The sequence below is a fragment of the Chlorocebus sabaeus genome, chromosome 26 (genome assembly GCF_047675955.1).
Source record: "Chlorocebus sabaeus isolate Y175 chromosome 26, mChlSab1.0.hap1, whole genome shotgun sequence".
NCBI classification, from domain to species: Eukaryota; Metazoa; Chordata; class Mammalia; order Primates; family Cercopithecidae; genus Chlorocebus; species Chlorocebus sabaeus.
Window position 1 is genome coordinate 6944028 of NC_132929.1, and position 144179 is coordinate 7088206.

General features: G+C 43.7%; 1 protein-coding gene across 1 annotated transcript; it reads right to left on the reverse strand.

Moving 5' to 3' along the window:
* Positions 1-1723: 1723 nt before the first annotated feature.
* On the reverse strand, positions 1724-76134 carry TRPM1 (transient receptor potential cation channel subfamily M member 1; the record flags this gene model as incomplete). The annotated part of the gene is made up of 26 exons (XM_073011945.1): positions 1724-3218; positions 26831-26963; positions 27623-27825; positions 29052-29196; positions 29935-29955; positions 31543-31717; positions 33226-33477; positions 36080-36208; positions 38253-38384; positions 38584-38706; positions 41656-41884; positions 44079-44371; positions 47984-48013; positions 48873-49013; positions 49649-49699; positions 51127-51261; positions 52157-52330; positions 59561-59661; positions 60459-60531; positions 61636-61759; positions 62175-62349; positions 65143-65404; positions 66052-66257; positions 66955-67168; positions 69106-69301; positions 76031-76134. Coding segments are annotated over 26 exons (5070 nt in total), but the record flags the coding sequence as incomplete, so codon positions are not given.
* Between the last annotated feature and the right edge of the window lie 68045 nt (positions 76135-144179).

Sequence of the window (144179 nt, forward strand, 5' to 3'; positions counted from 1 at the left end):
GATATGGCAAAAGGCTGAAAGTTTTTTTGACACCCAAAAGAAAGACTTAGGAGTGAGATAAAATGTAATGGGTTAAGTATTGAGTTGAATAAACACATATGGCAGGATAGATTAAATAGTCTCAATGTAGCAATATGCAAATAAGTAATAGTTTATGTTAAATAAATGTCACTTTTCAAATATTAAAGCTGTCCCCCACAACCCAGGCAATGGTATATCAGTCGTTTTTGATAAATCAGCCCAGTTCAAGAGTTCTAATCTGACTATTACAATCTCAGTTGTATTTTGAGGAAAAAGATGCAAAATCACATTTTGGTATTGTCATCTCTGATCACTACCTTTGGCAAAACTGCAGTGAGCCTCTGTTGTTTCTGGGTCTCTGTGTGTTTCTGTCTCTCTGTCTCTTTCTCTCCTCCTTTACCAGTTTCTGGCAGTGCTACAGTCTACACCTCAGATGAGAATGGGGATGGCGGTCTCATTTTTTTGTGATCATCACCTATTTCTGTCTGACACGTCTCCCAACCCTACCACCACCAATTCCTGGTTACTCTACCCAGTGGTCCTTTCTGGGTATGAGGCACTTTGCTTCATGAAGTATCAGCTGCCAGTAACTCCAGGCAGGAGGCTGGTCCTCTCTTTCTGTACCAGAGATCTCCTGAGATCTGAGTACCCTGAGGTGGTTTTGGGGGATGGTGAGGGGCTACGGTCTAACTCCAGCCTCTGCTCTAGCCAGAGAAGACCCCTTTCTGCCACCTGTGCATCTTTTTGTATAGTTAAGAGTGGTGATGGTGGGGTGGCTTTCAGGCTTCCTAGACAGTGGCCCCTCTTGGAACCCTCGCATGGGGGTCCTATTACTCTTGTGGGTATTTGTTTGAACTTTGAGGGAAAACACAACACCTGGTATTCTCAGCTATGGGCAGTCTCTGTGGCTTGTGAACATATATCCTTTAGGTTTTAGCTACAGCTTTGTAGAAAGCATTGCATAGACAGGTACAACTAATTTGTATTTGCTATTAGGGACTCTATGACAACAAGAAAATGCATATTGGATATTTTATTTTTACACATTAACAAAACTCTAAGTCACCCTAAATTATTACAGTATGATGTTTGATATAATTGTGTACTTTTTTTTTTCCTATTGTGTAGTTTAAAATAAAACATTAAAACAGAAAACAAAGACCCCATAAAAACATTTTTTTTTTTTTTTTTTTAGATGGAGTCTCACTCTGTCACCCAGGCTGGAGTGCACGGGTTTCACCATGTTAGCCAGGATGGTCTCGATCTCCTGCCCTCATGATCCGCCTGCCTCGGCCTCCCAAAGTGCTGGGATTGCAGGTATAAGCCACCGCGCCCGGCCCATAAAAACATATTTATGGCTCCTTTCCACTTCTTGTGCCTCATAATTTTATTTTTCTTCTTTCCACCCCTCCCTTTTTTCATGTTTGCTTTCTCTTTAGTTTCTCTTTCTTACGTAGTTGCTTACTTTTTTTCTTTTTTTAAGAGATTGGGTATTGCTATGTTGCCCAGGCTGGTTTCAAACTCCTGGACTCAAGCAATCTTTCTGCTTTGGCCTCCCAAAATGCTAGGATTACAGGCATGAGCCACTGTGCCCAGCTAGTTGCTTACTTCTTAAGTGACCTAATGGTGACTTCAATGCTCAAGGGCACTTCCTAGGCTATTTGGTGGTCCTCAGTAATAAAGCGATTGTATAATCTTGTATGTGGATTAGCCAGTTTATCTTCATTATAGTATTGTCACTTCATTTGATACTACTCCAACTGAAAAAACTAAGCCTACTAACATATGCTAACAAAATACTACTTTTAGTGCATTACATTGTAAGTCAAGTCTGAATTTCCAAAATTTTTTAAGGAAAATGTTTTTAGAAATTGATGATGTTTAAATGGCCAAGATGACACCCATTAGTGGCTCTGACTGTTGAAAAAAATCAGAGAAACAAAACAGACTAGCATTCAGTTTCTGCAGAAGCTTTCTCTTTCTTAACCTTTTTTTCTTCTGTTGTCATTCCAGACACAATTACTAAGCTGCTTACACTACTGGCATGTCCAGATCTGTCTAACTTTCCCTGAACGGATTTCACATTCCTAGGATGTCCATGTAAACTTTTTGACCTGAGAGATGGGAATCCCAAAGTTTGATCTGGTTTCACAGACAGTAAGTTTTCCATTCCATTTCTGTCAGTAATGGTTAGGGACAAGCGAGGGATTCGAGGAATTGCTTCAGCGACATGGTGTTCATCTTCCATATCTGTAAACTGCTCTTTATGCTTGGCTTGCACTGCAGCTTCTGACACAATGTAAGGAATATCTGTGCTATGAGAGCGCGTGATCTTTTGAACTTGGCATTGCCATTCTGTCGTCCATTGCTGGTCCATGATTGAACTGTACTCTACATCCTGGTTAACCCCACTGACCAGCTTTCTTCCCCGGGAGTATACGAAGCTTCTGGACTTCATTGTTTTACAAGCATTGAACGTTTCTTCGGGGTAATAACGTGTAATTTTGGTTTCTTCCAGGGGATAGGAAATAGTGCCTTCTGTATTTGTCGTTTCCACTGTTAGCTGAGTGTTTTGAACGTCTGATTTGTCCTGTCCATGTATCACATCTGTTTTACTTAAACTTGGGGAAATAGTTTCTTCTTTTTTAGAGTCTGTCTGTCTTTCATCGTCTTCCTTTGAAATCCCAATATCTGGACCTAACTTTGACTCTTCAGCATTCTTTAAGTCATCTGCTGCAAGGTGACTGCCATCTGGGGTAGCTGATGTGCTTGTGCCCAGTGAAAGGTGAAGGCTGTTCTGACATTCTGGGACTAGATGCGTTTTCCCATCCTTCTCTTCCTTTATACGGAAGGAACAAGTTTTTTTCCTGACTCCTGTCCCTGGTGACATGGACAGAGATGTATCCTCAAACAATAACTCTTCTCCATTAAAATGATATCGATACAAGCTGTAGCCATCAGCGCTATTGATGCTGCTTTGCCGGAGAAGATACGTTGCCTCACATTCAGAAGAAGCTCGCGACCGTGCCTGGATCAGGTCAGACCTGTCGATTCCCACAAGATTTTCAAGAGCGTTCACCATTCTGTTAGATAATTCTTCTAGCTGAGCAAGTCGAAGGTCAACAGTCTGCAGGGAAGTTTTCATAAAAGTTTCTCTTTCATTGATTTCTTCCAACCTCATTGACATATTTTCAACTCTAGTGAATATAAAAGGATAGATTTATTAAACTGAGATTAAGTGGATATTAAAAAATCAAAAGATAATGTCATTGCTATGTGATTTTTTCCGAATTTTAATAATTATGGAACTGTTTGAGCATATTTACAAGCTTCACAATCCTCTAACATGACTACTCAAATTACCATGAGGAGCCACCAGAAAATGATGGAAATAATAGTTAATGCATATAGTACTTACTGCTCACCAGTCATTGTTCTAAGAGCATAATGTAGTCACTAACAAGTACTAACTAAGGTTCAATCCTAGGCTTATTTAATCTTCAGAGCAGTCCTTGGAAGTAGGTCTTTTATTATCATCTCCATTTTACAGGTGAGGAAATTAAGTCATGGAGCGTATAAGTAATTCCCCCAAAGGTAGGAAGCAGTGGAGTAGGAATTTGAGCACACACAGCCTAGCTCCAGCACTCACTCCAGTCCTTGTCTCTTAGCTGGTACATCATGCTGCTTCTAGTAATAACGGAAGGTACTAGTGCTTAGTTTTTAGAGCTTTGACTGTGGCTGTCAGCAGTGAATGGTTATAACAAAATAAATAAAATTAAAATCCTTATTTGAGGTTCAAGGGATTCAGAAAATAAACCATTAATAATTAAGTTCAGATGATCAGATAGTTTGCTTAAAGTACAGTAGGTGACTTAATTGTCTGAAAAATACCAGTAACTTTAAATTATTCTTTATATTTAAGAAGTAGTATTTCCTTAACAAGGTTACACACAGAAAAGAGCATGGGAGATTATATATGTCTGCTGTTAAGTTTTTTTTTTTTAATTCTTAGAAGATCAGGCAACAGCCTATAAAACCACAATGTTGCCTGGCCTAAAATCCACTGGTACAGACTTTGTTTTATATTTTACTACATACTGTATGAATTATTTCAATAGGAATTTAACTCTAAGAGGCGAGGTATGCCCAGGATTGAGGATCACTTTCTAAAAGTTGAATTTGTCCCCAGGATGGAGCTGGGAGTCCTGGCTACTCTTCTGGCTGGTTCATCCCTGTGTGATGGCAAACACTTAGGTCTAATTCCTTTATGCTTTTATTTTCTCCCAGCTTTCTTAAAAACATAGGGAGACTTGGCTTATGTTGCAATCTGTATGACCTACGAAGGTCTTTACTACCTTCTCTGCACAGCCTTATACATGTCCTCACTCGTTCTGCTGGCTCTGCTCTTATCCATCCATTTCATTTTGGTCAGCCACCCCACTCTTTTGTTTTCTGGGCAGATTGCCTGCTGCTCTTTGCACTGCTAAGTCTGCTCTGTGCTTGACTGCATCTCCCGAACTCCAGCCCCACCCTGCAGCTTCTGTGGCTACCTTGCCCCACCTTCTCCCAGAGTTTCTTTTGCTAATGCCACTCTTCTGTTGGCCACATTGACAGCTGTGCTCTGATGTGTCTGTGTTTGTATGTGTGGTTCCTTGGCTTCTATTCTTAACTCTTTTCTTGGGGTGAGAACTATTTATATGTACTATAGGAAACCACATCATTTGAGCAGGAAGGGTCTGGCTTCCTGGAAGTTTGCCACCAGGGAGGACCAACTTCACCATGTATGAGAAGTCCTGGCTTCCTTTTTTTAAAGCCTCTGTATCACAGGCACTGTAGGCTCTAAGGGTTCTCTCTCCTCTTGCATTTCAGAGACCAACAGAAGAATTTTTCACTATGAACTTTCCATTACTTCTAAGACTTGGTGTTCTTCGTTAAAAATAATGGCTCCTGGCCAGGTGCAGTGGCTCACACCTGTAATCCCAGCACTTTGGGAGGTCAAGGCGGGTGGATCACCTGAGGCCAGGAGTTCGAGACCAGCCTGGCCAATATGGTGAAACCCCGTCTCTACTAAAAACACAAAAATTAGCTGGACGCGGTGGCACATGCCTGTAATCCCAGCTACTTGGGAGGCTGAGGCACGAGAATTGCTTGCCCCCAGGAGGCAGAGGTTGCAGTGAGCCAAGATCGCACCACTGCACTCCAGCCTGGATGACAGAGCGAGACTCCATCTCAATCAATCAATCAATCAATCAATCAAGATTCCCTACTCCCTTCAGATCTATTACCTGATGATTCTTTTTGTATCAAAAAACCCACATTGTCCCAGTCAAACCTGAGTTCCTTTACAAACATACAGTAAGAGATACTGCAGCTCTGCCAACTTTTCTAAATAAATACACTGGTGAAATGAAGATAAATATTTTTCCTTTCAAATCTTTTATAGTTTTGCCTATTTTCCCCTTTATTACCTAATTCAGATAACAGCACTCTCAGCCACTCATATATGAAAAAGAAACCTCAAAGTCATTGCATTCTTTGATCTCCCTTATACTAACTCTCTCCCCTCACTTCTCTCCTCTCCTCTCCCCTCTGCATTGAATCAGTTACCAAGCTCCTTTTTTGGTGTTTCAAATCTCCCATCCCTACTGTTGCTCCCTTCGTTGAAGCTGTGGAAGAAACAATGCGTAATAATGTGCCTTGGGTTCAGAGAAATTGTCAGTTGCTTGTTTGGAGCTTGTGAACAGCTACAACATGGATACAGCAAATTTTAAACAGCTATGCCAAATGAAGGGAAGTTGCATTGAGTTTTATAGTATGTAGGAAAGAAGAAAGATAAAAATGAGTTTAAGTTCACTTACATCTGAAATGATTAACATAAAGGACAAATGAGGATCTATCTCCTTTGTTAACCATGGTTAGTAACTTCCCATAATTATTTAAAACATGTTTTACAAACCTTGACACCCACACAAAGAGTGGTTTCCATTTCAGATAGAGAAATGGCTATCTAGGAATCAGTTTGACAAGGGCCTTACATCTGTTTACACATCAAATGGCAGAAGAACACAAGAGAATCCATCATTCATGATAAAGCTCATAGTGAGATATGACTAATCAGCAAAGAAGTTATTTGTGTCGCTTTCTGAGTCTTAATCCAGTTTTCCTTTCAGCACTGAGTAAAAAATATTTTTCAGCACATCATAGAATATAAAGCATTCCAGATTCAAGTAATTCACTTGGCTTTCCCTTTAATTAAAGTTAATGCTCTCTTAAAGATTTATTTCTTTATTTCCATTCTTTTTTTTTTTTTTTTTTTTTTTTTTGAGACGGAGTCTCACTCTGTTGCCCAGACTACGGTACAGTGGCGCAATTTCCACTCACTGCAACGTCTGTATCCTGGGTTCAAGCGATTTTCCTGCCTCAGCCTCCCAAGTAGCTGAGACTACAGGCGCCTACCACCATGTCTGGATAATTTTTGTATTTTTAGTAGAGAGGGGGTTTCACCATGTTGGCCAGACTGGCCTTGAACTCCTGACCTCAGGTGATCCACCTGCCTCAGCCTCCCAAAGTGCTAGGATTACAGGCATGAGCCACCATACCTGGCAAAGATATATTTCTAAAAGGGATGTGCCACAGTACCTGTTGAAGGACATTTGGGTTGTTTCCATTATTTGGCAAAAGAGCTGCTATAAACATTCATGTACAGGTTTTGTGTGAACATGTTTTCATTTCTCTAGGATAAATACCTAGGAGTTAAATACCTGGGATTGCTGATTCATAGGGTAAATGTATGTTTAACTTTATAAGCAACTGCCCAACCATTTTTCACAGTGGCTGTACCATTTTTTATTCCTACCAGCAGTGTATGCAAATTCCAGTTGCTCAGCATCCTTCTTGGCTGTTGTTATTTTTAGTTTTTTTTATTTTTAGCTCTTGTATTTGGTGTATAGCTGTGTCTCATTCTGGTTTTAATTTTCATTTCACTGATAGCTGATGATGTTGAGCAACTTTTTAGGTACATATTTAACAACCTTATGTCCTCTCTGGTATGTCTAGTCTAATCTTTAGCTCATTTTTTTATTGGGCCATTTTTTCCTTCCTATGGGTTATTATGGGTTTTAGAGTTCTTTAGATATTTTGTTTAAAAGTCTGTTGTCAGATACATGAGTAACATGATTATGCTTTTGGTGTTGCATTGAAGAATCCTTTGTCTATTCCCAAGATGTGAAGATTTTCTCTTATGTTTTCTTCCAAACATTTTATAGTTTTGTGTTTTATATTTAGATCTATGCTCCATTTAAAATTTTTGTATGTGTTGATATCATTTTTTGCATAACAATGTCCAACTGTCCTAATACCATTAGTTGAAAAGATGATTCATTCCTCGTTGAATTAGTTTTGCACCTTTGAGGAAAGAAATCAATTGTCTCTATTTGGGTAAATCTACTCCTGGGCTCTTTATTTATTTATTTATTTTTTTGAGACAGAGTCTCGCTCTGTCACCCAGGTTGGAGTGCAGTGGCCAGATCTCAGCTCACTGCAAGCTCCGCCTCCCGGGTTTATGCCATTCTCCTGCCTCAGCCTCCCGAGTAGCTGGGACTACAGGTGCCCGCCACCTCACCTGGCTAGTTTTTTGTATTTTTTAGTAGAGATGGGGTTTCCGGATGGTCTCAATCTCCTGACCTCGTGATCCGCCCGTCTCGGTCTCCCAAAGTGCTGGGATTACAGGCTTGAGCCACCGTGCCCGGCCTACTCCTGGACTCTTTATTCTGTTTCGTTTATGTATGTGTTGGACCCTTCACCAATACCACACTGTCTTCACTACTACAGCTTCAGAGTAAGCCTTAAAACTGGGTAGTGTGATTCCTCTAATGTTATTCTTCTTTTCAAAATTGTTTTACATAGCCTAGTTCCTTGACCTTTCCATTTAATTTTCAAAATAAGTTGACATAGCTGGGCACAGTGGCTCATGCCTGTAATCCCAGTGCTTTAGGAGACTGAGGTAGGAGGATTGCTTGAGCTCAGGAGTTTGAGACCAGCCCAGAAAACATAGGGAGATCTCATCTATAACAACAGCAACAACAACAACAGCAACAACAAAACCAGTTGACATATCTACAAAATATCCTGCTGGGATTTTGACTGGTATTGTGTTAAATCTATAGATAAATTTGGGGAGAATTGACATCTGTGCCACATTGAGTCTTCCAATACATGAATATGGTTTATCTTCCCATTTATTTAAGTGATCTTTGATTTCTTTCATCAGCACTTTGTAGTTTTCTGCATATAGATCCCATACATATTTTACGAGATTTATACCTAAGTATTTCAGTTTTGTTAGAGCTCTGTGAGAATGGTATTATTTTAAAAATTCCAATGTTCAGTTACACACTGATGGTATACAGAAATAAGATTAATTTTTGTTTGTTGACTTTGTACTCTGTAGCCTTGTTAAATTCACATATTACTTCTGGGACATTTTCATTTGTTTCATTTCATTTTTTAAAGATTTTATGTGATTTTCTACATAGATAATCATGTCATCTATAAATAGAAATGGTTTTATGTATTTATGTATTTCTCTCCAAGACATAAGACTTTTTTTTCCTTGCCTTATTGCATTGCCTAAGACTTCCAGTACATTGTTGGAGTCGTGAGAGTGGCCGCCCTTCCTTGTTCCCAGTTTCAGGAGAAAGCATTCTGTCTTTCACGATGTTAGCTATAGATTTTATGTAAATGCCATTTTTCAGATTAAGGAGGTTCTCTTCTGTTCCTAGTTTGCTGAGAGGCTTTTAGAAAATGTATTTTTTATCATCATGAATGTTGAATTTCATCAAATGGTTTTTCTGCACCAATTGCTAGAAACATATAGGGTTCTTTCCTTTAAATCATTAATATGGTGGATTACACTGATTGTTTTCAAATACTGACCTAGCCTTTTATCCCTGGGATAAACTACCTGATCATAGGTAGACTCAATTTGCTAGTATTTTGTTGTGAATTTTTGTGTCTATGTTCAAGAGGAATATTGGTCTGTAGTTTTCTTTTTTCAATTGTCTTTGTCTGGTTTTGGTATCATGGTGATGATGGCCTCAGGAAATGAGATGGGAAGTGACTAGAGCATTTACTATAGATTTTACAGTGGTGGTTTTAGGGATTACAAATAGATAGTAACATTTCACAGTGTACTTAGCATCAGTATTTCACCACTTCAATTTGAATGTAGGAACATTACTACCATACAGATCCCTTTCCCATAGCCCTTTGTGCTGCAGTTGTCATTCATTGCATCCACATATATTGAAAACGCCATCAGACAATATGGCAATTTTTGCTTTTGACTGTCAAATATACTTTAAAGAACTCAGAAAGAGAAGATTCATCTTTACATTTATCAACATATTTATTATTTCTGATGCTCTTGATGTTCCAAGTTCAATTCTGGTATCATTTCCTTCTGTCTGAAGAATTTCCTATAGTTATTCTTTTAGAATTGGTCTGCTAGCAGTGAATTCTTTGTCTGATTTTTTTTCACTTTCATTTTTGAAGAATATTTTTGTTGAGTATGTAATTCTGGGTTGGTTTTTCTTTTCTTTCAGCACTTTAAAAACATAATGCAGGGCATAGTGACCTGTGCCTGTAATCCCAGCTACTCGGGAGGCTGTGGTGGGAGGGTCGCTTGAGCCCAGGTGTGTGAGTTCAGCCCAGGCAACACAGGAGACCTCATCTCAAAAAATAAATAAAATTTAAAATTAAAAACATAGTGCTACTTCCTTCTGACCTCCAAGGTTTCTGATGAGAAATCTGCCGTCATTTAAATCACTGTTCTCCAGTAAGTAATGTGTCTTTTTCTCTGGTCAATTTTTTTCTTTGCTGTCAATTTTTTTCCCTCTGTCTTTAGTTTGTGGCCCTCCATTTGATATGGATTCATTTGAGTTAGTCCTGTTTAGCATTCTCTACATTTAATTTGTGGTCTTATGTCTTTCATCAAACTTGGGAAGTTTTCAGTGATTTCTTCAAGTAGTTTTTCTGCATCATACTCTTTCTCTTCTTCTGGGACTTTTATAATACAAATGTTATACTTTTTGTTATTGCCCCACACTTCTCTGAGGCTTTGGGCTTTTTTTTCCAGCCCATTTACTCTCTTGTTCAAATTGAGTAATTTTCTATTGAAATATCTTCAAGTTTACTCTCTCCTCTGTAATCCCTGTTTTGCTATTGAGCCTATCCAATGAAGTTTTCATTTCACTTACTGTATTTTTTGGTAAAATTTTCTTTGGATTTTCTTAATATCTTCTGTTCTTTTTCCTAGACTTTCTAGTTTTCTATTAGTTTCCAGAGCCTTTGCAATTTTGTTAAAGCATTTTCATAATAGCTGCTTTAAACTCTTTGTCAGATAATTTCAACATCTGTGTTATCTTGACATTGACATTTACTGATTGTCTTTTTTTCCCAGATGAGTTGAGAGCTTCCAGATTCTTCATACTCCAAATGATTTTGAATTGTAGCCTGACATTTTGAATATTATACCACATGACTCTGAATCTTGTTTAATTTTCATGGAGAATGTTGATTTATTTTGTTTTGGCAGGCGATGAACCTGGTTAGTTTCAGACTGCAAGTTCTGACATGCTTTCTGTGGAGTGTGATTCCAATGCCAGTTCAGTTTTCAAAGTCTTTGCACTGCTATTGAGAGCTGACCTATGTGTGTGCAGCCCAGTAGTCAGTCTGGGACCTTGGTAGCAGTCTGTTCATTACTTCAGTTCTTATTGTCTTTGAGATATTTCTTCTTTTTACATGTGGGCCTTTATAGTTGTAAATATCCTTCTAAATACTGCTTTTACTGTATCCCATAAATTTTGGTATGTTGTGTTTTCATTTTGTTCACCTTGAAGTATTTTCTAATTTCTCTTGTGATTTCTTCTTTGATCTATTGATTATTTAAGAGTGTGTTAATTGTCACAGATTTGTAAATTTTCCAAATTTTCATTTGTTATTAATTTATCATTTTATTTTGTTGTGGCCTGAGAATACACTTTGTTTAATCTTAATCTTTTTAAAATTTATTGAGACTTGTTTTATGGCCTAAAAGATGATGTATCTTGGAAAATGTTCCATATGCTTATAAAATGAATATATATTTTGCTGTTGTTGAGTGTTCTGTTGATGTCTGTTACCTTGAGTTGGCATATAGTTGGCATATAGTATTGGCCAAGGCGTCTATTTTCTTAATGAACTTCTGTCTAGTTCTATTATTAATGGAAGTGGAATACTAGAGCCTAAAACTATTATTTGAGAACTATCTGCTTCTCCCTTCAATTCTGTCAGTTTTTGCTTCATATCTTATGAGGCTCTGCTGTTGGGTGCATATATGTTTATAATTGTTATTTCTTTTGGATATAGTTACTTTTTAATCAGGTAACTGATTTGTCTCTGGTAACAATATTTGTCTTAGAGTCTATTTTTTACCTGATAGGTGTAGCCTCTCCAACTATTTTTTGATTACTGTTTGCATGAAATATCTTTTTCCATCCTTTTACTTTAAAACTTTAAAAATCTTTGAATCTGAAGTGAGCCTTGTAGACAGCATGTAATTACATCATATTTTAAACATTCATGTGCTAGTCTCTGTCTTAGAGAGCTTTATCTATTTACATTTAATATAATTACTGGTAACGAAGAACTTACCTCTGCCATACTGCTATTTATTTTCTATATGTTATGTCTTTTTTTGTCCCTCAACTCCATCATTACTGGTTTCTTCTGTGTTAAATAAGTATTTTCTAGTGTATCATTTTAATTCACTTAATATTTCTTTTCTTTTTTAAGATATGGGGCCCTGCTATGTTTCCTAGGCTGGCCTTGAACTCCTGGGAAGATGATCTTCCTGCCTTAACCCCTTGAGTGGCTGGGAATACAGGCATGCACTACCATACCTGGCTCTTGTTCTTTCTTTTATCATATGTTTTTGAGTTATTTTCTTAGTGCTTGCCCTGGGGATTATCACTAACATCTTAATTTATAACAGTCTACTTTAATGCCAATTACTTTTTTTTTTTTTTGAGATGGAGCATCACTGTGTTGCCCAGGCTGAAGAGCAGTGGCAAGATCTTAGCTCGCTGCAACCTCTGCCTCCTAGGTTCAAGTGATTATTGTGCCTCAGCCTCCTGAGTAGCTGGGATTATAGGCATGTGCCACCACACAGGCTAATTTTTATATTTTCAGTAGAGATGGGGTTTCACCTTGTTGGCCAGGCTGGTCTCAAACTCTCGACCTCAGGCGATCCACCTGCCTTCGCCTCCCAAAGTGCTGGGATTAGATGTGTGAGCCCTTGCATCTGGCGTAACACCAATTACTTTCAATAATATACACAAACTTTACTCTTATAAAGCTCCATGCTCCCCCCATGTTATTCTGTTATTATCACAAATGACAACTTTGTTCATTGTGTACCCATCAACATAGATTTGTAATGACTGCTTTATGTGGTTGTCTTGTAAATCATGTAGAAAATAAAAAGTAGTTACAAACAAAAAATAAATATATAATGCCTTTTATATTTACCTATGTAGTTACATTTACTGGTCCTCTTTATTTCATGTGGATTTTAGGTTATTGTCTTATGTCTTTTCATTTCTGCCTGAAAAACTATCTTTAGTATCCCTTGTAGTAGGTTTGCTAGTAATGAATTCTCTTGGTTCTTGGTTATCTGGGAATATCTTAATCTGTCCTTCATTTTTAAAGGGTAGTTTTGCTGCATATACAATTTTTAGTGGACAGTTTTTCTTTCAGCACATTGACTATGTCTTCCCAAGGTCTTCTGGTCTTTCTGGCTTATGATGAGAGGTCAGCCTTTTTATCGAATTGAGCATCCTTTGCATGTGATGAGTTGCTTCTCTCTTGCTGCTTTCAAGATTCTTTTCCTTTGGCTTTTAACAGTTTGACTATAATGTTAATTAGTATAGATCTCCTTGAGTTTATCCTACTTGGAGTTCATTGAGCTTCTGGGATATGTAGATTCATGTCTTTCATTAAATTTGTAAAATGTTGGTCATTATTTCTTTAAATATTGTTTCTGCCACTTTTGCTTCTCTCCTTCTATAACTCTCATAATGCCTATGTTGTTCTGCTGGATGGTGTTCCACAGGTCTCTGAGACTGTTCAATTTCTTTTCATTTCTTCCCCCTGTTCCTTAGACTGGGTAATTTTAACTGATTTATCTTCCAGTTTGCTGATTCTTTAATCTGCCTGCTCAAATGTGCTATTGGGCCTCTAGAGTGAACTTTTCATTTCAGTTATTGTACTTTACAATGTCAGAATTTCCTTTCCTTCCTCCTTCCTTCCTTTCTTTTCTTTTTTTTGACAGTGTCTGGCTCTATTGTCCAGGCTGGAATGCAGTGACAAGATCATAGCTCACTGTAGCCTTGAATTCCTGGGCTCAAGCAATCCTCCCACCTCACCCTCCCAAGTAACTAAAACTACTGGCACCACCAAGCTTGGCCAGTTGCCATGATATGCACTACCATGCCTGTCAAGTTTTAAAAACAATTTTATGTAGATGGTGTCTTGCTATGTTGCCAAGGCTGGTCTTGAACTCCTGGCTTCAAGCAATCCTCCTGCCTTGGCCTCCCAAAGCCTTGGGATTACAGGCATGAGTCACTGTGCCTGACCTATTTAAAAATATATATATATATATGTATATATATGTATACATATATATAATTTCTACCTCTTTTATTTTGAGACATCATCTACTACTTGATATAATTTCTACCTCTTTATTGATAGTCTCTTATTTGGTGAAACATCCTTCTCATACTTTCCTTTACTTGTTTAGAGATGATTTCCTTTAGGTCTTTAAATCTACTTAAAATAGCTAAAATAGTTGAGTTAAACTCTTTGTTAAAACGTCTAATATCCAGGATTCCTAAGGGATGGTTTTTAAGATTGTCCTTTTTCCTATGTGTGGACCATAGTTTCTTATTTCTTTGCATGTTTTGTCATTTTTATTTAAAAGTGGACATGTTGAGTATTATAATGTGGCAATTCTAGAAATCAGATTCTCTCCCCTCTCAGGCTTGTTGTTATTGCTTCTTAATGTAGTTGTTGTTTGTTTAGTGATTTTTCTGAAATAATTTTGTAAAGTCTATATTCTTTATGTTGTTTGGCCACTAAAGTTTGTATTTTATTAGCTTAGTGGTCAGTTAATACTTAGAGATTTCCTTAAATGTGTGGAACAAAAACAACAAAATCTTCTAGTCTTTTCTGAGAAGAAGTATGTGTATATAGAGGCACGTCTTCAACATTCAGGCAGTTTACATCTTTGCCTTAGCCTTCACTTCCTGCTTGCACAGAGTCTCAAGGTCAGGTCAGCCAGAAATGAGCTTACAGCCTTCTCAGGTCTTTGCGGAGTATACACACAGCCCTGTGCATGCACATAGCTTTCTAGATTCCCAGGAATGTGTCAGAGCTTTTCAAAGCTGTTATGGACATCAGTTTTTCTCCCTAGTTTTTTGGTTAGTCTGTTGTTGGCCCTAGCTGTCATCTGTCACCTCAGGGAGCAAGCACTAAACCCTTTGCCTATAAATGTTTTTGACAACCCTTCCTCCACCCCTTCTAACTGGAAGCTTTAGTACTGGGCCTGTTCCAACTCAGGTGAAATAAAGACGAACCTTTCAGCCAGACTTTCAAGGAGCTGCCCTGTAATTTCAAAACAAGTAATTATAATTCTTTGCATATGAGATTCTTTCTGCTCCTGCTGGTACTAGGAATGCAGGTTGTTGTTTTCAAGGCGACCACTAAACTAGAGAGCAGAGGATAGGACAGGGCTAAGTTAAAATGTCACAATAAGCTCACTTTTCTGATCAAAATCCAGCCATTTTGTTTAAATAAGAATGCCCTAGGTTGCTTAATAAGCCATTGCTTAATTTCCAGAGTTCCACAGAATATAGATTCTGACAGTTTTTGCCAACTTTGATGTTGCTTTTATGGTGGGGCAGAATTCCAGAGTTCCTTACTCTACCTGCTTTTGTTCATGTCACCCCATTCAATACCTTTGGTATGTAAATAAGGAGCAGACTCCCCCACCCCTGACAGACACAGTCTGCAGGTGAGCTCTGGAGTTCATAACTTTATGGCATTACTTTTCCAAGTTTCCCTCTCTTACTGTCTCCCTGATATCTCCAGTTCCTCAGAGCTCCCATTTGCTATCCTCCAGCCAGAAAGCTGGGGCTCAAATCAATCCTCTGTGCCCTGCACTTCCATGATTGCACTTACTGCCAGAGCCAAGTGACAGGAGGACAAAGAGAGCAAAGAGCAAAGATTGACTTCACCCTCTTGAATTTTGATGCAATGGGTGGGGACTTCACCAGACCTCTAGATTTCCTGCACCTGACTCCAGGCAGGGGGTGGGGGTGGGGCTATGGGACAATTGAAAGAGGAAAAAGGTACTCTTGGAATAAACAGATGAGATTATAAGCAGATGAGATGAGGTAAAAGAATAATTTCATTTAATATTAAAAGATATATGACCTTGGCTGGGCACCGTGGCTCACGCCTGTGATTCCAGCACTTTGAGAGGCAGAGGCAGATGGATCACCTGAGGTCAGGAGTTCGAGACCAGTCTGAACAGCATGGCAAAACACCATCTGTACTAAAAAATAAAAATAAAAAATTAGCTGGGCATGGTGGCATGTGCCTGTAATCCCAGCTATTTGGGAGGCTGAGGCAGGAGAATTGCTTGAACCCAGGAGGCGGAGGTTGCAGTGAGCCGAGATCGTGCCATTGCACTCCAGCCTGGGTGACAGAGCAAGACTCCGTCTAACGAAAAAAAAAGAAAAAGAAAAAAGATATATGACCTCACTTTGTACCCCAAGCTGATAAAGCAAAAAAATGTTAGTTATCAGGAACAGCCTCTTTGCCTCCAATGTCTTCTCACTCCAATCCAAAAAGATAACACAGAAACAGAACCACGTCAATCTTTGCTTTAAAATAATAGCAGCTTCCCATCACACTTAAGATAAAAACACAATTTCATTACAGTGTTGAATGCAATGAACACACCAAAGAGTGTGTTAAAGGAAAACCTTATAGTCTCCATTGGCAACCCTATTCTATGATATGGACATTGACACTTTCTCATACTATGTAAAGTGCTATGAAAATGTGGCTTTAATTCTTCCCTTCCATCCATGGCAGCCCTTAATCTTAACATCCCATAGAGATTTCTGTTCCTCATATGCATTCAAAGCTCTTGAGAATCTGCCCTCATCTTCCCATCCTGTCTCATCTTGTTCTTCATCCCCACATTTCCTCAAGGACCCTTTGCAAACATGCCATCATTATCAAAATTTAAAAATAAAATAATCTTAGAACTTGAGAACCCCAAATGCCAAGGCATTTGATGACTCCAGCTGTTAGAAAACCTGTCCTAGAGCTTTCAGCTAACCTCTGATGTTCGTGGAAGGACTAGATGAATGAAAGCTGTCTTGGTGATGTCAGGGACCTCAGCCATTGCATGTAAACGTATGTTATCATCCTGGCTTTAGGCATGATTTCATTAGATTATCATGGCTATGTTATTTATTTTAGGATTTGCAAAATTTTTCAAAATAATATTCACTTTACAAAATATGCCAATACTCTCAAATATTTCAAATCACATAGTGAAATAACTTATAACTATGTTTTTAGTATAACAAGTATTCAGCGCTAATAAATGATTTCTTTGAATAGTGGTACTGTGTGGTGCAAAGTGTGCTTTCTTACACACGGTGACACTGATTTCTGATCAGGTTCATTATCTTCCTTTCCCTCCAATTGAAGTTGGTGGCTTCTGTAACTATTTCTGGGTTTGGATTTACTTGTAGATGCTCTAAGTAGATCCACTAGGTTTTTATTTTTCACATTACGGTAGCATTGACTTTACAGAAAAAAATTCCACTTATGAATACTTTTAAAAAGGGCATTAATGAGGCCATTTTTCTAACCACCAAATACATGATTTCTTAACTGGCAGGCCTAAAAGCAATTCCTGAGGGCCACCCTCCATCCTTTTGTATCAAAGGAATCTATAAACAAATGAAATCTATAAACTGTCTGGGTTCCAATTAATCATTCTCCTGACTTTGAATAGAAATTTAAGCTGCACTTGATTTATTACAATATTTGCTCTGTCCTTAACTGCATCATGTGTACTGCTACTAAAGTCACGAGGAGCCCAGAACTGCATGTGCTTAATCAGTCTTGATTAATAATAGCTGTGTCCCTCCACGCCCATATTTCTCTTTTGACTCACAGATTAAATATTTAGGTTTTTCTGTTAAAAGGATACACCTGAATGCCCTAATCAGTCTCAAAACCTGGTGTACACACACACACACACACACACACACACACACACAACCTTGTTTTTTAAATTAAGAAAGTCGGCCGGTCGCGGTGGTTCACACCTGTAATCCTAGTACTTTGGGAGGCCAAGGCAGGCAGATCACCTGAGGTCAGGAGTTCAAGACCAGCCTGACCAACATGGTGAAACCCCCGTCTCTACTAAAAATACAAAAATTAGCCGGATATGGTGGCGTGCGCCTATAGTCCCAGCTACTTGGGAGGCTGAGGCAGGAGAATTGCTTGAACCTGGGAGGTGGAGGTTGCAGTGAGTCGAGATCATGCCACTGCACTCCAGCCTGGGCAACAGAGCAAGACTCTGTCTCAAAAAAATAAAATAAAATAAAATAAAATAAAATAAAGTAAAATATTGTACCAGATTAACAATTGACATTACATATCATGACTCTTTTTGTTTAATTTGGTTTTGAGAAAAAACAAAAGCTGTTTCTGATTAACGTGTGGCCAGTGTCAGCACTCCCTCTGAGATGTGCCCATCCACATTTGCATCTGGGATGAAGATACTCCACCAGCCCCTCTTTATTGTGCTTCTGTCCCTGGGGAGTGATTTATCAAACAACAGTTGCAGCATGATAGCAACTAAATTAAATGAATTAAATGGAACTGTGTGCTCTGTGAACTGTAAATGCTACACAAGTGTCAAAGGACATGGCTGTGTGAATATCATTGCAAATCTTCTCTATATCAGGGTATATCTATTATTAAGAATATTTGATTTTGGGCCGGGCGCGGTGGCTCAAGCCTGTAATCCCAGCACTTTGGGAGGCCGAGGCGGGTGGATCACGAGGTCAGGAGATCGAGACCATCCTGGCTAACATGGTGAAACCCCGTCTCTACTAAAAATACAAAAAAAAAAAAACTAGCCGGGCGTGGTGGCGGGCGCCTATAGTCCCAGCTACTTGGAGGCTGAGGCAGGAGAATGGCGTGAACCCGGGAGGCGGAGCTTGCAGTGAGCCGAGATCGCGCCACTGCACTCCAGCCTGGGTGACACAGCGAGACTCCGTCTCAAAAAAAAAAAAAAAAAAAAAAAAAAGAATATTTGATTTTGAACATGATGCCACTAAGCCTGAAGGTGGTTAAATAAAAACATACTTTTTGTTAAGGGGTTGTACATAATGTGTTCTGTTTCATTCAAATAATAGGCACGACAATATATGAATTTGTGGAACTTTTGTATTAACTTCCAAGAGAATACCTATGTATGGCATAACTTTACTGCACTTTGCATAGACTCTTGTCTATTAAACATAAGGTCCAAACTCATCTCCTTGTGGTAAGAGTCCCTCTGTGTCTTTCCTAGGAAGGACTGAAACATTTGGAGTTCCGTAGTAAGACAGTTGGTAAAACCTGTTTTATTTTATTTATTTATTATTTTATTTTATTTTTGAGATGGAGTTTCGCTCTATCACCCAGGCTGGAGTGCAGTGGCGTGATCTCGGGTCACTGCAACCTCTGCCTCCTGGGTTCAAGCAACTCTCCTGCCTCAGCCTCCCAAATAGCTGGGATTACAGGCATGTGCCACCACGTCCGGCTAATTTTTGTATTTTTAGTAGAGATGGGGTTTCACCATGTTGGTCAGGCTGGTCTCGAACTCCTGACCTCAGGTGATCTTCCCACCTTGGCCTCCCAAAGTGCTGGGATTACAGGTGTGAGTCACCGCCCTTGGCCTTTTAAATTTTAAATTTATTTTATTTTTCATTTTATTTTTGAGACAGACTTTCACTTCTGTTACCCAGGCTACAGTGCAATGGTGCAATCTCAGCTCACTGCAACCTATGCCTCCTGGGTTCAAGCAGTTCTCCTGCCTTAGCCTCCCTAGTAGCTGGGATTACAGGCCTGCACCACCACGCCCAGCTAATTTTTTGTATTTAGTAGAGACGGGGTTTCACCATGTTGGTCAGGCTGCTCTCTAACTCCTGACCTCAGGTGATCCACCTGCCTCAGCCTCCCAAAGTGCTGGATTACACGGATGAGCCACTGCACCTGGCCTTTTTAAATTTTTGTGACAGAGTCTCACTCTGTTGCCTAGGCTGGAGTGCAGGGGTGCAATCTTGGCTCACTGCAACCTCCGCCTCCCAGGTTCAAGTGATTCTCGTGCCTCAGTAGCTGGGATTACTGGCATGTGCCACTACACCCAGCTAATTTTTGTAATTTTAGTAGAGATGGAGTTTTGCCATGTTGGCCAAGCTGGTCTCGAACTCCTGGCCCCAAGTGATCAACCCACCTCGGCCTCCCAAAGTGCTGAGATTACAGGCGTGAGCCACTGTGCCCGGCCTAAAACTTGTTTTATACACAGTTATCTTTTCGTGGGAAACAATCGCCCTTCACCTGCAAGGAATCTCATAAATTATATGGGAACATTTCCTTAATGATAGAGTTAAATGTTAACATAAAGACATGATGTTAGTGGAGCTGGGTCCAGTTCATACTTGAAGAAACCCCTGTTTCAAGATCCCATGGTATTCTATACTTGAGTTCTAAAACTATAAACTATTCCTACCCTATAATTTAATTCCAGGACTACTGATCATAAAGTTGTCTTATCCACTCTAAATTTTACATCCAGCTATTTTAATTTCCATCCACTTCTTAATACAAGGCTGCCTTTTACATTTAGTAGTTATAGGAAGAACACCAGGATAAAATCTTGTTGTGCTTGCTTACAGAGTTTTTATGTGCGAAAGACTAAATGAAGACTACTCATAAAAGAACAAGACTCACGTCTTTTTGTTGTTGTTGTTGTTGTTGTTGTTGTTGAGACGGAGTCTCACTCTGTCACCCAGGCTGGAGTGCAGCGGCGCTATCTTGGCTCACTGCAACCTTCACCTCTCAGGTTCAAGTGATTCTCCTGCCTCAGCCTCCCGAGTGGCTGGGATTACAGATGCCCATCACCACTCCTGGCTAATTTTTGTATTTTTAATAGAGACAGGGTTTCACCATGTTGGTCAGGTTGGTCTTGAACTCCTGACCTCAAGTGATCCGCCCACATCGGCCTCCCAAAGTGCTGGGATTACAGGCTTGCGCCACCACGCCTGGCTAATTTTTTTTTATTTTTAGTAGAAATGGGGTTTCACCATGTTGACCAGGTTAGTCTTGAACTCCTGAACTCAAGTGATCCACCCCCATTGGCCTCCCAAAGTGCTGGGATTACAGACGTGAGCCACCGCACCTGGCCAAGACTCATGTCTTTCTTCTGGCTTTTTCATTCTTTCTAATAAACAGTATACTGAATAGTTACTAAAATAATATTAAGCTTTCTGGGATTCTAGCTCTATGCTGCCTCATTTAAATATGCCCCAGACTTCCTAGGTTTCTAGAATTCAGGTCATCTAATCATTAGCCTTTTCTGGTTATGTTCTGTTTTCTATTCAGGCCAGATTCTGTGGTTGGCCTTGAAGTGAAGCCCTCATTAATAACCTACGTTCTTTCTCCCTTACTTGCAACACATTAGTGCCAATCCCTAATCTCCCACCTATTGCTACCAGGACTCCAGGGCTAAGCAAGGATATTTGGTGCCTGGAGGCAATGTCGTATGTTTATGCTGCCATTTGCAAACACTGGCATCTTTGAGGTCTCTCCACAGACTGGTTCTTGGGCACACGGCCTCCTTCAGCATCCATGCCCTATGTACGGTTGTCTTTCTGTATCCTTGCCTTTCAGCTGTATGGTGTCACCGATGAAGGTCATGAGAACCTCAATGACCTGGCCCAGTACCAAGTCATGTTATCTAATTTAACTTGCATCTTAATTATTCCTGCCAAGTAATCCTGGTTATCTCCTTCCTGCCATATTTCCCCTAAAAGTGAACTTACTTGACTTGAATCCTTCCTACTGGCTTTAAGTCAATGGTGTTGATTGCTGGGGAGGTACACTTTGCCCATGCCCAGTTTTTCTTTCTCTGTGTGTGGACTTTTCATTAGTAATGCTCTGACCTCATTCCAGGCCTTTATTTATTTTGGAGGAGGACTGCTCATTTGGTTGGAGATTGGGGACCAGGACACCACATGCTTGTCTGTCTCTTTATCTTGGTCATCTGGTAGGCTTAGCGTGCAGGCTAACTCTGCCTGTGGGAAGGGAGGCCTGCGGTGGCTGGTGCTGCCTGTGGCTAAGTGGGTATCCCTAATTCTGGGTGAGTAGTAGGCAAGAAGAAAGCCACACCCTCCAGTACAACTTTTATTACTAATAAAGCTGGTATTTTTATCTCTATCCTCCTGAAGTCTGCATCTGTCTCTGAATTGGCTTTCAAAGTCAGATCAGGAACAAGGGTGTCATCCACTGGCACATGAAAACTCCAACATTTAATGCCATCCCCTTCCTATTATCCAAGCAACCTTGAACCCTATGAATTTAGAAGATTAAGGTATTCAGACAGGATCATCCCCAAACGTCTTCCCCATCACTGTACATTTGCCATTCTACAACCTTCTCTACACTCAAGGAATCCTCCACTTCCTTCCTAAGACTGATCTCTCTTTCAATTCCTCTAGTTACTATCTTGTCTTCTTCTAGGTAGGTCTCCATTACCAGTCACTTCTCTTTCTGGTCACATGGGAAAAGGATGCCAAAAAAAAGATTTCAAAGCCACAAATTGCTGATTTCCCATCAAGCCTACAGGCAATCCAGGATGGAGCGTGATGTCTCATGCCTGTAATCCCAGCACTCTGGGAGGCTAAGGCAGGAGGACTGCTTGAGGCCAGGAGTTCCAGACCAGCCTGGGCAACACAGTGAGATCCTGTATCTACAAAATATACAAAAATTAGCTGGGTGTGGTGATGCACCCCTGTAGCCTCAGCCGCTCAGGAGGCTGAGACAGGAGACTCACTTGAGCCCAGGAATTTGAGGCTGTAGTGAGCTATGATCATCTCACTGTACTCCAGCCTGGGCAACAAAGCAGTACCCAGTCTCTAGAATTGGAAAAAAAAAAAAAAAAAAAAGACAAAACACTTTAATCCATATCCTCAAATCTGACAAGAAACCACTTAACCCAGAAAGTTTTGGGGTAATCAGAAAATGCTATTATAGGTTTTGCTCATCTGAGACCCATAGCTTCTTAAGTACAAGGCCAACTACATTTAAAATGTATAATTTATGAGTTGTATCCTGCATATTGTGAAATGTCAGACATTAATAAAATGTATGTAAATTGATGTAGACGATATAAAAAAAGCAAAGAAGAGGCAACATACCCCACATATTTCAAAATCCTATAGTAATATATTTTATAATTTAATATTAAGTTTGGCGTTAAGCTTCCTTGAAGACATGGAAAAAAGGGAAACACACTGGATAACATCGTTCTCGTTGTTTGAGAAAGGAAGTTGGGTCTCAGACAAAATTTTGCCAGGAAAGATTCTTTCTAGCCCAGCTGCTCTTGAACCTGTGCACCTGTGATAAGGGATGCCGAACCACAAAGAGAACAGCGTGCTCCATAGTGGATCTGCAGAAGACACCGATAGCCTCAAAGCTCCCAATGATAAGGACTCATGTTGCCAAATATTCTCCTGGAGCAATGAGGACAGAACACATGGGTTGACGAGGTCTACTTTGGCCATGCTGCCAGAAGTTGACCAGACATGGTGGCCCATGCCCATAATCCCAGCACTTTGGAAGGCTGAGGCAGGAGGATAGCTTGAGCCCAGGAGTTTGAGACCAGCCTGGGCAACAGAGTGAGACCCTATCTCTACAAATAATAATAAAAAAGGAGTTGTCTATAAAATGTTGTTACCCCACCAGCCCTCATGGCTCTTTGATGTTATCCCTTTGAGCAAAAAGATGGTCCCAACATCAACACTTGTTATCCTTCCTGTGGCACAATCCTTTGGCTCTTGAGTCTGTTCCTACTTCCTTGTAGTAAAACCAGTGTCTTGAACCTGGAGGGAGCATAGTTAGTTTCCTTTTTGATATTCCAGGAGGGAACTCATTGAGGATGGGATAGAAATTTATATTCGAATCAGGAGAAAAGCTTTTAAGTCATTCATTCATTCAAAAAAATCTCGAGGCTGAGGCAGGATTGCTGAGGCCAGGAGTTTGAGACCAGCCTGGGCAACACAGTGAGACTTCCTCTCTACTAAAATTTAAAAAAAAAAAGAAAAAGAAAAATTAGCTGGGCGTAGTGACACATACATGTATTCCCAGCTACTTCGGAGGCTGATACGGAAGGCTTGCTTGAGCCCAGGAGGTTGGGGCTGTGGTGAGACCTGATTGTGCCACTGCACTGGGCACAGAGTGAGACCCTGTCGGAAAAAAAAAAAAAAGGCTTGCTCCTACTATGTGGAGATATGCAGGCTCTAGGTATATCATGGTGGACAGAAACCAGACATGGCCCTGCCTTCAGGAAGCTTAAGGCCCAAGGGTCCTGACCTAGTCTAAGGTGTGAGGTGGTGAAATCTCCCATAAGGAATTGGCATTTGGGCAGAGATCCAAGGAAGAAGAGCAGGGAACGAGGGTGAGGTGCGTCAGACAGAGGGCACAGCCCATGCAGAGCCCCTGTGGCAGGAAGGAAGCAGTGCTTTGAGGAAATGAAAGAAGGCCGAGAAATGGAATACAGAGCATGAAGGAGAAGACAGTCCAGGGCAAAGCCGGAGAGAGGGCAGGGCCTTGCAGGCCTAAGGACAGTGGGGGCCACAGAGGGCTTTTCAGAAGAGCCAGTGCAGGAGGGAACAGGATCCCTTGAGAGCTGACAGTGTAACATGGATTGAAAGACCAGAAATAAATATGGAGAGCTCAGGTAGGGGCAGCTACAGGAATGGAAGTGGAAAATGATGGAAGCCTGTACTAGGTGCGTTGGGGTAGGGATGGAAAAAATAAGTGAACCAGGATGTATTCATGAGGGAAAGTAAACAGAACTTGATGATTGTTAGTGAAGAAGAGGGAGGTGCCACAATGATTTGCCAGTTTGCTAACTGAGCTTAATGGCGATGCCATTCACAGACACTAGAGTCCAAGTTTGGGAGGAGAACCCTGACAGCAGGGCCCCTAAGACATCTAAGTGGGCATGCTTGGTAGGACTTGGGGTTAAATATCCTCCTGCAACCCAGTGTTGTGTCAATCAATGCTGAATCGTATTGCAAATCTCATTGCAGGACTGAATGTTGGATCTTACAAACTGTTGAAACTTTATGATAAAAAAAAAAAATGGTTAAATTGTTAGCATTTTATAGGTAAATTTCAAAGCTTTAAGAAAGAACCTTGAATTTGGTTTCTGCAAAGAAGCACTAAAAGCACCCTGTGTGGAGGAGAATGATTAATGGGTACCCATCCTGTGTGAACACGTTTATAAAATTGAGTCACGAGAATCAGTAGCTCAGCTCTGAAAGCTACCAAGACAACAGGGAGACAGGCATGGGCTGACATGCTCCTAACCAGACCCTACACACTGAATGGTGGTGGTGAAGACACCACCGAGAGAAGAGCAGGAAAATCATCAAATGGGAAATGGTGATGCAGAAAATAAAACTAATTTTATATAGAACGAATATTAAAGAAATGGCAGAAATGCCTGAGTACTTCAAGTTTGATTTTTTAAAGTAGTCACAGGTGCCCAAAATTAGGTACAAATAACTACTTTTTATTTCCATCCTCCCACCTTATCCCTTGGTTCTCAGCTGGCCTGGCTAAGAGGGAAGGAAAACTCCCTTCTCCTCAAGCCTCCTCCTCTTTCTGTCTTGGGCATTCACCTGTGAGTCAGCCTAGACAAGGCCAAGGGAAACGGAGGGGCAAGAATGTGCTCCCATCACTCCTGGGATCTCAGCCGAGGGAAACAGGAAGCAGCATGTTTTCTCTGCCCTACACACTTTCATCCCTATTACGTGTGCATAGAGCCCCCAGAGAAAAATGCAATTTGGTAGTGACCTGATAACCACATTCTTGGCGCTTTGGTCCAAGAATGGTAAAAATCCAAGGAATGCCGGAGAGGGAGAGGGGGAGGCAGAGCAAAACAAAACACAATCTCCACTGTAAATGACTGGTTAAAATTACATTCAAGTTAATGTCTAACTAAAAAGTGGAAATTTGACTATCTACATGGGGTGCCTTATCTTTCTCATGAAGAAATAATTTTTATACCTTGAAAGTTTAGCAATTACTGTTAAAATATCAGAGAAACATTTCAAAATTTTATTAAAAATTTACCTTGGTAAGGAAGAAAGGTGGTGCAGGTAACCCTAGAGTTTAGCTGGTTGGACTTGGTTGGGTCACGAGGTGACTGGGTCTAGGAGGGAACCAGGGCCAGGGACCCACAGTTGCCATCTCCCCTCCTGTGGGCTGGGGCAGAGTTCACTGGCCTGAACATGCACCAGGGAGACCTACGGTGCATCTATGAATTCTGTTGTAATTGTTTGGGAACTGTCAGCTGCAATATCTTTTTGAAGTCCCACCCTGTTTTTATGGCTCTCAATGTGTCTATTAGGAAACTTTAATTCTGTGTACTCAAGGATAGAAAGCAGAGCTAGGCATGGCTCCTCTGAGCTCATCCTTCTGGCCACCTTGGCATTGAAACCCTTTCGAACAGTGTGTTATCAGTCACCAAGATCTTTAGCAAGCTGAAAATGCTTTTAGGACATGATAAAGGCTCTCAAAACTTACATGATAAAAAGTGCAGACAGTGAAGGTCAATTGCTCCTGTCTACCCTTTGCCAGTTGCTCTTTCCCAGCTTAGGGTAGAGCAATACTACGAAGTTTGGAAAATGTCACCATTTCTGTCCCTCCCGACCTGACTTCATTTACTCATTCATTGATTCACACATCCTGCATTCATTCACTTTGCATTTATTAAGCATTACCGCCGAGATTAGGCTGACCTTGCTGGGTACTGAGGATGTCAAGGTGTCTGAATGACAGACCTTGCCCTAGTTTGGCGGCTCCCACCCTCATGGGGGCAGACACCTCACCCGCAACCCTGCACCCCACCCCTCCCAGTTCCCACTCTCAGGGGAGCCCCAGGAGGGAGCCTTTTCCTCTGCCCTGTGAGGCTGGGAAAGGTGTTGACAAGGTGCAGCAAGCAGTTAGGCAGGATGAGGAAGGCAGTCCCCTAGGGAGGACCACGCTTGCAAAGGGAAGTTAGGAGCAACAGCTGGGAGAAAGATGGCTTTCTGTAGCTTCCATTAACCTTGCGGAAACCCCCCCACTTTGGGGTAGGGGGTGAAGGTAGTCAAGAACTGTTAGGTTTTCTTTTGGCCAGGGATATTTGCAATAAATGTCATTCCCTTCTATATCCAACGCACAGTCATTACCTAGGAACTTCCTCACTATTTTGTGGGAACCCCGTTAAAACTTAAAGTTTAAATAAAACATGAGAACTCGGAGTGCATGTTTAAATGAACTCTGGCATCCCTCATAGAGTGGGGCGCCCGAGTCGGCAAACCCTTGGCCCGCGGGCCGGCTGTGGGGACGCCACACGTACCTCTCAGAAGTGACCCGGATGCGCTCGTCGCTGGACGACTGCTGCTCGTCCTCCTTCTCCCGGAAGTGCTCCTGCACACACTGCTCCTCGAACTCGTGCAGCCTCTTCAGCTCCTCGTCGCTAAGGAAGAGCTCTGTGTGAAGGGAGAAGTGTCGGCCACGTGAAAAACAAGAAGAATCCGTTTCATGGCGTCAATGTGAATTTCACAGCCCCACTTTAATTAAACTCTCTTCTCTGCCGTTCCTAAGGCAGTTCGCCACTACTCCAATTGGTTTTTATCCACAAAGGAGTTGTCATACGCCCCAACCCTCTATCAGTTGGAGCCAAACGGCCCGCTTTTAAACATAAAATAAATAAATAAATAAATAAAAATTACATTTACTGGGAAAGTAAAGCCAAGTAGTATTTCCTGGAAAACTTTTTGCACTTATTTTTATGAATAGAGTCAAACGTGTAGCATTATTTTCTCATTTTCTTTAGATGCAACAAATTAAGACGTTTTGAAAGGAGCATTCAATTTATATAGAAATTTATAGAGTAGAGTTATTTTAGAGAATTAGCTCAACTTCTAATCTCCATGAGCTGGCTTTCCTAATATCAATTACTAACAAATTAACAAAACTAGAATAACATGGATACAGAATGAGAAGCCTTTTGAAAAGAACAGCAGTTGGAACTGAGTGTGGTGCTTTTCACACGAGCAAGTAGTTGAGTGAGATTTCTGTGAGGATGTCCAATTAGAACACTATTTTGAAATCAGTCCAACTTAGAAATGAAGAGCCCTGCACATACTCAATCCACGATCCCGTTCCTCTTGGTCCCCTTCTCTCTTTTTCCTGCAGCGGCCGCTGAGACGCATAATGATGATATAGATGTGGCTTAAAATGATCATCGGTGGGGGCAGGACTGGCCTGTCATGAAATGTCATAATCAGCTGATATCGCTGGAACTTCCACACCTGATTGGATATTGATTTTACTTCAAAGAAGGTATTGCTTTAAAAAAAAGACATTTTTACAGTTAGTTATATTACTTTTTATAGTGATTTCCCAGAGCAGTCAGAGTTACTCACATTTAAATGAAAATACTCAATGAGATGGCCTTCTAGTGCTCTTTAGCACTGATTCCTTGATTATTCAATCTTTTGGTTTATCCATCAATGTGGATTATCTATGCTTAAGGACATTGTAGTCATAAATAGCTAAGTTTAATAAATTGCTATGTACTGCTTTCTTGAAAAACCACACCACAATCTACTTGTATACTCAGGAAATTTAATTTCCTACATGTAGAGGTATAAGCCATTTAACTAAACGTTTTCACATGTTTAAACTTTCAATTCAGTCTAACAAGTAGATGACTACTTTTTTTTTTTCAACTGAATTAATTAGTTAATGTACTTAATTGATTGAAGGTTCGTTATTTTGGACATGGGGTAGGTACAATCTTTGTCTTATTTTAGCTTCCAACAGGAAGCAGTAAGTGCATGATTTCATTGTCTACCAATACTGGGACCTTAGGAAAGCCAGTTACCTTCCCTGACCTTAGTTTTCTCATCTCTCAAGCCGGAAGTTTGGACCAGGTTTTCTCCAATGCCCTGTTCAATTCTAAGATTGCATATTTCTGTGAAGGATTTTTCCCTCTATATTTTTCATCTTAGAAGCTAAAATTTTTTTCAATATTTATTGAGCATGGTCAACATACTCAACACAACATGCCAAACAGGCAGGTTTTATAAGAAACTTGATTTAATCCTTTAAGCCATTTTTTTTTTTCCCTTAGGCCATTTTATCTTCTATTCTATAAATGATCAGAAAAAAAAATGCTTTACCTAGTATTACAGTAATTGTAACAGCTTATGAAACTAATATTGCCTTTTGCACCTCTACTGATGAATGAAAAGCATGACTTGATCAAATCTTCTGTACCCCAGGAGACTTTCATCTAAGAAAATATTTTCATTAGATTAAAATATACACTAAAGTGTTAAAATACTAACCAAGATTAAATTTAAACGTATTTAAGTGTCAACTCTTGATTTTTGAATACATTAAGACTGATTAAGTTTGAACAAAGAGACTGCAAAAATTGGATCTACTTAAAAACCCTAAAGAAATTATCTGCAAATATATTAGTATCTTGGGAGAGTTCTGAGATTAGTATCTTGGGAGAGTTCTGAGTAATAAATAATAAGCGTGTGCTCATCGGCTGTGACACGTACTTGAACACAGCAATCAGCAGGTTCACCAGCAGGATGTTGGCGACCAGTAGGTAGCATGCCATGAGTGCTGGCGTGAGCCAGGCACCGGGGATACAGGGAGGAAGCCGCTTGCCCTCCTCATCATATAGGTTCTCACCACAAGGAGCTGAAAGAAAAAAATTGTTTTGTGCTTGCTTTTTACATATAATGAAAAGGATAAATATCTCTTACATATGTTTTTCAATACCTATTTCTTTTTTAATATGATTTTTTCTTATTTCATAAGCAATATTTTTCCATGGGAAAAAATAAACTCATACAAAGAAAAAGGTCAGAAACTCATATCTGCACTCAGAGATAGTCATTCTTTGTTATATTTCTAAACATTTTCCCATTTCTTTATTGTGGCTTTCAAATACAAAAGTCTTCATTTTTAAGCAGACAAATGTATCTTTATGTTTTTTCCCTTTATTGTTATCCATTTGAAAGTCATTGTGGCTTCTAATTATTTATGTTGTCTTCTGGTTGTTTTCTTGGTTTCATTGATACATTAAATTTGAAAATATTTTTGTTATGTCGTATGGGTTAGGGATTCCCTCTACTTCCCAAATTGTTTAATCAACTGTTTTGGTGCTGTGTTTGAAAAATAATCTTTTCCCCCTCTGCTCATTTGAAATGCAACTTTTTATCACAGGGGGTCTATTTCTCCTCTAAAAAAATTAGGGTGATCCCAACAGTGAATATATGGTTCTCTTTACTTTTTACTGGCAGTTTAAAAAGTACTAGCACCAAAAAACAAGAGAAGTATTTGAAAACAGTTTAAGACTACTAGTAATCAGCTAAGGAAAAGGTAATTAAGAAACACATTCCATAGACTAGAATAATCAATTCCATGTAAACTTACGATTAATTTCCATGGCGTAGACTACATAACAATTGGAAAGCAGGATTTTTGTTTTGTTTTGTTTTGACAGGAGGGGAGGAAAGAAAATAATATGATGGTTGAGAGAAAAGTAAAACAAGTGACTTAACAACATAATTGTTTTGCTGTGAAGAAATACAAATATTTTAAGCTTGGGAATTATTGATTCACACTTAGAAACAGTGATCTATTTAGAAGAATTACATACATTAATAAGTCTAGAAAATATATATCATGGATATTTATTTTACCATATGTCATAAGCAAGAGCAAAAGCTCACTAGTTAAAAATACTGTGAAAAAGACATGTTACTGGCAGATGATCAGGTTAACCAATCACACATTCCCTATATTCCAACACAAACACCTCATAAGCACAAATAACTACAAAATTATTAGTTAAAAGATCAAGAATCAAAAACCTACATTTAATTATGTTACTGAGAATAGCACAGCCTAAAGTTTACCTGTTTATCTTCTCTCAAAACCAATTTAATGAAAAAAAAAAAAAGTCCAACAATAAAAATACTACAGTTTATGCCTGGAATCCAGGGACTTTTAACATGTATGTATGTCTACCAAAACTAATATTCTTTTGAAACCAAATTAGATTTTTATGTTCTGGCTTACCAAGCTACTAACACACTTCAATAGTTGACTTTGCAATACTTGCAATAATGATATGGTCAGAATGACATTATAAAAGTTAGAAGCTACTGCATGAGCTGGTTATTGTCTAAACTAGAGGCAGTAGATATACACTGATAGCCCTACATTCTATATGAGAGGAAGATGATAGAAACTTTCTACTCCCAAATAGCAGAGCTCTGGAAGCAGCAACATGCTATTATAGCTGATGCTTTATGATAAATTACAACATGCAAATGAAAATGTTGGTCCTGAAATGGAAATGGGACTAAAAGTGCCTCCTTCACTGGCAGAACATTTATTCAACTGTCCTGGTGAAATAGGTACGAGAACATTTGAGCTTTACATTCCTTCAATCCAGAAGGCACCAGCGCAGCCTGCAGAGGAGCTGGAGCTACATTCCCCAGAAATCTGTGCAGGATCATAACCCATTTCCTCTACTAACATCCAGATTATTTTTGATAATACAAAATAGCACTCTAGTAGTGAAGATGAAATGGGTAGCTATGTGGAAAATGGGCTCTGATGACTTGAAGAAGAGGATGGTGGGACGTACCAGTTACTCTGCCCTGTTCACTAGTTCATTCTACTGGAAAACACTACTAGCCTTATCCTGGGGTGGGGAGATACTGGGTTGAAGAAAACTAAGCTATTGGCATTAGAACTGCATTCATGTGACAGGATGTCCATCAGGTCCAGCTCAAGGGAAGTGAGACTCTTTTGGAATTCTAGTGAATTATTTTTAGAATAAAAGAAATGACTGATGTCTGAAAATCCATGTTCCATAATTTGTTCTTATTTCTTTGTAAAATAATTTGATGCCTATGGTGGAGTGACAAATATTTTTTATTTCCAAATTAATACATGCTCTTCCATTAATTTGGAACTGATCATCTGCCTCAGAAGCAGGGAAGAGAATCTTACTATGAATTCTACTCTTACGGTCTATCTGGTCTGCAAACACCTCTCCATAGATCATCCAGTAGGGCATGTAGAAGATGTTTCGGGCCAGTTTCCAAGAAGGCTTCTCCTCTGGATGCAGAATGGCTTGACGGGCTACTCCAAAACTCATGAGCACGACCAGCATGATGACCACAAAGTACAGCATGTCGATCATCTGAGTAAGGAGAACATTTGTCTCTCACTGTCTTGGCTCATGGGCCAAGTTCACCCTGGCTCATTATATTGCTCTCTCCAATTACACACTTCACAAATTCTTAATTAGGATGAAGAAAGCCTCTTTCCCTTCCTTCCTTCCCATCCCTGGGAAGGCTTTTTCCTACTCCGTGCAATGCTTTATGCCTAGAATGTCTTCTAGAACATTGCTAGCCTCATCGGCTCTTCATCCTTCTTGCTTCTCCTCTGTTATTGCCCATAAACACATGTACCTTAGTAACTAAAACTGCAAATGGAGAAAGGGAAGAATTATGAGAAAAGATGGGAGTTTGTAAGGGATACTAAGGAGTAAGAGGAGGAGATACCTAAGGAAATAAAACAATAATGAATTGAGAGTGTAGACCAACATTTATTCATTCACTACATAAGTGCTGAGTGGTTACAGTGAGCAATGCCCTGGTTACTGTGGATACTAAACTGGTATAATTCCTAATTTTGAACATCCCTTGTTCAAGATGGAGGACCTTGCTGGAATTTACTAAAGCATACATCCCTTAGCTCAAAACCACTTGCCCTTAAAGAATCCTTCCTAAATGTAGGAGGCTTGCTTTCTTCTTGCACCAGTCCTAACACTGAGGCTCTTTTAGGTAATGTAAGGATGACCTGCTGGTTCATTTTCAGTTTCATATTCTCTGGCCTGTTCTGGAGTATAAGTCATCATGGTCTAATCACATGAACTTCCTGTATTCACTCCAGGCCAGAGGGAATGAGCTGAAGATCATCTGGAGTACAGGTTGGGAATTGGCCTTGGGCTCCCTTTGTCTCTGGCTTCTACCACATGTTAGGAGGTTATAAATCAGGCAGGTTTTTTTTTTTTTTTTTTTTTTTTTTGGCCATATGTGCATTCTGAAGGGGATGTAGTCTCATAGAACATCAAATCCATGTCCCTGAAAATATGTTTCCAGCCATCAACAAGTAAATATTTTGAGACATCTATTTTGCTACTGAATTCCTATTGCATCAAAAATTGATGCTCTCTTATGTCCTAGGAAAGTGAAGTAAGCTCTTACAAAAAAAGGAGGCTATTTTCTTTAATGTTGCTGTCAAAATAGGCTCATTAATAATAAATCAGAAGGAATAAAAAGCAAAAGTAATTAGTCATCCTACAGTTGAAATATGGTATGGAAGAAGGAAGACAGTATATATTGAGTACCTGATATATATTGAGAGATATATGCATGCATATGTGTGTGTGTATACACACTATATATGTATATATGTTATTTATATATACACAGTAGGCCCTCAACTCATGTTTTTCTATCGGATTTTATTAAGTTATCAACATGTAGGAGAACTGTGTATCTTAAAGCAAAGAATATTTCCTTTAAAAGGCCAACTGCAAAAGAAAAACCAAATGAAATTGAAGGAAGCCATGCCCAAGGCCTGTTCTTATGCCCTAACCACAGCCAAAGTCTCTCTGGATACCCACAGGATGCCATTACTAACCATCTTTCCAATCATCATCACGTATGGCCCCAGATACTTGTTGACACCAAAGATATCCAGGACACGGATGTACCAGAAGATGATATCCACACAGTAGATCACCCGGCCATAGCCCATGTAGGGCTGGTTCTGTAGGCGAAGAATTGCTCCAATCATGAATGTGGAAATGGCCACGAGATCTGTGATGTTCCAGTACTCCTGAAGCCAAACTTTGATTTTCTGGCTGAGTTTGCCTGGTTCTGACATGAGGATCTGAAAACAAACCCCAGAGAACAATAAACTGAGATGCCGTATTAGAAGTCTTGTCTTAGAATATTGGAATGATAAGACTCGTGGAACATTCCAGGGCATGTTCTGGCCCCTTTCCTACTCAAAACCTCTAAACACTCTTCTTCTCAGGGAGAGAGAGATATCTAGAAAGGGAAATTCCATGGGATCCTCCCTATTCTTAGATTCAGGGTTTTACAAACTCAGGAAATGCCTTCTAAATTATGTCCTTCTGGCTGTAATTAAAGCAGCTGCATTTTGATTTCTTTTTTAATTATCTGGACACGTGCCCGTTACTCCACATTCCAGAGTCACACAGGACGAAAACTCTAGAGCACAGATGAGCCCCACGTGGCCCCACAGAGGGGCAGTCCACCCAGTGGAAATGGCAGAACGGGGCTAGGACATGTTTTGATTTGGCAAAATTCCTTTGCAACTTAGACATGAGAAATTAGGGGAAAGTTAGACCAGGTTTTCCCCTACTTGAGATATTATCCTTTCAAAATCACTGCTGCTTAAGGGGAGACTTCCACAGAGTAAAATGGAAGATATTTAGCAAGCAGCACGCACAGGCATGCGCAGAGCCTTCCCAATGGCACAGCTGTCTGTGGTGCCGCACTGGGGTGGAGGGTTGCCGTGCCAGGTGGTACCCCTTCAGTTGCAGAGGTCTTGGGGATCTCTGTGGTTGGGGCAGGATAGGGCAGTGGTTATCTATCAGCCCACACAGAAGGGATTCACTAGTTTAACAACCCGCGTACACCAGCTGATGGCCGCCCTCTCTCTCCTTTAACTGGGGGCAGGTTCCTGGAATAAAGAACAGTGTCTTGGTGTACGGTGGATCCTCAGCAAGGTCATGACAGCACAGTGATGGGAAAGCAGGCTGCTCAGGAAATCCCAGTTGCAGTACCTGCAGAATTTGAAGGAAGCCCCGCTAGAAAAGGAACAGTAGTAGAAGGTGGCATGTGTAATTTTGGATTCAGTGCTCTTTTGGTTTTTCAGGCTCTAGTCCGATGCCATCAGATTCCCTCTACCTGGACTAGGTTAATAATGTTTTTCAGTTCAGTGAAAGGGTCAACAGTTATTGCAAAATAATAGTATTGATTGTATATCAGTTGCAGAAAGGATATGAAATGGTGCTGTGGGCGATTTCAGTTCAAGTTGCTTTTTTGCTTGGGTACATGCTTTCTCTTTATAAGCATATTTAGTGAATTAAAACTTCTGAATGATACTGGAAAGGAAAGTACCCGGCCCGTCTTTCCTCTGCTGTCTGCAGAGATTGCCTACTGGGAGTTACATTTTCACTGGAGCCCTCTGGGATAACAAGAGTCGTTTGTGAGATGGTATCTGTTCTTTTTCAACACTGAGTTGAAAATCCTGTTCCCTCTGTTTGCAGCAAATGCTCTAGGCCCCTCCCATATCCTCTGGAGTTTTCCCCAGGAGGGCTTGTCCACCCCACTTGCCGCAGGTGCTGCTGTTAGGCCCACACCTGCACCCTTCTGGGAGGCTTGCTCTTGGACACTTGGAGCCATGTCTCTGGTGGGTACCAATGACTAATTGAGGTGGGGCCCAAAGGTAAGACAGACTCCACAGCGTCCAGTTCACTCAGAGCCCCCTACAGGATTAGGCCAAGGACAGGGTCCACCCGAAGCCACACCTCACTTAGCTCCTTTTCCTCCTCACTGGGAGCCCTCCCTTTATAAATCTCTTACACAAGAGTCCAGAGATAAAAGAGATGATATTTTTCCTGCAACTTTGGGCTTTGGACCACACTGTGCAAGTGTCCCTTGTATCTCTCTTTCTCGCTTCTGGTCCCAAAAAACTAAGCCAAAATTTGTACTCAGTTGTGGTAATTTGGTTTATCTCAAGTCGCCGGCAGCATTTGCTGATGCTTTCCTATGCATTCAAACCTGTTTTCATTGTTAAATATCTATATTTTGCCTCGTGTTTGGATTTCCAAGTTCAAGTTCATTCAAGATGTATACATCTTAAATACATGAATGGAATAAACTTGGAATTGTGAGTACAAAAAGTCCCACAGCATGTCTAGTTTGTTTTTCTGTGTTTGTTTTCGAGATGGACTCTCACTCTGTCTCTCAGGCTGGAGTGCAGTGGTGCCATCTCAGCTCATCGCAAGCTCTGCCTCTCGGGTTCAAGTGATCATCCCACCTCAGCCTCCTGAGTAGCCGAGGTTACAGGTACCTGCCACACAACCGGCTAATTTTTGTATTTTTAGTTGAGATGGGGTTTCATCATGTTGGCCAGGCTGGTTTCGAATTACTGATCTCCAGTGATCCTCCCACCTCAGCCTCCCTAGCAGCTGGGATTGTAGGCGTGCACCACCACACCTGGCTAATTTTTTTTATTTTTAGTGGAGGTAGTGTTTCACCATGTTGGACAGGCTGGTTTAGAATTCCTGACCTCAAGTGATCCACCTGCCTCGGCCTCCCAGAGTGCTGGGATTACAGGCATGAGCCACAGTGCCTGGCCCAACCTGCATAATTTGCATGAAATGTTTTTTCAGTAAGGAGCCATATTTGCATTTGCAGTCAGCGGTTAGTGGGCTGGGGCAGGCCTTTGGAGTAGCCACCTCTCGTATCTTCTCTAACGCCAGGCTCACGATGTAGGAGATCACGATCCACTCCTGGAGGGAAGGCCAGCCGTCCATCCGCACCAGGATGACATAGTTAAACAGCAGCAGGTAGCCCAAGTATGATATCTGAAAGAAAGACAAGCTGTTAGCCGTGTTTGGGGGAATAACATTGCAATCAAATTTTGAAACCCATTTTCTTTCAGGTTGACACATCTAAAAGAATCTTTGTTTCCAACTGGACTGACTCATTGAGAGGAAACCTTCCCTGCGCCTCACCAGTGAAGACAGAAGACCTGGCAGGACGGGAGGCAGGACGGGAGGCGTTTTATACTTCAGCATGATATGGGTCCTGACTTCTCATTTTCTACGTGGAGACGTATTTGTTGATGCTGTCATCCTCACGGGGAAACTATGAAGTTGCAAACATTATGATAACGGGAAACTTTTAATAGTTTGCTGGAGTGTCTTCTACATTCCTGGAAATTGGAAAATGTTACTTACTCCTCCCTGCCTCACAGATTTCCTTCCTGATTCTTTCCACAACTGGGAAGTCAGATGAGAGGACATGCAGATGAGTTGCCCACCCAGACACACGAGCTGACCCTAGGGTCCCCTCAGTTAGTGGTGGCATGTCCAGGATTTGCTGTGACCGCAGCAGGGCCCCTATCTCTGTGGCAGGGAAAGAGGCAGAGCTGGAGGTGGGGGTGGGTGAGGCAAAAGCGGGGAGTTAAGGGGTTGGGGGAGGACGTCTGAAGTGGATCACCTGTCCCCGGTGGTTCACCATGACGCCAAGAAAACGTCAGCTTCTGGGTCCCTCACTGGCACAGGCCCCTTTGGAAGGCTTGGGGGAGGGGTGCTAGAAGTTGAGTATTTGTAACTGGGCAGTTTTTTTTTTTTCCAAGATCCCACCTCCCAATCCTATAAATTTTACCAGGAGACAGGCAGGCCCCCCCAGATCCACTATCCACTTCTCTAAGAAAGATTAGAGCCAGGTTCTCAGACTTTGGGCTGCATCCTAATCCCTGGGAAGCTGTACAATGTGTGATGACTGATGACTCTACCCGATCCAGAGGGTCTGGGGCGAGGCCCAAGGCTGAGAGGCTTCGATGGCTTCCTGGCCCCATCCCTGGCAGCAGCCTCTATGCCTGGGCTCTCCTGTAGGCTGGGTGAACCTCAGGCCCTCAGATGGTTCTGACCAGAATTGATGGGCAGCAGTGACTTCGACTGTATCATCAATCATGGCTGCCACAAGGTTGGGTGTCCAGGCCCACAGCTGACCCTTGAGGTGGGCCCCTACACAGAGCTTTGCTCTGCCCCCAGTCCACCCTCATTCATCGCCCAGACCATGGCCAGGGACCCAGCTCATGTCCCATGCCCTTTTCCTACCTCATCACCAATGCAACCACAGCCCTGAGACCTGCCTGGCATGGGCTGCGGCTTGATGCTTGGGGTTTCATGAGAAGTCTCTTTCCTCCCGACTGACATGGTTGCACAAGCCACAGCATGCCTGGCCACCCCTGCTGGTACTTCCTGCAGCTCGGCCATTTCCCCCAGAGGCAATCTGATCTGCCCTCCTGCCTCCTCTCCTCCTCTTGTTAGCAGAGAGCCACACTCTGGGAGCTGTGTAGACCCGGGCCTCAGAGGGGGATGGAGGATGGCTTGCCGGCCAAGCTGGTCAGTTTGGTGAGCACTTCAGAACCAGAGGCCTGGATTTGTTTCCCTATTCCAAGAGTTTACCATCTGGATTTAGCCATGCCCTTGTAATGACCCCACCAATTTCATGAAAAATGCCATCTGTGAATTTGCTCTTTAACTCACTAGTCATCTCTGTTCATTTAAAAATAAAATTATAGTTCCCTAAGTTTGTATTGCTAAAAGCATCAAAAGAGTTCATCGTAAGCAAACAGCATGTGACTATTTTGCCTTATGAGATGGTGTATTTGGGACTAGGATGGCCATATATCAATATATCACATATATCAATATATGACAGGATATCAAGATCCAGTGTTAGCCAGAGATCTCAATTAGTCCCAGTTTTGTTTTCATAATTCATTTTAATTCAGTGAATTTTTAGATACTTTTTTAAGCCCTTGAGATTTTTCTTGATTCCAACATATCAAAGCATTCAAAACGTGCCGAATGTCAAATGTTTAGAAGGAGGCCTTACTGTGTAAAACCAGAACTTGACAATGGGTGCGTTATAAAATTCACAGATCTTTGTTCCAATGGGAATACTTCTCTGTTTTTTGTGCTCATTCTCCTCGTCCCCCTTTCTTGAGCCAGCATCTGCATTTGCGTCCTGGAAAACAGAGCACAGCACATGACAGGCAGGTGGTTAAATGGGAAATGCAAGGCACTCCAGCACACAGGCACCATTAAAAAAACAATTCCAAAAATGCTCTTAACCAGTGAGATTTCTCAATCCATAGTACAAGAAATCTCAACAATTTTTAAAACGAGATCACACTGATACTCTTAGGGTCAAGTGTGTCACTGACCGTATTCTCCTCTTCTTTTTCTTTGCCATCCTCGTTTTCCTTGGATGTTTGATACGAGAAATCATCATATGTGCGAAATTCCAAAAACAAGATGGTGGGAGGAAGAAGAATCCCCATGATAACCTAGGGGACATAAATCGATTTTTTAAGCTGTGGCAATTCTAGAAAAATTTCCCAGCATAGTTAAAATTTTTTAATTATGACCTTCAACATTATTCAATAACCTAGGAGCCCTGGAATGTTTATCCCTGGTCTGATGTTCTGTGACATGTGCTTGGTACGTTGGTAGAATTGCAGGCAGTAAAAAATTTAAGAACATACACTAAATTTTTTAAATGAATGGCAAGCAGCACTATTGGTGATCCTAACTTTAAAAAGAAAAGTCCTGGCTAGCATAGTGGCTCACACCTGTAATCCCAGTACTTTGGGAGGCCAAGGTTGGTGGCTCATATGAGGCCAGGAGTTTGAGACCAGCCTGGCCAACATGATGAAACCCCATCTCTACTAAAATACAAAAATTAACTGGGCATGGTGGTGCACGTCTGTAATACCAGCTACTTGGGAGGCTGAGGCACAAGAATCACTTGAACCCAGGAGGCAGAACTTGCAATGAGCTGAGATTGTGCCATTGCACTCCAGCCTGGATGACAGAGCAAGACCCTGTCTCAAAAACAAAACAAAACAAAACAAAGTCCTTACATGAAAGTTCAAGGAAGGCAAATCTTTACATTAAAATATAATAATATAAATAAAATATAATACCTCTAGTGAAGTTGGCCAAAAGTATTTTATATAGAACTACCTTTGATATAAATGAGATTATGTGAACTAAGAGTTGCAAGGCTAATGTGACTCACAAAAGAAGGACTAACATGGGCTCAGCCTAGACGACAAAAGGATGCCCGAATGCCCAGGCTCATAGACAGAAAACATGCTTCCATTTATTTATTTATTTATTTAGAGACAAGGTCTTGCTTGGTTGCCTGGGTTGGAGTGCAGTGGCACAATCATGGCTAGCTGCATTCTTGATCTTCTGGGCTCAAGTGATTTTCCCATCTCAGTCTCCTGAGTAGCTGGGACTACAGGTGTGCACCACCATACCTGGCTAATTTTTTTTTTTTTTTTTTTTTTTTTTTGAGACAGAATCTCACTCTGTCGCCCAGACTGGAGTGTAGTGGCATGATCTCGGCTCACTGCAAGCTCCGCCTCCCGGGTTCACACCATTCTCCTGTCTAAGCCTCCCGAGTAGCTGGGACTACAGGCATCTGCCACCACACCCGGCTAATTTTTTGTATTTTTAGTAGAGATGGGGTTTCACCGTGTTAGCCAGGATGGTCTCGATCTCCCGACCTCGTGATCCGCCCACCTCTGCCTCAGAAAATGCTGGGATTACAGGCCTGAGCCACCACGACCGGCCTACCTGGCTAATTAAAAAAAAATTTTTTTTTTATAGAGATGGGGTTTCACTATGTTGCCCAGGCTAGCCCTGTACTCCTGGGCTCCAGTGATCCTCCTGCCTTGGCCTCCCAAAGTGTTTGGATTGCAGGCGTGAGCCCCCATGCCCGGCTGCGCTTCCCTTTTTGTCAGCGCTTTTCCACATTCTACCAATGGTTCAAGATCGTTTTAAACTTTAGTTTGAATCATAACTGAACTTTAACTTTCGTGTGCACTTCATTGTTTTTCCTGAAATGTATGGATTCGCCTTCTATTTTCTTGTTTAAACTGTTTTGCTTCCTTAACCTCTATTCCTGACATTTGGGGGCTTCTTAGTCATTCTGTCTATTTATCGGAGTTATTTCTATTCTCCTTGAGTACTTCCTTTTTGGATCCCACGACTCCTTGGCCTCATTTAATCTGACCACCTTTCTCTCAGCTGCACAGCTTTCGAATGGCAATTTATAAAACTAGGGGCATGTTTCTTACACTCCACACCACGTTTTTTCATTGTAATTTTTACCTTTTTGTTTTTGTTTTTGCTTGGACTACCTGCTAAACTAATTCTTCTGAATGGGAGGTTGAATGTGTATTGAGTCTTTGCCTGTCTTAAACAGATATTCTTTTCTCATGCTTTTGAATAGTTGACCTGGGTAGAAAACATTCCAGGCTCCAAATGCTTTCCCCTCAGAACTGTGAGGCCTTCCTCCACTGCTGCCTTCTGGTTTTCAGTGTTATTGATGAAAAGTCTGATGCCAATTCGATGTTCATCCCCATGTAGGTGATCCACCTTAGTTTCCTCAAAACCTTGAAGAGCTCTTTATTCTTGGAATTCTGAAAACTGTTTATTAATATCCTAAGTTACGTATAACATCAGCTTAGCATATGATATAGAATTAGACAGACATAACGTTCATATTTCTAAGAAACAAAGTGCCCTCTATTTGTCAGAACCACATTACACAGTATAACTTGTACAGCCTTTTCTTTGTCCTCATGGAGATCTCTAAAATAGATATAATACTGCCATTAGATCACCAGGTTATCTGCAGATTAGAATCTCTTCTCAAGATAAGCTAGTAGTTAACAGCAGCAAACCCCAGAGCTAGGGTTTGATTGCAATATAATTTTTCCCCCACTATGTCTTTTTCAAACCCTTTCGTGGCTTCATATTTTCTCGTAATTTTCTCCCATGTCATGAAAACATAGCTAGTAAAATAATATACAATTTCAGAGTTATAAGGGAATCTAGAAATAGAGTTCCAGTCCCTGCTTTAATGGTGGGTAGATGACCCAACCCGGGTGCGTGTGCATGCTGAGTTTGGGGGGTGCTCCATTAGGAGACTCTGACTGTGGTGGGGGTTTGTGTAGCCTGGTGGGCTGGTCAGGCAGGGCTGTGGAGTTAGACCACCTAGGTGTGGGTCCAGATCCCGTGCTGACCAGCTAAGATCCCAGGCATGTCATTTCCTCTTAAAGCTTCAGGTTCCTCATCTATCAGACAATGATTGTCATGACGTCTCCCTCAGGGGGTTGCTCGAAGGAATAAATGAAATAAGCCACAGAAAATGCTCAGCTCAGCCTGGCAGAGAGTCGCTTGTCACTGTCGCCCCGGCCCGCCTCTCAATGCGTTGCACGCACCTTCAGGCCAGGGTTCTTCCGCATCCGCAGCCTTCCCATCCACATGTCGGTCAGCAGCATCTGGCTGCAAGTGTGAGCGATGAAGTCCCGGTGTTTGGCTGCCACGGCCAGTTTGAGGCAGGTCGAGTTGCTCCAGTTTTTCAGCTCGTAGGTCAGGAGTTTCATGGCGATCTGCTCGTCGTGCTTATAGGACTGATCTAATAACTCCAAAGCAAGCTGGCCGAAGTCTCTGCGGGAAAAAAGAAGGGACCAGGGTGAAGCCACAGTGGCCGCAAGCTCTTTCTTAGGCATATCCACAAGAACTTATGGAGCCAAGGGACACAGAATCCTTCACTGGAGGAGCTTTGAGGTTCTCTGCAAGCAAGAAGCTCCAGGGATGTGTCCCCAAAGGGGGATGGTCAGGGACAGTGGCTGGGAGCTCAGTCAGGAGGGGGGCTGACTGCTTCTGCTGCAAGTGGAGATGTAGGTTGAGACCACATCTGTCCCTCAGGCCCCTGGGACATAGAGATGAGAAGACAAAGTCCCTTCCCTCAAGTTGTGCACAGATCAGAGAGGCAGACAGAAAAGACAGGAAAGGTGACTTCAAATGCAGCACCTGTGGAGTTGGAGGCCACAGTAGTGGGGCTGCTGGTGGTGGTAGTGGGAGGAGGAGGACACTGGAAGGGGTCACAGGAGGGCTAGTGGGTGCCGGCTAGGTTCTTAGTTAATCTGGGTGCTGGTGGTGCTGGCATGTCCCACCTGTGGACTGTCACAAGCTGGACATTTCAGATGCATGCCTTTCTCTGCACGTGTAACACTTCACCATCACAGTGATTACAGAGAAGTCAACATTCTCAGTGCTATGGCAGAGATAAGGCATAGTTGTTATAGGGCCCAGGCCAGAGGGCACCTAATGACTGATGGGGGCAGTGATAGAAGTTGGGGGTCATGGAGAAGGTGGCATAAGCTGAATTTTGAGCATAAAGTTTACTGCCTTACCCACATGACCCAGATTCAAATATTTGGCAATAACCATACATGTTCCGAGTTCCTTCAATATTTTATAATGGAATGTGGTTAAGACACAGTCCCGAAGTGATCGCCCTCCTCTGCTTTTGTTTCTCCATTGTATAGAAGATTTTATTCCAGTAACGAGAAGGATGAGGAAGGCAGAATCACGTGTGGGAGAATGGCCTCCTCTGTCCCTGAAGAGGAATGCTATCAGCAGCACCTCTCAGCCCTCCTGCAGGCTGCAGAGTGACCATGTGTCACCATGTGGGGACTCTAGGAAGCAAAGGTTGGCATCAAAAAACCCATGGGGTAGGTGGACACGGCCCCATTATTAGGGAGTCTTGAATTTCTGACGTTTAGAAATCAGTAATTTTAGAAATCATCGAGTCCAAAATAAAAGCGGTGAACTTCAGAAAACAAAGGTATTAGATGTTGGCCACGCTGCCTGTGCTCTCCTCAAGTTTAGGTCCCTATAAAGTTCTGCTGGGACCTCTGGTTTCCAGTGTGGCATGGAAGAAACTTGGAAGTCGCCAGTCCATCCTAACAAGTAACAAACTAAACAAGCCGAACATTGAATCTTTTCAGCTCCATCAGAGAAGGGAGGACATAGGACAAACTGCTGTCCCCCAAATTGGAGAGACAGGCGGATACCAAAAACCACAACTTACTGGAGTAGAAACCTCTGCAGGAACCAGTGCAGAGTTAGGAAAATGTGAACTGTGATTGAGGAATTGCTGGAGGCTCAGTGAGGAAAGTCTGTGAGTAAAAAATTCCAGGGGGACCCAGTCATGCGGGGGACGCCCATGCTTTTGTGATCTCTATCTCAGGAGCTTAACCAGGTTCTCACAGTGAATATAGGAGAAAAATCCCTTTCTCTTTCCAGCAGGGGAAAAGAAATCATTTTGAAATTACCAAAACATTCTCTTAATAGTCTGCCATCAGGAGAACTGATTTTGCCAGAGCCTCACCTGCTGGTTTGATCAGAGCCTGACTGACCCAGGGGAAGCACGCCCAACTCCAGCCCCCTCTAGCCATCCTGTCCCACCTAAGCACCTAAGCACAGAGGAAAATCAGAACCACCTGTGAAGGTCACAGTCCAGGGCACAGGCTCATTAATGTTGTATTCCTTGTTAGTGTGTGTTTCCTTATGGAAATTAATTTCGTCGTCTTTGCATTAAAATTGTGTTTCAAGGAAAGGAAGAAAATTGTGTTTCAATTTTGATGCAAAGAGAAGGCAATACACGAAAACAATGACAGTCCAAAAACACCTCCGAGAGACAGAAAGAAAAATGCCGACATGACAAAGTGATTTGTGAACAACCTTTAACCACCATTGTCCTTAAGTGAGAAGTACATTGGCCACCCCTCCCTGCAGAGACAAGTACTCAGGATGGTCATCTCTCCTGGCCTTTAAATCCCCACTAGACACTAACTTGGAATTGTTATCCAAGTCCTGGGAGATGTCATCCACCAGATCACTCTCGGAGGACTCGTGGGCCATGGCCTTGTAGAGCTTGCAGGCCACCAGGGCCTTGGCCATGCTCTCCTCCCCTCGCTGCCAGAGGAACACCGCCATTTTCTGGCGTTTCATCAGCACAGCCCACACCATCAGCTCGTGGAAGGGGTACTGGAACCGACTCACGGCAGGGTCATCCACATCGATGTCGATCTCTTCCTCCTTTTTCTTCTTTTTCTTTTTCTTCCCTTTAGCTGGAGGCTCATCATCCTGAGGGGAGAAACATGGATTTCATGGTTTTGCCAGAAAAGTATGCAACAAAGAGTTCCAGAACTCCTGGCAAAAGGGAAACCTTTCTGTCAGATTAATAAAGAGACTTCTGAAGTACATCTTACATTTCCACTCCGCATATGAATTCTTTTGAAAAGATGCACAAGTTTTTTATGATAAGTAAACTGTCTAAAACCAAATGAACTGAGAAGGCATACTACTGGCACCCCTGGGTCAGCAGTTTTACTTAGAAGCCTTTAACTGAGGAGATCCTGCAAAACTAAAACAAACAAGCACAACCTCCCCCCAAAACTAAACACAAATAACATCATGGAAGAGGGAAGGTCCACAGTTTGTTTCCTCAGGGAAGTCTTCCAATGTAGCAAAAATAACACTTGTTTGCCAGACGTAGCTGAACCAGAAATTAATAGGAAACATGCAAAAGGGGCTAGAGAAAAAAAATGTTTTAGGTTTCCCTCCAGTGTTTTAAGAAAGCAAATACTCCACTTTGAATGAGCACTGTCCTTTTCCCCTTATGGTGCAAAAGGGAAGGCCAACACTTCCCATTTCCTAAAGGGGTTATGATAACTGTTCTGCAAATGGATCAGGATTCATGAGAAAGGCAGATCGTGGTTGGGAAAACTGGCATGAAATATGTGGGGCTCAGACTATTCCAGGCTAATACTTTAGTATTCAATGGAATCACAGAAACAGATGTTTGTTCTTTTGCAAACAGCATTCCCATCAATTATCTTCTTTTATTCTTACAAGGACTGAGAGGTTGTGAATTCCTTCCATTCCCTCAAATTAGGAAGTTGTGGCTCCGTCTGAATAACTCAGCCACATTCACACAGTTGGAGTGGTCTGGAGCATGGGGGGTTACGGGGGCCACCTGACTCTCCAATTCCTATCTCAAGTTGTTCACGACTGACCCAGTTTTTATAATATCATAACGAGCTGTGATAACATTTTCATGGAAACTATAGTTTCTTGACTCAAATTTAAATATCTTTATTCTAATTTTCTAATTTTGTCACAGCAAAGCTACAGTCACCGTGATATAGGAAAGGTTGGCCTACACAGGTTAAAAATGAACAGTGTGGAATTGTTAGGATAAACATAGATTTATTTTCAAGAATATATAAGATAAAGTAGAAATTAACTAATGACTAATGAAATGTTATAAAACAGAAGTCCTTTTAAGCCTACCTTTCAATAACATATAATATTATTAAAATATTAATTGCACGTAAATTCTCTTTAAAAACTGCCAGAGACAGAATATGAGAAACAAAGAGTTAATTTTCCTAAAATGCAAAGGCCTTCCACAAATCAATGAGGAAAAGGGAAAGAAATCAATAAAATAACAAAGGATCTGAACTGGCAGTATAAGGAGAAATTGACATATTACAATCATAGTAAATAAGTAAGTAACACACCTTATTTAGCAATGAATTTGAAAAAAAAATTATAGGGAATTTCTATACAAGGAATAAAATTTGAAATTAATTATAGTAGTATAACAACAATAAAAGTCTGTATCTGGGAAATTTGAAATATACTTCTAAATAACTCTTGGATTGAAAAGGAAATAATAAATGCCTTAGAAAAAATGACAATGAAAGTTCTGCTTATCCAAACCTGTAGAATATCATGAAACAATGCTCAGAACAATTTATACCTTTAATGCATTTATAGGAATACAGATGGAAAATGAGTGAATTTTCCTTTCAAACTGAGTTAGCACAAACAAACAATAACAGTAGGGGAAGTATATGGAAGAAACGAATACAAATAAAAGCAGACATTAATAAAATAGAAACAAAAAAAGAAAGTTGCTTGATAAAGCAAAAATACCAATAAAATAAGTAGGAAATAAAGCTTAAGAAAAAAAGAGAGGAGATATAAATTTTGTTAAAAAATGGCACAAGAGGCTGGGCGAGTGGCTGTTGCCTGTAATCCCAGTACTTTGGGAGGCCAAGATGGGTGGATCACCTGAGATCAGGAGTTTGAGACCAGCCTGACCAATATGATGAAGCCCCATCTCTACTAAAAATACAAAAATTATCCTGGTGTGGTGGCATGCACCTGCAGTCCCAGCTACTCAGGAGGCTGAGACAGGAGAAGTGCTTGAACCCAGGAGGCTAAGGTTGCAGTGAGCCAAGATTGTGCCATTCCACTCCAGCCTGGGTAACAGAGTGAGACCCCCTACTCAAAAAAAAAAAAAAAAAAAAATTGGCACAAGAAATGACACATAACTGAAGATACTGAGGAGACTGAAAAAAACTAGAATACTATGTAAAAGTTTATTCCAGGGAACTTGAAAGTCTAGATGAAATAAATCATTTTAGGAAACTATAAATAACCAAAGTTGACTCTAGAAAATAAAAAGTCTGAATGCATTTATATGTATAATAGCTATTATGAAGTAGTGAAAGACACACTTCTAAGAAATAGGGCTGGACCCGGAAATTTTACAGATGAGTCCACCAAGCCTTCATGGAACAAATAAACCCTGACATGGAAAGTCTGAGAGAACAGAAGACCACAGAAAGCTCATAACCCTTCCAGGAGTACCGTGTTAAAGCTCAGTCTTACCTGTCAACACAGAATGAAAACCGTCTACACTGAATCCATGAAGAATCGGGATGCTATTTAGCTCATAAATTTATTTGAAAAGAATGTTTCCAAGAGTCAATCCTAATATTCCACAATATGGCATTTCTTCCATTCATTTAAATATTTTTAGGTCTGGGACATTGTTCTTAAGGTTGCTAGTAAAGGTAATTTCTGGTACTTTTGTCCTATTGTGAGGGAACGTTAGTTGATTTTCCTGGATTTTCTAACTCCCCCCAAATGTTTTTGCTGATAATAATTTCTCCCTTTCTTGGGTATTCTTTTTTTTAGCATTTATTTTTCCTTGTTCAATTTCCATAACACTTTTGGAGACCAGTGGGGATAATGATGCTGACAATATTGGGCATGCTTGTCTTGTTCTTGATTTTCATGGACATGACTTCAGGGCTGCACTGCTCATCATACGTTTCCCTTGCTCTAAGATATACATGTATTTTAATCATTCCAAGAAACTATTTTATCATTCTATTGTGAGAAAACTATATATTTTTTAACTAAGTAAGGAGTATGTTTTACATGTGTTTCAAATTCATTAGCACCTACTGAGAAATGGTCATGTCATACTTTTCTTCTTTGACTTATCGATATGATGCAATATATTAAAGACTAGCATTGCATTATATTTGCATTCTTGGAGGACTCTAATTGCTTGTTTAGGACTTTGAAAATAGTGTATTGAATTCTTTTTGGTGTTATTTACGGTTTTTTACATATATACGTGGTGTTATTCTCTAGTTATTTTTTTGTTTGCTTAATCTTTGCTTTTGAAACTATGGGTTTGTTAGTTCTAGAAATGAATTGTGCAGCTTTTACCCCCATTAAAGAAAAAATATATATGGTCCTTTTATATAATTTGACTAAGACGTCTAGGTAAATTTTGGTGAGTAGTATCGTATATTCGCAAATACAGAACTTAAAGGGCTATGTCTATTTGACCAAGATATCGTAAAACTTTTGAAAACAAATTCTACTTACTTCCATTCCCAGAAGTTTAAGAGCTTTAGGCTGCATGGTGAAAGAGGAAGAAAAAAGTCAATTTACTCAGATAACTATTGTTAGTAGTACATTAGCAGTATTGTTGCTAGTGGACATAGGAATTGATTAAAAAGCACTTTGTATCATTAACAATTAATGATAATGTCCAAGGAAAAGAAGTGCTTTAATATGGAAACTCTTCTTCTGTCAGCAGAAGTTAATTGAGAAGAAAGCTCAGCAGACACACGGCCCTTATTCCAGGTAGAAGCAGAGAAGTTCCCTAACAGACATCAAAGAGCTGTGGGGCTGTAAGGGGGGTGTGAAGGGAGGGCATCATGAAAGATCGGACATTTGAGTTGAACTTTTGATAAGGGTGGGAAAGGCACTGATCATGGGAAAAGATGTAGCAGGCACACATCTTTGATTTGATCACAGGATTGGATTTTGGTGCAGGTACATGGTCTCCCATGTGGGTGAGGGCCAGCTGGCGGAGGGCCTTGGCTACTGTGATAATGAGTTTGGCTACAATTCTCCAGGCAGTGAGGAGCTCTGGGAGGTTTGAAGCAGGGAATGTAGGCATGTCCCTTCCTTTGGAAGGTTATGGCAGGTACAGTGGTGGGATGGTAGAATAGGCTGGAATGGGCAGACAGGAGGAAGTCCGCTGTGGACAGAGAAGGAGGGCAGATGCACTGGGTGGGCAGGGCGGCCCGTGCTCAGGGTAGCTGGGGAATGCTGTGACTCGGGCCTGAGAGCCCTGTAGGAGGCAGGACCGCTGTGCCGGGGACAGGGTGAACGGCTTGGCTCTGCACTGGCCAAGTTGCTGAAAAGCAAGTGAGGAATCACATTGCACTCGCAAACCACAGAACACTACACAAGCACTGAGTTCTACCCTCTTTGGTCCAAACAAGTTGTTGTAAAGAGTCCGAAAGTTTTTCCGGGTGTAGTTGCAGCGGTAGGCTCCTCCCATGAGGTACTCCAGCACGAGCCCGATGTCTATGAGGCTGATGTGGTAATCCGGTGGAAGGTTGCTCTGTAAGAGAAGTCTGGTCTCAGGCCCTGTGAGGATGCGTTCACAGTGTGGACTTCATCACACGTCTCGGGGGTAAGTGGCCGTCCTGGCCCCCACTTGGGAGTTCATGTAATAGGTGGGTGGGTGGGGGATTAAATAATATTCAGACTGGGAAAAGCCTCTATCCTTTGATAACAAGGTGGCAGAAAGGGCCAAGAACAGCAGCTGCAATCAACAGGACACAGAATGACTTGAGGAACCTCCTGCTGGTGCTTCTGGAAAGAACCACAGGCAGTGGGTGAGAGATCTCAAAAGAGGGACAGAACGAAAGGCTGCATGGACAGTCAGTGGTGCTCAGGTCAGCGGCCAGCCACCCCCTTCCCCACCCCACCCAGTGGCTGCCCTGGCCTTGCGCTGGTGTCAACTTGTAATCCAGCTGTCACTGAGAGTGTCCCTACCATGGATTCGGATGAACATGCAACTTAAAAAAGATTATCCTTTGCTTCCTTAGTTTTAAATAGACTCTTTATGAAAGAAGGAATTCAATATCTCCTGTGCCTGAAATAATAATACATTTTGAAAATTTAAAACTTGCTCTTAAGAAATCTTTTTGTGAAAGACGCCAATAGGTAAGAATTATGAAACAGTAGACTGACCTTTTTCACATCCCTCACCAGCAGATGAAGCGTATTTGGTGGACCCAGTCTCTGAAAGAGAAGCATTCATGTGTGTGAAATATTTTTCTTGACCAGGTGCAGTGGCTCACGCCTGTAGTCCCAGCACTTTGGGAGGCCAAGGCGGGCAGATCACTTGAGGTCACGAGTTTGAGACCAGCCTGGCCAACATGGTGAAACCCCATCTCCACTAAAAATACAAAAATTAGCTGGCCGTGGTGGCGGGCACCTGTAATCCCAGCTACTAAGGAGGCTGAGGTGGGAGGATCACTTGAACCCAGGAGGCAGAGGTTGCAGTGAACTAAGATTGCACCACTATACTCCAGCCTAGGTGATAGAGTGAGACCTCGTCTAAGAATAAATAAATAAATAAATAAATAAATAAATATCTTTTTTCTTGAACTCTTCGAGTAAAATCCTGCCCTACTCTATATAATTAATGAAGTATGAGAGCTGGAGTGTAACCCACACCAGCCTTTTTCTTTTACAAAACAGAACTGGTCATGGTTAAAAAGTATCCAACACATTTCAAAAGTTGTGAAATATTTTCCGTTTCATTTTTTTAAAGAGTATCTTAAGGTACACAACATAGTGTTAATAATTCACCAAGTTGGCCAGGATCAGTGACTCACACCTATTATCCCAGCACTTTGGGAGGCTGAGGGAGGTGGATCACTCGAGGCTGGGAGTTTGAGACCAACCTGGGCAACATGTCAAAACCCTGTCTCTACAAAAATTACAAAAATTAGCTGGGTGTGGTAGTGTGCACCTGTAGTCTCAGATACTCAGGAGGCTGGGGTGGGAGGATGGCTTGAGCCTAGGAGGTTGAGGCTGCAGTGAGCTGAGATCATGTCACTGCACCCCAGCCTGGGCAACAAGAGAGACCCTGTCTCAGAACAAAAAAAAAAAGAAAATTGCCAAGGTTTAGCAAGCAGCTGCTGAGGACCATTTCTGCCACTTAAAATCTTACAATAGGGAAGCAAATATAAATTCTCAAAACTGATATTGTAATAATATAAGCCAAGGGAATTTCATTCAAACCCTTCCAGCAGAGCTCCTGGGTGTGAAACTTAGCTCTATGTTTTGCCCCCAAAACCTCATCAAATGCGAGGGTCCCAAGGAACAATTGACTTCGCACCCTTGGTGACATTTCACTCTGCTAATGGCTTGGGGAGCTAGATTCCCTCTTTGTAGCCACAAGTACTCAGACACCAGCCTCAAATGCGGGACAAGAGTTAATACTGCCCGAGAAAGGAGTGACTGTCGAGGCATGGCAGGAGGTGGTGAGAATGTGAACACAGGCTGTGGCCAGCAGCAGGTGAGAAGTAGCCGCCTGGCATTAAATATGGACCTCCCAGATGAAGGAGGTCAGATGAGCACATTTATGCACAACATGCACCAGTGACAAACACATTCGGGTGACTGCCTCCTCCTTCCCTCCCTTTTTCTAGAGCACTCACTGTGTTATACAGCTCCTCCAGCCTCGGAATGGTCAGAAAGTGTTGCATGTTCACTCCGTTTTCAATCAGGAGCTTCACAAAGTCGACACGATCTAAGACTAAAGCATCCAGCATTGCTTGCTCCAAAGCATTCACCTGCAGGGACCAAGGGCCGGGAGCCCGTGAGTGGCCTCTCAGAGACACTGGGGAGAGGGGCGACTGGAAGCACAAAGGAAGGGGTATTCTGAACCCCAGATCCCAGAGCACTCCAACATGGTATTCTTTGCTCTTTATCTTGGGTAAATGCTCCCCATCTCCCCTCTCCTTTCTTCTCAGTTTGGCCTCTACATGTTCCATCCATGTTTGTAAATTATTTTTTCCTTCTAAAAATAAATTGAAGAGGATTCAAAATCTCAGCCCTCCCGGCATCGGCCTGCCCAGTCTCCACCATTTGTTTCCTTAACTGAGAAGTTCTGCCAGGGGGAGCTACGTGGGCAGGCAGCATGACCAGGGTGCCATGCGGGTGAGTGGCTGTGACGAGGGCAGGCACACGTCACCACAGAGGTCTGGTCCCCTGTCTCGCCTGTGTCCTGGTGGCAGCAAGACAAAGAACTGCGGTGCAATGTGTGACTCCAGCCTCCCCACCCAAACTGCTGTTACCCCACACACTCAATCATGGTCTCTGTCAAAAAAGGGCTTTTTGCATGAATTGCATTTATTTGATGATAACTGATTTGTTTGCTGTATATTATGCATCAAGCATTGACATGTCTGCCAGGCAGAGAACCACTGGTGAGCAGGGTGACTCAGGGCCCCTCTCTGGGTGGCATCATTCTCCCCAAAGCAGGAACGTTTGGTGTTTTGGACAATTGACAGGATCATCTCAGTGAATGTGCTGTTGTAGTTTGAAATGCTGACACTACCCAGTCAAGCTTTTACCCATCCCTCCCGTGATCAGGGCCTTGGGTGGGGCTGAAGCAAGGGCAAGAACCATCGCTTCCCCTGGGGAAGTGTGAGGCCAAGCTCGTGATCTCTGTGACCTTCCACATACCCAGTTCAGCAGCTCTATCTTCCGGGGATCAGTTTCTTCCTCCGCTTCCTCTTTCACTTTCCCTTTCTTCTTGCCTTTCCCTTTTCCTCTTCCTCCCTTGGTGGTGGCCGTGGCTGGCTTCTTCTCCTTCTCTGTGGCTTTGCTGTCCGTCGGGGGTGCCAGGCTTCCCAGGGGCTGCAGTCCACAGCAATCAGAGTTGGGAAAAGGTATTAAGGCTCTCTCTTGTCCCCAGACCAGCTCATTGACCCTCCCACCTCTGTATGTGTACAAATACACACATATGCTCATATGCATACAATACTCATATGTACACCACACATGCTCATATGCATACAATGTACATGTACACACCCACACAGGGCACACATACGCCCACACATATGTACACGTGCACACGGACTCCATCCCACACACCTACATACTCAGTCGTCACAGGCCTGGCTGTCTGAAGAAGGCTCTGATATTGTGAACCACTGTTACTCATGTGCACAAACACACACCTGACTTGATGCAGCAGCTTTGCATACTTAAAGCGGCTGACATTTTGATCGACGTGTGCTTCTGCATGAAGGAAAGGGTGCTGAGAGTTCAAAGGCACCAAAGAGATGTGTTCACAGTCATTTAATGATGTGAAAAAGTGATTGTGAAGGGGGTATGAGACCATGGACAGAACTGAGGATGCCTGCCTGGATATAAACATTAACTGGAGCTTATCGGTGGGTACAGCAGCTCTCCGCATGTCACTGAAATGCATGCAATGTGGTGACAGACTCATTCATCAAGGGGAGTGTGTGCTCTACTCCAGAGAACAGGAGGGAGGGCAGAAGTAGGCCTGGCCCTGTGGCCTTATCTCCTGGTAGGGTGGAGAACGTGGGAGTGTGTCCTGGTGCAGACACGGAGCCAGCACCTAAACAACCGGACCCTCCAGCTGGCGTCCTCTCTTGCCAGAACTACCCGCTCCTCCCACCAAATGCTCCTGGTGGGTTGCCTACCTGAGGAGCCTCCATTTCCTCTCTTCCCATCTCTCGTGCACATACCCTGCTGCTTCTTCCCTGTCTGTCCTGGGCTCTGGGTTTGGTTGCTGAGAACTGTGCTGGTACCTGCCTCATGGGCATTTCATGCTGGGTTCTCAGCACATCTGACTCCACTGCCTGCTTCCTCCTAGAGTCTCTTCCCTTGGCTTCTTGGGCATCACAAGCTCCCAGTTTTCCTCTTCTCTGTCTGGCCACTGCTTCTCAGTGCAGCTTTAAATGTCAAGGTTCCTTTGGGCTCTGTCCTCAGCCTCCTTCCTTTCCACTCTGCTCTCTTCCTTGATGATCTCATTGATGCACACACCACCAGTCACCGCTGATTGGTACACAACTTCTCCTTTCTGGCTGCGGTCCACCTCTCTCCCCAGAGCTCCTGTTGCCTGCTCAGCGTCCTGCTTGCATGTCTCAAAGACATCCAACTCCTTATGTCCCAAACCACACTCAGGACCTCCCCTACAACTCGCTCCTCTTCTAGGGTCCCTTATCTCAGGGAAATGGCACCACAGCGTGCCAGTTGTGCAAACCAGACAACAGGGGAGCATTGTGACATCTCAGTCCCTCCAGTGCCCTCAATGATTCATCCACCCCTGTGTGCAGCCATGTTTAATGCTAAATTTTGCTTAATTCTATCTGATTCTTGCCTTCTTCTCTGCCTCTGCTCTAGTCCAAGGCACCCTCTTTCGCCTGAATTATTTCAAAGGCCTATTAACAGGACTCTGCACACTTGCCATGGCACCCACCCAATGCATTTTCCACAGTAAGTCCACAGTGACCTTTAAATGTAAAAATGGAACCAAGTAACTCTCCTGCTTAAAACCCTTAAGTAGGGCTGAGGCAGAGGTTATGTCGGGGGAGGTGTGCGTTTATATAGTTCCTGGTCAACATACAAATACGGATGAAAAAGTGTCTGGGCTGACTCCTCACGCCGATAAAACCATTATGGCCCTGAGTGACAGAGTGACACCACATCCAACAAATGGTGCTGGGAAAACTGGATATCCACATGCGAAAGACTGGAGCTGGACCCTTACCTTACACCATATACAAATATTAACTCAAAATGGATGAAAGACCTGAACCTAAAATCGAAAACTACTAATATAAAATGTGGCTGGACATGGTAGTTCATGTCTGTAATCCCAGCGCTTTGGCAGGCTGAGGGGGATAGATCACCTGAGGCCAGAAATTTGAGACCAGCCTGGCCAACATGGCGAAACCCTGTCTACCAAAAATCGAACAATTAGCTGGATGTGGTGGCGGGTGCCTGTAATCCCAGCTACTTGGGAGGCTGAGACAGGAGAATTGTTTGAACCTGGGAGGCAGAGGTTGCAGTGGGTGAGATTGTGCCATTGCACTCCAGCCTGAGTGACAAGAGTGAAACTCAGTTTCAAAAAATAATTAATTAAATTAAAATGCTTAGAAGAAAACATAGGGCAAAAGTATCACTATATTGGATTTGGGCATTCAGTTCTTGAATATGACACCAAAGGTACAGGCACAAATGGAAAAATTATTAATAACAAATCTGATAGACTTCATGAACATTTAAAAGTTTTATGCAGCAGAAGATACCATTAAAAGAGGAAAGGCAGCCACAGAATAGGACAATATATTTGCACATCATATATATGATAAGGGGTTCATATCCAGAAAATATACAGAACTCCTAAAATTCAACAACAAGAAAACTCACCCTGATTCAAAAATAGGCAAGAGACTTGAATAGACATTTCTGCAAAGAAGATGCACAAATGGGCAATAAACACACAAAAGTGCCCAATATCACTAACCATTAGGGAAATACAAATCAAAACCATCTGAGATACTACCTCCCACCCATTAAGATGGCTATTATATTTTTCTTTTTTTTTTTTTGAGACAGAGTCTGTCTCTTGTTGCCCAGGCTGGAGTGCAGTGGCGCAATCTTGGCTCACTGCAACGTCTGCCTTCTGGGTTCAAGTGATTCTCCTGCCTCAGCCTCCTGAGTAGCTGGGACTACAGGTGTGCACCACCACTCCTGGCTAATTTTTCTTTTTTTGTATTTTTAGTAGAGAAGGGGTTTCGCCGTGTTGGCCAGGCTGGTCTCCAACTCCTGACCTCAGGTGATCCACCTGCCTCAGCCTCCCAAAGTACTGGGATTACAGGTATGAGCCACCGTGCCCAGCCAAGATGGCTATTATCTAGACAACAGAAAATGACAAACGTTTGTGAAAATGTGGACCAAGTAGAACCCTGTGCACCGTGGGTAGAAATGTAAAATAGTGCAGCTGCTACGGGAGGAGTTCGGTGATTCCTCAAAAAATTAAAAATAGAATTACTGGGTGACCCAATGATTTCACTTCTTGACATATACCCGAAAGAACTGAAAGCAAGTCTCGAAGAAGAATTTGTACACCTACATACACAGCAGCATTATTCTAAAACATGGGAGCAACCCAAGTGTCCACTGATGGATGCTTGGATAAGCAAAATGTGGTCTATCCATACAATGGAATATTATTCAGCCTTAAAAGGAGGGAAATTCGGACACATGCCACGACACAGATGAACTTTGAGACATTGTTCTGAGTGAACCAAGCCAGTCACAAAAGGACAAATACTATATGATTCCACTTATAGGAGGTACTGACAGTAGTCATATTCATGACAACAGAAAGCAGAATGGTGGCTGCCAGTAGTCATAGGGGAGGGCAAGATGGGGAATTATTGTTTGACGGGCATAGAGTATCAATTTTGCAAGATAAAAAAGCTCTTGAGATGAATGTTGCTAAGGATTTTCCTTCAAAAATTGTTAGTCCAAAGTTTTTATGATTCAATGTAAATAAATAAAGTGCCTTTTGTTCCTTGTATATATCAAACATCTCTCCTTTTCTCTCTCTTCATTATGTTTTTTGTTTGTTTATTTATTTGTTTGTTTTTTGAGATGGAGTTTTGCTTTGTCACCCAGGCTGAGGGCAGAGGCACGATCTCAGCTCACTGCAACCTCCGGCTCCCAGGTTCAAGCAATTCTCCTGCCTCAGCCTCCCGAGTAGCTGGGATTACAGGCCTGCAGCATCACATCCTTTTTTGTATTTTTAGTAGAGATGGGGTTTCACCATGTTGGCCAGGCTTGTCTCGAACTCCTGACCTCAGGTAATCCACCCACCTCAGTCTTCCAAAGTGCTGGGATTACTGGAGTGAGCCACCACGCCTGGCCTCTTTGTTATGTTTAAAAGTATGTTTTAAGAATAAATTTTTTTTGGCAAAGCTTTTATTTTAATTAATTGTTTTAATTAACAAATGACAAATTGTATCTATGGTATACATGATGCTTAAATATATGTATACATTGTGGAACGATGAAATCAAGCTAATTAACATATCCATCACCTCACATACTTATCATTTTTGTTATGAGAACATTTAAAATCTACTCTTTTAGCAATTTTCAAGTGCACTGTACGTTATCATTAATTATAGTCACTATGTTGTAGAATAGGTCTCCAGAATTTATTCTTCTTAACTGAAACTTTGTACTTTTTAACCAAAATCTCCCAATCCCTCACATCTTCGCTTCTGATAACCACCATTATATTCTCACATGGCTTTTATTTTTTACATGCAATAATAGAAAATATAGATAGAAGAATTTTGACTAGTAATATATAGCAAATCAGACCTAAGATTGATTTACTGTGTTGGAATTTGAGATGGAGTCTCACTCTGTCCCCCAGGCTAGAGTGCAGTGGTGCGATCTTGGCTCACTGCAAGCTCCGCCTCCTGGGTTCACGCCATTCTCCTGCCTCAGCCTCCCAAGTAGCTGGGACTACAGGTGCCCGCCACCACGCCCGGCTAATTTTTTGTATTTTTAGTAGAGATGGGGTTTCACTGTGTTAGCCAGGATGGTCTTGATCTGACCTCATGATCCGCTGGCCTCGGCCTCCCAAAGTGCTAGGATTACAGGCATGAGCCACCACACCTGGCCACTGTGTTGGAATTCTCATGTCCTCCCAACACAAGTTTTCTACTATATGAAGAATTTTAGATAGACTATAGATTCACAGGCACATAGTTTCTTGAGTGCTTCAACTATTAAAAGAAGACTTCAGAGACCTTATATCCCACTGTAGGGAGACAGAGAAGGACTTTTGGCTCCAGGTTGCAGCCTGAGCCCGTGTTTCTGTCTTCCCTCCCTCCCCAAAAACTATTTAAATGACAGCAGAGGGCTATAAAAAAGAAAAATCTATTTCAGGGAGAAGAGGCGGGCCAGAGAGCTTTTAACAAATTTCTGGAAGCGTTGAAGGACCAGTTAAAAGTATGAAGAGGAAGCCAAAGCCCAAAATGTGCAATGTGGAGGTTGCCATTGAGGTGAAACCAGATTTTCCAAGATACAAAGAAGAAGGCAGGTGGTGGGCAGAAGGCATGGTGACTGGAAGATGGCCTACAGAGCAGGAGGCCACTCATCCCCTCCTAGACTCCAGGCTGCCACTGTGGTGGGTACAGAGCAAGCAACTGCATTCCTGGGCTTCACTCCTAGGAAACACTGGGAGGATGTCTGCTAAAGAACAGGGAGGCCCAGAGCCCATCGGCCCTCTCCAGTCTGCACTCAGCAAAGCAGGGAGGTTCAGGTGATACTCCCCTTCCTAAGCAGGGAATTCCTGGGCAGTCCTCCCAGGGAGGAGAAAAACCTCTTGGCAAAATGGGTTTCCATACTAATTAAGCAGTTCTATCCCTCATTCTGTAGAGTGATGAACAGCCAAGGATCTAGAGCATTTGAGAAAATCAACAGCATAACAGAAAAACCCAAAATGAACAAAAAGAACAGCTGACCAGGGAGAAAATAGAGATAATCTAGGGAACAGAAGAGAACTTCAAAAAATCTAATTCATATCCTTACATACTGCATCCGTGAGATGAAAATAGGCTAATAAGAAAATAAAATTGTTAAGGAACAAAAACACTCTAGCCTGGGCAACAGAGTAAGACTCCATTTCAAAAAAAAGTAGAATTAAACAGGCAACTATCAAATCCAGGAGGAACAGGGGCAGTGGAAGCGGAATGAGCAATCCACTTCCTTCTATTACCAAGTGGAGAACTGATGGATCCATCTACATGTGATCAATCAATAAAGAGTGGTAAAATATGTTATGGCAATGTGTGGAGGCAAATTTCAGGAGACCTAAACACAGAGGCAGTTAAATAAAATGCATTTATGCAGCAATATGCCAGGGATGTTTTGAGAAGTGGTTTTGCATTTTTTTTTTATGTTTTCGAGATGGGATCTTACTCTCTCACCCAGGCTGCAGTGCAGTTGTGCAGTTACAGCTCACTGTAACCTCAAATTCCTAGGCTCAAGCAATCCTCCTGCCTCAGCCTCCAAAGTAGCTGGGAGTATAGGCATGAACTCCCATGCCTGTCTATTTTTTTTATTTTTTGTAGAGATGGGGTCTCACTATGTTGACCAGGTTGGACTTGAACTCTTGGCCTCAAGCAATCCTCCTGAATTGGCCTCCCAAAGTGCTGGAATTACAGGTGTGAGCCACCGTGCCTGGCCAAGAAATGTGATTTTTAAAAACAACATAAATCCTCTAGATATTCCTACTACCTTTCATAAGCAGCAGAGCCCTTTTTGCAAACACAAATTTATCCTGACTCCTAACTTATAAAATGGATCAAAGAAGCTGCTTTGACTGAAGGAGGAGTAGGCCTGGAGTCCTTTATCATGCAGACTTACGTGTGTTCACACACACATGCTCATCCCTATGTCACGCACACACATTAGTACTCCTCAACACCTCACACATACTGCTCATCCCATATCACACACACACAAAACCTCCCAATGACACCCACATGCACACATACACACTATACCACGCATGCCCACACACATTACTCACCTACACATAATCATACCACATACAGGCACACCACATATCACATGCACACAGACACCCTATACACATGCACACATACACACGCACACATACACCCACACACAGAGTTCTAGGCCTCCAGGGTTTCATGGAACATAGTTTGAAAAATCATTGCCCTGGATGGAAGCATCGCGTTTAATTTTAATAAGCTATTTTATTTCTTCTTCTTTTTCTTTAAGAAGGTAAAACCCCACTTTCACCAGCAACGATAAAATATTTGGTGATTAATTTCTTCAAGAGTACTGGTTTGAATGTGGAATTGGTGCCAGTAGCTCTTACTTCTTGTTGGTTCTTTAAAGTTAAACAGTAACATCTTCTAATGATCCTAATAGATTACATATCCTATCATCAGAAACCCCACATCATTTCCTGAGTTCCATGTCACAAGGGAAAACATACTCATGTGTCACTTGTACAAAGTCATGATCAATGATATGAATGGAAAAAAACAGTTTCACCGGCCAGTGGGGCCCGAAGACAAAGATCTGGCTTCGTGCTATGTCCACGCGATTCCAAGCTAGTGCCAAGCTCAGCTGATCTGGAGCAGATGCATTTGTTCCTGGAAAGGCAAGAAACCGGAATGATTTTTCACTCCTCGCCTGGACTGCCAGGGTTTGGCAGGTGCTGGGTGGTGAGCACAGGCTTCCCCTGGGCTGCTGGCCTAGAACTAAGCATTGCTGTCTTTGCTCTCGCCCTGAATAGACCACAAAGGCACCAAGCTGAAAGAGCTTCCCGGGAGGAAGGTGGAGGCAGCCTCTTCCCATGCCAGCTGTGCATGGTCTCCTTGGGAGGGACAGAAGAGGAACCTAGTGACTCCAGGCCCCTGGAGATGATCTCCAGGAAGGCTGGAACCCTGGGACTGCCAGGCAGCCAGCCTGATAGTGACCCCTTCTCTCTCTCTGTCCTCCCTGCCCCCTCATGGCACCGGGATAACCGAGAGGCAGGGAGGAAGTGTGCATTGCAGAGCAGACCCCCCGGCCATGAATGCCGGCCTGAAGCCTGTCATTAGAGCCGAGACGGGGAAATTGGACAGAACACTGTGGAATGCAGTGATTGCAAAGGAATCCATCTCATGTTTACACTCTAGGAGCTGAAGCCCTCAGTGAACCAGTTACAAATAGAAACAGTTCTGACCTCGGCCCATGATGGGTCCAGGAGCACCCACAGACCTCCGCCCCACAGAAACCTGTAGCCAGCCTCGTCATTCTGCCGTGGCTTCACGCTGAGACCGCTCAAGCGGCCTGGCTGGCTCAGGGTCTAGCACCAGCAGACATAATCCACGGGAGGCCGGAAGGGAAGGATTGCCAGCCAGGCCAACATCAAAGGGACAGGAGTCACCATTTCCCGAGAGCTCACCTTTCAGCAGGGCAGTTAAAATTGCCATCTCGATGTCCTGCTGGCCCTCAGAACCCATTCTGAACACAGTGACCTGAAAATGTGAAATGACCGAGTTAAAGCCAAGTTGAAAACAAGAGGGAGACATGGGGTGTTGTTACAAAATGACCACAGAGACTGACGCATAATAAAATGATCCTGACACTAAACAGTTTCAAAGCAAGTGCTGTTGATTTCTTTTCTTTTCTCCTCCCCTCCCCTCCCCTCCCCTCCCCTCCCCTCCCCTCCCCTCCCCTCTCCTCTCTTTTCCTTTCCTTTCTTTAGATGGAGTTTCGCTCTTGTTGCCCAGGCTGGAGTGCAATGGCGCAATCTTGGGTCACTGCAAACTCCACCTCCCGGGTTCAAGCGATTCTCCTACCTCAGCCTCCCAAGTAGCTGGGATTACAGGTGCACGCCACCATGCCTGGCTAATTTTCTTGGTATTTTTAGTAGAGATGGGGTTTCGCCATGTTGGCCAGGCTGATCTCAAACTCCTGACCTCAGGAGATCTGCCTGCCTCAGCCTCCCAAAGTGCTGGGATTACAGGTGTGAGCCACCATGCCCGGCTGACTTCCGGAAGTTGCAGCATTGCTCTAGGGTGCCTGCCTGCATACTGATTTTATTATTTTCCCCATCCGTTCTGGCACCCTTGAGAGGAGGGAGCTACGCTCCAAACTCTCAGTCGCCATCGGAGATGCACTATTCAGACAGGAGATATTTGTAGGAAATGTGTGGCTTAGAATTTTGAAGAGTCCCTCTTATGTGCACGACAAGAGGGCCTATTCTTTGTAAATGCAACGGAAGAGGGAAGGAATGGGAAATAAAATAACACAACTTTGCAAACATGCCTGACAGGGTGGTATGTGGCCCTTTTCCTAAAGACTATGAATCTGAGTAATCTTATGAGCCTCGAAGGATGTTGTGTGATGTCACGCCCCACTTGCTAAGGTTCGAAAGCACCAGGGGCCCTCCCCCGTATGGGCTTGTTTAGCTTCTGTCATGTGGACACAGCCGCCAATTTGGTATGCATTTGTACTGTCCCTCGGAAAAGGCCGGACTAAAATATGAATAAGCCTGTCATGCACACAAGGGCAGAATTAGAAAAGGAAACATAATTCTCTCCACGGAGCTTGTTTGGAAATAAATTCAAGACACTTACGAGTTCTTTCTTCTTCATGCACTCCATTATAATTGCCAACAGCTGATGTGATTGTGCCTTATTGTAATTAAATGTTTTCTGAATGGTAACTAGAAGTTGCTCCCTGAGGGACTCATTTATTATTCTGTTCAAAGAAAATGCAAGAGAACAAAACAAGGCAAGTTACATCTCTATATGAATGAGTCAGACATCTCTCTGTCTTTGATTTGAGACTTTGCTGTGGGAGGATATCCTGACACAGGAGACAAAAAGGGACCATAGTGAAACACCGTATTCTCACTTGTCTTAAATTCCAGCTTTGTTGCAAACTTTCTAAGGGAAAATGAAGTTGGAAATGAGGGAGACAGAATTCCATCAGGAACACCCTGCCTCTGACGGTTCCCCTGGAAGCTGACCTCAGGAAATGGGAGAGGAGATCTAGCAAATCTTCCTGATTTAAACACGTTTGGAATGTCTACGCAGACCACTTTAGATTCGCTCCTTGGCCCAACAAAGAGGCAGTTACGAACCCGCCCTTCCTCGCGCGTCAGAAATCCTACCCGCCTTCTTCACAGTACTTGTGCGCAAAGGACAGGATGTCCGAGGCGCGTCCGCTGCCGTCACAGATCACCACGGGGACAGGAGGCTCTTCTCGCAGGTATTCCAAGACGATGGACACCACGTTAGGGCCCCCCTCCACCACGAGGCCCACGAGGGGCACGCCCTGCCCCAGTCCTGTAACACAAACCACATTCGCTGGCACCACCTGTGCCCTGCGTTGTCTGCACGGTCGTTTTAACTCCTGAAGTATAGGGAAGAGTAAAAACATTACGACTCGGGGGATGCTCCGTCTGGCCGGAAGGAACTGAGGGACATGACAGCAATTTTCTTTTTCTTTTCTTTGTTCTTTGTTCTTTTTCTGTTTTTGTTTGTTTGTTTTGAGACAGAATCTCATGCTGTCCTCCAAGCTGGAGCGCAGTGGCATGATCATGGCTCTCTGCAGCCTCAACCTCTCCCAGCTCAGTCAATCCTCCCACCTCAGCCTCCTGAGTAGCTGGGACTACAGGCACGCGCCACCACACCCGGCTAATTTTTGTATTTTTGGTAGAGATGAAGTCTCACCATGTTGCCCAGGCTGGTCTCAAACACCTGAGCTCAAGTGATCCACCTGCCTCAGCCTCCCAAATTGCTAGGATTACAGGTGTGAGCCACTGCGTCCAGCCCGATTTTCATTCTTGCATTCTGGCACATATGATGGCCTCACTGGGAAAACCAGGACCTCAAAATCTGAAACTTTCTGACTCACATATGGCTAAACTCCTGAATAACCCACTTACCCGATGTTTGGGCTACCTCAAGGTGACCACTGAGAAATATTGGAAGATATTCTTTGCTGGAAAAATACCTCCCTGGCTGTCCTAGCCCATGGTCTGAAATTTCCACCCTGATGACTGTCCGTGAAGAATGAAATGATGAAAGGCGATCTGGACCAGCCAGGGAAATTGCAGTTCAATTCCTGGCCCCTCCTTTATGACATCTCACCAAATCACCAAGAGCCTTAGACAGCCATTTGTAAAAGGTGAATAATCACAGTGCCTCCTTTACCTACTGCAGGTGTAAAAATATCAGTACATGTGTTTGGCTATCAAATAATTTTGTAAATGTTATAGCATACGAATGCGGTACACTATTCTTGTTGACGTTTCCATCTTCAGTGGCTGGAATAAAGTGCTGATCTTGGATGCAGCCACATGGACCACTAGTAGCCCATCAGTTAATGATCTATTCCCAGAGTCCTCCCTCTGTCTCTATCAGTTAACAGGACTCTTCAAGAACACAGTGGGCACCGACTAACTTTTGGTGGCAGAATCTGCAGGGATGGCTCTAGGAAGCAGGAGGTGGCAGGAAGATTCCAGGAAGCTGGGATTCTGGAATGAGAAGGAAATGGGAGTGGAGGCACATTTGCCTACTTCCCAATTTTATGCCACACTGGCCATGACAGATCACACTCTGAGCCTGTTTCACCAGCTGTCCATTAGTTGTGGTGGGAATTCGTTGATCAACATTAACTAAAGGCAAGTGGAAGTGTCGTTGGTCTCAGCTCTGAAGGGCTTCAGATAAAATCTGCCAGCGTTTGTTATGAGAAGATTGGGGAATTTCAAATGAGTCATTTCAGAGTTTCTAATTTGCTTCCATGAGGCGTTTCTACAGTCAGGGACTCTTACATATGTTGAATGGCTCTGCTGTGTCCACCAGAGTAATTACAGTTAAGTTCATTTCAGCAGACATGCATTGAGGGTCTGCTTTGTGCCAAGCCCTGACCAGGAGATATTTGGAAAAATGAACTAAGATATCCTGGACTCTGCCTTTGAGATTTCCAACCCAAGCAAGGCTCAGTATTCTCAATCTTTAGGAATATGGTGGCCAAATCACCTTCTTTTCGAGCAACAGAGTAGAACAGGTTCTTCTTGGCTTAGGCTGGAGTCCTCGAAGCTCCGTGCTGTGGGAAGTGACAACTGAGCACCCCTTTGCTGTCCCTGCCCTGCTCAGAGCCCTAGGCGAAGGATGACAAAGGGAAGCCCACAAGTCACACGACCAGTGAAGTGGGGTGTTGTAAAAACTTACAAGTCCAGAAAAATTAGAGATGTGAGAACAAAAAAAATTTAGTCATCAACCAATGTATTCATCAAGATCTGACTCTTGGAAATCTACAGCTTTTCCTAGTAGGCCATCCCCGTTCTACCCACTCTGCAGTATCACAGTCCCATACATGATGCTTCCCAATGACCATTCGCCAGGACTACATGGTCTCCCACAAAAATCTTGCCAGTAATGGGAAAAACAAACTACTCTTTCAGATCGTTTAACAATTGACGTTAAGAATTACCAGAGTATAAACATGCTCCAAGAGAGTATACCAGTTATTGTAATTCTAACCAGTTGTTATCATTGTTTCATCTGGTTGAGGTTTGTGTCTTTCTCTCTAGTTCGACCTCAGCTTTCGTCTGACAGTGACAGCTCCCCCTCAGGACCAGCAAGGATGATGCCCCTTCAGGAGCAGATGGCTCCTGCAGCCCTCTCCAGATATGTCCCCACCTAGCCATCTTAATCTACATGAGAGGCCCAGAGTTACAGAGATATTTAATGATCACATAATACTTATCAGCAAATAGAAGGAATCATACTAAATCTTTGAGAAATTGTTTTCCTGTTAAAACATTTAAAAAACAACAACTAATTACAGGGAACAAGAACCACTGGGCAACAGGGTGGGCAAGGCCATCACCATGGCAAGCACTGAGGGTTGTTTCGTGCTAACTCATGAACCTGGGGCAAAGCATCCCGACGTAGCCCAGTGGATGTGATTTGGTAGGTGGCTAAGGTAAGGCATCTAGGTGAGTCATTTTCTGTTGACCTAACAAGAAGCAAGGTTAATCTTCTAATACCCTTGGGCAATCTCCTTCTCAGCCTTGTTTCCTCTGTGATGGCATCAGCCCAGGAGGAGTGCATGCGTTTGCCAGCACTTACTTGTGTTGATCTTCTGCAGGGAGATGTGCTTTTCCAGTAGCCTTCGCAGCTTCACCTCAGCGCCATACTTGCCCAGGGTGCCATTGTCAGCCAGGATGAAGTGGGTGTGGGAGTTGTTGAGCACAGAGAGCTTACTTAGAGGGTTGGACATGGTCTGGTACACTCTTGTTACCTGACAAAGTGCACAGCGCAAATCAGACCTGCAGGACTTGGATGTTAAGACCAACAAGGGAAGCAAGCACAATACATACGTGTGGAGTGACTGCACCGAAACCTGTTCTTACCTCTCTACCCTGCCTGTTGAAGGTTTTACTTTTGCCAATTGTTACATTAAAATAGAAAGAAAGTTAATTGTTTTAGATAATGACAACCTAGCAATTGCACTCCTGGCATTTATCATAGAGAAATAAAACCTATGTTAACCTCAAATCCTGCACAGAAATGTTTATGGCTATTTCACTTGTAACAGCCAAACTGTTCCCCAACAGACAAATGGTTAAAGAAACTGGTGCATCCATACCATGGGGTGCCATCCAGCAGCAAAAAGGAATGAAGACCGATACATATGGCAACCTGGACGCATGTTCAGAGAACTGTGTGGAGTGAAAAAAAGCCAGTCCCCAAAGGTTACATTACTATATAATCCCATTTACTGAACCTTCTTGAAATGGGTGGGGGGGGGGGGCAGATTAGTGGTTTCCAGGGGTTAAAGAGGAGGTGGGGGTAGGAAGAAATGAGGTATATACATATGAAAGGGCAACAGGAGGGATCCTCGTGTTGATGGAAACATTCTGCACCTTGACTGTATCAATGACAGTATCCGGGTTGTGATCTTGCATTATGGTTTTGCAAGATGTTACCACTGGAAAAACGGGAAAGGCCGCAAGGGAGCTCTCTTGTTATTCTTACAACTGCAGCTGAATCTACAGTTACCTCAAAATCAATCATTAATTTTAAACAATTGCCAACATTTGCAGAGAAAACACTTACATCCTTTCCAACCAGGTCTTCCTTATTCTCCACGATGCCCCATGGAGCAATTCCTATAGCACAAACCCGGCCTCTGGACTTGGAGGAGTGGTCTTTCAAGGCATCCCCTACGTGGCTGATGACACCTGTGAGCAGCCATCAGTCATATTTTAGGCTCTTCAACTTCCCAGCATACTATCATTCATGAAATTTAGGGACACTTGCCCTGAGTCCCTACATTCCCTAGAGATCAGGGGTGAGACACACTCATCTTTATCATTAAAACAAAGTACACTGAAAGTCTGAGCTCATGATAACTAGCAGTCTTGCATTAGCTCTAGAAATGGGAAAACAAAAACAGAAACCAAAGCAACTGTGCAGGGATTTCCTTTACAGATGTCTAAGGCCTAAAGTCGGAAATAACTGGAGTCTTTTTGGCATTCCTTGGCTGCCTTCCGTGAAAATTGAGAGCCAGACTCCCTGGTATATTCCTTAATGTCTTTGTGCCTCAGTTTCCTTTCCTATAACAGGAAACGGATTGTCAAAAGGTCTAATGAAGATGATGCTTGTATAGGACTCAGTTCAAGGAACATTGCATGTCATGGGCGACCCAGAGATGTTCACCATTATGACAATCATTACTGTACTTGCTGTTTTTTTTTGTTTTAAAGAGCCATACCAAAGTAAAAACCACAAGCTATGGAATAAAGACTTCACTTTTCTCATAAATATGATCAGGATGCAATATGTTTTGTTGTCCTTAGTTATTAAGAAGCTCTTTGGGGACCACAATGAGTTCTGGGTGGTACATTGACTATCGGGAGGGAAAGGGCCTGCTCTTACCTGTGCTGACTCCCCCAGTGAAGATCCAGGCCCCGGTGGTCATGGCAGCCTTGATCAGGCCTTTCCCAAAGACTTGTTTCAGCTTGGGCTGCATCTCGAAGTTCTGGAGGCCTCCATGCACAGATATTAAGAGCTTGGGGAGTTCCAGCTGCCAATCTTTCACCATGAGGTGGAGTAGTGAGTCTGGCTTGGTGTCATAGGATACACGGATATACTGTGAAAGAGTGTGTGGCACTCAGCCTCTGTTCTTGGTTTTGCTTCTCGTGTCAAAGGGGAGTGAGGCTATTGCTCATGTCCAAGCAAGAACCGCCTGGCTTGTCTCTCCCTCAGGGCCCTGGAGCCCTCTGTGTGAGTCTGTGGCCAAGTGACTGAAGGGAACTTTGGAGAGGATTGTCAGGTTTAGCAAATGCAAATAAAAGATACCTGGTGCTATGGTCTGAATGTTTGTATTCCCCTAAAATTCACGTGGAAACCTAATTTCCAATGCAATAGTGTTAAGAGGTGGAATGTTAGAAGGTGATTAGGTCATGAGCAAGGATCCCTCATGAGTGGGACCAGTGTCCTTATAAAAGAGGACTCAGGGCCGGGCATGGTGGCTCACGCCTGTAATCCCAGCACTCTGGGAAGCCGAGGCAGGTGGATCACTTGAGGTCAGGGGTTCAAGACCAGCCTGACCAACATGTTGAAACCCCATCTTTACTAAAAAAAATACAAAATTAGCCAGGTGTGGTGGTGCACACCTGTAATCCTAGCTACTTCGGAAGGTGAGGCAGGAGAATCACTTGAACCCAGGAGGCAGAGGTTGCGGTGAGCCAAGATTGCACATTGCACTCCAGCCTGGGCAACAAGATTGAAACTCCATCTCAAAAAAAAAAAAAAAAAAAAAGGAGGACTCAGAGAACTTGTTCTCTGCTTCTGCCATGTGAGGACACAGCAAGAAGGTGCCAGCTATGAAGCAGAGGATGGACCCTCACCAGACACCAAATCTGCTGGCACCTTGTTCTTGGGCCTCCCAGACTCTAGAAATGAGAGCAATAAATTTCTGCTGTTTATAAATTACCCAGCCTAAGGCAATTTGTTATAGCAGCCAAACAGACCCAGACACCCAGTTAAATTTGAATTTTAGAAGAACAATGAAAAATGTTTCAGTACAACATTTTTATTAAATGCAATAAATCATGCAATATTTGGGACATACTTGTACTGAAAATTTATCCATGATATGTCTGAAATCCAAATATAGCTGGGTGTCCCATATTTTATCTGGCAATCCTAACCTTGGAGGAATAGGTTCCAAAGCTGGCTTAGCTGGAACAGTGGCCCAAGAAGTTGGATGAGGATGTTGTTGAGTAAATGGGACAGGGGATCATGGGCCCACATGTGAACCTGACCTTCTCTTCAAAGTGAGGAGGAGGTTAATAATGCTCAGATGCCTTGTCTTCTATGAACTGCTTCTTTGTGTCTGGGCTAATATGTAGGGAGCCAGTTCAGAAGACTGTATATTGCAGCATTTGGAACACAACTAAATTTTATTTTAACGATGATGTTGGGCCAGTGAAATACAATGAAATTGCAAAAAGGTTGTGACTGGGCATGTAGGAGTGTAATTCAGAGTGAGCTGGAATGGATCACAGAGCTGAAGACTCCCCCACTCTGGCAGGGCTCGTTGGAAAGGCAGAGGGCACTCTCTGTTTACATGCAAATGTGAGGGACCTTGGTCCTTCTCAGGCCAGCTGAGTGCAGGCCCAGGGAAGCTGTGGACAGACCTCAGAGGAAAATATTTCCGAAGACTCTCAACATATCTAAGGGGGCTGCAGGTCCACAGTTATTAGAAAAAGGAATTTGTCTTTCATTACTGAAGATGGAGCAATGGAGTGTGTTTGCAGGGTTGGGCCAGAGCCTGGTTTGTGGATTCAGAGGTTCGGTATGGATTTACGGGACACTAGATGTTCTTTACAATGGTGTCCAGTTTCCAAGCCTCATGGCTAAAAGCCATGTGCACAGATAAATCTCTTGGTTTTTCAGTGAAATATCTAGGAAGATTGAGCCATAGCCATGAAGGAGACCAGGTGTCTGCAGTCTGGGACTGGGAGACTGGCCGCCAATGAAAGCTGTGATCCTAGGGGCACCATGTCTGAATGCCTTTCTCACCATGGCTTTATTGGAGTATCCGCCACCCTGGAATTCAAGAACTCCATAGGAATCTGTTGGGTAGCTCTGGGTGTGCTTGGCAACAGACCATTTCTCAGGCTGAGTCTCCACCTGTTTATTTTCCTCTTCATTTTTGCTGGGCGTTGCACTTGGCAGAGGGGGGATATGCTGGTTGGTGAACTGGCCACAGCAACACCTGAAAACAAAGGCAAAGCAGGGTCTTTCTACAACAATCTCCCCCTTTCCCCTTTATTAGCAAAGATGAATTAACCTCAACAGGTGAGTTGGGTCCAAACAGGAGCCTACTAACACTTTAGAAAGCCAGCTTTATTAGGGACAGAAATGCCCCATCTGACAGCCTTTTCCAGACAATCAGTGCACATCTCTTTATATGCCAGTTGATTTTAGACACATTGGATGGTTGCTCTTTCTTTCTGAAAATATTTTAACTTTTTGATGTCTTGATAACATCAGTATAAACGTCAAGTACTGAACATTCTGTGACAAAGTATAGACATGCCCTCTGAACACAGAGTTGACCTTCCAGATTTTTCTTTCTCTTGTTGTTCAGGTTGGAGTGTAGTGGCGCTATCATAGCACACTGCAGCCTGGACCTCCCCAAGCTCGGGTGATCCTCTCACCTCAGCCTCCCAAGTAGCTGGGACCACAGGCATGCACCACCATGCTCAGCTGGTTTTTTATTTTTAGTAGAGACAGATTTTGCCATGTTGCCCAGGCTGGTCTCAAACTGAAGCAGGCGGATCCCTGCTTTGGCCTCCCAAAGTTCTAAAATTACTTACTTAGGTGTCAGACAAATTTTTCCATATTGTTGAATTGTTCCGTACCTTAGTAAAACATTTCTCCACCCAAGTAATGCTAAAAGGCTATTTCAAAAAGTGACCAATATGTCTTTTTCTGCCTTGGACAGATGGCCCATTGGGCCATAACCTGCCCCAACATCAGGGATCTTCTAGTTCTACAGCATCTCTCCCAAAACCCAGCCAACCTCTCATGGCCTCCCTGGACTCTGGCTTTCTAGTCTTCTCTGAACATGTTCCCTGGCTTTGTGCCAGCTTCTTTTCCTAGTGTGCCTAGGATTTCATCTGTTACGCTATCATTTTTGGCTGCCACTGTTTTGAGTGGACTGGGCCCACCAAAAACTTGAAAACATTAGGAAGAACTGCAGTAGCCTGGAGTGATGTCTTCAGGGAGATGGAATCCAGGAAAGGCATGGAGGACAGGTCTGTTCCTGGACCCACCAGGAGCCTGTGTGGGCAGCTGTGCACCCTAGCAAATGGGGTGGGAGAGCTGGGGGTGGAAGAACTGAGAATGGAGTCGGCTTGGGGACTAGAGAGGATATCTTTACTAAGCTAGATGTGTGAGTGTGTGCACGTGTGTAACACACATGTGCAGGGCCCTTGCCAGGAGGCCTTCTGTGCTCCCATGGGGCCAGCCTTGGGGCTTCCTCCCTGCCTTGTCTTTCCTTTTTGTTTTCCTTTTTCTTTTCCCTCACCATTTCCCTCATTCTCTCCCTCTCACCCTCCTTCTGATGGCCTTCCATCTTCCCTCCCTCCCTCCCTCTTTTTCTTTCTCTTTCTCTCTCTTTTTTCTTTTATTGAGATATAATTCATGTAATCCATAATCAACACATTTCAAGTATATGATTCAGGACGGGCGTAGTGGCTCACACCTGTAATCCCAACACTTTCAGAGGCCGTGGCACATGGATCACTTGAGATCAGGAGTTCGAGACTAGCCTGGTCAACATTGTGAAACCCTGTCTCAACCATAAACACAAAAATTAGCTGGGTGTGGTGGTGCACGTCTGTAATCCCAGCTACTTGGGAGGCTGAGGCAGAAGAATTGTTTGAATCCCGGAGGCGGAGCTTGCAATGAGCTGGCATTGTGGCACTGCACTCCAGCCTGGGTGACAGAGTGAGACTCCATCTCAAAAAAAAAAAAAAAAGAAAAAAGAAAAAAAAAGCATATATATATATATGTGTGTGTGTGTGTGTGTGTGTGTGTGTGTATGTGTGTGTGTATATATATATAGAGAGAGAGATTAAATGGTTTTTAGTATTGACAGATATGTGCAATCATCATCACAGTTAATTTTCGAACATTTTCATCACCTCAAAAAGAAACTTGGCATGGCATACTTTAAGTTATCTTCCTTTTCACCACCATCTATCTACCTGTGCACCCCTCCCCAAGCCATAAGCAACCACAAGTCTACTTTTTATCTCTGTGGATTTCCATGTTCTAGACACTTCATATGAAGGCAGTCCTCTAATATGTGGTCTTTGGAGACCAGCTTCTTAGCATGTTTTCAAGGTTCATCCATATTGTATCATGTGTTGGTACTTCACTCCCTTTTATGGCTGAATAATATTCTCATGTATAAACAGATGAACATTTTGTTCATCTATTTATCATTTAATGGACATTTCGGCTATTTGCACTCTTCAGCTGTTATGAATAATGCTGCTATGAATATTTACGTTAACAAGTTTTTGAGTGGATAAATGTTTTCATTTTTCTTGGGTATACACTAGGAATGGGATTGCTGGGTCATATGGTTACTCTATGTTTAGTCTTCTGAAGAACCACCAAACTATTCTCCAAGGTGGCCGTATCATTGTACATTTCCACCAGCAGTGTCTGAGGGTTCTGATTTCTCCATATCCTCTCCCACACACTTTCTTACCTTTTCATCCTAGTCTTCTGACTGATTGTGAAGCAGTATATCATCGTGGTTTTGATTTGCATTTCCCTGAAGAATAAGGACATCGAGTATCTTTTCATTTGCTTGTTGACTATTTGTATATCTTCTTTGGAGAGATGTCTATCCATTTCCTTTGCCCATTTAAAAAACTTGGGTTATTTATCTTTTTTTAATTATTGAATTGTAGGATCTCTTTCTGTATTCTGGATACAAGTCGCTTATCAGATACATAATTTGCAAATATTTTCTCCCATTCTGTGGGTTGTCTTTCCACTTTCTTGATAGCATCCCTTGAAGCACAAAGTGTTGAATTTTGGTAAAGCCAATTTTTTGTTTTTGTTTTTGTTGTCCATGTTTTTGGTGTCATACCTCAGAATCATTTGCCAAATCCCAGGTCATGATTTACCCTTACATTTTCTTCTAAGAGTTTTATAGTTTTAGCTCTGACATTTAGGTGTTTGGTCCATTTTGAGTTAACTTTTATAGATAGCATGAGGTAAGGGTCCAAGTCTATTCTTTTGCATGTGGCTGTCCAGTTATTCCAGCACCATTTGCTGAAGAGACGACTACTACTCCCCCTTTGAAAGTACTTTTCACCCTTGCCAAAAATCAATTTGCCATAGGTGTGTGGGTTTATTTCTGGACTGTCAATTCTGTTCCATTTGTCTATCTGTCTGTCCTATGCCAGTATTATTGTCCTTTTATTACTGTAGCTTTGTACTAAGTTTTGAAATCAGAAAATGTGAATCCTCCTATTATTCTTTTTGATGCAGTTATATATAAATTATGTTGTCAGTTTCATTTCCATACAGTTCATTGCAAGTGTATAGAAATACACTTGATTTTTGTGTATTGATCTTATATGCCACAACCTTGCTGAATTCATTTATTAGTTCTAATATTTTTTGGTGGATTCCTTAGGATTTTTCTATGTGTAAGATTATGTCATCTGCAAACAGAGAGTTTTACTTCTCTCTTTCCAATCTCGATACTTTTTCTTTCTTTCTTTATCTTACTTAATTGCTTTGGCTTGTACTTCCATTAAAATGTTGAATAGAAGTAGTGAGAGAGGACATCCTTATCTTGTTCCTAATCTTAGGAGGAAAGCATTCAATCTTTCACCATTAAGTCTGATGTTAACTGTGGATTCTTCATAGCTGTTCTTTACCAGGTTGAGGAAGTTCCCTTCTATTCCTGGTTTTCTGAGTGATTTTTTATAAAGAGTGTTGAGTTTTATCCAAGTCTTTTCCTGTGCTTATTGAGAAGATCGTGTGATTTTTGTTTCTACCATATTGATATGCTATATTACATTAATTATTTTTCTAATGCAAACCAACTTTACATTCCTGGGATAAATCCTGCTTGGTCGTGGTGTATCATTATTTTTATATGTTGCTGGATTTGGTTTGATAGTATTTTGTTCAGAATTTCTGCATCTATATTCATAAGAGATATTGATCTATAGTTTTCTATCTTGTAATGTCTATGTCTAGTTTGGTTTCTGGGTAGTACTGGCCTCATTAAATGAGTTGGGGAATGTTGCCTTCTCCACTATTTTCTTGAAGAGTTTGGGAAGAACTGGTGTTAACTCTTCCTTAAATGTTTTTTAGAATTTACCAAAGAAGCCATGTGGGCCTGGGCTTTTCTTTGGGCAGTTTTTTAAATTACTAATCCTATCTCTTTACTCCTTATAGACCTGTTCAGATTGTACACTTTTCCTTGAGTCAGTTTTGGCAGTTTGTATATTTCTCGGAATTTTCCCATTTCATCTAAGTTATCTAATTTGTTTGCATATAAGTCATAGTATTCTTTTATACTCATTTCTATAAGGTTGGTGGTAATGTTCCCTCTTTCATTTCTGATTCTAGTCATTTGAGTCTTATCTTTCTCTTCTTTTATGACTCTAGCTAAAGATATGTTAGTTTTGTTGAGCTTTTTAAAGAAGAGCTTTTAATTTCATTGAACTGCTCTACTTTTCTATTCTCTTTTCCATTAATTTCCACTTTAATCATTATTTCCTTCCCTCTACTTGTTTTAAGTTTAGTTTATTCTTCTTTTTCCAGTGTCTTATAGTAGAAAGTTATGTTATTTATTAAAGATCTTTCTTAATATAGGTATTTACAGGTATAAATTTCCCTGTCCGCACTACTTTACCTGCATTCCCACATTTTGGTTTGTTATGTCTTCATTTTCATTTATCTAAAAGTATTTTCTAATTTACCTTTTGACATTTTCTTTAACCCAGTGGTGATTTGGTAGTGTGCTAATTTTCACATATTTATGAGTTTCCAATTTTTTTCCTCCTATTGATTTCTTATTTCTAAATTTATTTCATTATGGTTGGAGGACATATTTTGTATTATTTTTATCCTTTTCGGTATATTGAGGCTTTTTAATGGACTAGCACATGGTCTATTCTGGAGAATGTTCCATATGCACTTGAGAAGAATGTGTTTTCTATTGTTATTGGGTGGCGTGCTCTATAGCTATCTGTTAAGCCTAATGGGTTTATGATGTTGTTCAAGCTTTCTATTCCCTTGTTGGTCTTCTGTTTAGGTGATCTATCCATTATTGAAAGTGGGGTATTGAAGTCTCCAACTGTCATCTTGAATTGTCTCCTTCTTCCTTTCTTTATGTCAGTTTTGCTTCATGCATTTTGGTGCTGTTTTAGGCACATATATGTTTATATTTGTTATAATTTCCTGATGGTTTGTCCCATTTATCATTATAAAATGTCCTTAATATCTCTAGTTACATTTTCTTGCTTTAAAGTATGTTTTGTCTGAAGCCAGCATAACCACTCTCACTTTCTGTGGTTGCTGCTTACATGAGTGGGGCGCGGGTGGAAGAAGGGAGCCCCTCTCTCTCAACTGCATTCATCCAGGACTTAGCCTCAGCAACAGGTGGGAGGGGACAGGATGAGAAATGCTGAAATCCTGCTCCTCCCTGGAAGAAAGCCCCCTGACTGGGAGCTGGTGGAGAGGGAGCTCTGTGTTCTTGGCTGCAGCAGTCTGGAGCAGAGTCTCCATCTTGCTGAGCTGGGCAAGGGGAGGGAGGAAACTCTTGGTTCAGATCCCACAGACTCTAGCCTTTCTTACTGAATTTTTGCTGGCTTTCTCTAAAGATATTTATTTACTTGCCGTTTGTCTTTGGGATCATTTCCAAGGCTTTAAATGGTTGTTTTTTTCATCCTTTTTTTAAAAATCCATGCTGGGGACTGCATGGAGTGCATCAAGAAGGCTTGTATGTGAGCCCAGAAGCACCTTTTGCCCTCTATTGCCTGGATATCTGGCTTCATGGAGGAGTGCAGTGCTGGCACGGAGAGTTCCCGGGATGGCCTGTGTGCCATTGAAATAAGAAGGGACATGTGGATGCAACAAAGGGGAGATTTTTGTGACTGTTGGCATTGTTTCATAATGGCATTTTTTACCTCGGAGGGCAATCACTGGGGTTTAAACAGGGAGGAGAATCTGCAGTGTGGTGTGGGTTAAGGGGCAGCTTGGGGATGTGGAAGGACTGTGACTGCGTGTGTGAAACAAATTTGAACCAGGTGATCTTGAAGAGTGTGTACTTCTGTGTCATGATTCTATCTGCATGAATTTCATATTGGATGAATATATGGATAAATTGTTCTTCTTCCCCCAGACTCAGTCTCACAGCTTTTGCCCTTAGAGATGAGACATTTTAGCTAAATTAATCTCTGCTTGCATGACTTTACAAGGCCTCTGTTCAGCTTATAACAGATGCATTTTCATGTCAGTGAATAAAATTGTTTGGGGTTTTGTGCACAAGCCAAATGCTTTAATAAAGTTATGGCTAGTTCATTCAATCGCTCAGATCTTTCCTGTGACGAAAATTTCTTTTCATCTAAATACATTATGAAACTCTATTGAAGAGGCCTGGAAAATATCCTGGAACCCTGTTGAAAGCCCTCAACTCCTTGATCTTGCTGAGACTAAGAGTAATGATGTAGGCCCATTTGGCCATGAGAGTTTCGCATTAGGGTGAGTGGCAGACGCTGAAGCTATTTGCATGTTAATTGAGTAACAAGGAACCTGAGTGACTCCCTAGTTAGGGACTCCCATGGGGAATGGATACTGGCCACACCTTTGGACTCCTCTTTCTGCCTCCTACAAACACGAGAACAGTGGTAGACAAGCACTGGTTTGGATAATGTCTTAATCGTGGCTCCCAATTTACCTGTTAGGGTCTTTTGTGCTAGGAATTACAAAGATACATTCCCGTTTGCAAAAGGTTTTCTCTATCCAAGATTTCTGACCCTGGAAGAGACAGAGAAGTGGATATTAGACCAATATATTCCCAAGCCATCGTCAGAGTTCATTCTTATACTTTTATAAAACAATATGTCTGCCCACAACATCTGAATAGTCATCTGCAATAATGGTGGATGCAAATCTTTAAGGATCTTCGCGCTAGTACCTTTTAAGAGAAATGCCTTGCAAGTATGTATTTAATGGTTCTCATTTTGCACCTTAATTCTTCCCTATTCACCTGTTGAAGATATTTTTTGTGTACGGCTCTGTAGTGGGAGCTGTGGGGATTTCCGAGGAGAAAAACTGCAGTGCAAGTGTTGTTCACCATCTGGAAATGGCACGATAGGGGTGCAGCTCAGGGAGGCCACCTGCAGCAGAGGGAGGTGGGAGGGAAATCCCCTGTGGAGGCCCTGCTGGTGCTGGATGCTCAGCAGTTCCTGCTGGCTTTATCCCACATGGCCTCTTGTTCTCAGTCACCAGGGACATCTCACACAGAGGCTGGGCACTGGGAAGTGAACCGGCCTGCATCTGAAGGGCCCCATTGGGTTTGCCTCCCAGGATTTGTGGAGTCAGTTGGCGGAGAGAGCTGGGGAGAGCCCTTCCTGCAGGCGGGAGGTAGGTGCAGGCAGGCTGCTGGGCGAGGAAGGGCTCATGCGAAGCTGGGAGAGAGCCAGTAACCTTTGCTGGACCTCCATGAGGCCTGGCTCAGTGCATATTTGTGCTATTTGTGAATGTATGATGTGTGTGTGTGCTATGTTTGTGCGTGTGTGCTATGTTTGTGTATGTGTCTGATGGATGTGTGTTGTACGAGTGCAGAGTGTATCGTGATGCATGTGTGTATGTGTGATGAGTCTGACTGGGTGTGTGTGCATGCATGTGTGGTGTGTGTGTTTGTGATGTGTGTGGTGTTATGTGTGTGGTATGTGTGTAGTGTAGTGTGTTGTGTGCATGACTATGACCTGTGTAGTATGGCGTGTGCATGACTATGTATGACCTGTGTAGTATGTGTGTGTCTGGGAACTTGTGGGGTGCTTGCAGGCATGGGGAAGTGGAGTGCTTAGCATGTGACAATCCTGAGGCAGATCTTAGAGAAACCATGGCTGGTTGAACCTCGTGTTCTTGGCCACTTTCCCACAACTGCCATGCGGAGTGCCCCATGTGCCTGTGACCAGGGTGGGACTGAGTTATCTGTAGGGTGAGGCTTGGAGCTGGCCTCCTGGATGTCCCCATTTACCCAGGCAGCAGTGCTGCTCTGGGAGGTCTCTTGTCTCTGGGGAGGTCACCTCTGCAGAGGTCTGCAGTGACAACCGCATGTCACAGAGGCCCTCCACAGAGAGGTCATGCCGATGTCCCATTTGTTACTCTAGGAGAGCCCCTGTGCGGATTAGGGCCTGCAAGTACCCCCCAGACTTAGCCTTTCTGGGGAGATCCAAGTCGGCTTGTTACTTGGCTTTTTGAATAATAGAAATGATGATAATTCAAACCTTCCTCAGAAGCCTTCAAAAAGCAACACACTTTTCTCTGTAAATAATTTAATGACTGTTTAAAAACAACATCGCTGGACTCAGATGTTGGTGCTTTTGTGCTAATGCAAGGGAGGCAGGCAGTGTGGGCTCAGGGGAGAAAGAAAGCACGGAGCGGGAACCTCTGAAGCCCTGCCCTGCCCTTCTGTTTTGCATTTTTACCTTCTGTTTCACACCTCTCCAGTGCAAGACAGCGAAGCCCAGCACGTGCTGCCTGGAAAGAAACCGTGCTTCCCCTTTGCATCTCATGCCTTACTTCCCAGAGAAGCTGGAAAGCCCTTGTTTTTCATACATAGTGGTTGCAGTATTTGGACTATATGACAACTAAAGACAAGAACTCTAAACAAAGATTGAACTCCCATGAGTAGGTTATTTTTTCTGGAACATAAGATAGCAATTCTGAAGCTGTTTTTTGTGTCCTCTAGGACTGAACAAATAAATTAATATATTGCAGATGATCAGAGCTGGGTTTCTCATTGCTGGAGAAAGGAGTTACAAGTATGGAAAGTGGGGAAGATCACAATGAACCCTATAGCACTGAGGTAAAATTAAAGTTATCAGTGTGAACTCATGATTTATAATATATAGAGACAGGTATAAAAACAGATATAAATGTATGTGTGGTTCCTCTCTATACATACACACATATATGTAGATATAATATATTGTATTAATTAACTATGGATTAACAAAATAGATTGCTCCAAATCTTAGTGACTTAGAACAACAAACATGTATTATCTCCCAGCTTCTATGGACCAGGAGTTGAATGTGGCTTAGCTGGGTGCTTCTGACTCTGGTCTCTCACAAGGATTTGACTGAGCTGTGGGTGGGGCTGTGATCTTAAGAGAAGGAATGAAACCCAGAAGGATCCATTTCCAGGCTCACTCACGTGGTTGTTGGCCCCAGGCCTCCCTTGATTCCTTGCCAGGGGAAACTGTCTCCAGGGCAGCTCACGAAGGGGCAGCTGACCACCCTCTGAGTGCGCAAGCGAAAGAGGGCATGCAAAACAGAAGCTGGGTCTCTTTATAACCTGGTGTCCAAAGTGACAGCCCATGGCTTTTGCCATAGCCCATTCATTAGCATTGAGTCACTCAGTCCCTCCCATACTCAAGGGATGGGGTTACACAAAGCATGCATATCAGCAGTCAGGGACCTTGGGGCCATATGCCTACATACATATGCACATACGCATGCATGTCTGTATGTTTACACACTCATATATTCCCCGGCTCCCTGAATGGGCGTCACAATAACACCTCAATAGCAATGAGCACACCCGTGCTCCAATACTGGTTTCTAAATACCATTCTCTACTAAAAGGAATCCAGGGCTGGGACGGGGAAGTATAAAAAGAGCCTGGAACATCTTACTGTACCAGCAAGTGGGAAACTTTACTTTAGACATGCGAACATGCCAAAAGAACACAGTAGCTGCTTGAAGGGGCTCCCAGTGGCTTTCTCTGGGGTTCCTTGAGCATGAAAATAAATGACTATGATGAAGAATTATAACCTTTAGACTTAAAGACCCATGAGTCCACTGATATAAATACATATGTAAATAAACGCACAGGGGAGGGGGAAAGCTCTTTCTTCCAGTGAAAAGCCCCTATTAAATGTGGAAGGAATGATGGAATCAGAAAATCACCATTTGGCAACCATCAAGAATCTCTGATGAATGCTAAAAGTAGTGGGTAAAAAGTTTGAAGAGTAACAACGTATTTACATAATCTCAAACTATCTCCAATGGATACTTATTAATTACAAAGGAGAAATTAGTAACTCGACAGTGGAGAATTCTGGGGAGAACCACCTAAAACAAAGTGCACATCACCTGTCATGGAACAAATATTTATCATGAGGCTCTGGGTAAAACTTACCAAGAGGAACAAAAGTGCCCAAAGTACATCATCTGAACCTGATCTGGAGGAAGGATCATCAGACAGCCCGAGCTGAGGGCCATCCTACGAAATAACCCACCTGCATTCCTCAAAAACGCCAAGGCCACGAAAGACAAGGAAGAACTGAGGAAAGATTTCAGAGGCTGGACACAAGATCTGGCACTGTCCTTCCCTAGCCTCCAGGCCCCGCCCTCAAGTCCGCCCCCATCGTCCTCGACCCCGCCCCACACTCCGCCCCCTGTTCCCTCTCACGGCCCCGCCCTCTCAGCCCTGCCCTCCAGGGCCCGCCCCCAGCCCTGCTCCCTCTCACTGCCCCGCCCCTTACTCCCTCTCAAGGCCCCGCTCCTCGCTTCCTCCCTGCTCACTCTCACGGCCACGCCCCTGCAGCCCAGCCTTCCAGGCCCCGCCCCCAGCCCTGTTCCCTCTCATGGCCCCGCCCCTCGTCCTTTCCCACACTTTCCCTGGCAGCCCCTCTCACCGCCCTAGAGTAAGAAACCAGTGCTGGGGCGCTGCCCAGGAAACCTGTGCCAGCACAGCATGGGGAATCAGAAACTAAAGCCCAGGCTCTGAGCTCTTAGGCTCAGGCCCCTCATCGTGAAAGGGGGAAACGCAGCCTGCCCCACAGGACTTAATGCCACCGGCGGATGACGGAGCAACAACGTGCCCCTCTCTTGCTGTTGTGGCTAAGTCTGTTCCATCATAAGGGGTGTTTAGATGCCTCCTTCAAGGCAAGGCAGGGCCCCCGGTCCCCTCCCTATCGTGCCAGTGAAGGGCATCGGCCTTGCAATTTGTCCCCAGATTCCGAAAAGGAGGGCTTTTCATAGTGCCGAGCGCCAGCCCTTGCTGTGGCTCGGCACCAGGGCAAGTGCAGCTGGCACCAAGGCCCATGCCAGGCTCAATCCACTCCCCTCTGCTTCAACTGGAAATTCGTCTTTTCCTAATAAAAACGCTAGCATGTGACTAACGTACTTTCTCAGGGGGTGGGTAGGGTGGAAGTGCTTTACTTAGGTATTAACCATTCGTTTTTAAAAAGTTGATATAAGGAAATAGCCTCAGTTCAGCCCTGCAAGTTACTGCTGAGTCCTCAGAAATCTTCTAGAACCTACGAGGATAAACAAGAGGAGTAAGAGCCACTTTGCCTGCAGCCTCTTTCTTGGGAAGCAAGATGAACAAATCCAGCCCTCCCTTTGTTCTAGTCTCTGCTCCACTGTGGCCTCTTCACCGGGGCTCCCTGACTCCCCATCTACCCCAAACCCTGCGCCCTGTTTTCCATAAATCTTCTCCCCCACCTTCTCCCTCTCCCCTCCTCCCCAACCTCGCACCAAAGCCACAGAGGCAGCAGCCCCCTTCAGTTCTCTGCTGGATCCCCTGTGCCTCCAGGAGTGCCTGGCGAGAGCTCAACATCTCCTAATGACTCAGTGGTTTACTCAATCTCCCGGTGGAGCAGCGCCACCTGCTCAGCCCTTGCTAATGCCGCCTAGAGCAGCAGAGCCCTGCAGCCTGCACTTGCCAGCAGGGCAAACACGAAGTAAGCCAGGTTACCCCAGGAGAGGCACTGCTAACCCAGGGAGGAGCTCGGTCTCCTGCATCTGCTCAGAGGTAGTGTGCAGGTGAAAGGCAATGGGTGGAGGCCCCTCAGTCAAACTTTCCTCCTTCCCCTCCTGCCACGCTCTGAGGCTGAACAATGCCAAGGTCATAACAAACGGCTGAACCTACCCTGACTCCTTACAGATTGGTCACGCAAGTTTCAATGCAACGATAACCCCATTGCAGGGGAGACCCTGCAGGAGCCACCACCTGCGCTTGTGAAATTAAAGGAGAGAGCAGGGCTTCCTGTGGTTTGTTCACAAACCCTTCAGAACCGCCCCACGCCCATTAGGTGAAATACCGCCCACTCGTGCTAAATAATGCAGTCCATCAGAAATGGTTATTTTGAAACCCTCTGTGCCGGATGATAGGAGCGCTGGCGCTGGAGATCGAAATCCCACTGAGATTTTAAAAGCGCTCGTCCCAGCTGGGAGGTCTGCATACACTGGCTGAGTGAAGGGACAGTGGAGGTCGTCCTGGAGGCGTCCTGGAGGCTGGCACTGCCACCATGCCCCCAACTCCTCTGAGCTGTGATTTTCTCATCTCTGAAACAGAAATGGCTTTGAGTGGTTTCGAGCCTTAGCTGGGAGCATATCTGTATCTTAGCTGGGAGGTACTAGATTTAAATGCAATCCTGGTCATTATCAAATATGACTGCCCTGCTGAGGACCCAGTGATTTTTCATCTGTAGCCAGGACCATGTGTCCATGAAGGGCCACGGGGAGGCTGCGGGAAGAAAGTCCAAGAGGAGCAGGCTGAAGGGCAATGGGAAATATTCTGCCAGTTCTGTACTTATTTATTTTTTAAAGAAAGAAATATCTGCTACAAACATGGCCAAGGAAACCTTTGTTCCATCTGGGTGGGGGTTGCTCAGGTGCACATTGTCATGTTATTCTCTGGGTGTTTACGTCGTTTTAGAGTGAGAGGGCCGAGGAAGTGTGGACAGCAAGTGTCAACCCCAAGGAGAAGTCTTCCCCTGACGGGGAGCCCAGAAATGGGGGGAGCTGGAGTGGAATGAAGGGTCATGGGGTGCTTTAACAATCTGATCTTCTAGAAGGTGTTTACACACACAGGTGGGGGTGACCCACAAGGAGGGGTACAGGAGGGTGCAGGGGGATACCTTGAGAAGGTTGGACCGAGACAAGGAGGGAGGCTGCAAAGACAGGGTGTGACTTTGGTCTGGGAAGACATGGCTCGGGGAAGTGGCTTCTGAATGTAAGAGCTGGTGCACTGCCGGGCGAGGCTCTGTTTACTCAAAGCCCTGTGTCTTGGGCCAAAATTAACAAGCAAACCCCACAATGAAATGAATGATGTGTGGACCAGTTTATCCAGAAGAAACTGCCTGTTTTGTATATATATTTAGAGCAGACGACTCAAACTCTCATTCCCACAGCTACATGTGGCCCACATATGGGCTTGGTTTGACCCTTTTATAAAAACTACATTTAGCTGCCATTATTAACCAAGAGAAAGATTATACTTATGGCTTCTCTTGAAAGCCCTCAGGATGTGGGAACGCTGGCTGGTGTCCCAGCACGGCTGCAGGTGGCAGCGGGTTCTCACATCTGCACTGACAGCTCCCTGGGACCTGCCTTTGCCTGGCTCCTATGGGCACCTGTGGGCCCCACCTGGGGCAGCACCTGCGTGCCTGAAACTCTCCATGTGGGAGAATCAAACAAGCCTGCCAGCCAGAGCACAAGCCGCCCAGCCTCACATGCAGAAAGGATGAAAAGCCACAATCACTCCTTCCTGCTCCACCCTCCCACCCGCTCACTCCACTGCCACTGCCAATGGTCCTGGCCTCGGTCCACCTGGCCATTTCTGGGTGGTTCAGCTGAGAGTCCTGCTCTGGTTTCTCAGGGATACTCTCAGGTCACATCACATGCAGCCTCCTACCCCTAGCTGCAGAGAGCACAGGTAGGAGGGCCCAGCTGAGGGTCACCTCAGTCCCATCTTGTGGGGCGTCACCTGCAAAATGAGGACAATGATGCCCCTCTCGTCTGCCCCCACAGGCTGGTGTGAGAGCCTAGTGACATCATGCATGGAAGAGCTTTGAAACCTAGTGTCCTCTGCTTCATCATCACCGTCCTCAGGAAGGTGACAGGGCTGGCTTGCAGGAAATGCTGGAAGTGGTCGCAGCCTACCTGTCTCCTGGGCCAGGGTTCCCATTCCCCCCGGGTTTCTAACCCTCTTCTCTCCCAGGGGCTCTCCTCTGGGGACACCAAGAGACCCTCCTATAGACTAGAGTCCAGGAAACAGAGCTGGATCTTTAAAGACAGTGATATTTTTCTTTGTGCTTTCTTTTTTAAAAAATCGAGATATAATCCACATACCCTAAAATTCACCTTTTAAAGTCTGCAGTTCAGTGTTTTACATATAGTTCCAAGATTGTGAAACCATCACCACTACCTAATTCCAGAGCACTTTGATCACCCCTAAAAAAAGCCTGTAACCATTAGCAGTAACTCCCCATTCCTCCCTGACCCCGCCCAGCTCCCGGCAACCACAAATCCACTTTCTGTCTCTATGGATTTGCCTATTCTGGGCACTTCATATGAATGGAATCATGCAATGTGTGGCCTTTTGCGTCTGGCTCCTTTTGCTCAGCGTCATGTTTTCAAGGGTCATCCAGGTAGTGCAGATCAGGACTTCACTCTTTTCTATGCCTCTGTAATATTCCATTACATGAATTCATCAGTTGATGAATTTGGGTTGTTTCCACTTTTGGCTATTGTGAATAGTGCTATTAATAAGACATTTTTTCTTTCCTTTTCTTTTTTTTTGAGACAGAGTCTCACACTGTCACCTAGGCTGGAATGCAGTGGCGTGATCTCCGCTCACTGCAAGCTCCACCACCTCCTGGGTTTACGCCATTCTCCTGCCTCAGTCTCCCGAGTAGCTGGGACTACAGGTGCCCGCCACCACGCTCGGCTAATTTTTTTGTATTTTTAGTAGAGATGGAGTTTCACCATGTTAGCCAGGATGGTCTCCATCTCCTGACCTCGTGATCCGCCCACCTTGGCCTCCCAAAGTGCAGGGATTGCGCCACCATGCCTGGCCTTTTTTTTTTTTTTTTTTTTGAGACAGAGTCTTGCTCTGTTGCCTAGGTTGGAGTGCAGTGGGGTGATCTTGGCTCACTGCAACCTCCACCTCCTGGGTTCAAGCGATTCTCTGCCTCAGCCTCCTGCATAGTTGGAACTACAGGCGCCTGCCACCATGACTGGCTACATTTTTTTTTTTTTTTTTTTGGATTTTTTAGTAGAGAAGGGGTTTCACCATGTTGGCCAGGCTGGTCTCGAACTCCTGACCTCAGGTGATCCACCTGCCTCAGCCTCCCAAAGTGCTGGGATTACAGGTGTGAGCTGCCGTGCCCGGCCAACATTTTTTCTTTTTATAGTGAATACAAAATAAGAAAGGAAGGAAATTCATTAACTTGTTCATTTTGTGGTTGTGGGAGAGGATACAGACTTTTTCTTTACTTTCTTCATTGTTCATGTTGTGTTTTTAATTTTCTAAAGACCAACATAGCTTATTTTAAAAAAGAGGAAAAGGAGAACGTGCCCAGGGTCACCCAGCCAATACCAGGATGCCTCAGTCCAAAGTCTCCCCAACTATGGCCAGTTCCAAGAGTCCAGCCTCATAGTTACATCTTTGGCATTTCTGCAGCATCACTGATATTTTCATTTTCCAGTGGCACTGCTGGTTATCATTCCATCATTTAGGACATATGCATATTTAAGCTGCAATTGCAAATAATGGAGTCATAGGGTGTGTCTCTAATGCTAACAGTCGTAATTAAGAGCAATAAAAAGATCACAAAATGGAAGAAAGCCGTATCAGAATGCAAACAGTAGATTTTGTCAACATTGTTGGAGTTTTACTGTGAAAATGTGAGCACATGTTTTTGGAGTTTTCATTGCAGTTGTCATTACATGATTTACAATCCAATCGCATGTGTTGATGTCCTAATTCAAGGTGGTGCTGGCCAGATACCAGGAACGCTTGTCGATTTTGCCTCCTGCCAGGCCACCCTCATCACGAGTAATGGGGTTGCTGATTTTTTGGGCAGAATGCAGGGTGTTACTAGTTAGCCTGACCTGGTTAGTGCAAATATTCAATTAGGAGAACAAAACCAAACAAAAACAGAAGCGCTGCAATGCAGACCCTGAATTATCCAGGCTGGCCACACAGACAGCAGCCAGGGTCAGGCTTTTGAACCTTTGATATTTGCTTCTCATTTTTTTCACTACTGACAGAAAAGGTACCCTGGACCCGCAGCCACAGGCCTCACACGGAGAAAGACCCCAGGCCCAGACTGATGGGTGTGTGATGTTCTGCAGTGAAGACCTGTGGGAGTAACTCGTACGATCACTGATCTCTGACCGTTCCCAGGAGAAAAGCAAAGGAAAATAGTCTGGGTATTGAATTTTGTAATTCTCTCACCCTTCAGAGAACTGCCTTCACACTGGTCACAAACAAGTGCTGTCACAAGCAGATAACTCTAGCGAGGGCTTCTGCTAGACCTGAAGAAAAGGGTCGGACCGCTGGTGAACACCTGGGGGCTGTGGAGAGAACCATGGGGCATCAGCCCAGGTTGGGAGGAAGGGAGGGGAGGAGAGGGAGAGCAGTGAGGTTGGCCTCTAGCCCCTCAGGTGGAGCCAGCACAGCAGGGAGCTCCTGCGAGGCACGCACCTGCTGGCGTCAGACTCCACTGCTCCCCATTTCCACGGTCATGCAGAGATAAGCCAGGCAGGTGCTTCTAACACAAGCTGCACCTTGCAGATGTGTGCAGCCCCCTTCCCCATCACAGAGGGGACCCAGGCGTGGCCCTGGCTTTTTGGCATCATGCTTTTTCTAGGGGTGGTGACCAGGGACATGATGCGCCCTGTAAATGGGCAAGGCCCTGGTTTCTGGGTGCATGTGGGTGCTCAGGTCAGCATCCCCACCTCTCCTAGCAGGGGCCCCAGGGGCTGAGTGGAGCCAGCACTCCTCCCTGTCTCCTCCCCTTGGGCCCCGCTCCTAGGTGGAACCCGGCCCAGAAACTTGCTTCTAGAAACGGGCCCACAGATCCTGTGCCAGCGTTCTTCAAAGCATTCCTCCGCTGGTCCAAGTGAGGTTGTTAAAAACGTAGATATATGACAACCTATGCAATGGGAGGAAATATTTGCAAATCATATATCTGATAAGGGATTAATATTAAAAATATATTAATATTTAGAACACCCTAAAACCCAGTAACAGCAAACAAATGAACAAACTGATTAAAAAATGGGTAAAGGACTTTACACATTTCTCCAAAGAAGATGTATGAATGGCCAACAAACATGAAAAGATGCTCAACATCACTCATCTTAACTGGAGAAATAAAAATTAAAACCACAGTGAGATACCACCTCATGTCCATTAGGATGAACACTCTGAAAAAACAGGAAATAACAAGTGCTGGCGAGGATGTGGAGAAATTGGAAAACTTGTTTACTGCTGGCAGGAATGTAAAAGGGTACAGCCACTGTGGAAACCAGTATGGCAGTTCCTCGAAAATGAAACACAGGATTATCCTATGATCCAGCAGTTAAGCAGGTCTCAACAGGGATTTTTTTTTTTTTTTTTTTTTTTTTTTGAGGCGGAGTCTTGCTCTGCCCCCCAGGCTGGAGGGCAGTGGCACGATCTTGGCTCACTGCAAGCTCCACCTCGTGGGTTCACACCATTCTCCTGCCCTAGCCTCCTGAGTAGCTGGGACTACAGGTGCCCGCCACCACACCCGGCTAATTTTTTGTGTATTTTTAGTAAAGACGGGGTTTCACTGTGTTAGCCAGGATGGTCTCCATGATCCACAGGCCTCGGCCTCCCAAAGTGCTGGGATTACAGGCGTGAGCCACCACACCTGGCCTCAATAGGGATTTTTACACTTGTGTTCACAGCAGCATTATTCACAATAGCTAAGAGATAGGAGTAAGCCAGATTTTCATTGACAGATGAGTGGACAAACAAAATGTGATCTATCCACACAATGGAATATGATTCAGCAGGAAGGGCATTGTGACACATACCACAACAGGGATGGACCTTGAGGACATGGTGCTAAGTGAAACAAGTCAGTCACGAAAAGACAATTGCTGTGTGATATGCAGTACCTAGAGCAGTCAAACTGATAGAGACAGGAAATGGAATGGTGGCCGCCAGGGGCTGGTGGGAGGGAGGAACAGGTAGAGTTTCCGTCTTCTAAGATGAAAAGAGTTCTGGGGATTGGCTGCACAACAATGTGAACGTACTTAACACAACCTGTACATTAAAAAATTGGCAAGATGGCAAATTTTATGTTATGTGTATTTTACCACAGTTAAAACAACATTTTAAACTGGAAATGCAGATATCTGGGCTCCACTCTAGTCCCTGTGAGAGGTGAAGCCCACTGGGCTTCTCAGTGGGGTAGGGACTTGAGGAACTTTTCTGTCTAGCTAAAGGATTGTAAACACACCAATCAGCGCTCTGTGTCTAGCTAAAGGTTTGTAAACACACCAATCAGCACTCTGTAAAAACGCACCAGTCAGCACTCTGTGTCTAGCTAAAGGTCTGTAAACGCACCAATCAGCACTCTGTAAAAATGGACCAATCAGCACTCTGTAAAATGGACCAATCAGCTCTCTGTGAAATGGACCAATCAGCAGGATGTGGGTGGGGCCAAATAAGGGAATAAAAACTGGCCACCCTAGCCAGCAGGGTCAAGCTGCTGCGTCTTGTTTCAGGGTGGAAGCTTGTTCTATTGCTCTTTGCAATAATTTTTGCTGCTGCTTTTTCTGGGTCTGCACCACTTTTAAGAGCTGTAACACTCACTGCGCAGGTCTAGGGCCTCACACTGGAAGTCAGAAAGACCAGAAACCCACCAGAAGGAAGAAACTGCAGACACATCTGAACATCCGAAGGAACAAATTCTGGACATGCCAGACTGAGGGACTATGGTGGGCATTTCACGCTAAGTCCCCTTGGGATTTGGGGGCAGTCATGTGAGATTAACCATACGTGCTGCACTCAGCTTGCTGCTATCTGTAGGGGCCTTCCAAGCCAAGGTTTCAAAAAATGTTAAGTTCATCGTATTGGGGGCATGTGCCAGAGGAGGTGACCTGACCGGAGTGTTAGCACCTGGACACCTAGGAGGAAATCAGCGTCTGCCCACCAGAAGTCTGTTGACAAAAGTACGTGGAAGATGGGTGAGCTGGCGGGATGCAGTTGGGCTCCCGGTGGTTTCTTGGGTGATGGGCAGGGCTAGATTGAGGGTGAGGCAAGTGAGGCACTTATCTGGGGTATCAGAAATCCGGTAATTAGGGTAAGTAACATTTAATGCCGTATTTTTAAAAAGTAAAAATCAATGCAGGACATTCATGATGAACACAGTATGGAAAGTGAAGACAGGCTGGTATTGTTTGTCTTGCGGTCTTACATTATTGTTTAATAGGAGTGGTTATTTCCAGGCAGCTCATAATTCTCTGGCCGTACGGCGAGCGTGTCCCCAACTGGGTGGGTTTCTGAGGGTTAACAACGGTGGGCCAACGTGTCGGGTAATGGGAGGCTTTATGTATAGTCAATGTTTTTTTGGTTGTAGAACTTGCATTAACTTGTCTCACTTAGTTCAAAATCCGGGAGGAAATTTGATAAGTGTCTATGAAGTATATATTGCTCCTTCCCCCACAGAATCCAGTAGGAGTTGGCTTGGTGCTTATGACAGGTCATTGGTGACCATGGCCTGGTGACCTTGTGCTGGCCGACATGACTGCTGGAGAACAGTGGGGAGGCCTGTGTGCAACAGCACATTCTTTGGGCTGTGGTGGATGGGGGACTGAGACAAGCCTGAGAGGCGCCCGGGGTGCTGTAACTCGAGGAGGCCTGGGGTCACTGGCTGGGGAGAGTGTGTAATTGATGAGAAGGGCCAGCTGCCCTGTGACGGTTCACCGCATGGTTGAGGAAGCTCCAGGGCCCACACTTGCACCACCTCTGCAAGGCCTGGCGCGCGCTTTAGGCATAATAGATTAGTATCATTTTCCTTAATATGATGTCCCCAAAGTGCGTAAGCTTTCGGGTCCCAGAATACCGCGGAATGCACTCCTGCCTGCCCCTGTAAAGGGACACCTGTGCCGTGTGGTGCACATGGAGCTGATGTCATCTGGGGCAGATGATCCTGGACTGGCCTGGAGCAGCGTGTCAGGGTGGGAAGTGACTATGGTGTGTGTGTGTGTGTGTGTGTGTGTGTGTGGTTTTTCTTTGCTTAAAATTTAAAACAAATAAATGAAAAAACCGTAAACTAATATGTATTCAGTGGAACAAATTGGAAGTATACAGAAATATGGAAACAAAAAAGTGATTTTTTTTCCCTCTGCAACCCTAGCCCCCAGTGGTAACCTGCGTGGACACTCTGGTGCATTCCATTCAGCTATTTCCTCCTGCTTCTCAACACACATGCTCCTGTTAAGGACTTTTTAAAAGGAAACGTTAGCAACAATTAATGGGAGTCTTTTTGAGTCATTACACAGAGAGCTTCCTCACCCTTCAACCAGGTGCATGGTGTTCCCCCGTGTGGCTGTCCCCGGCATTCTTGCTTTCTAGGAGTGATTCCATGTGGTATTTTCCATATGAAACTGCACCCTGGGGCCGGGCGCAGTGGCTCACGCCTGTAATCCTAGCACTTTGCGAAGCCGAAGCAGGCAGATCTCATGAGGTCAGGAGTTCGAGACCAGCCTGGCCAACATGGTGAAACCCCGTCTCTACTAAAAATACAAAAATTAGCCAGGTGTGGTGGTGGGCGCCTGTAATGCCAGCTACTCAGGAGGCTGAGGCAGGAGAATCACCTGAACCTGGGAGACGGAGGTTGCAGTGACCCGAGATTGTGCCACTGCACGCTAGCCTGGGCAACAGAGTGAGACTCCATCTCAAAAAAAAAAAAAAAAAAAAAAGGAAAGAAAGAAACTGCACCCTGGAAAAAAAAATCTTCCCAACAGGCCTGAATAGTGCTGGAAACCTTTACTATTAAGGTAATTTATTTGGGTTTCAGCTTTGAAAGTGGCTCTTAAAGTAAAAACACAGTATAAACAGTGTGGTGGAAGGAGAACTTTGGATTTAGACGTACCTAAGTCAGCTCCCAGATCCACCATTTCTTTTCTTTATAACTTTGGCCAATTTACTTAACTTTCCTGAGTCTTGATTAGCTTGTCTATGACATGGGGTAATGAGGCTGATTTTTCATGGTTTCTGTAAGGATTAAGTGTGATTAAGTGTGTACAACTTCAAGCCCAATGTCTAGCAGAGATTGTATTCAGTAAACAATTTTCAAGTTTCTTAAGCATTAGGTGGCAAAAAAAAAAAAAAAAAAAAAACGTGCAAGGAGGGTAAGAGTTCTGCTTCTGTTTCAATGGCTGGGATCTGCTGGGTAGGTTGGGTGGACTCATGACATTGTCTACAATTCTCTCATCCATGGCCAAGGAAGCAGGAGGCCAGTGGGATGGCAGAGCTGAGAGTGAAACCTGGGCCTCACCCGCTGTCCTGGAGATGCGACACAATGAGACAGAAAACCTTCACTCCAGAACTCACAGCCCAATCATCAGCCCTAACAGTGCTGGATGTACGTCTTGGTTTGTGTTTTTCCAAGGCCTTTGCAAGTATTTGCCCACTCTGCCCTTTGTGGACAATGTCACCATCCCTGTTAAATGGACTTCTGGGGCTGCTGGGGACCAGCAGGCACATGTGAAGTCAGTGAGCGCCTCTCAGGTTTAGCAGGTTGGCCAGTTCGCAGCAGTCAGCTCTGAGGGATGAAGACCCAGGATGGGGCAGATCTGAGGGGCAGGGAAGGGCACTGATGGGCACTCCTGAAGGGCTGGACTTGGGAGCAGCAGGGGTTGCTCCTGGCAGGCAGGCCAGGTGGGAGTGGTCCTGCAGAGAAGGATGGGGGGTGGCACGTGGTGGCGAGGGCGGGCGAGACCCCCCAAAGGGGTTCATATGTGCACTGTGTTCCTCTGGGACTGTCCTAACCCAGTGTGGTCTGCGGTGACTGGTGACTCATGGTCAGTGTCTGGGCTGCTCGTGTATTTATAGTTTCCACACATCTCACAACTCAGCTTGTAAAACTTGGGAGGGTTATGGGGAAAAAAATAATCTTCAAAAGTTCCGTGGGGCCTATGTAACCTGGACCACTGTGAATGTCACACACAAAGCCCAGCATGCACGTGGCTCAACGGTTAGCTTGCAGAGCCCTCTGACGTGGTGGGCTCCGCCGGCTCCAGATCTGTCAAGGGGACTCAGCCCCTCGGAGCTCCCAGGTGGGTCAGGAGGGGCCGGGATGAGGGAGAAGGTTTTTCTCTCTGGAAGATTAGGAGGCTCTTGAGGGGTGGGGTAGGGTGGGGCATTGGCTTAGCCCTGCGGGATGAGAGGATTGGTCCAGGCAGGAGCTCTGGGGAAAATGCTCCTGGGAGTGGGAACAGCAGGGGAAGGCAGAGTGCGGGGTCTCATTTCTTTACTGTGGTGACCACCGTGACTGTCCCACAGAATAAAGGTGTGGTATGTGTGCGTTGTAAGTCTGCAGAGACCACCAGCTCTCCTGGTTTTACCAATGAAGAAACTGGGGCTATGGAGGAGTCAGGGTTTTGGTAGGGGCCCTGGGAGGCGAGTGGCACCAAGAGAGGAGATGGAGCATCACAGTGGAGCCGCCGGCCACGCGGCCAGGCAGCCAGGCCCGGACCCCCAGCCCTGTCCCTCATTACTCAGGGTCTCCTTTGGCAGATTCAAAATGTTTTCTCCAAAATGGGCAGTTGGTTTTGAGCCTCTCCCTTTCAGGAGGACAGGAAACAATTTCTCATTGTCTCAGGAAGTGGAGCAGGCACATCCTCCATAGCCCAGCACTTCCACACTGAGGTTTACTCCAGATATACTTGTGCATGTATGTATGTTCCAGGAGACCGCACTGTTCGTAAACACTCAACAGAGAGCCGCCTAGATGCCCAGCCGCGGTAGCATGTACGAGTACATTGCCGTATAGTCCCGCTGAAATGTCACACAGCAGCGAGAACAGACAAACTCCAGCTACCATATAGGTGACTCCTCAAATACAGCACAGAGGAAAAGAATTGAGTTGTCAAAGATACACGCAGTGTGATTCCATTTGTATAAAGTTCAGAAGCAGGTGAAGCTAAACAATGCATTATTTAGAAATACAGATGAAGTTCAAAATAAAACAAGAGCCCGGGTGCAGTGGCTCACACCTGTAATTCCAGCGCTTTGGGAGGCCGAGGGGGGGGACAGATCACCTGAGGTCAGGAGTTCGAGACCAGCCTGGCCAACATGGTGAAACCCTGTCTCTACTAAAAATAAAAAAATTATCTAGGTGCGGTGGCACACACCTGTAGTCCCAGCTACTCAGGAGGCTGAGACAGGAGAATTGCTGTAACCCAGGAGGTGGAGGTTGCAGTAAACTGAGATCGTGCCACTGCACTCCAGCCTGGGCGACAGAGTGAGACTTTGTCTCAGAAATAAATAAATAAGAAAAGCCCCAAAGAATCCACAAAAAAGGTATTAGTGCTAATAAACTAATACAGCAAAAGTGGAGGGTGAAAGATCTCCACACAAAAATTGGGTGTACTTCTGTACAGCAAAAACAATTCAATTTATATCATCAAAAATCAGAAAGTATCTAGAAATAAATTTAACCAAAGAGGTGAAAGGCTTGTACAAGGAAAGCAACAAGACCTTGCTAAAAGAAATTAAAGAAGACATAAATAAATAAATAGAAAGGCATCCTGTGTTCAAGAATTGCAATGGGCAAAATGGACAGAGCAATTTTTTTTTTTTTTTTTTTTTTTTTTTTTTTTTTTTTTTTTTCTTGAGATGGAGTCTTGCTCTGTTGCCAAGCTGGAGTGAAGTGGCATGATCTCAGCTCACTGCAGCCTCTGCCTCCCAGGTTCAAGTGATTCTTGTGCCTCAGTCTCCAGAGTAGCTGGGACTACAGACATGTGCCACCATGCCCAGCTAATTTTTTTTTTTTTTTAGTAGAGATGGGGTTTCATCATGTTGGCCAGGCTGCCCTCCAACTCCTGACCTCAAGTGATCCACCCACCTCGGCCTCCCAAAGTGCTGGGATTACAGGCATGAGCCCCACACATGGCCGACAAAGCAATCTTGGAAAAAAGAACAGTTAGAGGACTCACATTTTCTGTGTTCCAAATTTCAAAGCATCAATAATCAAATAAGTATGGTAGTAGCATAAGGACAGACATGCAATCCAATGGAATAAGATTGAAATTTCAGAAATAAGTCCCTATATCTATGGCCAACCAATTTTTTGCAAAGGTGCTAAGACAATTCAATGGGGGAAAAGACAGTCTTTTCAACTAATAGTGCTTGAAAAATTGGATATTCACATGCAAAAGAATGAATTTGGATCCCTACTTCACACTTGCTATAAAAATTAACTCAAGATGGATCAGACTAATCTGTAAGAGCTAAAACCATAGAACTCTTAAAAGAAAATATATGTGTGAATTTTCATTATCTTCATGACGAATAGATTTATATATGTGATACCATAAGCGTGAACAACAAAAGAAAAAGCAGGTAAGTTGAACTTCATTAAAATCAAAAACTGTTCATCAAATTTATCAAAGGACATTATTAAGAAAGTTAAAAAAACAAAAACACACCACAACTTATAGAATGGAATACAATATTTGCAAATCAAAATCTGACAAGGGTCTAATATCCAGAATATATAAAAGAATTCTTCCAGCTCAACAACAAAAAGACAACCTGATTAAAAACTGGGCAAAGGACTTGAATAGACAATTCTCCAATGAAGATATACAAATGGCCAACAAACAAATGAAAAGATGCTCAGCATCTTTAGACATTAGGGAAAAGCAAATCAAAACCACAATGAGGTGCCACTTTACTCCTACTAGGATGATTATAATAAGAAACATCCCAAAATAAAAAATAGTAACCAGTGTTTGCAAGGATGTGGAGTAATTGGAACCTTTAGACATTGCTGGTGGAAATGTAAAATGGTACAGTCACTTTGGAAAATGATTTGGCAGTTCCTCAGAAAGTTAAATGCAGAATTACCATATGACCCAGCAATTCTACCCCTAGGTATATAGCCAAGGTAAATGAAAACAGAGACTCAAATAAATATGTAGCATTGCAGTACTATTCATAACAGCCAAAAGGTGGCAACAGCTCACATGTCCATCAGTGGATGAACGGATAAACAAATTGTAGTATATGTTATACAAACAAAATAATATTATTTAGCCACATAAATGAATGAAGTTCTGAAGCAAGCCACAACATGGGTGAACCTTGGAAACACAATGCTAACTGAAAGAAGCCAGGCACAAAAGGTGACATATGTATGATTCCATTTAGATGAAACATTCAGAATAGATAAATCCATACGGACAAAGCACAAACTAGTTTCCAGGGGCAAAGCCACGGGGGGGGGAAATGGGGAGGAATTGCGTAATGGGTAGGGGGTTTTACTTTGTAGCGTTGGAAGTAAGGACAGAGAGACAAGGTAGTTGCACGGCCTTGTGACTGCACTAAATACCACTCAATTGGTCACTTGAAAGTGGTCAATTTTATGTGACACAAATTTCATCTCAATAAATTATTCAAAAACATGGCTGGGCATAGTGGCTCACGCCTGTAATCCCAATACTTTGGGAGGCTGAGGCGGGTGGATCACCTGAGGTCAGGAGTTCGAGATCAACCTGGCCAACATGGTGAAACCTCGTCTCTACTAAACATACAAAGATTAGCCGAGTAGCTGGCTACTTGGGAGGCTGAGGCAGGAGAATCGCTTGAACCTGGAAGGCAGATGTTGCAGTGAGCTGAGATCACGCCACTGCGCTCCAGCCTGGGCAACAGAGTGAGACTCCATCTCAAAATAAATAAATAAATGTAAAAAATATGTAAACCTCAAAACTAAACTAAATGAAACATAAAGAAAAGCCAGGAGCCAGGCACATTGGCTCACATCTGTAATCCCAGCACTTTGGGAGGCCGTGGTGGGTGGATCTCTGGAGGTCAGGAGTTTGAGACTGCCCTGGCCAACGTGGTGAAGCCCCATCACTACTAAAAATACAAAAAACTTAGCCAGGCGTGGTGGTGGGTGCCTGTAATTCCAGCTGCTTGGGAGGCTGAGGCAGGAGAATCGCTTGAACCTGGGAGGTGGAGGTTGCAGTGAGCCAAGATAGCTTCACTGCACTTCAGCCTGGGTGACAAGAGCAAAACTCTGTCTCAAAAAAATAAAGAGAAGAAAAGAAGGAAGGAAGGGAAGGGGACGGAAGGGAAGAAAGAGAAAGAGAAAAAGAGAGAAAGAAAGGAAAAGAAAGAAAAGAAAGAAAGAAAAAAGAAAAGAAAGAAAGCAAGCGAGCAAGCAAAGCCAGGAGCGAGCCCCGCAGAAGTCAGGCAGTGCTGCCTCTGGGAGGAAAGGAGTGCAGTGGGAAAGGGCCCCATACGAGAACACAGGGATCTGCTTTATCATTCTCTAAACTGTGTGCAGACGTCTTACACACTTTTTAAAATACTTTATTTAGCAATAACATATCATAAAAGAACGAACAAAAAGAGGCGAGAGAAGCAGAATCTCATAGCTTCGGATGCATGCGTGTCCCCATCTCCTTCTCCCATCACCGGGTCTACCCTGATTGTCTGGGAACCTGAGGATTCCAGCAAGGATCTTGGGGCCTCTCAACAGCTCCCCTTCCTGCTTTGGCCAATGTCACCTGGCCAGCTCACTCAGAAGAGCATAGCAGTTGGGAAGGTGTTGTGTTAAGGAGCTTCCCTCATTGCCTGAGTGCCTGGTCTGGTTGTCAGGGGCTAGGTGGGTGCAGTCAGTGTCCACAGGAGAGAGGCGCAAAGGCTCAGGGCCAGCCTCCTGTGCCTGCCTGGTTCCCACAGGTAGTACCCTCTCGTTTCCAGATACTTTCTGTCCTTTACTACCCATCCAGGTCCCTGCCCTTGAGCTTCCTCTAGCAGGGCTCCCACAGTCCAGGGAAGTGCCTCACCAGAGTGCCCAGGCACTAGGCCTGTGAGGTGTGGGCATCTGGGTACCCAAGGCTCCTGGCCCTCAAGGACTGTGATGTTTGCTGGGGCCACCAGGGTGGGGAAAGGGTGCACATCAGCAGGAGTGAGGGGAGGGCGGGTGGAACCCTAGGCTTTCACCACAGCTCAGCGTGACGTTGGAGGCTGCCAGCACGGGAATCAGACTGCCGGGCCCCTTGCTGCTCTGCGCTTTTACTATGATAACATTTAATGAATGATCCATATTCATGAAAAGTAGCCAAAGAGCAATTCTACAAATAAAAGAGTTGGGGTCTTTTCTGAGTGTTTTCTGCTGACCTAGACAAGGTGTGTGTGGTCGATTTGCTTGTCTGCCCGATCCAGGCCTGCCTTCCAGCGGCAGCAGGCAGCTGTCACCCACCCACCCAAGACCACATCCACCAAAGGCATTGGCAGCAATCGCCACCCTTCGGGCCATGGAACTGAGCATTTAGGAACCATGGAGGGTATCCAGTGCAACTCTCTGCTTTTACCTCTAAGGGAACAAGGTCCAAACCCCGAGGCGGATGGGTGGCCGGCTTGGCTAAGAACTGGCTTGCCTCTCAGAGCAAAGGGTGCATACCTGTCTTTGACCCAGCACTTCCACTTCTACAGATCTATCATCTGGAAATACTTTTGCATGTAAATAGGCAATGTGTGGATGTTCGTTGCAGTGTATTTTAAACTAAGTGAAAAATTGAAAACCTCCACTTTTGTGTGAGTCTACCTTGGGGACTGATTAAAACAATTAATGATATACCAAATCATGGACTATGCAACCATGAAGAAGACTAACATAGAACTCTAAAGTATAAACATCTCCATTATGAATTGAAAAAAAATTGTAGTAAAATCTTTCCGGTGTGATCCAGCTCCACAAGAACAAACTTCCCGATATTCGAGAGCGGAGCTGTCCTGCATGGTAGACCCTGGTAACCTGGGACTTATGCCCCTGAGATGTGGCCAGGGTGAATAGAGACACGCTGTGAGTGTGAGATGGCACGCTAGTGTTCACTGTGACATGAGAGCTGAAAATGAGGTGTGTAGCAGGATTTCAAAGACTTAGAACAACAAAGAAAGACATAAAATACCTCATTAGTACGTGTTCAATATTGACTACGTGTTGAAACAATCATATTTTAGATACATCGTGTTAAATGAATTATAGAATTAAAGTTAATTTCACTTATTTGTTTTTACTTTTTCTTTCTAAGTGGCTACTACACAGTTTCAAATTATATCTGTGGCATATGTGCTATTTCTATTAGGCAGCAGAGGTCTAGAATAATACACATTAGGCCAGGCATGGTGGCTCACGCCTATAATCCCAGCATTTTGGGAGGCTGAGGTGGGCAGATCACCTGAGGTCAGGAGTTTGAGACCAGCCTGTTCAACATGGTGAAGCCTCATCTCTACTAAAAGTACAAAATTAGCTGGGCATGGTTGCGGGCGCCTGTAATCCCAGCTACTTGCAGGAGAATCGCTTGAATCCAGGAGGCGGAGGTTGCAGTGCGCCGAGATCATGCCATTGCACTCCAGCCTGAGCAACAGAGTGAGACTCCGTCACGAAAAAAAAAAAAAGAAAAATACACATCAAACACTAAGCATGGTCGGCAGCATGGGAGAGTGGGGAGCAGGAGGAGTGTGTAAACAGGACTTCACATGGCTCTTCTATGGGGTTTTACAACTTTATGTATTCATGTAGTATGCTTTTTAATGATTAACAAAAAAGGGCACTGTGGCCATGATTCCTCAGCAGCAAGCTTTCCACCTCACCATGCCTGCAGAATTTGCCCACTCCTGTGCCCCGTCTCCAGGAGAGCCAGGGCCACCTGCCAAGAGCATTACCCCTACCTTAAGGCATTTCAGGCATTCCCCACCCTGGGGGAGCAGACACAGGATGGATAAGTTGTGATGAGGGAGGAGGATACCTGCGCTTGCCACTTTAACGGTGGGGGCAGATGGGGCCAGGGGTTGGGGGAGCGGGAGCCAGAAGCTGTGAGGAAGGAGACAAGGTGCGCAGCAACAAGAGGGTCTCAGCAGCGGGGGAGGGGAGTACTGTGGCCTGATGTTAACTTATTTTCTTAAAGTCAGCTCTAGCATTGTAAATGCATTTTTCCCCACTTAGAATTGAAGATACAGTTTCTGAAAATCAGTGAGATAGATACAAATAGGGGCTTTCTACAAGAGGCTGGGAAAATTGCTCCTGGCATGATGGGCATCCGGGGTAACAGACCAATCTGTTTCCTAGACTCTGCCTGCTCCCAATGGATGCTGTAATTCCTTCACCCATGACTGAGTCTAACCTCAGAGCTTGCAAAAGAGGAGAATGGCAGATACTGACCTATCAGATACCTCTGCATATCACTGAGGGCAACAGGTCTCTTGCTACTGTCTACTTAATGGAGGTTTTAAGACATCGAATCCCCTTAATCTCTAGGCCATGGAAGGCTTGGGGGTATTGAGTCCTCGTATTCCCCTGGCTGAAGTCTTCCATTTTCCCAGGTACTGCATTTGCACACACACACAGACACACACACACACACACGCAAATTATAGGACATCTTCCAAACATTTTCAACCAAAGCCAAAGCCAATTTTCTAAAAACATCTACTGCCCCCAGTAAGAGGATTTTAGGTTGATGGAAAATCTGTTTTGTTTTCACTTAGTTCAGAATGAAGATGACTTGCATCTTAAAATGCTGGAATGTCATTTCACTTCTTGTGCTTGTCAACTTTACAGAGCAAATAAATGAGGTTGCACAGAGCCAAACCAAACACAACTTCAAACTTCTCCCAGAACGTAATAAAACAGACAGTTACAGCAAACACCTTCAACAGGAGTTGATATTTCCAATTACATTTTCTGGGGTCTAAAAAAATACACTGCAGAGAATAGCCAATTTATGTATAAATATAATTGCAAATGCCATGAATTAAAACTGCTGCTGGATAGTTCAAAACAATGGCGTTTTGAGAACATGACCAAAGGCAGTCTTTTTCAAAATCAAACCCATATTCATCAAGTGCACTCAGAGAGAGGCAGAGCTCCGTTCTTAATTCCTCCCTAAATATCTGATTCAGACAGAGAAAATGTGTCTCATCTTCCTTCTCCATTCTCAGTTCCTATCCCTTGTTAACCCAAACACAATTTCTGCAAATTTTTCCTTCCCTCCTTCCTTCCTTCCCTCCCTCCCTCCCTCCCTCCCTCCCTTCCTTCCTTCCTTCCTTCCTTCCCTCCCTCCCTCCCTCCCTCCCTTCCTTCCTTCCTTCCTTCCGTCCTTCCTTCCGTCCTTCCTTCCTTCTGTCCTTCCTTCCATCCTTCCTTCCTTTTTTAATGGAGTCTCACTCTGTCATCCAGGCTGGAGTGCAGTGACACAATCTCAGCTCACTGCAACCTCCACCTCCTGGGTTCAAGTGATTCTCCTGCCTCAGCCTCCCAAGTAGTTGGGACTACAGGTGTCTGCTACCATGCCCAGCTAATTTTTGTATTTTTAGTAGAGTCAGGGTTTCACCATGTTGACCCAGGATGGTCTCTATCTCTTGACCTGTGATCCGCCCACCTCAGCCTCCTGAAGTGCTGGGATTACAGGTGTGAGCCACTGCCCCCGGCCCTGCAAATATTTTCATTCCTCCTTACCTCCCCCACTACTTCTGCTAATTTTTGCTAAGGTTTTAAAAAACATACACATTGTATATATGCACCAAAATATCACATGTACCCCCAAAATATGCACAACTATGATGTATCAATAAAAAGTACAAAAGATATATTTTCTGGGAAAAAAAGGAAAATGAATTTGTGATAGAAAATGATTAAAGAAAAAGAAAAATGTAGAAATGTACAAAGGAATAAACAAACACCACCCATAAGGCCTCCATCCTAAAACGACTGATATTTCCGTGTATTTCTAGAGTTTTTCTGTGAATAAATTAGACAGGTGCATGTATGTGTAATGAAAAACACAATAATTCTGCACGGTTATTATGCCTTTTTCTCTGTCATTTTAAAAGTGACTGCGTGATGTTTCATCCTATGGATAGACCATGATTTATGTGTCCAGCCCTCTGCTTCTGGGCGTTTGGGTTGTTCGCTGTGCCTCCCGGTAGCACACGATGCTGTGTCAATGTTGGCATCCCTTCAGGATTCTCTCCTCAGGATGGGTTCCTAGGTGTGGACTTGGCAGGGCTTTGCTGCATGTTGTTGAACTGCCTTCCAGAAACCAGTTTGCACTCTTCCCAGCAGTGAGAGGGAGGAGCACTCTCCCCTCCTGATGCTGTTCTGTGTAGCCAATCTCTTCCCCAAGGCTTTCACAGGTAAAATATCAGCTGATAAGGCTTACAAGTGTAAATGCTGTTTCTCCTAGAACTTCAGCATTTTCTGGGGTTCTAAGGAAGGTGCACCTTTTCCCCCAAGCAAAGTAAGATGCTAAGAAATGACAGGCAAAAAGTGGAGGCCTGGAGCCGGGGATTCTGAGCAGATCCCTGGCACCTGGATTTAGAAGCTGGCCCCGAGGGAAGCTCAGAGGGTTTCAGCCTCTTTGTGACCAGCTGACAGAGTGCTTGTCCCCTCTGAATCAACCTAGTGGGTCCCTTCTGCTGAGAGAGCCTCTTGGAACCCAGGCTGAACACAGGTTCTCCAGCTGTTCCATAGGGTCCTGTCCAGCCAGCCTCAAGAGGAGGGGAGCTACAGGCCCCAGGAAGCACACGGAGCTTGCCCGCACCTGACCTTACTTGTACCTGAGCCTACCTGCACCTGAGGTTACCAGCACCTGAGCTTACCTGAGTCTGTGGTTATCTGCACCTGAGTTTGTCCATGCTTGAGTTTACCCACACCTGAGCTTACCCACACCTGAGAATACCTGCGCCTGACCTCCCTTCACCTGCGTCTACCCGCATCTGAGCTTACCTGCCACAGCAGTGGAATGGAGAGGGCACGGCTCAGGCTCTTCCAGGCTCCTCCTTGGCCAGGGCAGGGAGCTGGGTGAAGAGGGCCCAGCCTTTAAGAGGAGCAGTCCCCATGAGGAGCATGTGAGCACTTGGGCCTGGGCCCTCATGATCCCTGTGAAGCGATGGCCCCGTGACCTGGCTCCCAGACCAGAAAAGGAAGCCAGGGCCCCAAGCTTCCAGGCTGTTCCATGTGGAATCCACAAAGGCAGTCTTAGGATGTGAGAGAGGTAGGGGAGCTAGAGCTTTTCCTTTGAAGTGGCCCCACCACGTCCCCCTCTCACCCAGCCAGCCCTTCCCTGGCTGGAAATGTCAGCAGGGTTTGCGTAATTGAGACAATTGGACACAATTGTTCTTTCAGAATCCCCTCATCAGCCGGGCAGTGCTCGCTCCCCGGGGAGCCTGGAGAAGGCGGCACATGGCATTAATTACTGCTAATCCTTCTTCATCTAAGTTGGGCCTGAGGTCAGGGTGAACCCAGCTGCAAATGCAGTGTGAGCCCCACATGACTCTCGGCCCCTTCTGAGTGCTTTTAATCCCTGCTCTCCCCACTTCACCAGGAGCTTGCCTGCCCGGCATCCACAGTCACCTGAAAACCACCGTGCTGGGAGCTCTGTTGGATGTGCTGTAGCAGTACGCATGGTTATTCCAGCTTTCCACGAGCTTTCTCAGCCCAGGAGGAAAGAAACCCAAACCCTGAACTATCCCTCTTTGCAGAGGGGCTGGGTCTTCCCCAGCATCTGAGGCTCTTGGGCATTGGCCACCTCCCCCTTCTCACAGAGGAGCAGACAGGTCGGACGGAAGGGAAATTAGGGCTGTTCCCGTTTTACAGAAGAGGACTCTGAGCCACGTGACAGGGTGGCTTGCCCGGAGAGCAGGTGGGGTGGAGCGGGAGTGCCCAGGTTGTCATGTTCCGCCCGTATGTAGAGTCCTGAAGCTGGAGGCTGGGCTCACTCCCCCACCCCATGCCTGGCAGACAGGGAGTCTCTGAACTTCTGATGGAAGCACGTGTGCCAGGCCATTTTCTTGGTCTATCTTTGCTTTCATTAGTTTCACTCGGGGTCTGTCCCCACAGAGTGGTTGGCAGAGGGTCGGGTGAGGGGCTCCCACGTGCTTTGCTGGAGCGGGCACAGCCCCGGGGGGGTGCAGTGCCTGCAGCAGCAGCCCTGGCCTGGCTCCCGGGTCTTCTTTCTTGAACTGGTGTTGGCTCCTCAGGCCTGAGAGAGTCACGGTTTCAGCGGGAGCCCTTCCGGGGGCTGAGGGAGGGTACTACGTGGCCGGAATTCTGAAGGCACAGTCAGGGCAATCCGGGGCATCTGAAATCAGTCTGGGAGCTGTGGGGAAAGGCCACATGGGGAAGTGAGCTGATGGCCGGCACTGCCACAGCTGGGAGGTGTGGAGGCTCTGTGGTAAGTGCCAATGACCAGCCCCAACCCAGCCGACTGCCATTCAGTGGCTCTCCAGGCAGTGGGCCCTTCACTAGACAAATATGTTCTTTTTCAGGTTCAGATAAGCTGGAAACAATGGGAGCCCCAACCTTCCCCAAGAGAATACCCTCCTCCCCAGGGTCCCTGCAGTGCGGCCTGCAACTGGGAGCTGAGATGTCCCACACAGTGGCCACAAGGCACGTGTGGCTATGGAGTGCTGGAAACAGCCAGTCAGAATTGAGATGTGCTCTGAATGTAAAATATACACAGGATTGCCAAGACTTGTGATAATAATTGATTGTACGTTGAAATATTTAGAACATATTGGGTTGAATTGAATGTTATTCATTTTTTCACCTGCTTCTATTTACATTTCAAAACCGACTACTAGAAAATTAAAAATTGGCCCAGCTCACACCTGAAATTCCAGCACTTTGGGAGGCTGAGGTGGGTGGATCACCTGAGGTCAGGAGTTCGAGACCAGCTTGGCCAACATGGTGAACCCTCATCTCTACTAAAAATATAAAAATTAACCGGGAGTAGTGGTGGGTGCCTGTAATCCCAGCTACTGGGGAGGCTGAGGCAGCAGAATCACTTGAACCCGGGAGGCGGAGGTTGCAGTGAGCCGAGATAACACCACTGCACTCCAGCCTGGGCGACAGAGTAAGACTGTCAAAAAAAAAAAAAGAAAAGAAAATTTAAAATTGCCTCTACTCTGTGGCTCACAGCTGTGGCTCACCTTGTATTTCTGTTGGGCGGTGTTGAACTTCTGCTGTGGGGGAGGGGGTTCTCACCAGACTGCCTACTCTCCGGAGGCATCCTCCCCCATGAAGTCAGTTGGATGACCTGGTGTATGGACACAGTGTGTGAGGACTGTGGGGAGACGCTGTAAGGTCTGAGAATTATTATGTGTCTGTGGAGCTGTCTGAGGAAACAAGAACACCACCGCAAAGAGTGGATACTGACCGCTCACTCCTCACCCAGCTGTGGGGGCGGGGTCCCTCTTGTCATGGGTGAGGAATGAGGACACATTCCTCAGAGGGAATGAGGTCAGCTGGTGGTCACAGTTGGTGAGAGTGTGGGGACAGTGACCTGTGTGCTCACCTGTGTGGGGCCCTGAGGAGGTCGTGGAAAGTCCCCAGGCTGGCAGGGGACACACCAGGTGGAGGCCCAAGGGTCCTGGTTGGACTCTGAGATGAGACAGCAATATTGTTTCTCATGTTCGTTCGTTCCCTGCATTTCCTGACCAATAGTTCCGTCTCGAAACCTGTTCAGATTCAAGGTGAACTTTTGCGACAAGCCTCTTTGGTGGCGCGGTGTGTCCTTCTGTCAGGAGCCATCTCTTTTGCAGTGCTGGTGGGCTTCGAGGATGACTGTCTAGGGCCATGATATCCCTAGGACTTGCAAAATGGTGATTTTTTTTTTTTTTTTTTTTTTTTTTGACAGAGTCTTGCTCTGTTGCCCAGGCTGGAGTGCAGTGGCTTGATCTTGGCTCACTGCAACCTCCGCCTCCCGGGTTCACGCCCTTCTCCTGCCTCAGCCTCCCAAGTAGCTGGGACTACAGGCGCCCACCACCACCCCCGGCTAATTTTTTGTATTTTTTAGTAGAGACGGGGTTTCACCGTGTTAGCCAGGATGGTCTTGATCTCCTGACCTTGTGATCCGCCTGCCTCGGCCTCCCAAAGTGCTAGGATTACAGGCGCGAGCCACCGCGCCCGGCCGCAAAGTGGTGATCTTCTAATTAGGTCGACTGTTCTTTATTTGTTAGCTGGAATTCATCTATAAAGAGAAACTTTCCCTGGGCAGATTTGGTCACCCTGAGGCACAGCTTGCAGAGGAAAGGCAGGAAAAAGGTTTCCCTCTCCAGAGGAATTGGTTGGTTCCCTGGCCTCATTCCAATGTGATTCATGCATTCCTTTTCTTCAGAGTGTCAGTATGAATTCATGGATTTGAACATATTTGATGCATTTAAATCCACAGCAGTTATTTTTCTTACTATTGTTTGCATGGTTTCAGTTTCACAAAGGCTCCTGAATCCTTCTGACACCACCCCAGGAGTCTCTGAGAGCTCCTTTGCTATCTGGAATGCAAAGATGTTTTGGGATCGTCTTGTACATTTCTTGCCCCAGATCTGGGCTCAGGCACTTCTCCAAGGAGCCCTGGTTCCTTTGAGTGAGAAACAGTATTCAGAAACTAGGATGTGCTTCTGAACTGAATTGTTTCTGAGCCTTTTCAGCAGGCGGAATGACGAAGCTGTGTGTGTGTGTGTGTGTGAGTGCACGCATCTGTAAAGAAAATGCATCATGAATGTATGCTGATAATTTTCAATTCAAATTTAGAAACAGAAGGATTTTACTTAACTTCCTTGATTTTATGTTTGTGTCTCTTTCTGCTTATGCTAAAAGCCTTATTCCTAATGACATTAAAAGCTTTCTCTTTTGCTTTATCCTGAATATAGTTTCAAGTAACATACCCATATTGCTAACAGTACTGGAAGCAGCTTAAAACATTGTTTTGCTGTTCTTTTTCACCTTGCATATGTCCTGTTAGGTTTTCTCAAGAACTTAAAGTTATTATTCTCTGTGTGGTTATTCTACACACTTGATACATAGCAAGTTTGGGGAACGCAGTACCCGAGAACTGTGGGGAGACGCTGGCATGTCTGAGAATTAGTATGCGTCCAGTGAGCTGTCTGAGCAAACAATAACACTAACGCTAAAGGCAGATTTCCAGTAAGATTCACTCATTGAATTTTCCATTGGATTTCCATGCATTGTTTTAGGAACTGGTTTTTAAATATCAGTCTGTTTTATAATTAGGTGAAACATTTGCATTTTGGCAAAGTCCAATCTGCAAACAAGATTCTTTCAGAGTAGTCTGGCTATGGCATCTGTCTTTCTCCCTCGTTCTTCTTTCCCCACAAGTAAACTTTTTTTTTTTTGAGATGGAGTTTCGCTCTTGTTGCCCAGGCTGGAGTGCAGGGGTGCAATCTCAGCTCACGGCAACTTCTATCTCCTGGGTTCAAGTGATTTTTCTGCCTTAGTCTTCCAAGTAACTGGGACTACAGGCACATGCCACCATGTCTGACTAATTTTGTATTTTTAGTAGACACAGAGTTTCACCATGTTGGTCATGCTGGTCCTGACCTCAGGTGATCCGCCCACCTCAGCCTCCCAAAGTGCTGGGATTACAGGTGTGAGCCACCATGCCTTGCCGCCACAAGTAAACTTAAAAAAAAAAAATTATTATTTTATCCTTTCACTTTTTAAGTGTAAATATATACGTATTGTTTCTCTCTGCCTCTTTCTCACATACATGGTAGAGGACTTTACACTGCTTTGCTTTTGGCACTTCACTTCTCCAGTTTTCTTGGAGATGACATGGCTGCCCCTCATTTCTTTTGACGGCTGTGTGGCCCTAATCCCTGAGTGGATGCATGAGAGTTGATTCAACCAGACCCGTGTCAATGGGCACTTGGGTGGCTCTTGGTCTCTACAAATAGCACAGCAACAAAAAGTCTTGCCACATGTCCTTTTGCATTTGTCTGTAATCTTTAGGTTAGATTCCGAGAAGTGAGATTGCTGGGATTAAGGGTATAAATACGAAATTTGCTAATATTGCAAAACTTTCCTTCACAGAGATTATAGCGTTTTGCATTTCCAGTAGGATTTTATGAGTCCTTGTTTTCCCATAGCCTCACCAGCATAATAAGTTGTTAGACTTTTAGAATTTTGCCAATCTTAATAGGAAGTGGTTTGTCCATATAGTTTTGGCCGATAGTTGTCTTCATTTTTTGGATGCTGTTGTCTAGTTTTGGTATCTGGATAAAACTGGCCTCATAGGATGAGTTGGGAAAAGACTCCTCACCTCCTCTATTTTCTGTAAGAGTTTGTGAAAGATTGGTCTTCATTATTCTTTACAAGTTTGGTAGAATTTACCAGTGAAACCTTCTGGGACTGTGGTTTTCTTTATGGGAAGTTTAAAAATTAATACTCCAATGTCTTTATAGGTCTGTTCAGATTTTTCTGTTTCTCCTTGAGTCAGTTTCAGTAATTTGTCTTTTCAGGAATGTGTCCATTTCATCCAGGTGTTAAAATCTGTTGGCATCCAGTTATTCGTGGTATTCCCTTACGATCCTTTATATTAATGTGTCTAGAAGGTCATTGGTGATGCCTCTTTTTCATTCCTGATTTTAGCAATTTGAGTCTTCTCTGTTGTTTAGATGGACAGTCTAGCTAAAGGTTTTTCAATTTTGTTGACCTTTTCAGGGAATCAACTTTTGGTTTCATTGATTTCTTCTATTGTTTTTCTATTCTTTATTTTATTTTTTCCGTGTTAGTCTTGTTTTCTTCCTTCTGCTTGATTTGGGTTTAGTTTGCTTGTCTTTTCCTGTTTTCTAGAGTTGAAGGTTAGGTTGTTTATTTGAGATCTTTCATTCTTAATATGGGTGTTTACAGCTATAAATTTCCCTCTGAGCACTATTTTAGCTGCATCCAATATACTTTTTCATATTTGTTCATCTCAAAATATTTTATAATTTTTCTTGTGACTTTTTTAGCCCACTGGTTACTTAGGAGTATGTACTTTAATGTCCACTTTTGAATTTCTCAAGTTTTTTTCTTTTCTTTTCTTTTCTTTCTTTCTTTCTTTCTTTTTTTTTTTTTGTGAGACAGAGTCTTGCTCTGTTGCCCACGCTGGAGTGCAGTGGCATGATCTCAGCTCACTGCAACCTCCGCCTCCTGGGTTCAAGTGATTCTCCTGCCTCAGCCTCCCAAGTAGCTGGGATTATAGGCATGTGACCCCATGTATCTTCTATACAGCAGACAGTTATTAAAAAGGCAGCTGACCTCTCAACAGAAGCAATGAAGGTCAGAAGGTAACAAAATTATATATTCAGAGTGCTAAAAGGAAATCATTGCCAACCTAGAATTTTACGTCTAGAAAAAAATATTCTTCCACAACAAAAGAAAAATGGAGACATTTTTAGACAAACTAACAGAGTTAATTCATAATAGACTTACAAAGAGCTTTCTTCAGACGGAAGTAAACATAACACAGATAAAGGCATGGAACAAAAAGGAATAAAGAACGATGAAAATAGTAAATATGTGTGTACCTCTAAATGGATACCAATTGTATAACATAATAATGATAATATCTTGCAGGATTTAAAGCAGATCTGAGGCTGGGCGCGGAGGCTCACGCCTGTAATCCCAGCACTTTGGGAGGCCAAGGCAGGCGGATCACCTGAGGTTAGGAGTTCAACACCAGCCTGGCCAAAATGGTGACATCCTGTCTCTACTAAAAATACAAAAAAAAAAAAAATTAGTCGAGCGTGGTAGTGGGTGCCTGTCACCCCAGCTACTCAGGAGGCTGAGGCAGAAGAATCGTTTGAACCCGGGAGGCGACCGTGTCAGTGAGCCAGGATTGCGCCACTGCATTCCAACCTGGGCAACAGAGCAAGACTCTGTTTAAAAAATAATAATAATAGATAAATAAAAAGTAAAATAAAACAGATTTGGAATTAAATGAAAAAAAAATCTTCTGGTTTCAGCTTGGATGTGTAAAAATACAGAGAATGATAGCTTCTAGAACTGGAGAAAATGCTAGATCCAGAAATGGGTAGGAAAACTGAAGCTGTAATTGATGAATTTCTGGAGGCTGGCTGTGGACTAGCTTAGATGTTAAAGGATCCAGGGATGGCCCATCTTAGGGTACCCCTCCCACTTTTGTGAGTTTTACCTCCAAGCACTCCAGCAGATTCTCACAGTGAAGATCACAGAAAAATCCCTTCCTGTTTCTAGCAGGGATGGAGAAAAGTAACCCTGTTGAGACACACCCGGAGCACTCTCTCTCCTGCCTGCCATCAAGGGAAGCCACATTATCAGAGTCTGTCTTAGTCCGTTCAGGCTGCTAAAACAACAATGTCATAAGCTGCCTGGCTTATAAACAACAAACGTTTATTTCTCACAGTTCCGGATGCTGGGAAGTCTAATATCAAGGTGTAGACAGATTTGGGGCCTGGTGAGAGCTTGTGTCTTCATAGACACACCTCCTAGCTATGTCCTCACCTGGTGGGGGGCGTGAGATAGCTCTCCGGGGCCTCTTTTACAAGGGCACTAATCTCATCCCTAGGGACTCTGCCTCTGTATCTGATCATCTCCCTAATGCCCCAGTTCTTAATGCCATCACATTTGGGGTGGCATTTCAATAATTTTGGCAGGGACACAAACACTGAAACCACAGCGGAGCCTAACCAATGTGGGGGAGGAAAAATACCAAACTCCAGCCCTATTTAGTCTTCCCAGTGTTGCAAGGGAAATACCACACTCCAGCTCTCTCTAGCCTTCCTGTCTCACACAAGTTGGGGAAAAGCTACTGAGAAGCACCGGTAGAAGTCACAGCCCAAGAACTCAGGCTGAGGTCTAATTGCAGCATTCTAAAGTGCCCGGCGCGGTGGCTCACGCCTGCAGTCCCAGCACTTTGGGAGGCTGAGGCAGGTGGATCACCTGAGGCCAGGAGTTTGAGAGCAGTCTGGCCAACATGGCGAAACCCCATCTCTGCTAAAAATACAAAAATCAGCTGGGTGTGGTGGCAGGAGCCTGTAATCCCAGCTACTTGGGAGGCAGGAGAATCACATGAACCCAGGAGGCAGAGGCTGCAGTGAACCGAGATCACACCACCGCATTCCAGCCTGGGCAACAAGAGCGAAACTCCATCTGAAGAAAACAGATAAATAAAGTGCTTCTCTACTCCCACACCTTACCACCGTCACCAAAGGCTTCTTTGTAATTCCAGAGGGTCACAGCTAAAAAACTGCAAGTCTTAGACTATTGAAGAATTTCCTAGGGAACCCAAAGATAATAGAGAGAGAAAAAAAGATTCTGGAGGAATGTGAAGCCAGAAACACCCACAACTACAGTAAACAGTGTAATCCCTGGCCAGATAAACATAAACCCTCACACCAAAGGCCTATTTACCTCAGTTCTTTTGCAATGCATCATGTCTGGCTTTCAAGAAAATAATTACAAGATATGCCAAAGGCAAGAAAAAGCAGTGTGAAGAGAGAAAGCAAGCAAGAGAACTAGACTCAGATATAGCAGAGAGTTTGGAATCACCAGGCTGGAAACTTTAAATAACTACGATTAATACTAAGGGCGCTGACTGGGTGGAGTGGCTCATGCCTGTAATCCCAAAACTTTGGGAGGCTGAGGCGGGTGGATCGCCTGAGGTCAGGAGTTCTAGAGCAGCCTGGCCCGTCTCTACTAAAATTACAGAAATTAGGCCAGGCATGGTGGCTCATGCCTGTAATCGCAGCACTTTGGGAGGCCAAGGTGGGTGGATCACCTGAGGTCAGGAGTTTGAAACCAGCCTGAACAACATGGCGAAACCCCATCTCTACTAAAAATACAAAAATTAGCCAGGTATGGTGGCAGGTGCCTGTAATCCCAGCTACTCAGGAGGCTGAGGCAGGAGAATCACTTGAACTCGGGAGGCAGAGGTTGCAGTGAGCCGAGATCGCGTCACTGCACTCCAGCCCGGGCGACAAGAACGAAACTCCATCTCAGGGCAAAAAAAAAAAAAAAAAAAAAAAAAAAAAAACTGAGCGTGGTGGGGCATGCCTGTAGTCCCAGCTATTTGGGAGGCTGAGGCAGGAGACTTGCTTGAACCTGGTAGGTGGAGGTTGCAGTGAGCCGAGATCACTTCACTGCACTCCAGCCTGGATGACAGAGTGAGATTCGGTCTCAAAGAAAAACACACACACACACACACACACACACACAAAGGGCTCTAATGAACAAAGTGGACAACATGCAAGAACAGATATGTAATATTATCAAAGAGAAACTCAAGAAATAATCAAAAGGAAAAATTAAAGATGAAACACACCTACAGTAATAAAAATGCCATCGATTAAGAGGCTAGACATTACCAAGAAAATAATTAATGAGTTTGAAGATGTCAATAGAAACTTCCAAAACTGGAATGCAAATTAAAATAAGAATTAAGAGATATCCAAAGACTGTGAAACAGTTTTTAAAAAAAGCTGTATCAGGCCGGGCGCGGTGGCTCACGCCTGTAATCCCAGCACTTTGGGAGGCCGAGGTGAGAGGATCACTTGAGGCCAGGAGTTCGAGACCAGCCTGGCCAACATGGTGAAACCCCATCTCTACTAAAAATACAAAAAATTAGCTAGGTGTGGTGCATGCCTGTAATCTCACTACTCGGGCAGCTGAGGCATGAGAATCCCTTGAAACCAGGAGGCGGAGGTTGCAATGAAGTGAGATTGCACCACTGCACTCCAGCCTGGGTGACAAAGCCAAACCTTGTCTCAAAAAATATATAATAAAAATAAATAAATAACTATATCATACATGTGATATGAATACCAGAGGGAGAAGAAAGAGGGAAAGGAGCAGGAGAAATATTTGTAGTAACAATGAGAATTTTCCAAAATTAAGGGTGGACACCAAAATATTGAACCAGAAACGTTGAAAAGCATTAAGCACAATAAATACCAAAATATGTGGACATATCATGTTCAAACTACAGAAAACCAAAGACAAAGAGAATACTTCAGAAAAAAAAAACAAGATGTCTTAGTCAGTTTGGGCTGCTATAAGAGAATACCATAGAGTGAGTGGCAACAGAAATTTATTTCTCACAGTTCTCAGGCTGAAAATCCAAGATCAGAGTGCCCCATGGTTGGGTTAGGACTCTCTTCTGGGTTGAAGATTGCCAACTTCTCACTTGATCTTACCCAAAAGGCCAAGAAGCTGAGAAGACTGATTGCCAGCTTCCCATTGTATCCTCACATAGTGGAAAAGCAAGCTAGCTGGCGCTCGGGTCTTTTCTGATAAGGGCATGAATCCCATTCCTGAGAGTTCTATCTTCATGACCCAATCACCTCCCAAAGGTCTCACCTATAAATACGCTCACATTGGGATTAGGGTTTCAACACATGAGTTTGATGGGGAAGGAACACAAGCATTCAGTCCATTGCATGAGAGATGAAAAAATACCTTACTGGCTGGCGTGGTGGCTCACACCTGTAATCCTAGCACTTTGGGAGGCCGAGGTGGGCAGATCTCCTGATGTCGGGAGTTCGACACCAGCCTGATCAACATGGAGAAAACCCGTCTCTACTAAAAATACAAAATATTAGCCAGGTGTGGTGGTGCATGCCTGTAATCCCAGCTACTAGGGAGGCTGAGGTAGGAGAATTGCTTCAACATAGGAGGCGGAGGTTGCGGTGAGCCGAGATGGTGCCATTGCACTCCAGCCTGGGCAACAAGAACAAAACGTCTCAAAAATAAATAAATAAATAAACCTTATCTATAGAGGAACAAGGGTAAAATCTATATCAGCATTCTTGTCAGAAACCATGAAGGCAAGAAGAAAGTGAGATGAAATATTTCAAGTCTTGAAAGAAACAAACCAACAACCTAGATTCTGTATCCAGAGAAATTATCCTTCAGATGAGAAAAAGAGAGAAAGATATCATCAGACAAACAGAATTGAGGAAATTTGTCACTAATACATCTACTTTGTGAAAAATGCTGAAAGAAGTTATTCAAGAGAAGGAAAAGATACGGGTCAGAAATTCAAATCTATATAAAGGAATGAAGAGTGTTAGAGAAGAAATAAATAAAGTAAAACCTTTTATTTTTTTAAATTTATCTAACAGATAACTGTTTGTACAAAAATAATAATAGCAACAATGTATTTGGTGATTATAACGTATATAAAGAAAAATGACGATGTTATAAGGAACAGGAGTGTAAAAGTGGAAATAATCTGCCATAAAGTACTTGCACTACTCATGAAGTGATATAGTGTTAATTGAAAGTGGGTTCAGGTTAGTTTTAAATGTATACTGCAAAATCTAGTGCAACCACTAAAAAGATAATATGGTAAGAGAGAACATGGAATTATATAAAATGCTCAATTGAAACTGGAGAAGGCAGAAAAAGAGGGTAAGAAAAGACAAATGTAATACATAGAAAATGGTTACAAATGTGGTAGATATCAATCTGACTATATTAATAATCACTATAAACGTGAATGGCCTAAATACATCAACTAAAAAACAGAGGCTGCCAGAGTGGACAATAAAAATAAGACCCAACTATATGTTGTCCACTTTATTTGACATATTTTTTCCTTTTTTCTTTTTTTTGCCCATTGTTTAGCTCCCATTTATAATGTTGTCCACTTTAAATATAAAGATATAGCAAATTAAAAGTAAAAATATGGGGAAAGATATACCATGCTATAGTCAAAAGAAAGCTGAAGTAGCTATATTAATTCCAGGTAAAGCAGAAAAAGGGAACTTATTGGGATAAATAGGACATTACATAATAATAATAAAGGGGTCAGTTCTCCAAGAAGATGTAAGAATTTTTAATGTGTATATGTCCAACAATGATGTCAATTTGCAAAAGGCAAAAACTTACAGAACTTCAAGGAGAAATATAAAAATCCGCTGTTGTGGTTGAGACTCCAAAACACATCTATCAGTAATTTATGGATCCAACACAGAGAAAATTAGTAAAGATATAGTTGCATTTAACAGTACTATCTATGAACTTAATCTAATTGATATTTACCGTATAATTCATCCAACTACAGCAGAATACATATTCTTCTCAAGTTCGCATGAAACATTCACCAAGAGAGACAACACTCTGAGACATAAATCACACCCCAGCAAAATTAAAAGAATAAAAATCACACAAAGTATGCTCTCAGACCACAATGGAATTAGACCAAAAAATAAAAAATAAAAAATAACCAAAAGATATCTGGAAATTCTCAGATAGTTGGAGAGTAAATAATACACTGCTAAATAACAGGAGTCAAAGAAAAATTTTAAAACATTTTGAACTAAATGAAAATGAAAACACAATTTACCAAAATGTGTGGGATGCAGTGAAAGCAGTGCTTAGAGAGAAATTTGTAGTATTGAATGTATGTATTAGAAAAAAAGAAAGATCTGCTTGGCGCAGGGGCTACACCTGTCATCCCAGCACTTTGGGAGGCCAAGGCGGGCAGATCACAAGGTCAGAAGTTCAAGACCAGCCTGGCCAAAATGGTGAAACCCCGTCTCTACTAAAAACACAAAAATTAGCCAGGCGTGGTGGTGGGTGCCTGTAATCCCAGCTACTTGGGAGGCTGAGGCAGAGAATTGCTTGAACTCAGGAGGTGGAAGTTGCAGTGAACCAAGATCACGCCACTACACTTCAGCCTGGGCCCAGAGGGAGACTCCATCTCAAAAAAAAGAAAGATCTAAAACCAGCAATCTAAGTTTTCACCTTAGAAAAGTAGAAAGAAGAACAAATTAAAACTAATAAAGCAGGAAAAAGAAATAAAAATCAATGCAGAAATCAATGAAATTAAAAACAGGAAATCCATAGAGGAAACTAAAGCTAGTTCTTTGAAAAGATAAATAAAATTCATGAATCTCTAGTCAAGTTAACCAAAGAGACCAGATGCAGTCACTGATACGAGAAATCAAAGAAAGGCCATCACTATTGATCCAATGGACATTAAAAGGATAATAAAGGAATAACATGAATAAATCTGTGTCCACAAATAACTTAGATGAAATGAATAAATTCCTTGAAACACACAATCTTTCAAAACTCATACAATGAGAAATACATCACCTGCATTGACAATATCTATTAAAAACTAAGTCAATAACTAATAAGTTACCCCTACAGAAAGCACCAGGCTTAGGTGTTTCCCTGGTGAATTATACCATACATTTGAGGAAGAAAATATACCAATTCTCCACCACCTTTTCCACAAAATGGAAGCAGAAGGAATAGTTCCTAACATTATATGAGGCCAGCATTTCCCTAATATCAAAACCAAACCAAGACATTACAAGAAAAAAAAAAAAAGACACTACAAACAGTATTTCTCATGAACATAAATGCAAAAATTCCTCAACAAAATATTAGTAAATCAAACTAGTGTATGAAATGTATAAAGAACGATACATATAGTTATGTACCATGACCAAATTAGATTTATCCCAGATATGCAAGGCTGATTCAATGTCTAAAAATCGATCATAGTAATTCATCACATCCACAGGATGAAGAAAAATTACATGATTATATTAATAGATATAGAAAAGCATTTGAGAAAATCCAATACCCATATATAATAAAAACTCCCAGCAAACGAAGAATAGACAGTTACTTCCACAACTTGATAAAGAACAACTACAACAAAGCCTACAGCTAACACTATACTTAATGGTGAGAAACTAGAAGCTTTCCCACCAAAATAAGGAATAAGGCAAGGATGTCCCCTCCTACTACTACTTTCAACATCACACTGAAAATTACAACTAATGCAATAAGAAAATAAAAAGAAATAAAGCTTATGCCAATTGGAAAGGAAGGAATAAAACTGTCTTTGCTCACAGATGACTTGATGGTTTATCTAGAAAATTCCAAAGAATCAACCAAAGAACTCTTGGAACTAATAAGTGATAACAGCAAGTTTGTTGGATTCAAAGTTAATAGATTTAAGTCAGTTGCTTTCCTATATACCAGAAATGAACAACGGGAATTTCAAATAAAAACATAATATCTTTTACACTACTACCAAAGAATAAAGTACTTATAATAAATTTAACAAAATATGTCCAAGATCAACATGAGGAAAACTATAAAACTGTGATGAAAGAAATGAAATAAGTTATAAATAAATGAAGAGATATTTCATGTTCATAGATAGGAAAACTCAGTTTTGTTAAGATGTCAGCTCTTCCCAACTTGATCTGTGGGTGCAATGAACCCCAGTCAAAACCCCAGCAAGTAAGTTATTTGGGTCAGGGGATACTGACAAACTCATTCTAAGGTTTATATGGAAAGGTAAAAGATCCAAAATAAGCAACATAATACTGAAGAAGAACAAACTCAGAGGACTGACGTTACCCAATCTCAAGATACACTACAAAGCTATAATAATTAAGACAGTGTGGTATTGGCGAAATAATACACACGCAAAAATATTTAATGGAACAGAGCAGACAACCCAGAAATAGACCCGCACTACTGCAATAAACTGACCTTTGACAAAGCAGGAAAGGCAATCTAATGGAGAAAGGATGTTCTTTTCAACAGATGATGTTGGGACAACTGATATCCACATGGAAATAAATGAATCTAGACACCTTACACCTTTCACAAAAATTACGTCAAAGTGGATCACAGGCTTAAATGTAAAACATAAAATTATAAAACATCTAGAAGATATCATAGGAGAAAATCTAGGGGACCTAGAGTTTGGCAATGACTTTTTAGATGCAATGTCAAAACAATGGCTTATGAAAGAAAAAAATTGATAAACTTTACTAAAATGAAAAACTTCTGCTCTGTAAAAGACATGGCTATGTAAATTTAAAAAACAGAGACTAGGAGAAAATATTTGCAAAACACACATTTGATAAAGGACTTGTATGCAAAATATGCATTGCACTCCTAAAACTCAACAATAAGAAAACAGATAGCCCAGTTAAAACTATGGGCAAAAGATCTGGACACTTCACCGAAGAAGAAATACAGATGGCAAATAAGCATATGAAAAGATGCTCAATATCATTTTTTATCAGGAATAATGGGAACTGTAGCATCATTTGTTATTGGGAATATCAGGAATAATGGGATACCACTACGTATCTATCTGAATGGCTAAAACACAAAAAACTGACAATTTCAAATGCTAGGAGAATGCAGAGCAGCAGAAACTGATTCATTGCTGGTTGGAATGCCACTTTGTAAGATAGTCTGGCAGTTTCTTATAAAGCTAAACATACTCTTATGATCCAGAAAGTGGGCTCCTAGACACTTAAAACAAATTCAAAATGTATGTCCACACCAAAACCTGCACACAAATGTTTATGACAGTTTTATTCATCATTGCTGGAAATGAGAAGCAAGCAAGATGTCCTTCAGTGGGTACATGCAGTACCTGCAGACAATGGAGCATTATTCAGTGCTGAGAAGAAATAAGCCATCGGGGCTGGGCGTGGTGGCTCATGCCTGTAATCCCAGTACTTTGGGAGGCCAAGGCGGGTGCATCGTCTGAGGTTAGGAGTTCGAGACCAGCCTGGCCAACATGGTAAAACATCGTCTCCAGTAAAAAATACAAAAGTTAGCTGGGCGTGGTGGTGCACACCTGTAATCCCAGCTACTTGGGAGGCTGAAGCAGGAGAATTGCTTGAACCTGGAAGGCGGAGGTTGTGGTGAGCCAAGATTGCCATTGCACTCCGCCTGGGTGACAGAGTGAGACTCTGTGTCTAAATAAATAAATAAATAAATAAATAAGCCATCAGGCCCCAAGATTTGCAGAACCTTAAATGATATTGCTTAGTCAAAGAAATCAATCTGAGACTGGGCACGGTGGCTCACGCCTATAATCCCAGCACTTTGGGTAGCGAAAGCAGGCAGATCACATGAGGCCAGGAGTTCAAGACCAGATTGGTTGACATGGTGAAATCTTGTCTCTACTAAACATACAAAAATTAGGCACGGTGGTGCACACCTGTAATTCCAGCTACTGGGGAGGCTGAGTCAGGATAATAGATTGAACCCGGGAGGCAGAGGTTGCAGTGACCCGAGATCACACTATTGTACTCCAGCCTGGATGACAGATTAAGACTCTATCTCAAAAAAAAATAAAATCAATCTGAGAAGGCTACATACTGTATGATTCCAATTCTGGAAAAGACAAAATTATAGAGACATTAAAAAGATCAGTGAATACCAGGGTTTCAGGGCGGTGACAGGGAGAGTTGAACAGTTGGAGTACAGGGGATTTTTAGGGCAGTGAAACTATTCTGTATGATACCGTAATGGTGGATACATGATACTAAGTTTTGTCAAAACCCAGACTGGGCTGGGCGCAGTGGCTCATGCCTGTAATCCCAACACTTTGGGAGGCCAAGGTGGGCAGATCACCTGAGGTTGGGAGTTCGAGACCAGCCTGGCCAACATGGTGAAACCCCGTCTCTACTAAAAATACAAAAAATTACCAGGGAGTGGTGGCGCATGCCTGTAATCCCAGCTACTTGGGAGGCTGAGGTAGGAGAATTGCTTAAACCTCGGAGATGGAGGATGCGGTGAGCCAAGAATATGCCACTGCACTCCAGCCTGGGCTCCATCTCAAAAACACAAAACAAAAAATCTCAGAATGTGCAACACAAAGAGTATATTATAATGTAAACTCCGGGCTTCAGTTAATAGTAGTATGTCAGTATTGGCGTGTCAGTTATAACAAATATACAACACTGTGCAAGATGTTGCTAACTGGGACAGCTGTGGGCGGGAGGGAGGAGGTTTATGGGAGCTCTCTGTACTACATGCTCAGTTTTCTGCAAACCTAAAGCTACTCTGAAAGAGAAATTCTGGCCATTAAAAAATACATGCAACAATAGCACACATGCTGAAAGGGGATAAATGGAGTTAGAATTCCAAGGTCTTTATATTGACTGGAAAAAGAGATTAAAAATCCTAATTAATAGTAACTTTGATAAGCCAAGAATGCCGCTACAATCCCAGGCAAACAATGCAATTATAAGAGAAGAATGTGCAACTTTCAATTCAATAGAGAGAAAAACATGGTAATAAAGACATTCAATCAATATAAAAGAAGACAGAACGTGAGAGAAATAGGGACATAGAACAGGTGGGAAAAATAGAAAGCACACGCATACTAAATGGTGGATTTCTATAATGATGTCAGAATTTAAATTCTATGTAAATGCAATAAACGCTTTGGATAAAAGGCCAAAATTTTCATGCTTTATATACAAGAGCTACCATATTCTATTTACAAAAGACCAAAATAAATACAAGGATATAGCAGGTTTAAAACCAAAAGGATGGAAAGGGATATAACTAATCTCAGGCAAAGTCTACTTTAAGGCAAAGAGAATTACTAAGATAAAGAGAAAAGGTAGTGAGAAAAGATTCAATTGACCACAGCATTATAAAAATTTTAGGCTGGGCACAGTGGCTCATGCCTGTAACCCCAGCACTTTGGGAGGCTGAAGTGGGTGGATCCCTTGAGTCCAGGAGTTCAAAACAAGCCTGAACAACATAGCGAGACCTCATCTCAAAAAAATTATTAAAAAATTATAATGTGTATGCACCTAATAATATAACTTAAAAACAGCACCTAATAATACAAACTTAAAATCACACAGAATATGGCCGTGTACAGTGGCTCACGCTTGTAATCCCAGCACTTTGGCAAGCCGATGCGAGCAGATCGCCTGAGGTCAGGAGTTTGAGACCAGCCTGGCCAACGTGGTGAAACTCCATCTCTACTAAAAATACAAAAAGATAGCCGGGCATGGTGGCAGGCGCCTGTAATCGCAGCTACTCGGGAGGCTGAGGCAGGAGAATCACTTGAACCCGGGAGGCAGAGGTTGCAGTGAGCCAGGATCATGCCACTGCACTCCAGCCTGGGCGACAGAGTGAAACTTTATCTCAAAAAACAAACAGAGTAAAAATTGGCATAATCACAACAATAAATAATAATGAGAAATTTAAACACATCTTGGTAATAAAACAAGACAAAAAATTCAAGAAGGATACAGATTTGAAGAATGCAATTAACGAAACTGACCAAAGAGCATTCAGAGAAGACTGCATCCAACAACTCAGGAGGCCACTGCGAAACTCACGTGGGGATGTGTTGCTGTCTCTTATGGATACCTCCTGTGATCGATGCATGTGCACACAGAACCCAGGAGTTCAGTAAATGTTCCCTTCTCCTCCCCACTACTCTTCGTTTCACAACTCTCCCATCCTTGGCAGGGTTAAAAGTACCTATGGTCTCTTAGGGTGGGTCCAGTATCCTAGGAGGTGGTGGCCAGGAGCTGGGAGGATGGAGCTGATGCTGGCAGTGTAGGCTGGGTGAGTTGCCAGAAGTTTTTTTTTTATTAGGCATTTGAGAAATGGCTTGCTTTTCAAAGCACTTTAGAAATGTATTTGCCTGCCAGGTACGGTGGCTCAAGCCTGTAATCCCAGCAGTTTGGGAGGCTAAGGAGGGCAGATCACTGGAAGTTGGGAGTTCAAGACCAGCCTGGCCAATATGGTGAAACCCCGTCGCTACTAAAGGAAATACAAGAGTTAGCTGGGCGTGGTGGTGAACACCTGTAATTCCAGCTACTCAGGAGGCTGAGGCATGAGAATTGCTTCAACCCAGGAGGTGGAGGTTGCAGTGAACTGAGATGGTGCCACTGCACTCCAGCCTAGACGACAGAGTGAGATCCTGTCTCAAAACAAACAAACAAAAACAAATGAAAAGAAATGCATTTGCCTTTGGATGTTCATAACTGTAGAAGTTAATGGAAAGGGTGCCAGCATCCCCATTTCTCAGCTGGAGAAATCAAGGTGTTAAGCAATTTGCACCATGGAGCTGGTTTGTGAGGGCCCCAGGCTGAACCCCTGAGATTTCTCATTCTTCCTGGGTTTCTAGGTGATTTCTGACCTTGACTGTGGAGAAGGGGCCATTGCAAAGCATGTCTCGTGGCATCTCCAAGGATGCCCAGTCAGTTTGTGTATGTTTCTGATTCTCTGCTACTGGGGGCCTCTTGTGGGTAGCTGCCATCTGGGTGCAATTCAGAGTGGTCAAAGGCCTACCAGTCCCCAGGGGCAGGTGGCCTTTAGTTTAGCAGAAAAGCATCTTAACCGCTGCGTTTCTGCAGAAGGCAGAATTCTGAGGAGAAGGGCTCAGAGAGGAGAATTCAGAACAAAGCCAAGTAACACAGGAGAATTCAAGGTTCCCCAAGATAAAAACATGGTGAAAGTGGGAAGGTGGCCCTGTGGCAGCTGAGGACAGCCCAGGACAGGGAGGTGGTGAGGCTAACATTCCGTTTGGGTTCCACAGTCGTTCTCAAACCTCCACCACAACTTGACCTCACACAACTTCCTCAGCTAAGTCTTGTTTTGTGGAGTCACAAAGAGTTCAGTTCCATACATGGATGGGACAGGGTGGCGAGAAGGCAGAGCTGCCGGAGCTTCAAGAAGCGCTGGGTGGAAGGGGTGGAGGGCAAGCATCTAGATCTCACAGGAACTAGTGACTGTGAAACGAGGGCAGCCAGGGAGCCCCAGAAATGGGGCAGGCGCTGGGCTCCCAGAGGATGAGAAACAGGGCTGCGAGACAATGGAGTTTAAGTGTTAAAGTGATGCCAAGGGGCCTGGAAGTGGAGGTCCCTGTAGCTAGTGGGGTCTGTGCCTGGAGTCCAGGAGAAAGTGCTGGCATTCTTTCCCTCAGGCTCAGAGAGGCGATAACTTGGCTGACATCGCAGAGCTGGTCCACGGCAGAGCCAGGGCTGAAACCAGATCTTTATTATCTGGACTGGATCCTTATTATCTGCAGACCCTGGCCTGTGCCTCCACTCCCCACTCTGCTGACCAGAGTGTCAAGCACAGCACACAGGGTAAGGGCTCCCTTATTCCCATGAGCTCAGGATTGGTGACTGTCTCCGGGGGCAACCAACCTGCTGGCACCCAGGAGCAATATTTACAGTATTCAACAATCACCATCAGTCAGTGTTCAACAATTAATGATTGTGGCGCGAGAACACCGACCCCCGTCCTGGGCTGTGCCCGCCGGTTCTCATGGAGCTCTGGCCCCTCCCACCTTTTCTAGCCCACCCGCCTCTTTCGCTTGTGGGCTGTGTCGTCTTTGTTCTGAATTCTCCTCTCTGAGCCCTGCTCCTGACTCATGAACCATAAGGGATGCTGGTGACCTGGCCCAGCTGCACAGGTGCACACCTATGGTGCACTCCCCGTATCACCAGGAGGGGCCCAACACCACCCCCAAGCCTCCGGAGCGCTGTGCATTCTTATTTCAGGTGCCACAACCCCCTTCCTGCTCACAACTGGGGGAGATGGTGCTGGATGGGGAAGTGCAAGGGATTCTCTGCTTCCAGAGCCATGAAGCCACCACATCACTGCCCATCACAGGGCACAGGCAGACATGCAGAGGCAGCCCCAACCCACTCCATACCACTCCAGACAGGCTCTCCACTCAAGACAAATGCCAGGGCTGGCTCCTTGGGTGGGCGACCTGTGCAGGCTCATGGGGCCCTGCCGTCAGACACCTGCATTTGGTTTTATACTTTGCTGTTGCCATCTTGAAATTCTTTACAATGTTTGAACAGCGGGCCAGCATTTTTATTTTGCATAGAACTCAGCAAATTTTGTAGCTAATTCAAGTGAAAGCCCCCTGGCTTCCAACCAGAGGTGGCTGCATCACTGCACCAGTTGAGACTGCATCATCAGCACCTCCAGCCAGTGCTGATGGCCACATGCCATTCTGGAGGCGGCCTCCTCGGGAGCTTGCAGGAGGATAGGAAGGCTGCTGGGGGCCCACGAGTCAAAGGCTCAGTCACAGAGAATGGCATGTGGATTAGCCTTTGAAGCTTCGTGCAGTGCTGTTTTTGGACAAGTGCTGTGTCATTTCTCCACTGTGGACTGTGGTCAGGAGCAGCTGGAGCTTGGCAGGTCCCTTGTCCTGGAAGCTGAGTCTTGAGGGTCGGCAGGACTAGACCTGGCAGGTGACCCTAGCTCAAGTGCTGATGGTGCCAGTGCCACAGCAACAGTGCTGACTTGTGCTTACTGTGCAGATCTGTCCAGCTAAGGGACCCGGGCCGCCTGGCACACTCCACTTTGGGTCACTTGGTGAGACCCTGCAGGGTTACTTCTCTTGCAGCTCCCAGAACCTCCCCGCCTATGAGTCCCGGTTTCTGCCTGCTCAGCTGTCTGCTGCCCCCACCTGGCCGCTGCCTCCAGTGCTGACCTGATGCTCAGCGGTTTTTGTCAACTTTCTGAAAAATACATGAAATTGCTGCTGTCTGACTATTTTGACCTACAAAGACGGCCATTTTAAGTGGTTCAACATAATACCATTGCTTAGAATGGTCTTATAAATGGGAGCAAAGGGAAAGAAAGGAGTAAAAGATGTGTGTATTACAGAGAATCCTGGCATACAACTGTAGTATACGCTAAACATAGCCCAGATGTTCGTGTCAGCAGCTGTCTCTGGTCACTTTGGGGGCATCTGACACCCGTGTGTGGTTCCCTCCTTGCCCAGGTATTACAGAACACTGGACAGTGAGTGAGAGCCCACCATGGGCCAATGGCCATGGGTTCCGGTAGGCCACCTTGGCAGAGAAGAGAGAATATGTGAAATTCAACCAGTGGCTGACTCTGTCAGGGACATTCTGCAGACGCCATAAGCTCTCTGAACCTTAGTTTTCCCATCTGTGATTTGGAACCAAAGCGCCCACTTCCTCCACGTCTTGGGCAGGGCTGGTCTTCAGCAGGGATGCTCTTCCAGGTCAAAGACATCAGGGTGTTCCCTACGGATCGGGAAGTAGCCACTGTTCAGAGCTGCCTGGGTAGTGTGGCTCCCCTGAAACTCCTGGACACATCTTCATGGCCCAGCAACTGAAGGACTAATGCCGGCCACATTGGGACCTCCAGGACCTGCCCCAGTGTCTTACCTGGCATCTGACCTTTGTGCACCCCACCCTGCTATTTCCAGGGTCAAGATGAGAAGCAAAAGAGATCATAAAACCACCTTTGCAGAAATTCTAACTGAGGAAATGATGACGGTGAAAGACACCTGAACTAACTGACTCTGTCTTGCTTCTAACCTCCAGGCTGTTCTTGTTCATTCCTGGGTGTAGACTGAACTAACTTTGGGAGAAACTTAGTTTATAGTTTAACTTTGCAACAAAGATGATAACAGCCCTTTTTGAAAACAAATCCTCTTCTTGCCTAGGGACCAATCTGCCTTTGTAGGACTAACGAATTAACTACAAGATTAAAAACAAGGTTCAGGAATCATGAAGCCAGAGGCTGCAAGATTCCAAACCTCCTCAAATTGCTTCTGGAAATAACACCACTGTTGTAAAACCTAAGATGAGTGCTTGAGATATTTTGTAGACCCCTGAGTTCTGATGCACCAGCTGACGCCCACCCAGACTGGTGGTAATCAGGTTCATCTGGAATTGTGGCCCCCACACAGGAACCGCAGTGTGGGAGGAGAGCTTCGCCCTCTGTGGTTTCATCTGCGGCCCAATCAATCAATGCTCCACACGCCCAGGCCGGCCACCTGCCAAATTATCCTTAAAACACCCTAGTCTCCGAATGTTCAGGGAGACTGATTTGAGTAATAATAAAACTCCAGTCTCCCGTACAGCCGGCTCTGTGTAAATTAAACTCTCTCCATTGCAGTTCCCCTGTCTTGATAAACTGGCTCTGTCTAGGCAGAGGGCAAGGAGAATCCGTTGGGCAATGGTTACAGTCAGGCACAGAAAAAAGACGTGCAAATCAGTAGTCCCTTCTTATCCACGCAGCCTCACTTTCTGGAGTGTTATCCAGGATCAATAGAAAACTCCAGAAATGGACAATTCATAGGTTGTAAATAGCATGCTGCTCTGCCCTGTCTTGGGTGTGAATCCTCCTTTCATCCAGTGTATCTGTGTTTACACCAACCGTCAGCCACTTAGAGCAACGGTTGTGGCAGCACAGTGCTTGTGTCCAGGTCACCCTTATTCTACTTAATCCCAGCGCTAATGCGCAAAAGTAGTGATGCTGGCAATTCAGATACGCCAAAGAGACGAGCACAGTGCTTCCTTTCAGTGAAAACATGAAAATCCTCAACTTAAGGGAAAAAAAAAGCACATGCTTCGTTTGCTAAGATTTACGGTAAGAATGAATCTTCTATGTGTGAAATTATGAAGAAGGAAAACAAAAATGTGTGCAAGTTTTGCTGTCGCACTTCAAACTGACAAAGTTTCGGCCACTGTGTGTGATAAGAGCTTAGTTAAGATGGCAAAGGCATTACATCCGTGGGTGGAAGGCACGGACAGCGATGTGTTCTGATTGACAGCCATCAGGTTCGGTACCAGCTGTCCTTTCAGGCATCCCCTGTGGATGAAGGGGGGACTGCTGTAGTGGCAGAAACGTCCTCTGATCACTGGTTAGTCTGCAGAGGTCAAGGAGGGGTCCAGGGAGATAGTGTGAACCCAAGGGAGGTGAGAGTGGGTGGAAGCAGTGAGTGGGTGGCCAAGGGAGTCAGGACACTTGGGCCCCCAGCAGTTTTCACGCCTCCAGGACCAGGCTCGCCCCCATCCCCGTGCTGCCCTCTCTCTGGCCTCTCTGTGAGTATAGTTCCTACCACTTTTATTTTTTTTTCCTCACATACTAAAATGACAGCTTGGTTAAAATGAAAATCGCCAAAATGACTCGGGCTCCTAGCGTAACCAAAGTGGTGCTCTGGGCTGGGCTTAGCCGCCGGGCCTGCTTTCCTGGGATCAAGATTTTATCCACAGCCATTAATCACATAAAAGCAGATATTGAGGAGCATTAGCTCCAGCAAGCTGTTGCGCCGTGTCCTGGGCCATTACGCGGATTACCTCCCCACAGTGCCTTCCTGATGGCCCAGTATCTCGCGTTTGCATGGGCCTATTGGCAGCCCGGTTGACTCCAAGGCTGGGCACAAGCTCTGCCTCCCCTGGCCCCTCTGTGACCCCAAAAGCAGCTCCTCTTTCTTGGACCTCCCACCTGAGGGGCCTCCATCCCCCTCAGGAGGTCCATGGCCCCTTCCCCACAGGCCCAACACCTCAGGTGCTCGGCTCCTGATTCAGGGCTCCAGCCCCAGCTGCAGTCCACACACGGTGGACAGAATCCATTTCTTTCAGTTACCACCCAAGGAGCCCTAGTCCTGGAATAGAGTAGCCACTGGCTACCGAGTGAAATGAGGGCTCGGGGTACCACTGGCTGATGTCTCTTTGGTTAGTCACTGTGATAACGCATATGAAAAAGTACATTTGCTTCAGAGGATGTGAGGGCATGTAAGACATGAGGGAAGGAAGCCGTGCCGTGGTGGGTTCTGAAATCTCCTTCTGGGTGAAGACCCCTGGCATCTTTACTTTGAGCATCGCACCAGTTACCCACAGGGGGCCAGTGATATGGTTCAGCTGTGTCCCAACCCAAATCTCAGCTTGAATTGTAGCTCCCATAATCCCCATGCGTCATGGGATGGACCCTGTGGGAGGTCATTGGATCATGGGGTCGGTTTTTTCCTGTGCTGTTCTCATGGTAGTGAATACATCTCACGAGACCTGATGGTTTTATAAAGGGCAGTTCCCCTGCACTCGCTCGCCTGCTGCTAGGTAAGACAGCTTTGCTTCTCCTTCGCCTTCTGCCATGATTGTGAGGCCTCGCCAGCCATGTGGAACAGTGAAATCTCTTTCCTTTTAAAATTACCTAGTCTCAAGGATGTCTTTATTAGCGGTGTGAGAACAGACTAAGACAGTAAAACTGGAGCGCAATGCATTTCACTCATTTTGTCATGAATCCTCTTCAGACAGTCTCTGTGACCCCTGAGGAATTCAGAGACACTGACCCTGGGAGTCAGGCTGCAGTAAGGAAACTGAAGAGGCCGAGCATGGTGGTTCACGCCTGTAATCCCAGCACTTTGGGAGGCTGAGGTGGGTGGATCACTTGAGGTCAGGAGTTCAAGATCAGCCTGGCCAACACGGTGAAACTCTGTCTCTACTAAAAATACAAAACAATTAGCCAGTGGCGTGTTCCTGTAGTCCTAGTACTTTGGGAGGCTGAGGTGGGCAGATCACTTGAGGTCAGGAGTTGGAGACCAGCGTGGTCAACATGGCGAAACTCCATCTCTACCAAAAGTACAAAAAAGTTAGCCGGTAGTGCACACCTATAGTACCAGCACTTTGGGAGGCTGAGGCAGGCAGATCACGTGAGGTCAGGAGTTCAAGACCAGCCTGACCAACATGGTGAAACCCCGTCTCTACTAAAAATACAAAAAATTAGCCCATGGCATGTGCCTGTAGTCCCAACTAGTCATGAGGCTGAGGCAGGAGAATTGCTTGAACTTGAGGGGTGGAGATTGCAGTGAGCCAAGATTGTACCACTGCACTCCAGCCTAGGTGACAGAGTGAGACCCTGTCTTAAAAAAAAAAAAAAAAAAAAAAAAAAAAAAAGGTGGAGGGGGTGGAGGGGGCGGGGAACTAAAGGAAAAGGTCAGTAATGAACACAATAGACAATGGAGAGGCCCCATCCAGCCTAGGGCTTCTCCAGACAAGTTCCCCATGGCTCTTGAGACGGCAGATGGAAAGTGTGTGGGGGGCTAGGACATAGAGTGAGACAGAGCCTGCCCGCTGGAGCTTTTCCTCAAGGGGGACTGGGGATGCATAAACAAGTAGATACTCATATAGGGCAGTGATAAGGGCTGGGAGGGGAGATAAAGGGAAGGGGAGTCCATGGGAGTGGCTCTTTAAGACAGAAGTGACCCAAGTAATTGAACAAGTAAGCGGCTCTCTGGGAGGGGCATGCCCCGGCAGTCCATGCAAAGGCTCCCTCTCTGGACGGGTGGCCGGAGGCCCATGTGGCTGGAGTATTGAGAAGGAATGGGAAGGGGGCAGGCTCAGGTTGGGCTGAGCTTAGCCAAGTTCAGCAGGTCGCCCCTTTCTGTATCTCAGTTTCCTCTAATGAAGGGATTGGACTGCTTCTGAGAATCTTAAATCATCTATGTTCTAAAATGCAGAAGCATATTAGTTATGATCCTGATGGGGTTCAGGACATGTCAACCCAAAATATGACTACAGAAGACCGGAATATGCCACCCTGCATATGCCTCTTTGGCATAGGAGTTACTTTGAGCTGGCTATTTTGAGAAACTGCAGGCACAGGGAGAGCTTTGAAAACACCATAGCAGTTATCCTTTTGCAAGGGAAATTTACGTCTATAAAGGAAATCTTCATTTGTAAGGGTGTCTGCCTCTCTGCACCAGGAAAAGAAGAGTAACTAAATCACCAGAGACCCTTAGTCAATGCAGAAGGCACCTACTTCAATCTGTGTAACAAATCTACCTTCTGGTTTTCCAGTGATTTCCCTGGTCATCTCTTTTAACCAAGTCTTTCTCCACACCCTTCCTTCTTGGTTTCAGAAAAAGTTGGTATTTAAACCTGAAGTCTAAGACCACTCTTTGAGATCTACTAAAGAGATTGACTCAGCTGGGCACCGTGGCTCACACTTGTAATCCCAGCACTTTGGGAGGCCGAGGTGGGCAGATCACCTGTGGTCGTGAGTTCAAGACCAGCCTGACCAACATGGAGAAACCCCATTTCTACTAAAAATACAAAAGATTAGCCTCGTGTGGTGGTGCATGCCTGTAATCCCAGCTACTTGGGAGGCTGAGGCAGGAGAATCGCTTGAACCCGGGAGGCAGCGGAGGTTTCAGTGAGCCAAGATCGTGCCATTGCACTCCAGCCTGGGCAACAGGAGCAAAACTCCATCTCAAAAGGAAAAAAAAGATTGGCTCAACTGGTTATCCCCCTTATATATAGGAAGGATACATATAATTAAACTTTTGTTTGTTTCTCTTGTTAATCTGTCTTTTGTTACAAGAAGTCCTGCTAAGAACTCATGAAGGGTGAAGGAGAAAATTATTTTTACTTCCCTATGATCCCATCTTTAGAAATAAACACTATCAAAAACTCTAGATATGTGTACATGTTCTGTGTCCATACACATTAGTACGTGTTCAATCAGAGAATTATGGAAGGTTACACACCACCATAGCCAATATGGGCTTCCTAGGAAGAAAGACAGCCAAATAAAATAAACACCTTATTAAAATATTTCTAAACATCATGTTGAACATGGTAAATGCATACAATTTTTGTCAATTAAAAATTAAAACTAAATAAAATTTTTAAATTAAAAGAGAATGATCCATCCTACCCAAGTACATACATATGGATGAAATATTTAGAAATGCAAGATAGAATTAGATCTAAATCTACTAAATTTGTAGCGATACCCATTGCTATAGTGTGGCTATTTGTCCCCTCCAAATCTCATGCTGTAATTTTATCTCCAGTGTTGGAGGTGGGGCCTAGTGGGAGGTGTTTGGGTCATGGGGGCAGGTTCCTCAAGAATATCTTGGTGCCATCATCCTTGCAGTAATGAGTGAATTCTCACTCTGTTGGTTTCTACAAGAGTGTATTGTGAAGAAGAGCCTGGCACCTCTCTCCTTTGCTTCCTCTCTTGCCACATGATCTCTGCACATACCAGCTCCTCTTCCTCTTCCACCACGAGTGGAGGCAGCCTGAAGCCCTCATGAGAAGCAGACGCTGGCACCATGCTTCCTGTGCAGCCTGTAGAACTGTGAGCCAAATAAACCTCTTTTCTTTATAAATTACCCAGCCTCAGGTATTCCTTTACAGTAATACAAAATGGACAAAGACACCCTTGAAAAAGTAAGTGGAAGAGTAATAGAGTTGCATAGTGATGAGAATTGTGTAATGTTAGTTCAGTAAAAACAAGCCTGTCAACAAACCCCGAATGTGTGTACCTGTTTTGGTCTGTGTGTGTAGAACTCGGAGGAAGGCGTGGCCATGGTCATGTTGGCCATCTCCTTGTTATCTCTGGGAGAGTGGGAGGACGGGGGTGGGAGGAGGTTGCAGTGCTGCCTCTGGATGGGTGGTGGGAGTGGGGAGAGCACTGGATCCAGGCTCCATGGGGTCGCCAAGGCAGCAGGAGGTGTCTGGAGGCTGAGACATTAGCTCTGTGTTTCCATGTGCCTGTCTCTCCCACACCAGCCCCTGCCATGCTTGCTGTCTGAGCATGGGGACTCTTGTCTTCCACCACAAGGTGGATGTCACAGCACCATTTAAACTCAGAAGGCATTTGTAGCACTTTATTATTATTCAAACAAGCATCTCTTTCAAGCACATGGAATGCCATGTGGTAAATCCAGTTCCTATCCTCTGTGAGGTAACTGATCTGCCATCATCACAGGCTGGGTTAGGCTGCTACTGAAACAGACAATGTTGCCATTGTGGGGGCCAAGGCCCTAATTCACCAAATGGGCCCCCTTCAGTCTTCAATCGGTGTGATAATAAAGTTCCCTCTGTTTTAATCCTTAACCTGAAGTAACTGGTGTTGGCCAATCAGCTTGTTATTGTTCCATCTCCCTGTCCTTGTAACTTTGAAATGACCAGTCTGCTTTTTGCCCTTTGTTTCTGCTTTCCTCAGCCTTTTTTTTTTTTTTTTTTTCCTATAAAGCCAACTTCCTCTGCTCAGCTCATTGGAACACTAATTCTTTTTTATGGAATAAAGTATTGCCCAATTCTAGAATTGCAAATAAAGCCAACTAAGGTATTTAAACTAAGTTTGCTGTAATTTTGTCTTTTGACAGATCTGGCAACCAAGGAAGGAACCTGGAAAAGACAGATGTGACAACCTGAGACCCCTGCAGGAGCACAGGAAAAGCCCTGCTCACTCTACCTTTTGGGGAGGTCCCTGTCTTCCTCACGGAGTCCTGAGAAGTCCTGCTCTCTTTTGCATGAGTGCTCCCTGATATTTTTGGCATTTGGAGAACTAAGGTTAATTTGTGCTGTGGCAGGGCACGCCACCTTTAGGTTTGCAGTGACTGAGGAGTCACGATGGCAACAAAATCGTCATTTTTAAGGTAACTGATAACAGTGGCAGTAAGTGGTTATTTTTGGAGGGGTCCTCTTTATTTCTTCTCTTCTCAATGGTGAAGTCTCAGAGCAAAAGCCATCTTGGCTCTGAGATACCCAAGAGCCAGCATAAAAATGGGATCTCTAATTTCTACAGATCTGAGTACTCTGCCTTCTAATAAACCTGCCTTTTTCATGGACAACAATTATGGCCCAGAAGCTGCAAATATTCTCAAAAGTGGCAAAGTCTTACTAAAGATAATTCAGAATGACAATGGCTGTTACATGGAATGTTACAGGTGAACACAGAACTGGTTATCTAAGAAGCACACTTGAGTCTCAAGCCTCTTAAATTAGGCAGGGAGAATGGGATGATTATTCTAACAGGCATTCGGAAGTCTCAAAGAGACAACAGGATTCTAAAATTGCTTTTTAAAAAATTCATTGTGAAGAGCTAATAAAAGCTAAAAGTGCAAGACATCCCCCATACCAAGGACAGTAAAACCGACATGACTCCTACTGCTCCTCTGTATCCTATTTTGCCTAAATATTCACAGTCTATTAACTTTCTGTCGGAATTGCCTATATTCTCAGAAGAAAACAGTTAAACAGTTTTCTTATAAGATAAAACCACCCCAAACCCTAGGAAATAATACTCAAGTGACTTATATTCCCTGGATAAAAATAGAGTTCAGAGCCATAGTTTAAAATTTTCCTAAACCTAGAAAAAACCTGCAAAAGTTTTCTGAGGAATTTGAGATCTCGACTAGAACTTGTGACCCTGAGTCATCTGATCTCTACCAACTAACCCACATGTGTGTGGGAACCGGGGAGGCCCAAAAATGGGTGAAAGAGGCAGAATGATGTTATCTGACAAGCCCTACCACCTGGTCCACTTATGGGCCAAGCAAAGCCTGAAAAATGACCATGGAAAGCCATTCTTGAAGAGACTCAGTTCCATGGCAACCAACAACCTAGGGTGGCCTTCGGACCCCTTAAACAATGGTCTCCAGAATATCGTTGCCATCGGGGCAAACAACCAGGGCACTGGCGAGGGGGCTGCCCTCACAAAGATTTTGAGGGAAGCTCCTAAAAACAGCCTGCCAGCCCTCTGACAATCTTCATATTAACCACCGAGACTGATGGCCTCCAAGGGAAGCTCTGATATGCTTCTTCCCGTTATCCAGTCTGAGTAGATACCAGAGCCCCTATTTCTACTTTAAACCCCACTCTTACAGGACAACCTCTCTCTTGGAATAGAAAAGAAAAATTCAGTTGTGAGGGATATCAAATTGAGCTCTAGGAATGAGTCCAGGAATAAAAAATGCCTTCTTTGCCCTGTTTATTCAAGGGCTCTGTCCTGAAGTCAGTTGTCTAATTAAGAAACAGATTAAGTTGAAAAGACCGGGCTGAGTGTAGTGGCTCACACCTATAATCCCAGCACTTTGGGAGTCTGAGGCAGGAGGATCACTTGCGCCCAGAAATTCAAGAGCAACCTGGGCCACATAGTGGGAACTCATCTCTATTTACAAATAAATAAATGAAAATTTTAAAAAGAAAAGACTATGTATTAACTAAATGATTTCCAAAACACAGTTTCTTGGCACTTAGCTGGCTTTTTTTTGTTTTGTTTTTGAAATCCTTGTAAAAGAAATTTATATCTATAAAGAAAATCTATTTTTAAGGGTGCTTCCCTTTCTACATCTAAATCATTAGGAACTTTGACAGTGGAGAATAGATTGGCTTGAAGTTTACGTAAAAAAAAAAAAAACCTTACCTTTGTATAAGGTGCTTTGGCTGACCATTTTGCCTGATCTAGGCCTTACCTATGACCTTTTTTATCTTGGCAAATAATGATGTTTAGATCTAAGTTCTGTGCCTTTGACATGTAAATTTTCTACCTCTTTCCATTCTTTTCTACCTTTTTAAGAGTCCTGCCTTTGGATGTACAAATTTGATGTTGCCTAGATAACAATTGTTTAGGCCAATAGAACAGGTAATCAGGGCATTAATTGTCTAAACGGGGGAGAGAAACTATTTGAAAACTGACAAATGAATAATCTTATTAAAACCATATCTGCCTCTGTCTGCGTGTCTGTATGTCTATCTGTGTTATGTATATGCGATGTGTCTTCACCAAAATATAAGAAAGAGTCATAATGAACTGGCTTAAAGAAAAAGTTAGCACTTAAATATTTTATCAGAAAAAAGAAACTAACCTAAATGCCTTTTTGTTTGTGTGACTTGGGTAAATCTTTGGTAAGTAAGACTAATTTAATATTGTTGGTTTAATAAAAACAGCTGTGTCTTCTGATCAGCAAAATACTAATGTATTTAACTTTAGCATTCCTGCTTAGGTGGCAACTGTCTACCACTTGTGTGCTGTAAAATGGTTAGCAGCAAAATCATTGAGATGATGGCTAACTTTGTGTAACCAGCAATGTAAGCATAATTGTTAAGAATGAGTAAATTATGTGGATGTAAATGGGATACAAATATATAAATACAATTCTCATAATTTTAAAATCTTTTTCAGTAACTTAATCCTAAAGTCATGTTATGATTAATAGATATTCATGAAATGTTTAAGTCATCTCTAAGTTAAAACACTGAAACATTAATTGCTGAACATAAGTTTAAGGTATATATGCTTTGTGCTATAGTTTGGATACTTGGCCCTCTAAACCTCATGTTGAAATTTGATTCTTGGCTGGGCATGGTGGCTCACGCCTGTAATCCCAACACTTTGGGAGGCCGAGGTGGGCGGATCACCTGAGGACAGGGGTTTGAGACCAGCCTGACCAATATGGTGAAACCCTGTCTCTTTTAAAAATAAAAATAAAAATAAATTAGCTGGGCATGGTGGCGGGAGCCTGTAGACCCAGCTACTTGGGAGGCTGAGGCATGAAAATCACTTGAACTAGGGAGGCAGAGCTTGCAATAAGCAGAGATCGTGCCACTGCACTCCAGCCTGGGTGACAGAACGAGAATCTGTCTCAAAAAAAAAAAAAAAAAAAAAAAAATTGAATAATAGGAAAGAAAACAAATGTGATTCTCAGTGTTGGAAGTGGGGCCTAATGGGTGATGTTTGGGTCTGGGATGGGATCCCTCATGAATGGCTTGCCCCCACCCTCGTGGTAATGAGTGAGTTCTTGCTTAATTAGTTCCTGTGAGAGTTCCCTGAAGAGTTGGTTGTTAGAAAGAGTTCTGGTATGTTCTCCATCCTTCTTGCTGCTTCTCTTCCATGTGATCTGCACACACTGGATCACCTTTACCTTCCTCCATGAGTAGAAGCAGGCTGAAGCCCTCACCAGAATCAGATGCTGGCATTATGCTTTTCATACAGTCTGCAGAACTGTGCACCAAACAAATCTCTTTTCTTTATAAATTACTCAGCCTCATGTACTCCTTTATAGCAGCACTAAACAGAATAAGACATTTTCTAATCTTCGTGTGTTTGTTTGTTTTTTGAGACAGAGTCTTGCTCTGTTGCCCAGGCTGGGGTGCCGTGGTGCCATCTTAGCTCACTGCAACCTCCGACCCCTGGGTTCAGGTGATCCTCCTGCCTCAGCCTGCCAAGTAGCTTGGATAACAGGTGCCTACCACCGCACCCGGCTAATTTTTTTTGTATTTTTAGTAGAGAAGGGTTTCACCATGTTGGCCAGGCTAGCCTGGAACTCCTAGCCTCAAGCGATCCGCCCACCTCAGCCTCCCAAAATGCTGGGATTACAGGCATGAGCCACCACACCTGGCCTCTAATCTTGTTTTTATATGGCATGGTGAAGCTAAATATGTTTGGGTCTGTTAGCAAACATAAAAAATTGTTCTATGAGGAATCACATATTTCTATAAATTAGAACATGCATGTTTATAAAATGTTGGTATATGACAGTTCAAAATTTATTTCCTAGGTTTTCACTAGAAATCGAGTTTATTAAATATTAAAAATTTTAATTAATATAGGTAATTCTGTACGCAAAGTATATTAAAAAAGTAAGATGCGTTTTTGGTGAGAAAATTGTAGAAGGACATGAGGATATACCTTTGTTGAGAAAATTGTAGAAGGACATGAGGATATACCTTTGTTAAAGAAAAGACTAATTTCATCTAACTTGGAGGTTATTTAGAGGATGTCTTAAAATATGGACTAAGGAAGAAAATAGAAACAAGGCAGACAGAAACCAGTACGTAGGAGAAAGTGGTGCAAAAATGTCTATAAATATGAGTGTGTATTTTTGATATAAAAATGTTGAGAAGAGAAAGTAGTTTTTTTTTTGTATGAGAGAGAATATTGTGTGGTCATAATGACAGGGAAAAAAGTATATTTTTGTCATGAGGTAGAATGATTGGTTATTCTAATATGAAGAAAGAAATTTAGGACAAAAAGGTTTAAGCAAGTTGTGGAAGATTTGTGGAAGTAAAATCCTATGAAAGAAATGTTGTGTGTGATCAAGTTGGTTAAAACTGGTTGTGAGGGATATCAAATCGAATTCTATTAATGAGTACAGGAATAGAAAATGCCTTATTTGCCCTATGTATTCAAGACCTGTGCCCTGAAGTCAGTTGTCTAATTAAGAAACAGGTTAAGTTGAAAAGACCAGACTGGGTGCAGTGGCTCACATCTGTAATCCCAGCACTCTGGAAATCTGAAACAGGAGGATCTCTCGAGCCCAGGGGTTCAAGACCAGCCCAGGCAATTTAGTGGGACCTCATCTCGATCTACAAATCAATAAATAAATGAAAATATTTTTAAAAAGAAAAGACTACACATCAACTAAATTATTTCCAAAACACAATTTCTTGGCACTTAGCTGTCTTTTTTTGAAATTCTTTGTAAAAGAAATTCTATTTTTAAGGGTGTCTCCCTCTGCATCTAAATCATTAGGAACTTTTACAATGGGGAAGACTTTGGCTTGAAGTTTACCTAACAAACCTTACCTTTGTATAGGTTTTTCTAGAGATTAATGTTTAATATCAAAAAGTACACTGATGCAAAACTGAAATTTGATTTATTATGTTAAAACAACAAGGTTTTTTTTTTTTTTAAAGTATTGATTTGCTCTTAGTAAATTATTGTGAGATCTTGTAGGTAATTGGCCTAGAAAACAATGATTCTGTTTAATCAAAATAATTTCCTATGCTTCACGTTTTCTTTGTTAAGTCATTGATTACTTAGGAAAACTAACACTTATCTCTATTAGAGTTAAGGTTTTTGACAATTATGTTACTTCCTGTATTTGCTTTTGAAGTCTTTTAATTATCACTCTGGCTAAATGAATATTATTTCACAGTGACTTGTAATCTTATTTTTGATCAAGTCTTTTGAACTTTTATTTTTGACAAACGTCCCGAAATCAAATTCAAACTTAATTTTTGACCCCAAACTTTTGGACACTCCAGAAGGGCCCCTAGAAGTTCAAATGAGAAATACTAAACCAATTAGACTTACTTGATATGTTAAATTTTGTGGAAAATATTGTCAAATAAATAATGTTAAATTTTCTTTGAGTTATATTTGTATGCATTCCTAAGGTGTGCCACAATTGTATGAAATTTCTAGAAATCTGATGTGTTATCAAGTCATAATGTCAGTTATTACGTTAAAGTGTTGTACACTGCAGAAATAACCAAATTTTCTTGTCAATTGCATCCTTTCTATAATGGAGTCTCATCAGGCTTTTAACCATGGCCCCTTTAAGTCTGGTTGTCTACAGTTAATTGCTTTATTCTGATGCCTTTCTGAAAGCTTTTTGCAGGCAACTATAATTCTAAAGCAGTGTGTCTTCAAGGAGGTTTGTAGAAAGAATGGAAAGAAGTCTGACAAGTATAGGTTTCCGATAACTTTGAGGTACTATTGGACTGAGTAAGAAAGCCTAAAGCTCAATTGAAGAAACAGATGGGTTTGTGAAACTGCTGAGATCAGAGCAAGAATTAATTACATAAAGCTGAATGAACTGATGAAGAACAATTATGAGTTTTTACAGCTTTTTAATTTGAAGTATTGTTGGTTCATTTAATGTTTTGTTTTGTTTTGTTTTGTTTTTTTGAGACAGAGTCTCCCTCTGTTGCCCAGGCTGGAGGACAGTGGTGCTGGAGTACAGTGGTGCTATCTTGGCTCACTGCAACCTCCACCTCCCGAGTTCAAGCGATTCTCCTGCCTCAGCCTCCTGAGTAGCTAGGACTACAGATGTGCCACCACGCCTGGCTAATTTTTGTATTTTTAGTAGAGATGGGGTTTCACCATGTTGGCCAGACTGGTCTTGTACTCCTGATGTCAAGTGATCCACCTGCCTTGGCCTCCCAAAGTGCTGGGATTACAGGCATGAGCCACTGTGCTCGCCCTGTCTTCCAGTTTTAAGGAAAGTTTTTTTTTTTTTTTTTTTTCTTTTAAGCTATCTACAGCTTACAGCAGTTTTGTAAAGCATACTTTTATAAACAAAAGTTAGAACGTTTGCTTTTCCTCCCTACCTGATCTTCTAAAATTCAGAAGCTATCTGTGAGTATTCTTATTTTTATGGCAATATGGTTATTTGAATAACTTCAATAATAATTTGCTCTCTTTATAATAGGATACAATTAGAAACATTGGTTATACTACCAAGGCTTTGACTGGAATGTCATATTTGAGAATACGTATGGAAAGTTAGGCTTCAAGAGTTCCGAGCCTTACAGTGAGTGAGTAAAAGGTCATCATTTCCTGGCAGGCGCAGGAACCTCAATATATGAGACACTGCAGGCAAAGTCTGATGTCTGCCTTGGTTCGGCTTCCTAGCATCCAGGTTTTTCAAAGTTCCATCTGAGGCCAGGTACAGTGGTTCACACCTGTAATCCCAGCACTTGGGAGGCTGAGATGAGCCAATCACTTAAACCCAGGAGTTCAAGACCAGCCTGGGCAACATGGCAAAACCCCGTCTCTACAAAAACATACAAAAATTAGCCAGTGTGGTGGCACATGCTTGTAGTCCCAGCCACTTGGGAGGCTAAGGTAGGAGGATCACTTGAGCTGGGGAGGTCAAGGCTGCAATGAGCCATGACCGTACCATTGAACTTCAGCATGGGTGAGACAGCAGGACTCTTGTCTCAAAATAAATGAATAAATAAAAGTCCAATCTGAGATTCTTTGTCAAAGTATCCATCCATGCAAATTTAAAAGGAGCCTATGTGTTTACTCTTGCTATAATTATTAATTATGTAAATAAGGTCAATGAGACTAAATTTATTTTGCAAACAAATTAGTTTTATTCTCTTGATCTTTGGTATAAATGGGGGTGACTATAAGACAAAAATCAATTTCAGAAGAAAACTATAATACACCTATTATTAAACTATGGCCCTGTTCATTGTTTTTTAGATTTTTTTTTTTTTTTTTTTTTTTTTTTGAGACATAGTTTCGCTCTTGTTGCCCAGGCTAGAGTGCAGTGGCATGATCTTGGCTCACTACAACCTCCACCTCCTGGGTTCAAGCAATTATCCTGCCTCAGCCTCCCAAGGAGCTGGGATTACAGGTGACTTCCACCACACCTAGCTAATTTTTGTATTTTTAGTAGAGATGGGGTTTCTCCACATTAGTCAGGCTGATCTCGAACTCCCGACCTCAGGTGATCTGCCTGCCTCAGCCTCCCAAAGTGCTGGGATTACAGGCGTGAGCCCCCGCACCCGGCCCCAGCCTTGTTTTTGAGTTTTTATTATCTGTCTGTAGACTGGACTAGATTCTAACTTCTTCTTCTCATTTTCTCCAATATCTTACAACTCTCCAACTAAAACCAAAAACTGCTCTGTTTCTGAAGTCCTATAAGCTGAAGCTGGACAACTAGATGTAAGTCTCAAGGGAAGGTCTCATGCCCTTGATGTGTGAGCCACACAGAGTTCCCTAGAACGTGCACTGCCACAGTCAGAGACATTCAAACTGGAAGCCGGGACAAGAAGATGCTGACTTAAAGCTGTGGACAGCCTTCTCCAAGGTGTCAGAGCAAGACTCCGTGTCATCATGACTCTTATCCCTTTTAATTCTTTTTTTACTTATGCCTGCCTCTTTCACTTGGCAGGATAACGCTGCAGTTACAATTTCACAATCAGTAGCTTCTGTGGGTTAACTAGATGGAAGCTGACTCTGTCATATCAAACCTAAATAGTTACAGGATCTAACAAATCCTCTAGGCCACCTAGTGGGCAACTTTAGCAACATCCCAAACACAACTGTTTGTTCAAACGGTATTTGTGGACTCTTTTACAGAGGTAGCACTCTCTTTTTTAATTTAACCTACTCCGGGGAAGCTAGATGTTAGAACTGCTACCTAACAATGGAACGGGGAGGAAGCTGTACAGTTGCTGACACTTTGTTGTGCATAAATACATCAGAGCGTATAGAGACACAGCTGCAAAAAACCAACACACAGCCCACTGAAAATGGGTAGAGGACTCATCAGGTTCATTTTTTGATCTGTTTGATTTTAGTTGGTTTGGCTATAAGGTTGTCTAATCTTTTGGCTTACCTGGGCCACATTGGAAGAAGAATTGTCTTGCACCACACATAAAATACACTAATGCTAATGACAGCAGATGAAAAAAAAAAAAAAAAAAAAAAAAAAAAAACCAAAAAAAAACACACACACAAAAATCTCATAACTTTTTAAGAAAGTTTACGATTTTGATTTGGCCCAGACTTTGAATGTGGGCCTCATTCAAAGCTGTCCTGGGCCACAGGTTGGACACACTTGGTTTGTGAGGACCCTGGCTAAGGAGCATACTCCATATTCAGTATTAACCTCCTTATAGTCACAATAGTATTCTCCTTGGTGCACTGTATCCTCTCAAAAAGTTTTAAATGTTTGCATGCAGCCATCCACCAAATGTCAAATGGTCCCTTTTGAGCTGGAATGACAAAAAACTCAAACGCACAGTCATGAGACACCATAACCTGTGAGTGATGTGCTGAGACTGGAAACACAGAAACTGAGGGGTTACTGAGAGGAATGCTGATACCCTTAGTTCTGGTCACCCTCTCACCTAGGTGACAGCCTGACCAAAAGTGGGGAATTAGTAAATAAAAATTAAAAGAAGTCGTTGCTTTTGGACTAAGCCTGCTCTAGGCCCCAACAGACCAGACTAGAAATCAAAATGGAGTCACCCATGTTAAAGTTACACATCACCAAATGGAAACTCAGTCGTTACCTGGCCTTCTGGAAAATCAGGAGAGAGAGATAACAGCCTAATTTACCAAGCAGGCCAGTTTCAGTCTTCAATCAGCATGATTATGAAGTTCCCCTTGCTTTAATCCTTAACTTGAAATAACCTGATATTAACCAATCCATTCATTTTCCATTTTTCTGTCTCCCTGTTCTCACATTACAAGGAAAGTAACTTTGAAATGAGCAATTCAAGGCCGGATGCGGTGGCTCACGCCTGTAATCCCAGCACTTTGGGAGGCCGAGGCAGGAGAATCACCTGAGGGCGGGAGTTCAAGACCAGCCTAACCAACATGGAGAAACCCCTTCTCTACTAAAAATACAAAAAATTAGCTGGGTGTGGTGGTGCATGCCTGTAATCCCAGCTACTTGGGAGGCTGAGGCAGGAGAATTGCTTGAACCCAGGAAGCAGAGGTTGTAGTGAGCCAAGATCATGCCATTGCACTCTAGTCTGGGCAACAAAAGTGAAACTCCGTCTCAAAAAAAAAAAAAAAAATTCAATGTTTATTCCTTGTTTCTGTTTTCTTCAGCCCTTTTTGTGCTTATGAAGCCAATCTCCTTTGCTCAGCTCAGTGGAATTAACTTCTTCTTTTTTATGGAATAAAGTATTGCCTGATTCTAGAATTGCAAAGAAAGCCAGTTGAGGCCTTTAAACTAAATGTGTTGTCATTTGGTCTTTTCACAGTCATCACTGGATCCCCAGCTCCAAAAACACTGCCCGGCACACAACTGAGCTGTGTGCACATGTTTATCTTTATTAAAGCACCTCAGCAGGCTTGCAGAGAAAAATAACAACCGTTCTGAATTCCCATAAACACTTTATTAACTGATAATAAGATTTTGCTCACTTTTCAGTCAGGGTTCTGAAATTAAATTAAATCTATGACTTTTTACAAGGGTATTCCTTTAATGGCATAAAATATGTAGAAAGCAAAGAATTTCCTAGTGAAGAGGCAACGTCATCACACCTCACAGAGAGGTGGAACGGCTGTCCTGTGGCCACACATCTGAACTGGGATTTGGACTAAGGATTCTCAGTGGCTCTTGTTCATCACTCCCAGTCGCTCTCAGATTAGCTGCCCCTGCAGTCCCCAGGCTGGGAATTGCAGTGCAAGTGAGGCCTGTGTATGGCAAAGTGCAGCTGGATGGTGCCACTCAGGGTAACGTGGGTCTTCTCTAGACATTTACCTGTGTTCATTTGGGGGAGCATTTCCAAGCAGACATATAGGCTGATGTGGAAAAAAACCTATAACTTTTCTCAGTAGCTGAGATAACCCTGGGGGTGGAACTACTTTAAAGGGGACCAGGGATCCAGGTGCCCAGGGAGGTGGCGGCTGCTGAATGGCCTGCCAGTGATGGTGGCTTCGGTTTATGGTTTCTGATCTGTTGAGTAGTGAAATCTTGCCTGGGGCTGGTGTGCCTGTGGAATTGCTGGGACCAATTAAAAAAACAAATAAACAAAACAAAAACCATCGGCAGGGGCTGGGGAGAGGTCAAGGAAGGACAACAGGGAGGAACAGAGATTGTGCAGTTTGTCTACTGTGTCCTCAGCCTTCCCCAAGATTTCCATAACAACATGTCCTTGTGGGGAGTGGGGCAGTCCAGGCTGACCCCAAGGGTCTAACAAAGGGACAAAGCCAAGAGACAACTTTTCTGAGTCAAAGATCCTCAAATGAAATGGATCTGAATGGTAGGTGCGAGGACAGCAGGACCCGGCTCCTTGATCTTGGGAAATGTGTTAATGAGCTGGGGTGAGCAATGAGGTTGCGCTCACACCCTCCAGCTCCAAAGGGGATTAGGGGGCTGGGGGCCTTCGGGTGACCTGGCTCCGGCACAGCTGTACCCTGCGTTGTGTAGGAGAGAACGCTCCATCCTGATTATGTAAATCAAAGTCCAACCATCAACATTACACACTAGCAAATAATTCTCCTCTGTGATGGTGTGAATTTCAATGGAGCTTCAAGGCCTCCCTCAGTGGAGAAGTAGCTTTGTTCTGTGAAAGGAGGAAAGGTAAACTCTTCATCAAAAGGTTCCCATGCCTCACCAGGGAGAATGAAGAGACAGAAAAGCAGCTAGTGAGTAGCATGCACCTGTCAATTTCAGCAGCCTGTCATCTGTGCAGATAAGAACTCTCCTGGCCTTGGTGCTGTAAGGGATGCTAGTCATCTTAGCCCCTAGCAAACGTGTGTAATCTGCACAGAAGCCTGTGGGGAGAAGAAGGTGGCTGGCTGATTTTTGCCAGCACACAGACACCCCCAGGGTAACCTCACTTCTGGCCTGTTAGATAGCTGGGTGGTCTGATGATCCATTCCCTAGGCATGCTGGGAGCCAGGCAGCCAGGGTGGGCACTGGGTCTCCTGCCTCCCCTCCCTGCAATCCTGGGCAACCTGCAGATGCCCTGCACAGCACACACAGCAACAGTGCGACCCACCTGTGTCCCCTCAGACTTCAGTGGAAGAGTGGAAGAGTGACCCCACAGGTCTGAGAGTGGCTGGTTCATGTGAGATGCCATGACCAACCTTTCTAAAGTGGAAAACACTCAAGTAGCCTAATAGCCAATTAGGCTATTCTAATTCTACGTGGAAGGGTTCTACGTGGAAGGGAACTGAGGGCTGGGGAGGCCAGGCAAGAAGCAAAAATCTGTGAATGGCCAGAGGGACACTCTGTTGGCTTTGGGGTGGGGGCAGGCAGGAGAAGGTGGCTTTCAGGACCCCTGAGAGTTTACCCTGATCTCTGAGGAGCCACCGCTACCTATTGCTCCAAGAAAATAACATCCCGGCTTAGCTGAGGGGGACAGGTGTGTATGTTCTCTGGCTGTGCTTAAGACACCAGGTTTTTCAAGTATTTCAGCAATTACAAAGGGCTCTATTTAATGCAGCATGCATAGGAACCAAAGGCTGTCTCTCTGAGCCTTTGAGGATAAACTGAGAGCTGCCTGGGCCCTTGGGGTGCATGGCTGCTATGACTTGTCATACATTTTTAAAATCCCTCTTCCATCTTGACATTCTGCCAATTTCTTCAATTCTGAAACCTGAAGATATTCTGTCGGTGAGCATTGACAATTTGGTAGTGACTTTGAACAGCAAATTCTTTTTCCTTTCTGTCTTTCTTTCTTAAACATCCTGTGCTTGCTGCATCCCCAGGCCTGGGTGGCAGAAGGAGGAGCCCATCCTCTAGCTGTGCAGGAAGTCAGGGCATTCTCCATTTCATCCTTAGGAGCTAACTCCTAATCTTGTGTTGCCAGCAGCCCTAAGTGTTCTTAAGTGCCCTCAGCCTGGCCTGGGCTCCAGAAATGGTGATGTATTTTGCATGGAAAGGGTTTCTTCTATAGGCGACTCTGGGTTAAAAGTCCCTTTGCAGGACTTATCAGAGCCTTTAGTTTGCTGATGTGCATTGTGGATCTCTAACAGAGGACTCTGTGGTCCCTTTGGTTTGGAGCTGGGCATGCCCTCAGGCTGGCGTTCCCGGGTGCGCTTGTTGTTAGGCTACAGAGGGACCCCTTGGAGAGGAGAAAGGAAGAAACTGGTCAGGCAGGCAGTTAGGGGGGCTCCTGGGTTGAATTTTTTCTTTTTTCTTTTTTTTTTGAGACGGAGTCTTGTTCTGTTGACCAGGCTGGAGGGCTGTAGTGCGACTCGGTTCACTGCAACCTCCGCCTCCCTGATTCAAGTGATTCTTCTGCTGCAGCCTCCCAAATAGCTGGGACTATAGGCGTGCACCACCACACCCGGCTAATTTTTGTATTTTTAGCAGAGATCGGGTTTCACCATATTGGCCAGGCTTGTCTTGAACTCCTGACCTCGTGATCTGCCCGCCTCAGCCTCCCAAAGTGCTGGGATTATAGGCATGAGCCACTGCTCTTGGCGATTGAATCATTTAACCCTATCTAATGTGGCCTACTTTCCAACCTGACTATGGCATAACAGCACATGACAGATAAAAAAGGAAAATGGCCAGGTGCAGTGGTTCACACCTGTAATCCCAGCACTTTGGGAGGCCAAGGCAGGTGGATCACTTGAGTTCAGGAGTTCAAGACCAGCCTGGCCAACATGGTGAAACCCCGCCTCTACTAAAAATACAACAATTAGCCAGGCATGGTAGTGGGCACCTGTAATGCCAGCTACTTGGGAGGCTGAGGCACAAGAATCACTTGAACCTGGGAGGTGGAGGTTGCAGCGAGTCAAGATTGCACCACTGTACTCCAGGCTGGGTGACAGAGCGAGACTCTGTCAAAAAAAAGAAAGAAAGAAAGAAAGAAATCAAAATATTTTACCCCAGAATATGTTTCTTTGCCGTATTTTGAAATGGCCCACCATCTTTTGTGGGGGAAAATTTGCAGCTGTAAAGAGTTCTATTAAGTAGTAGAGCTTTCCCCTTCCAGGCCTTCCCAGTCCTGAAGAGATTAGCTGAGAGTCTAGCACCTTTTAAAGACTTAAACAGGAAACACTTGCCATCTATTGTCTCTAAGGGTGGCCACCTGAGAGACATCATCTACATAATAAAAACTTTGAACTTCCACAGACTTCTTTCTATTGATTCCAGGTTTTTGATAATAACTTAACTTTTTCAACCAATTGCCAACCAGAAAACACTTGTGTCCACCTATGACCTGTGGGCCACCCTCCCCACAATATGTCCCCATTTCTGGACCGAACCAGTGTATACCTCACATGTATTGACTGATCTTTTATGTCTCCCTATAATGTATAAAACCAAGCTCTAACTCAATGCCTTGGCACCCGTTCTCAGGACCTCTCAAGACTGTGCCTTGGGCCATGGTCACTCATATTTGGCTCAGTATGAACCTCTTTAAATATTTCACAGAGTTTGACTATTTTTGTCAACATTACAGATACAGCTAACCACCTCCACTTTGAAGAGATATAT